This window comes from Pygocentrus nattereri, chromosome 2 (assembly GCF_015220715.1).
Source record: "Pygocentrus nattereri isolate fPygNat1 chromosome 2, fPygNat1.pri, whole genome shotgun sequence".
Classification (NCBI taxonomy): Eukaryota; Metazoa; Chordata; class Actinopteri; order Characiformes; family Serrasalmidae; genus Pygocentrus; species Pygocentrus nattereri.
This window is the reverse complement of record NC_051212.1, coordinates 36,838,262-36,967,456: the sequence shown is the minus strand read 5'-3', so window position 1 is coordinate 36,967,456 and position 129,195 is coordinate 36,838,262. Positions and strand designations below refer to the sequence as shown.

At 39.3% G+C, this 129,195-nt stretch overlaps 3 protein-coding genes across 6 annotated transcripts in view; all 3 read right to left on the bottom strand.

Annotated features, from left to right (window-relative positions):
* Positions 1 to 11,385: 11,385 nt before the first annotated feature.
* On the bottom strand, positions 11,386 to 75,272 carry cacnb2b (calcium channel, voltage-dependent, beta 2b). Of its 3 annotated transcripts, none has more exons than XM_017714185.2 (14): positions 74,828 to 75,272; positions 34,965 to 35,042; positions 27,671 to 27,793; positions 25,986 to 26,125; positions 25,764 to 25,825; positions 25,445 to 25,467; positions 25,155 to 25,235; positions 23,947 to 24,005; positions 23,703 to 23,812; positions 22,154 to 22,162; positions 19,642 to 19,793; positions 19,104 to 19,199; positions 18,436 to 18,609; positions 11,386 to 14,487 (listed from the first exon to the last, which is right to left on the bottom strand). In XM_017714185.2, exons 1-14 carry the CDS (start codon positions 74,873 to 74,875, stop codon positions 13,687 to 13,689), a joined length of 1,956 nt encoding a protein of 651 aa, XP_017569674.1. In that variant the 5' UTR covers positions 74,876 to 75,272; the 3' UTR covers positions 11,386 to 13,686. The 3 variants fall into 3 exon arrangements, with proteins under 3 accessions (XP_017569674.1, XP_017569676.1, XP_017569675.1); XM_017714187.2 differs by lacking the exon at positions 74,828 to 75,272 and adding an exon at positions 53,765 to 54,173; XM_017714186.2 differs by lacking the exon at positions 22,154 to 22,162.
* A 5,605-nt stretch (positions 75,273 to 80,877) lies between these two features.
* On the bottom strand, positions 80,878 to 88,374 carry si:dkey-32m20.1 (transmembrane protein 236). Its single transcript, XM_017714172.2, has 4 exons — positions 88,030 to 88,374; positions 86,390 to 86,462; positions 85,703 to 85,826; positions 80,878 to 81,724 (listed from the first exon to the last, which is right to left on the bottom strand). Exons 1-4 carry the CDS (start codon positions 88,281 to 88,283, stop codon positions 81,114 to 81,116), a joined length of 1,062 nt encoding a protein of 353 aa, XP_017569661.1. The 5' UTR covers positions 88,284 to 88,374; the 3' UTR covers positions 80,878 to 81,113.
* A 3,635-nt stretch (positions 88,375 to 92,009) lies between these two features.
* colec12 (collectin sub-family member 12) overlaps positions 92,010 to 129,195 on the bottom strand; it is a 69,447-nt gene continuing 32,261 nt past the window's right edge. The window contains exons 3-24 of one of the 2 annotated variants that reach the window (XM_017714184.2): positions 128,254 to 128,376; positions 115,790 to 115,876; positions 114,651 to 115,694; positions 113,843 to 114,355; positions 112,650 to 112,792; positions 112,360 to 112,469; positions 109,667 to 109,732; positions 107,316 to 107,329; positions 103,773 to 103,868; positions 101,150 to 101,234; positions 100,944 to 101,019; positions 100,086 to 100,181; positions 99,863 to 100,009; positions 99,026 to 99,116; positions 98,738 to 98,933; positions 97,938 to 98,032; positions 97,634 to 97,722; positions 97,260 to 97,347; positions 97,079 to 97,133; positions 96,368 to 96,518; positions 96,099 to 96,232; positions 92,010 to 95,257 (exon numbers count right to left, since the gene is read on the bottom strand). In XM_017714184.2, coding sequence (XP_017569673.2) covers positions 95,050 to 95,257; positions 96,099 to 96,232; positions 96,368 to 96,518; positions 97,079 to 97,133; positions 97,260 to 97,347; positions 97,634 to 97,722; positions 97,938 to 98,032; positions 98,738 to 98,933; positions 99,026 to 99,116; positions 99,863 to 100,009; positions 100,086 to 100,181; positions 100,944 to 101,019; positions 101,150 to 101,234; positions 103,773 to 103,868; positions 107,316 to 107,329; positions 109,667 to 109,732; positions 112,360 to 112,469; positions 112,650 to 112,792; positions 113,843 to 114,355; positions 114,651 to 115,694; positions 115,790 to 115,876; positions 128,254 to 128,376 — 3,707 coding nt within the window. In that variant the 3' untranslated portion in view covers positions 92,010 to 95,049. Of the gene's footprint in view, positions 95,258 to 96,098; positions 96,233 to 96,367; positions 96,519 to 97,078; positions 97,134 to 97,259; positions 97,348 to 97,633; positions 97,723 to 97,937; positions 98,033 to 98,737; positions 98,934 to 99,025; positions 99,117 to 99,862; positions 100,010 to 100,085; positions 100,182 to 100,943; positions 101,020 to 101,149; positions 101,235 to 103,772; positions 103,869 to 107,315; positions 107,330 to 108,307; positions 109,458 to 109,589; positions 109,733 to 112,359; positions 112,470 to 112,649; positions 112,793 to 113,842; positions 114,356 to 114,650; positions 115,695 to 115,789; positions 115,877 to 128,253; positions 128,377 to 129,195 lie in introns of those variants that run through there. The other variant, XM_017714182.2, reaches the window with a different exon arrangement.

Genomic DNA, 129,195 nt, shown 5'->3' with positions numbered 1-129,195 from the left:
TCATGCATCATGCCCAAGAAAGCCCATAAAAAATCTAGACTTGATTCTATATTTGATATTTGCATCCACAGTCTGTATTACATGTGAACCAAAAGAATGCAGGCAATTTTACCAGCCCTTTGTTGCCCCTGTCCCAACATTTTTGGAATTGTGGCATCAAATTCAAAATAGGCAAAAATTAACAATAAAAATAAACAATGCAATTTCTCAGTTTCAACATTTGATATGTTGTCTTGGTACTATTTTCATTGCATTTTGTTATTATTTACGTTTTGCACAGCATCACTATTTTTTGGGATTGGGGTTGTATTTTTAATCTGACATGTGGAGGTCAGTAGGTCATGGTATTAACATGCCAGAATGGTTCATGCTGTTTGTGGCCTGCAATGTTGTACTAGCCTGGGAGGGCAGTCCTAAGCATGAAGTAATGAACCCAGAGGTAGGTCCATCCTCTCTTCAGTACAAACAATCCCAGAGCCTCTTTTCTTACTGTGCATATTTGGAATTGAATGCAGAAAGAGCTGAACTATTAGTGATTTCAGTTTGAGAACTTTTTTTTTCAGGCTCATCAGAGCATTCAGTGTCAGTTTGGAAAACATACTCAATAGGATCCACTGCTATTGCATGTTATGGTAAAATTTGCTAAACCACAATTTAAGAAAGGAACATAATGCAGCAGCATCTTCAGGTGAGGGTGCCTGGCAGCGATGTGATGCATAGCTGGAATTAAATCTTTCTAGAGTGTATCTTTGCATATGTTTTGAGTCTCTGTACTTTAGAGTTTCTACACAAGCAATTTCCAAAATTGATCAAAAACACACACAGACCCCAGAGAGTGTTTAAGCTGTTTTTGCCATCAGACTGTACTGGTTCGTGGTGTTTGGACTATTTTATAATTGTTTTATTTGGCCACTTTTTAAGCTACATTTCAGCAAGCCTCAGATCAACTTTGCCTTGAGGACAGAGGTCATGGGTCAGCTCTAGTTCCACAAACTTCATCTCTTTTGAACACTTCCTCTGGTGTAGCCCTGGCACACATGGAGATTTCCCCTCAGTAACATCGACCTGTCACTGATGCGTGCATCACATCTGTGCTGGATGTCCCATCAATAAATTGCAGATAAACCATCATAACATTGCACAACGTGGTTATTTTGAACAAGCAAGCAAATGGTAGTAGAGGATCAAAGTCTTGCAACACCGCTTTAAGTGTAGTAACATTACAACCTTGCATGCTAGAGATTATGATTTGAAACTCTGAGCAACTGAGCTTATATTTTTTGTTGCCTTTGGAAAAACTATGAGCACTACTTTTGGTTTCCCTTGAATCATTATTACACTGTCTCCATTGATGAGTGTTTGCAATATGCAGTACATTAATAACATTTCATTCACATTTCTGCCCTTTTTCCTGTTGAACCCATGCCTTCCACAATGTCTGTGCATGGGCTTCAATGTGGTGGCTTTCCAGTCATACAGCATGTCTTCAATACTATTGCTGTTTCAGCGTTCTCTGTGACACCAGAAAACAGAAGGGCACATTATGCAAGCTTTGGTAAAGAGGAAATGAAAACACCCATCATCCTTTCCTGGATGGCCCTGTGACAAGTAATTTTTAACTGAAAATGTGATCCCAACCCTCCTACTCGCTGAATCATAAAGGACAAGACAGCAGGACTTAGTTTGCTTGGAAATGACAATAGGATGTGATCTGAAGGACTGGAGATGAGTGCAATACTTTGGCCAAACCCTAATTGTGTCAGGCTTGTTAAACAGTAATGGCATTGCTGAAGCTCCTTGATACTGCAGAGTTTAGTATTTTCCCTATTCTAACACACCAACACATGAAGGGCTTTATATTTAAGTTTCTCAAGCAAAAAGCAGGAGAATGCTACATTCTGCATTGCTGTGTGAGGAATGCAGTCTGACACAATCTCTGAAGCTAAGAGAACTAATTTTCTGATGTATGTCTTATTTGTATTTAACTACAAGATGTTCTGAGATGGCCACTGGTTAATTTCATCTGTGCAGTCAAACAAGGAGCCTATAGACTTACACTAGATATACACTATATTTCCAAAAGTTTTCACTCACCCATCCATATTTGAATTCAGGTGTTCCAATCACTTCCATGGCAACAGGTGTATAAAACCAAGTACCTAGGTACGCAGACTGCTTCTACAAACATTTGTGAAAGAATGGGTCACTCTCAGTAAAGTCCAGCATGGTGCCGTGACAGGAGGCCACCAGTGCAACAGGTACAGTAGTGAAATTTCCTCACTACTAAATATTCCACAGCCAACTGTCAGTGGTATTATAACAAAGTGGAAGCGATTGGGTCAGCGGATGCTGAAGCGCATAGTGTGCAGAAGTCACCAACTTTCTGCAGAGCCAATCGCTACAGACCTCCAAACTCCATGTGGCCTTCAGATTAGCTCAAGAACAGCATAGAGAGCTTCATGGAATGGGTTTCCAAGGACAAGCAGCTGCTTCCAGGCTTTGCAAAGCATCAAATGCACCGGTGTAAAATGCTGCCACTGGTCTCTCTGGAGACTGGAGTGACGAATCACGCTTCTTCGTCTGGCAATTCGATGGACGAGTCTGAGTTTGGTGGTTGCCAGGAGAATGGTACTTGTCTGACTGCATTGTGCCAAAGTTTGGTAGAGGGGGGGATTATGGTGTGGGGTTGTTTTTCAAGAGTTTACTTTGGCCCCTTAGTTCCAGGGAAAGGAACTCTAAATGCTTCAGCAAACCGAGAGATTTTGGACAATTTCATGTTCCCAACTTTGTGGGAACAGTTTGGGGACGGCCCCTTCCTGTTCCAACAAGACTGCACACCAGTGCACACAGCAAGGTCCATAAAGACATGGATGAGTGAGTTTGGTGTGGAAGAACTTGACTGGTCTGCACAGAGTCCTGACCTCAACCCAATAGAACACCTTTGGGATAAATTAAAGCAGAGACTGTGAGCCAGGCCTTCTTGTCCAGCATCAGTTTCTGACCTCACAAATGCGCTTCTGGAAGAATGGTCAAAAATTCACATAAACACACATAAACCTTGTGGAAAGCCTACTCAGAAGAGTTGAAACTGTTATAACTGCAAAGGGTGAGCTGACATCATATTAAACCCTATGGATTAAGAATGGGATGTCTCTCGTGTGAAGGCAGATGAGCAAATACTTTTGGCAATGTAGTGTTACTAGAGTGTTACTAAGGACTAAAGGCTACTTTTCTTTAGGACAGGTCTAACAATGACTACTTTGAGATGTTCTGGAAAACTTTTATGTTGTAGGGAAAGATTGATAATATGTAGAACATTAGCTGATAAGCTGTACATTTGCATAAAATATTTGTAGAGTCTAGAGGGCAATGTGAGGACTTCAGCAGTGCAATGACTTTAGAAAGAATATTTGGCCCTTTACTTTGTTCATTACATGAAAATTACATAAGCTTTTTCTGACAAATGACATAAATATCCTTACACATTTATAAAGGCTTATTCCAATAAGTAACAGTTGTAATAAAAAAAACATCTAAAATGTTCCTAGCTGACTGTGAAAGTTCCAGTACACCAAATTCTAAAGCTTAACTACTAACAACGCCTAACGGCTAACAACGCCTTATGACAAATGCTGCTGAACTGTTGACCATGAAGGCTGGAGGTGAACATTCCTGAGGTTCACCATCCTGCAGAAGACCTGGCAAACACTGGCCTGAGACCATTCAAAAACTGCTTAATCTTTCTCCATACTAGGGTTACTGGAAACTGAGAAAATAGTTGAGGAATGGAGTAAGGAGCTGTTGAACTGGGAAAAAGCCTGTTCCAGTTATCTTGCTGGTCCCCAAAAGTACTTTGAATATACCAGCAGAGCTTCTGATGATGACAAGACTTAAGAAATAAAACCGATGTTCAGATGCTCCATAAAAGCTCTGTGGTATAAATTACAGCTCTTGGTCCAACATTATGGCAGTCCAAAGTATGGTGTGTGCCTAGGCAAAGACCCCTTATGGTCTTACGAACATACACCACCAACGTCTTCTACTTCCTTACTGATACCCCAGAGGATGGGAGTAAACAAGTAGGTTATGGATTAGGAGCTGGTAAAGAATCTGTAGACTCAAAGTCATGAATACACTATATGGACAAAAGTATTGGGACACATACACATTACACCTACAGGAAATTCTCAAGCATCATATGGATTCGGTCCCCTCATTGCAGTGTCCACTCTTCTAGGAAGCTTTCTACAAGATTTTGGAGTGTGTTTGTGGGAAATTTTGCCCATTCCTCCAGTGTTTGTTTCAACAGTGTTTGTGAGGCCAGACGCTGATGTTGGATGAGAGGGCCTGGGTCACAATCTCTGATCTAGTTTATCCCAAAGATGTTTGATGGGGTTGAGGTCAGGGCTCTGTGTGGACCAGTCAAGTTCTTCCACACCAAACTCCTCCATCTATGCCTTTATGGATCTTGCTTTGTGCACTGGGGCAGTCATGCTGTAGCAGAAAACAGCTTTCCCCAAACTGTTCCCACAAAGTTGGAAGCATACAATTGTCCAAAATGTCTTGGTCTGCTGAAGCTTCAAGATTTCCCTTCATGCAAACTAAGGAGCCTAGGCCACTCCCTGAAAAACAACCCCATAGCATTACCCCCCTCCACCCCTCCACCAAACTTTACTGCAATTGGTGCAATGCAGTCAGGCAAGTAACGTTCTCCTGGCATTGGCCAAACCCATACACGTCCATCTGCCACACTGCCGGATAGAGAAGTGTGATTCTTCACTCCACAAAATGTGTTTGTCTATCGAGATTGCAAGGCTATGTCCGTAATTTTAACCACCTGTTAGCAATGGGGCTGCGAAACACCCAAACTCAATAATTACAAGGACTGCCCCAATACGTTTGTCCATATAAAGTATCTCTATAGGTAATATCAAATCAGACAGTACTACTAAACTGAATGAAATGAAAACCAGTAGGATTATTTAAAGCATCATGAAAAGATACAACAGAGATAAAGCTAGCTATCTAGAGTTTACAATAAGATTAGATTCTAGAGGGTGCAGAGCAGTGGAGCTGTGTACTGCTTCTCAATCAATTAAACATGTAATAGAGGAGGAAATAATTTTGACACAATTTGACACATTGAAAGAACAAGCAGTGTTTTTGCTTAATGCATCATTCATCCTGTTTTTAAAATGTACTTTCTGAGCATTTGATAAGCTCCATGTCATGCTAGTTTGTTTTGGTCCTCCTGCAATCCAGGCACTAACCAGAATGCGGTCATCCCAGCTGTCAAAGTTCAAAAGTTGAGAGTGTACTCAGCTGTCATGCTCAGACATTGGGTAAGATGTATCTTTTCTCTCCTGACTCTCTACCCTCTGTGGGGAGATTAAACACAGCCCAAAATAAGCTGTTTCTAGACTGCACTTCCTTTTCTTGTCCTTCTCAAATGGCAGAAGCACACACTGTTTTTTTCTGTTAACAGAGAGACTACAAATACATTTTAGGCATATCAGAGAAGGGTTATAAGTGCGTTCACAGAGGTTTCACAGAGGTCTTGCTATTTTTGTTGATGTATCAAATTAAATCATCAAATCAAATTTATTTGTATAGCGCTTTTTACAACGGATGTTGTCACAAAGCAGCTTTACAGGATTTCAGAAAAGACAAAGTTTCCACAGGACTGAAAGAATGTACAGAATGTACAGAAACCCCCCAGTGGGCAAGCCAGGGGCAACAGTGGCAAGGAAAAACTCCCTCAGAACTGAGGAAGAAACCTTGGGAGGAACCAGGCTCACCAGGGGGGACCCATCCTCCTCTGGTCAAACTACCTACAAGTGATTATACTACTAATATTAACAGCAGTAATATTGATATTAGGAATATCTAGGAGTCTATGAGAACATCAGGGTAGGGTGGGCAGCTCATCCAAGGTGGTTGGTGGTAGGCGTGGGCAGCTGGTCTGAAGTGGGTAGCAGGGGGGCTCAGCAGTCAGTCGTCCTTCAGTGTCCAGCCGGACATGTGGGCAGTTGTATACTCGGAAAAAAAGCAGGTAAATGGGATTAGTTTTGTTCTATCCGTTTGTATATAAACAGGGAATGTAAACATTTACAGAGTGTGGCTAATGACTCCGGCAGATCTGACTATGACAGCTTAACTAAAAGGAGAGAACCAGAAGGACACACAGACACGGCAGCACTCTGAAACAGTTCGGCATCCCTCCACTCCACCGTCCACAAACTTGAGTGACCGCGTGCGAGCAGCGGGACGACAGCACCAGCGTCTCAGTTTACTATAATTCCCTGTGTCCATGGACCCCTGGATCTGCTGCCTTTATCTAGGGGGGAACATTACCTACCAAAAGCTAAACTGAACAAGTGTGTTTTCAGCCTAGTCTTAAAGATTGAGACTGTGTCTGAGTCCCGAACAGTTTCTGGAAGATCATTCCAGAGTTTGGGGGCTTTATAAGAAAAAGCTCTTCCCCCAGCTGAATCCTTCTGAATTCTAGGAACTATTAATAAGCCAGCGCTCTGGGATCTGAGTGGTCGTGATGGCTCATAATGAGAAATAAGGTCTTGCAGGTATTCAGGAGCAAGACCATGTAGGGCATTATAAGTCAGTAAAAGGATTTTATAATCAATACGGAATTTAATAGGTAGCCAATGAAGTGATGATAGCACTGGACTAATATGCTCAAATTTTCTAGTTTTAGTGAGGACCCTAGCTGTGGCGTTTTGGACTAGTTGGAGTTTGTTTAAATTCCTGCTCGTGCATCCTGACAGTAGCGCGTTACAGTAGTAGCAGTATGTAGCTGTTGCTGTCTCTGTAACAGGTCTTCTAAGCTGATAGCCTTAGCCTGTTCCCTCTACTGTTATAGGAACGCCTTCTGTAGGGATCAGATCTAGTGCTGGTATCAAAGGTTTATAGAGGCAAACTGAACTGAAGAATATAAAAAGAACAAACAGATAATGCTACAAGGGTGATGTACAATCTCATGAGTAGGATCAAGGCAGAGAGAGGTGGTGTGAGCCAACATGTTAAATGGTCCAACATGTCACTAATGAACAAGAGTGTTGAGACGATGCCAGGGGTGAAGCCATGACAGCACATAATGATGAGACAGTCTACATAAAGGAGATACAGGATCTGGGACTGGGGTGCTATAAAAGCAACCTTAATGTCAGTAACATCAGGAAAAAAGACAGATGGCATTCCCCACTCACAGTAATGGTGGAGGTGGGAAGGTTGTGGACCATTTCAAATTATGTGACATATTGGTCATCAACGATATAGCTTAGTCCCTTACCACCAGTTCTATCCTTTTAAAAACTTAACATCACTTTAGTTTTCTCAGAGAGGCTGCTGTACAGTGGTTGCAGATGGATGACACACAGTGTCCAAAAATGTGAAACTGTTGTTCTCCCTGAGGGAGTAGCGGCTTAGAAAATGTGTTTGTGTGTGTGTGTGTGTGTGTGTGTGTTGGAACACTGTTGCAGGTATTCTTTATTGATGGACACCACCATTTACAACCCTTTTACACCTTCTAGCACAACTGTATTTCTTTCTTGCATCATTATTACTGCATTATGTTACACCTAGAATAGAAAATCATTAGCGGATGACGTTGAAACGCTTGACAGTTGACACTTGAAATTTATCTGCTGAAAAGATCTTTTAATATCTGAAATTCTAAAATCTAATATTTCGAAAGGAAAAATTGAAATAATTAAAATAATAGTGAGTATGCAAATTATATAAACACTTGATTGAAATTTTCTGAGGGGCTACAGAGCAGCTAAACATATCACAGGGGTGGCTGCAACACTTCCTTACCGCCACTGCCATAAGTGCGTCCCATGGCATATGCTATGGCAGTTCTCGGTTATGGAGCGATGTTCAGGACTTCTTGCTAGATAAAGAAAGTCTGCATGAAGATAAAAATCTACAGTATGGGACCAAGAATGTCTCACAAAGAGGTGTGTACTGCTCAGGCCCTAAACTTCCAGCTCCTGGTTGTAACTTGAGGCGATGGCTCCATGGGGTCATTAAGGATCCATCACACATTGCTCAATTTTCTTTGCTGCCCAGGAAAAGGACTGTACAAGCATAAGCAAATAATAAGTGAAGAAAGACATGATGTTCAGTTCTTTTTATTACAAATAACCCTTAGCAGTCTAGTGTTGTTGATTGTTGTGGCATATACATGTGGACTGCACTGTATGGCAGTTTTTCTTTTGAGCATTAAACACAAATCCAAAGAGCACAGAAGGTTAAATTGATGTACAGCTACACTGGAACTTTATGTATTGAACTGATGTAGTATTTCAGTACTGGACCCACAGTCTTCAGCAAACTGAAAAACACCATGTTTATTTCAGATTTAACTGGGCATCCAAGTACACCTACCAAATATTCCCACCTACCTCTTCATAATTTAAGTAGCTGTTTACCTTCAGTTGCTTCCTTTCAGAAGTAATTTTACTTCTGCTCAAGTCGATTCTCTTGGATCTTCAGGAAAATTTGTCTTCCACAACTGAACAATACTAAAATGTTCAGGACAAATAAGCTTTGTTCCCTTTGTTTTTCCCAACAGGAATTTAATACAGGATGGACCTAAATTCTACCAAAAAAAGCATTTTAAACATTAAACAGCAAATAAATAAATAAAAATAGATATTACTTGGCAGTGAAGTGTATGAATGTTCACTAAGAGGTCCTGGTTGGCTAATGGACCATCACTGCAAGTGAATAGAATATGACCAAATAATAGAATAGAATGACCAAATAATAGAAGAGAATGTCACAGAACAGCTTGAACTCTATTCGGTTTTATCAGGCCAAACTTACAAAGGCATTTATGAGGTATGCACAGTTGTATAGATAGTGTATCCAAGCTAAATAAAAAATACTATATGGCCAAAAGTATGTGGACACACCTCCTATTTACTGAGTTCAGGTCCTGTCAGCCACACTCAATGCTAACAGGTGTATAAAATCAAGCCATGCAATCTTTTACTTAAACACTGACAGTTGAATGAGTCACTCAGACGAGCTTGGTGACTTTAAATGTGCCACTATCATAGGATAACACCTTCACCACAAGTCAACCACAAGTTTGTGAAATTACTACCCTGCTAGATCTGCTCCAGTCAACTGTAAGCGTTTTTACTGTAAAATGGTTACATCTAGAAGTGACAACTACTCCATGAAGCAGTAGACCACAGAAATTTTCAGAATGGAGCCATCCTCTGTTGCATAACTCACTACAGAGTTCCATATCACCTCTGAAAGCAACTTCAACACAAGAACTGTGCATCGGGAGCTTCATGAAATGGATCCATGGCTGAGCAGCTGCATACAAGCCTAAGATCACTATACGCTTGTTACATGCACCATGCACAAAACGAGGTCCATTAAGACATGGATGAGTTTGGTGGAGGAACTCCAGCGGCCTGCACAAAACCCTGACCCTAACCGCATCGAACACCTTTAGGATGAATTGACGCATTGATTGTGAGCTAGGCTTTCTCACCCAACATCAGTGTCTGACCTAACAAATGCTTTTTTAACTGAATAGGCACACATTTACGCAGTCAGACTCTAACATGTGTAAAACAACCTTGTGTAAAGCCTTCTCAGAAGAATGGAGGCTGATATAGCAGTAAAGGGGAGGTTAACTCTATATTAATAATCATGGTTTTGGAAAGAGATGTCCAACAAGCTCATATTCAGTAGGTGTGATGTTTTCAGGTGTCCCCATATGTTTGGCCATATAGTGTAATATGTATACATAAATGGTGCATAGCATAATTGGTACGTATTTTACTCTCTGGGACTCAATATAAGAATCTTGCATCAAGACGAGGAATGTGCACACACCGGGTGCTTGGATTCACTCTTCATTCATTATAATTGGGATGACTGTAAAAACAATGTCTTTTCTGTTCAAAAAGATTGAGTGTAGAATTGTGAGGCATACAACTGCACAGATGAAAAATAATAATTAAATCTCACCTGCCAGTCCTGCCAGTTAGTTATAGAAAGCAAGCCTCTGGTTCATTCCACAGCAACTCATAAAGAGCATGTCAAACAAAAGTTGAAGTACAAAGCAAAATTTAACTCATTCAACCATGCAAAATGTCAAACTTATGCTCCATTGTAATTAGATTAGTCAGATTTATGTAGTTAGAAGTTTGGTAAAAGTTTTTCCTGATAGGACCAAACTGCAATTTAATTATTGAGGTTAACTTATAGAATGCTGCTTATAGAATGCACTGAACTGAAGTATTAGCTGGTTATAAATACAACAATAAGAATAATTGTCACTTTAAATAAACTAGCTTTGTGCTAATAAGTGCTTTCAACAGGTCAATTTATTGAAGAATGCACTATTTAGACAATTATTACAAATTTGAAATGTAATCTTTCATTAAGATTTCAAAATAATCTTAGCAAAATTAAGGTTTTATGTAGTACTCTAATATTTATAACAAGAATTTCTGATTGGAATATTATAATCTACACAATGTGTTCACAACAGCTTCTAAAAATCTGTTGTATAGCCTAAACCTCATCTTTTTTAAAAGGAACTAAACCTCAATTTTTTTCCTAAATAAGGACAGCGATTTCTAACATATAAACAAATTACACATGTATTATGTAATTAATTAAGAAGCTCATATTAAGACAGTAGTAAAACTGTGCAAAAGAAAAACACTGTATTTACAAAATAATCTTAATAATGCTCTAAAAAGTCTTGGGGAAGCACAATCTTTCTCCGTTTCATGGAGAAATTTTTGCATCCTTATGGTCAGTAAATATATTTTGATGACCAGCAAGACAGGGCACTTGTTGGGTACCTCTGCAACAGATTCTGTGTATATTAAACCACCCTCAAACAAGAAATACAAAAACTAAGCATTATACATGTTACTTGTTTTTGACTTGTACTTTATTATTTTCAATCCTATTTTCAAAGAAATCTATATAAAAAAATCAATCAGACATAACTGTCCTATTTAGAAAAAAAATGATGAAAATAAAATACCATTTCAGAAAATCAGTGGTCAAAAATGCCTATAAATAAACTTTTAAGTGTTTCAAAAACTAAATGGTTACAGTTTTAAAAATTAAATATTAATCAGAAAATTTACATTCTACGATAAATGAACCAGTTGAGGGCTTTTATTAGCAAAGAAAATAGCTAATAAGTATAAATAAGTATAATATTATTGTACTATTGTTGTATTCACACCTAGTTAATCTTCAATAATTTTGCATGATTACATAAATACTTTGTTTTTGTTACAATTTGAAAAGGAAATCTATGATGCAAGTTGCCATCTCTCTCTCTAATGTGCAGTTGAAAAGGACATCATCCCAAGAAAACAATGACATATTTTATGATCTGTATCAGCTGTACCAGAGCTCATTCATCATTCCTTTCAATGGGGTCAAATAAATATTTCAAAAAATACATTAATACCTAAAACTTAAAACAGCAAATAAGGTAACAATAAAAGACAATAACAATGTGAAAAGTAACAGAAATGAAGAGCATCCTGAGTGCATACTGTAGGAGCATGTGAAATTCCAATAGCTGTACTGTCCAACAGTTAGTCCAAGTATTTTCAGCTGCGTCCAACTATTTACGTGCAATATTTTGGACACTTTTTAAATCATGTTCCATAGAATTAGACCAAACAATTTACTTGCTGATGGCACCAAAGACATGCTGCAAGCTAGCCATCAAAACAGTCTGTAGCATGGTTAGCAGTCTTTTGTGTTGCTTTTACTGCATAGCAATGTTTCATATTGACAAATTAAATGTAAAATCAATAAAGTATCTATGACCAATTCACCTTAAGCAGTTTTGTGATACCTAATATTAGCCCAGAGTTATAAAAGAGAATGTACAACATCTCAAGGCACTGCTATAAGGAATAAGAGATGGATAGTCATAAATGAATACTGGTGCTATAAAACAACACTTATAAATTCAAACTGTTGTTAAGCTAACCTAAAAGTCTTCATTTGTTTGCAGCATCACATCCTGCATAGCACTAGATTATACTGAGATGAGGAAAAAGCCAGCTCTGTGCAGCTAGTGCTTCTGTTTAGAAAAACATGCATAAAGCTTTCAAAAGCCACCATTGTTATATTGAAATTTATATTCAATATTGGTTACTATAAGGAAATTACCAAGCTAATTTTAACAGCACCTCTACATATTTGCAAATGACTACTAATGTTAAATAAATAGCAAAGCTCTTTTTACAAATTTTACTATAACATTAAATAGACCAATGACCTAACTAAAAAAAACAGACTTTGGTCTTTGCTGGCTAGAAATCTTCTTTCCAAGAACTTTTATCCTAACAGACAGCTATGAATTGTTAACTGTGTTTTAAAGGAATTTAACTGAAAACAGTACAAAGAGATATTCAATAATTTACCTTACCCACTTCTGTTTTTTCGTAAATATACTCTAATTCCAGATTTGATATCTGCAACACATTCCAAAAAATTGTGATTGTGACAGCGTAAGACAGGGAAAAGTTCATGGTACTTTCCACAGGTAAACGGGTGAATAGGTAACAGGACATGCTATCATGACTGGGTTATAAAAGAAGCACTCACAAAAGGCTCAGTTGCCACTTTGTGAAATGTTATTAAAAGATTGAGGAAATCTCTGCACATAAAGTGCAAGGCCAAAAATCTGTATGGGATGCCTGTGACTTTCGATCCCTTAGACGACTTCACGTGGGTTCAAGAACACTTCAGAAAACTCGTCAATAACACTGAGAGACTCCACCTTTCAATTGCTTATGGAAATAATGGACATTGTTTCCAGGCCAAAGGGGAAAAGGACCATCCCAATTGTTACCAACACAAAGTTAAAAGCAAGCATCTGTCATGGTATAGGCATGTGTTAGTTCCCATGGGTAACTTATGCATCTTCATGCTGAAGGATACATACACATTTTGGAGCAGGATGGGCTGCCATCTAGAAGACATCTTTTTCAGGAACTTTTCAGCAGGACAATGCTAAGTCGCATGTGTTACACCAGCATGGCTTCATGGTATGAGATTGCAGGTGCAAGACTGGCCTGCCTGCAGTCCAAACCTGTCTACCATTGAAAACGTGGTGTATTACAGATCAATATATATGACAACAGTGACCCTGGACTGTTGAGTAGGTGAAGTATTATGACAAGCAAGAATGGAAAGAAAATTCTACTTTCATTATTACAACAATTTGTGTTCTCAGGTCCCAAACGATTACTGAACGTTGTTAAAAGGAAGTTTGATGCAACACAGTGGTAAACATGCCCCTATAAGGACATATATACAAAAACAGTAAAGTTAATATCTCATCTTTGAACTGTTTCCACTTGAACATAATAATAATAATAATAAGAACATAATATTTGCAAATAATTGCTGTCTGTTTTTATTTAAAATGCACTACATTTTATTTTATTTACATTTTTCCTATCTGGAACTGGGTTCTTTATTAGCCTCCAGTATTGTTTAGAAACACTTAAGTACACTTTATTTGCAGCTACATAGTGGGTATATGTTTCATGTTATTCATGCTTGTGTTGAACCATTTGGACAGTACAAGTATTGGCATTACACCTACATTTCACTTAGCAGCATCAACGCAGTGCAAGTTCACATCATTCAACGATGAATGTACATATCTGTGGGCCAGTTACCATCCTCCCCATGTCTGTCCCTGTCCCTCTCTCTGTTTCTGTCCCTGTCCCGCTCTCGACTCTGATAGTGGTAGTGGTTATGAGGGAGGCTGTAGTACTGTTCATGGTGAGAGCGTATTGGCTGTTCGTGGTGGGAGCGTATTGGCAGTTCATGGTGGGAGCGTATTGGCTGTTCATGGTGGGGCCGTAGAGGCTGTTCATGGTGGTGGGAACGTATCTGGCTCTGGTGCCTGTGCTGCCTGTTGCGTTCATTGTGCTTTAGCTCATAGTCCTGTTCTTGAGGGGAGTGGTCTTCATGAATGTCAATGGTCCCACGGTGGTGGTGATGGCGGTGACGGTGGTGATTGTGGTGCTGGTGGTTGTGGTCTCTGAGGGTTGTAGTCCTGTTTTGGTACACTTCAGTTTGGTCCAATTCGTCCTCATCTAGCTGCAGGCGCCGACTCCGTGGCTCTGTGTATACAGAGTCCTTACTGGGCATCAACTCTATGTCCGCTGGCTGAGGGTGGGCAGGGTGGTGGTTGTGGTGCTCGGTGCGGTTCGCACTGGTCCGGTGGTGGTGGTGGTGATGGTGATGATGATGATGGTGGCTATGCTGTGGTCTCTTTGGCTCACTCCTCAAGAGCCTTTCCTCCTCCTCTGCCTCTTCCTCCCTTGCCTCCTCTTCCTCGTCCTCCCTTGCCTCCTCAGCCTGAGGTTGCTGCTCCAGTTGGTTCTCCTGAGATCCTTTCCTCTTGGTGGCTGCTGTCCTCTTGCTTTTTGTTTCCTCCTGGTGTCAGGGATTAGAAATATAAAATTAGCTGTGAGAAAGAAGTAGCTCTGTGGACAAAAGGTACTAAGCATTATCACATTTTGAAGGCATGAAAGCACACACAGCTGATCTTTCCATGTGTAGGGCCTGATCAAAAAAGCACAGTAGGTTTTAGCAAGGCCTGACTTCATGCATGTGCATATTAGGGTACTGTTGAAGCACAGAAATAGAGGTAAAGACTAATTAACCACCAGAATACCAGGTATTAGCCCCACCCAGAAAATATGTTTGTTTAAATCTGCAGGAGTTTGCATGCACGTCCCCACTGGCAATATGTAGCCATTTAGAATCGGAGCTTTCTGTGTATTACCGTGTTTTCTATGACAGTGTAAAATATGCACAAGGCTTCCTGTTTTGCTGGATTCATTTCAGCTTTCTTTACATATTAAACAAAGGCAACATTCACAAATCTCGTTAATGGAAAAGAGTAGAATAAAATAGCAGAAATAGTCCATTTTTGGTGTTGGCCTTACAGAGATAACAACCTGGAACAATTTGCTGGCATTAACTGACCAGAAAAACTACATCTTTTTAAAGCCTAGTACAGGGAAATGCAATTATTTTGAAAATGCTCCTCTCACAGAGGGTGTGAGAAAAGACAGGTTTTATTAAAAGCAAGCCTCTCTTTTCATCTCGTCACTTAAAAAAAGCAATAATTTCTTAGATTTTCCTCAATTTTACCCATTTAGGAATTTCCTTTTATTGTTTCTTTCACTTTGACTTGGGTTTCACTTTTGGTTTGGGATCTTTTCCCATATGAAAAAAAATCAAGAAGTGTATATATCAAATGTGTTAAAAACAATTTTTAGCACACTTTTAGAATATAAGTTTTTATTTCTATACAATTCTTTAATAATGTTCTCTTGTTGACAGTATTTTCTAATAGGCATTATCTGTTATAAAGGCTACTTTTGCTAACTTTGACTATGAAAAAATAACCTTTGAATGACACCTATTGTCATTACAAGTCTATGTAGGTGTCATATAGACATATATGACCAAATATGATCATGTAGTTATCATGCTAATTTTGATTTCTTTTAGTTAATCTACAGATCTTATGGCATGGATTTCAATTCGTGGTGAGCCTGTACCTAATAAACGAGCAAAATGACAGATGCCAAAAACCAGGCAATTTCTCACATTTCTCTCCCAAATGCCAGGACATGTTCGTTGTCTAAAGTTTGCTTCATTAGTTTTGCACTGGAGCTATGAGGCCAACAGACCTAAGTAAGTGAGGTACAAGTTATAAATGCTCATTGACTCATACTGCTTCTAGGCTAAGTTTACACACTGAAGACACCAAGCATGAGGGTTCTACCAGACTGGCATTGCACATTTCATCAGCATACAAGAATTTTCAAAATTGTGTACATAGTGTACATAAGGATTAAATACAAATGTGAGTTAACACAAATACACAGTCCACCGGCTGCTGCTATTGGCATGTCCACTCCCAAGTGAATCTCTGATTAATGAGTCTGAATGACCTCTGCAGCTCAACTAGCTCATTAGCAGCACACATTTGTGCCAAAACTGCACTCTGCCAAGTTCTGACAGTTTTGAAGGGTTCCTTTCTCTGTACTTGCCAATATTTCTTCAGTTCACTAGCAGTTGTTCTTCTCATGCCACAGCCAGAGTACTATTTGCACTGCACTGTTGACTCAGGCAGAGTACCTGATATTCCTGTCCACAGGAGGGCAGCATCTGTCCATCAAAGCGTAAATGTGAAATTGGGCTGTGTGGGGCAAGATGCATAAATGAGGATTCTATTCAGCTAAGTGAGCACAGTATTCTCCATGCCTTATGGCCACTTCAGTGAAGAGGTATTTCTGGATTTCTAGGTCTCAAGTGCGAGTTCCAGCTGTGGGTATTCTCATTAGTGGAGATGGTACGCTTGTATCCATGGTTATCAATAAGCTGAAAATGCTGGCTCGGATATCAAAGGGAAAAAAGAATGAATCTGTTCCACTCCTGTAGCAAATCTATCCTGAAATCACACACATTCACACTGTGATGTGATGCTGTTAGCTGTGTTCTTCATTCTGTGTGGTAGTAGAGTGTTTGAGTAGTTTAATTATGATGGTCTACTTTAAGATGCTCTTCTTAAGTAAAATGCTGCAGTTGAAAAAAGCTCATTTGAGAGCTTAGTAGTTTTCAAAGACGATATATAGGATCAACACTCAAGATTTCAGTATTGGTATTCAAATAAAGCCTATATGACATCCCTATCACTTCAGGAGGGTATATATGATTCAACTATGAGTCAGGAGTGGAAAAAAGAAAAGAGATTAATTAAATGTGAAAATTCTTTGGATAGATTCAAAAAGAAAAACAGCATTCTAATGTGGCTGCTAGCGCAGACCCCAAACCAGAGCCAGGCTCTAAGTCAAGGTCAAGTTTGCTAAGTACAGTTGCCAAATTTTTTTTGCAGCTGAAAAATTCATATTCAACCACATCAAATAACGGATTTCTTGTTTTCCTCTGCTGACATTTTTTTGTTTGTTTGTTTGTTTACTTTTGCCTTTTTCACTGCTATTGGAGCTCCCAATCCTTTCAGCTTGGCTACCTAATCTATGTAGAAAACTTTTAAATTAAGATCCTGTATCTGTTTTGGCAAAGCTGGTCTAAATGGAATACATGGATTTAATTGCTGAAGTTGATGCCAGGAACTCCAGAAGAGTCTAGAAAAGCAAAGCAGTGGCAGGTTGTTGGTCAATATGCAGTATATAAAAGACACAGAGAAAATTAATATCTGTTCCTGGATGGTTTGTGAGATTATTGTGGCCTGAGGTACATTAGATCAGAGTTAAATCTAGAAAGGAATTATGTCAAATAGGCCCTGTACATGTTGACTTGCCCAGGGCCCACTCCTCAATCTCTAAGTGCCATCTCTACTCAGTAGCTGATGAGCAAGCTGCCTAAAGGATAGGAATGTTGGTGTAAACACATTTACTATATAGCAGCCTTTAGTGTTCATTTAGTCAGAAAAGGACAGTTTTCAGTTCATTACAGTTATGATGCTCTGTACTCATTACTGTTTTGTGTCCCTCATTTAAAGTTATAGTTTACTCGACTTCTGGTTTGTCTTCATCGGTATCTACTGTAATACTTTTGTTGTACTTGGGAATCCAGACACACCATGCTGTTGTAGGAAAGCTTAGTTTGAACAGTTTTTAAGCAGGAAAATGTTAGGTTATACAGGGAAAAGGGTATAAAAGCTATGCATTTCCAACTAAGCATTAATTACCACAGTCTCTTTCTTTCTACTATTGTTTTGTTGACCTAACAGGTAATTAAAGACTAAGACTACAAACTAAAAAGCAATAAAATTCCTGCTCTAGGGTCATTTACGAAAGAACACCAACTATACCACCACACTCACCAGAGGTTCTTCTACCTCAAATCTGTCTTCTTTCAATGTCCAACAGGGGTTTTAGTTGAAGGTGATAGGGAAGAAAATTAATGTCATGAAAAAGTGTCATGAACAAGCAAAGCATATATGTAATGGCGGAAAGTCTGATTTCACATGAACACATGAAAATGCTATTTTTACCTAGTGGAATTTCACAGATTTTTCAAAACCTCTGCATAATTTAGTCTATCTTTCCAACTCAGCCTCAAAACTAACCTGAGTGTAATTGTATAATTCTCTGTTAAAGCTACACTATGTGCAATTTGGGGATTTGGAGACCTCTCTGGTAGAAATGTATAGCTGCAGTGTGCAGGACAACATTTTGTGGCATCGACTGTGCTTCAGACACCTTGACCAAGCAGATGAATCTGATGTTTGTAAGTGTGTTGAATAAGCATTCAAAGTGTATGCAGTGTCTTTGCATCTGTGTGACCAGAGACACCCCAGCCTGTCTTTCTGCTGTTGCTTCCGATGGAAGCATTTATGCATACCTTAGCAGGTGTGGGGCTGGTAGGGAGTGTGTTCTCTGCCAGTTTCTCTACCAGGGGGTTGGCTGGCTCCATCTCTGGAGGATGAGTGGCTCTCCAGTAAGATTCCAGGTACTCAGCTATGTGCTCACAGGCATCTGAAAGCTGGTTCTCATCTAAGATGACATCAAAGATCTCCTAAAAGATGAATGAGCAAGAATGAGACTTAACCTTCACATGCACAATAAAGTGATTGTGCAAACCACAGAGCAATGCAGAGAATCTATGTCACTGTCTGCCTCCAAGGTCCCAAGAGGTGCCTCACAACATGAGGCAATTTAAAAATAGCGGTCTCTTGGTAATCACATCAAGTGGACTCTGATTAAGGCCTTAAGCAATATTGAAATGAGAGGACAAGCGGAAATGAAAGGAAATAAGAGCAACTATAAAAGGGGGACATCCAATTGGTCTTTCAGAATGCTAACATATGTTTCAATTTGATTTCCCAGGACATATCAAAGAAATATGAAGTCATCTGTGATGCTCTATGATGACACAAATAATTAAAATAATGCTTTCTCTTAGAATGCTTGATTGTGTTTAAACAAATGGACTACATGTCACCAACGTTCCCACTATTGTGACATTTAATTGAACACAGAGCATGTACTGGCTAATGAGGACACACTTACATTGGGACACTGGGCAAGTTTATCTGCAGCCACTAGCTGAACGTTGAGATGTTTGGTCTGACTCTTTCCCCTGGTCTTTATCAACCTGGTGAGAACCTGAAGCATCAGAGAAAAAAAGAGGAGTAGGACAGATAGAAGACAGATGAACAGGAGATGAATAGGAGCAGGAAAGATAGAAGTAAGATTACAAGTACCTGACTATTTCCACCACTGATTATCTGTCAGCATAGATTTCTACTATTACATATACATAATAAATGTCCTGCAAGGTACTTATTGCATTTTTGAGTAACACTGTAAACAATAGGTAGTCTCTAATTATCAAACATCATGTTAACACATAGGGCTGTTTTATATATATATATATATATATATATATATATATATATATATATATATATATATATATATATATGTGTGTGTGTGTGTGTGTGTGTGTGTTTATGACGATTGATTACTCTTGTTTGTGAACTGCTAGGTAAAATGAAATTAACTTAATATAGAACATTTTCAGTACTGAACTTCTGGGGGCTCAAACCTTGGGGGATGAGATCTTGACATAGACAAGGATGGGGGCCAGGGAGGTCTTGCTGAGCTGGAGGGGATGGTTTATAGTGTCTGCATCCAGGACAACCAGTTGCAGGCTTCGGGCCAGCTCGAAGATCCTCTCCACCTCGCCTTGGATCTGAGCTGCAGGGACATGGAGCTCAAGTTAACTTCAAAGCATCAAACAATGCTTCAATATGACTAAAGAGTCTGTCACATCTTTATCATGTGGTCAGTTTCTACAGGCAACAAATTCATTTATCTGTACATAGTAACATACAGAAATCAGTGACCACCCTTTCAATTTTCAAAACTGGCCATTGAATACAAGTTCCTTTTGTTTCAGCATCAGATAAAAAAAATAATACATACATCTAAAAGAAAATTACACAAACACCTAAACAACTCAGTATAGAACATTAAGTATTTAATGTGTCCAGTTTGGTCTTCATTACAGCTACCATTCTTTTCAGAAGACTAGACTTGCTTTCAGTTTTCCAAAGAAATCTGCAGGGGTATTTTTCCACACCTCCAAAGTTTAGTTTTAGAAGTTGGTTGCATTTTCTGCTTCTCATTCAATGACGTGGAGGTCTAAACTCTGGGGTGGTCAGTTTATTCTGAGAACACCAGCAGCTTCTTTGTTTGATTTGCAAATCAATCAGTTTTTCTATTTTTTGTCTGTTTCCTTTTCTCTGTAAGGACTTGACAGCTGCACATCCTTTCACACCTATAGTGTTCAGATGTCTTCTCACAGTGGAAGGATGGACAGAAACACCTATGGATTTTTGCAGATCTGGAGCAAAAGTAGAGCTTGATTTTCTCCTCTTTCTCAAAGATGAAAATGAAGTACTTTTTATCTGATGAATGACAGTTTTGGTGGTCTACCAGGTCTCACATCATTGTTAGTTGGCCCGTTGTTTTGATCATTTGATCACTTCTGCAACTCCAGCTTGAGAATCCTCTGTATCCTCTGTTTTTCACATATTTTCATTTGACATTCCTCTTCTTTATGCAAGAGTATTACTGTATATTTAATGTCTTCTGAAATATTGGCTGAAAATGATGAATAATTTGTTCTAAATGATTGTTCTGACTGGAAATAAAAAAGAAGGGTGGTCTCTGATTTTGCGCAGTATTGTAGTAAAATATACACTATTGACTCAAAACAGATTAGTAAGAAGCCAATGGGCAGGGCTTATTTCTGTAACGTTTTAAGATCATTTTAGTTGTTATGGCATTAATTCCTTTGACTTATTCTCGTTCTCAAAAAAATAAAAAATAAAAAATCTCTGAAGGCATTAGCACTGGATTCAGCTTATTCAGCTTAATAAAACAACCAGCAGTAAGACCATTATATTTTCATGGTAGATATGATAACTGATATGTGCTACCATTTTAATCAAAAAAGAGAAAAAATGACCAAAACATGCTGAATGAATGGCCCAGGATATGGTACAAGACACTGTGAATGGTCAAAGATAGCATTCAGCTCCAGTACAAATAAAGGGCTAGCATTGCAGAGCATGGCAAACATGCTGAACATAACCCAGAAAATGTCCCTCTAAACTCCAGCTTGCTGTGAACTACACAGTACCAGCTATGTACAAAAGAGGTCTGATACATTTTATACTGAAGCAAACACATTTTTACTTTTTTCTTTAGCCAGTGCTTAAATGGACCATTCTACCAAATTAGCTCGAGCTGCAATGCCTCAGTAAAAACTATTCAAGAGACAATGACATATTCAGATCAAAGGAATTCATTGAGATAGTAATAATCTAATTATACACAAAATCATCATTTATAGTGTACCTTTCATTGGGAGGTAGCTGTCCTAAACCTTGACCCCTAAATTAACACTTGTGAAAATTATACTTTCATTTTCTTTCAAAGTTGATCTTTTTTCTTTTTTTTTTTTTTTTAGATTTAGATTTATAATAATTCATGTCACTACCGACAACAGTCAGATCTCATAGTTTTAAAATAAATGTGTTCCCAAGTCTGAAAATCAGTAGTTAACATTAAGAACTGTTACTACCAAAACATTATTTTCTGCCATTAAGTAAACTTTTTTTGTATTTTAATGAAAATAAAATATTATGGTTATGCATGTACAGCTGTTTAAAGCTGTGTTAGCTAGTCATGTACTGACTAGTGTTTTTTAGTTCTGGCCAAAATTAGCTAAAATTGTCACTCCCAAAACAGTCACTACCTCAACATTTGGCAACATTTTGTAATGTTATGATTGTTTTGTTAGTGACAAAATAGAATTTTCAATCATTTGATTTAATAAAATAAACAGGATTTTTAGTCTAAAGTCCAAGTCACATAAAAGCCTGAAACGTGCCTTCAGCTCTAACTTTGAACCAGTTTGGTAGAACGGTACAAACTCAGTATAAATTAGGACACTCAAGCACTTTTGATTGTGCTACTACTAATGGAATGTAAATACTGCTAGTGGTTGTACTGAAATCAACAGGAATGGGTTTGGGAGCGATACATACCAGCGGCGTCTGAGGCAAGAAAGCAATATGTGGGACAGAGCGGAGAGAACCAATCAGTCCCCTCAACAGTGTGAGCAGCTATAGCTAGCTATACACTTCATATTCCCACTCAGCCAGAAAACACTGTCCACTTTTACCCCAGCATTAGATAACAATAAATTAGTTCTATTCTGGTTTTTATGGGGAGTAGGAGGCTTTCCCAGTAAGTGCGGAATTGCCTTATTAACAAAAGCACGTCCTTATGGTTTTGTATCATGAAGTGGCAAAATTTGTGTTTCAGTCAGGCTGAAAAGAATAAAAATGCTTTTCTAATGCTTTTCCTGATGCTCTACTACCACTGATTCTGAGATCAGTAAACAGCACAGAATACCAGGGCCATATGTATGAAAGCAGAATCCCCCACTAAAGTGATGTGCACACATATTTCTCATTTTGCCTGTGTGAATGTAGTTGCAGATTTATGGTAAAAAATGAAAGTATTAATAAAAGAATATTAAAACATTTTGGAAGCCTGAGCTGTGGTGCTATAAGTTAAAAATAGAAAAGAGTGGACCAATAGAAATGCAGGTATGGTCACATCTGATCAGAAGTCATATTTCAGCACTGTCAAAGTAGACAATAAGAATATTTTATATACTTAATCAGGTTCAAGTAAAACATGGCTTAATCACATTCTCATAGTCCCATAGCAACATCATCTGTGAATTTTGACCACAGATATGTGAGAGACTCCCTGCACAGTTACAGTAACTTTTTCATCTTTTTGGCTCACTGAGCTAGAATTCCCACCTATGTTATTTTTTCACCCTCTTGGTGGCTGTGAAGTAGCATATTCTGCAGTGGGAGTCCACATTTTGGGGTTAGTTAGCAGGGATAGATTACTGACCAAGCCAGTAGGACCAGTGCCCAAGGGCCTCTGACCACAAGGCCCTAGGCGACTGGGGACAGTCCACTGCAAATACAAAAATTAGATGAATGAACTGTCCTTGATTATGTAAAGACTGAATAAAATGTATAAAAGTCCATGGGCCCATATCTGCCACTATATTCAAAATAATTCAAGCTCCCGCCCCCAAATTCAGAAATATGTAGAAATATAACTGTGCAGGAAATAATAGGCTATTCACCATTAATTGAGAAGTAATAACATTATTTACATTACGCTTTTTACATTACATTTTGCTTTTTAAAGTGCACATAAACAAACATGAGCTATTTATTAAAGTTATTTGTCAGGCCTTTTTTCCCCTTATTGTCAGAGTGAGGGGATGAGGGGCTGCCAAAGATGCCTCATGAGAACCTGTTAGTTAGTTAGTCAGCCTCCAAAGATAAACAATGAAAGAAATCCCTATCCCTCCATTTTTGGAATATTGATGCATGTAGATACAGCATTTGTCACTAATTATATTATGGTTGTTTTTATGTATTTCGGCTGGGGCTCATCATAGTTGCTCAGCATAATTTTGGACATATTTATATACATTCATACATTTGGCGCCTGGAATGTAATGTACAAATGAAAGATGATGAGTCTGAAACAAAGCATTACCGAGGCTGGAGCGTGTGTTGGAACGATCCATTATAGCATGTTTGCTGGGGTTGTTCAGGATCGACCGCTTAGCAAGAGCAATATCTGCCGTCACCCGAGTGATTGTTATTCTAACAAGACAAATAAGAAAAACAGACATGAAAAACCTGGAAAGGTTTTACGGCTGCATCAAAACATCAGACTGTGCTAAAAAAAAACATTTCACAAATATTCAACAAGATTGAACACTGCAGTGGCTACATACCTCCCTTCAAATCTGTGTTTTAAAAAATCAAAGAGTGCCTTTTGCATCATGTCTGTAACCTGTAAAAAAAAAGAAAGAAAAAAGAGAGATGAGAGAAGGGGAGGAGAGAAGAGGAGAGACAAGAGAAGGGATGAAAAGAAGAGGAAAGAGAAGAAGAGTGGAAGAAAGAGGAGGAGGGGTGGATGAAACTTTAATCACCACATAATCTGCTCATAAGCCCTGTTAAATCCTCAGGAAGGTGGGCTGTAATGTCAGAGCTGTACACTAGAGGGAGCAGTAAACTCTGTTTATAAGGTGACTTGCTCACAAGTGTGGACCATCTGTTGTCTATGTAGTGTGGGGCTACATGATACGAACACCAATATTGTGATTTTATTTTTGCAATATGAGGTAACTCGGGGCAAGAAGCCCTCCAAAGTAACATGTTCCCACAGTCTAATCTTACCACTTTCACGGACTGTGATCTAACTCATTCTGAGGCTTTATCAGAACATCTGTGTGATTTATTCAACATAGGATAATAGTGATCTGTTCATTTCTATTATATACATGTTTGATTATGGGGGTTATGAGCAGCATGTTTGATTTTGAGAGGAATTTTCTGTCTATCTTTCTTTCTTTCTTTCTTTCTTTCTTTCTTTCTTTCTTTCTTTCTTTCTTTATTTATTTATTTGTTTGTTTGTTTGTTTATTTTATAAAAATATAAAGTCAGACATTTGGCACAATAAGTCCTCCCAGACAAGGGATAAAATGATGTGATTTTAATTGAATAATTAGATGTTGAATGCTGTCACTTTGTTTAATACAGCAATTTTGAAAAATGTAAAGACTAGAAATGCCTAGAGACCTACAAATGATACATTCCAAAAAACTTAAATGTTTGAACACAATTTTTGTCCGGGGGGGCTTCTTATCCCCTAACCTTAAAATCTTTACATTTTTTTGTTTAATAAAAAACAGATTTGACTGCTGTTCAAGTTTATTTCCCCTAATTAAATGCTCAACTTCATGCACAGATCCTGTTTAGCTTTACTGTAACTGGACATAAAAGTATTTTCCCCTATTAATTGTAATGTTACTAAAGGATACATAGTGCAAATATACTTTAATGGTAGGGAATGGCTGATTTAGTTTCAGCTGTTAGTTTATCAAGGACCTAACCTAAAGAACAAAGACTGCAAAGATTCTGACAGTAAGGTAACAGGCACCTCGTAGCCCTTGAGTGAAGGCCCCATCAGCACCACGGGGCGCATGGAAGGCACAACGTCGTACGCTGCCAGTTGCTCCCCCTGCAAAAATCAGTGCAAAGATCATTTCTTGGGGTGTGCTGGGAGGTCATACCATACATTGCTCATTAAATGACAGTTCACTGATATGCAGGCAAAGTGAAGCTAATGATTTGTAAAAGGTAAATGCAACATCCGTACGAGAGCAAAGTGTTAGGGAAAGGAGAATGACATTCACTGTAGAAGTAGGCTGCCCAGCCAAATGCACTCACCGATTTCTTCTTCACTTGCTGAACTGTGGCGTAAGATTAAGAGAGGACAACAATTACATTTCGTGCAAGCATGTGAAAGAATAAAGTACCCCCTTTTCTCACTTCTTTGCCCCATTAAAAACCCTAATGTGAGCTATTCCATGCTATTAGTACTGTTAATGAATCATTTGAGGATGAATAGGCAACTCATGCTGGACAGTGTGTTCTGAGATAATCATGTTTGATCTAAGCTAATTAGCATGCTAATGGAACGGCAAGAGGCTATAGCACTCTGGGCATTCAATCAGGTGACCTTGCTTAGCGATTCATTTAAGCTTACCTGTCGGAGGGGGAGTGACTTTCTTCGAGTTCAGATCATCTTTGGCAGAGCTTGCTGCTTTGCTGGAATGACAAATGGGTGATTTCATCACATTACATTTTAACCGTCTGCAGAAATCCTCAGTACGTCAACTTAAATCAATACATTACTATGCAAACGCTCAGTATGAAAGCTGCTTGATGTATTGGATGGGACGCTTAGCAAGAAATGAAAGAAGTTTACTTGGCTAGGGCTTTGGCTGCCTTCCTGGCTTGCACCTCTCTCCTGATGAGAATGGTCTCCAGGTTGACCGGGCTGGGGATGAAACCCACCTCCCCTCCCTCCTTCACCGGCCGCCCGATCCACCAGTCATTATTGAACTTCTGCAACATAACACAATGACCAGCTTAAGACCAGCACTAACATCTCACTCAACCTCTCACACAGTCTGCAGTGAGCAATGACAGGGGCTCCATGAGCTCTCATGAAAATTAGATATACTGTACATGGTGATGTTCAATAACCTATTCTGGACTATATATACACTTTAAAAATAGATGATATTTGTGATAGTAGTGATTGTTTTCTGTCATTTTAGCCTCTCAGGTGGCTATGCTCTGCTGATGGGCTAAAGGTTTTACTACACACTCCTATAACCTAACAATAGCTCGACCACTTTGTACTGAAGTTCCTGTAGTTACTGAATAACGCGTCTTAGTGTGTAAAAAGCCTGGGATTTTAAGTGGATAAAGCAGCTGCACCTCCCAGTCATAGCAATAATGACTTATTCCATATTGTTAGGTGATGATACAACTGCATGAAGACAGAAGGGTAATATCAAGTCAATTAAGTAATAATCTACACTATGGAGGGTGGGGCATGGGGGACAGGTATTCCTGACTTTTGTCTAGACCCCAGAATCCCTGAATCCACCCCTGCTCTCCACAAAAGTCTTAAAACTAAAAACTTAAATGGTTCTTGACTTGGACATAGTTAGACATTGTAGCTCAAGAAAAACACTGGTGTTAACTGGCAGTGAATCTTTATATGGAGGTTCATCACAGCTAAGCAACGAACCAGGCAAAAACAGAATTGTGTGTAGTTTTGAACTGAACTTATAGCAGCCAGTTAGCATCATGCAAACCGCATGTCTAAATCATCTCACACTCACCTCAAACTGTGTTAAGTTGTTAAGTAATCTCAGATAGACTGCTTATGTGTTCTGACACTGTAGTCTTGTAGCCTTAATCTCTGTCATTTTGCCAGTAATTTTGTCCATTTCTATAGATAACATTTTGTCAGACAGTGCACAACCGCATAAGCAAGTCTGTTAGAGATGACTTAAAGCTTCATAGCTTTCCCAAAATTTCAGCATAAATAAATGGTTACGATGTAAACAGTGTCATTCAGAGTGGTTTGGTGTGAAATGCTTTGTTCTAGAGAAACCTTCACAGTCAGAATTGTTCACAGTGGTGATTATGTTGCCTGAGGCCTGAGACATTCTTTTACATATAGTTTCAGTTTAGGCCTAAAACATATTACACACATGACTTGTGTGGAGCCCCTGTACACATCTGAATCATGTAAAGTGTTTCACATCATAAACACTGGATGACATCTCAACATTTTACAGCTCAACGATTGAAATACGAAGAATATTTTTAAAAATCAGTGCAGTTCCTTTGTAATAACTGGACGTTGACTGAGGCAAGTGTGTGATGATGTTGCATGATGCTGATAGGTGGGGTATAAGCTTCCTTTACTTGTACCTCGTAGCTCCAGTGCAAAACTAAAGAAGCAAACTTAGGGCCAAAAATATGTCTTGGCTGATTACATCTGTGGAAAGCAGATGTTTGTGTGCATTTTTGGCTGAACTATCGCTTTAACATTAGGCTGATAAAATGTAGGAGTGTTTACTGCCCCCTCACCTCTTTGACATGCAGGAAGTCTTTAGCCTCAAAGGAAACCCCGTGTCCAGGTATTGGGACATTGTCGTCATCGGCAGGAGTGTAGGTGTAGTTTGTGCGCACAGCGAACGCAACAGGTTTATACTGCCAAAAAGAAACAGGCAAGAGACATTTAAATTGCAAAATGGTTTCATGATTCACCCCATATAACAATCATTTTCCATCTCCTCCTCTGGAACCAACATTTCTTTCAAAAGTGCGCAAAAATTAAGAAATATATGAACTCCTATGGGAACAATTGGAGTTTGAATAGATGAAGGCAGCCTAAAGTGTGGCCCACTAGCCAACGATGGCCTGCAAAGATGTTTGATTTGGCAAGGAGAGAAAAACATAGAAATAATTAAGTATGACTTTAAAAAAAATCTTAATTTCCAGTTTTAAATCAGTATTTTGAAAAGTATTAATAACATAAATATAGTGTAAAGATATAAAATACATTTTACATTTTCCTAGGTTTTTTTTTTTGTTTATTGCTTTGTCTTTATGGCTCTAGGTCCAACAAAAGCATATGAGTAAAAGCACAGCTATTGGAGTCTTTTATTTTTGAACATATTAAATTATATTGGCCAATATTATATTGAGCTCAGATGTTTTAGCCACTAACACATAAAACCAAGCATATACTCATGCAATCCATCCATCCATCCATGTTCTAAGCCACTTCTCTGTCAGGGTCGCGGGGGGGTGCTGGAGCCTATCCCAGCAGTCATTGGGCGGAAGGCAGGATACACGCTGGACATGTCGCCAGTACTCATGCAATCTCCACAGACAAACACTGGCAGTAGAATAAGTTGTACTGAAGAGCTCAGTGACTGTAAACATGGCTCTGTCATAGTATGCCACATTCGCCATAAGTCAGTTTCTGCTCTGCTAGATCGGCCCTGATCGGCTGTATGTGCTATTATTGCCATGAAGTGTTAGACCATGCAAACTCATGCTGCTGAGTTCCAAACTGCCTCTGAAAGCAACATCAGTACAAGGACTGTGTGGACGCATTGCGAGTTTCATGAAATAAGTTTCCATGGCTGAGCAGCTGCACACAGGCCTAAGATAACTATGCACAATGCTATGTATCAGCTGGAGTGATGCAAACCACTGGACTCTGGAGCAGTGGACCATGTTCTCTGGAGGGATGAATCATGTTTCGCTATCTGGAAGTCTAATGGATGAATCAGTTTGGCCGATGTCAGGAGAACACTATCTGATGGAATGCATAGCACCAACAGTAAAGTTTGGTGGAGGAGGGATAATGCTCTGTAACTTTGTTCAGGGTTTGGGCACCTTAGTTCCAGTGAAGGGTAAAATTAAAGCTACAGCACACAAAGATATTTTACACAATTATACACGTTTTCACTTTGTGTCAGCAGTTTTGGGAAGGCCCTCTCCTGTGTCAGTGTGACTGTGTCCCTATGCACAAAGCAAGGTCCATAAAGACATGCTTTGATGAGTTTGATGTGGAGAAACTCCAGTGGCCTGTCCTGACCTCTACCCCACTGAACAACTTTAAGATGAACTGGAACGTCGATTGTGAGCCAGGCCTTCTTGTCCAACACCAGCTCATGTCTTCAAAATGATCTTGAATTGGCACAAATTCTGACAGACACAGACAACCTTTCCCTGAAGAGTGGACAACTACATTTTAATGCTCATGGTTTTGGATGTCAAATAAGCACATATAGGTGTCTAATGGTCACTTAATGTCTAATGTCTAATCTACCTTTACTCTTCTTCTGAGATGTAAACAAAGTCATTCAGAGTGGTTCAATGTGGAATATGTTCTTAATAAACTAATTCAAATTTCTTTACAGTATTCATGATAGGAGCCAGAGGTCAAGAGCTTTAAACCTACACAAGTCTTCAGTTTTTATATATAATGTTCATAATAATAAAATAATGGTAAATCTAACTGCGACCCTGTCTGGCCTAGCGGTCACCGATGATGGATGGATGGATGGATGGATGGATGGATGGATGGATGGATGGATGGATGGATGGTAAATCTATAAAAAAAGATTTCTTTGGGGACTATTTGGCTTATAACACCCTGCTTGTACTTCTCCAGCATGAATGGATTTAAAACTATGTTTCAGGCTCAATACTGTCATAAAACATTTCATGTAATAACTTTCTGTGAAGTGGCTTTTTAAGGCAGTAAATGCAGACATCTCATTCCTATCAACATCACAGTAAACAACTGTAGAGTGAAACTGTAAGTTTCTCTAGGAAATAGATTTTCACACCAAACCACTTTTGGTGACTTTGTTGACACTATAAACATTGAATTTTGAATTGAAATTTGAATTATGAAAAATCAGCAGAATCCCCCTTTAACAGGTTTTTGGCTCCTTACAATCTGTATCAGAACTGGTGGTGAAATTTTCATATCCGTCAGGCCCTAGTTTAGACCAGCAGTGGGGACACTGAGACAGAAACACTGCTGCGCTCAGCATCTAAGCACCCATGTGCTGCATTGCCTATGGCACAGTACTAATTATATCTCTCATTCATTTCATTACAGACCAGATGAAATGCATGAGTTAATTTTCAAAGGGCTCCAGAGTGGGCCAGTTACGGGACACACAGTCAAGCTGAAACTATAGAGCTTAAGGTATACATGTGCTCAGGAAGGTATGGGAGACCACATGTGCTCATTGTAGCATTATCAGACCCCCTCTAGGCCTAACTCTGAACTGTTATATGATTTTGAGTGGGGGTGTGGGGGGAAGGGAAAAACTAGAATAACTGAGTTATGTATGGCCCTCTGAAGGCCATTTTTTACATGCTATATATTGTTCTTCCTGTCAAAGAAGAGCTTTTTTGACTGGGCAGTCATAGGCTGGAGGTTAGGGAACCGGCAACCTTTCGATCCCATGAGCCAACAATACGTGCCTGAGGGGCCCTGAGCAAGACACCTAACCCCCAACTGCTCCCTGGGCGCTGCAGATAGGGCTGCCCACCGCTCCGGGCAAGTGTGATCACTGCCCCCTAGTGTGTGTCTTCACTAGTGTGTATGTGGTGTTTCACTGCACAGATGGGTTGAATGCGGAGGTGAAATTTCCCCATTGTGGGACTAATAAGGATTTCTTAATCAAAGGAACATTTAATTATATTAAAGCATAATTTACATCTGAAAACATGATCATTTAAAGGAAGATCGTATTTATACATTTTATTACAAATATTTGCATCATTCTGGAGAGAGTTATATTAAGAATCCAGCAAAGTTTGATCGAAATAAACAAAAACAAATGGAGATACAAATAAAATACAGCTCAAAAATCTGTCTGGGTCCCAAATATTCTAATAAGAATGTTTGATTGACATCTCTCTGTCCAGCACTACCAGCCTGCTCTGTCACTGTAGCAGGATCTAAACAAAGAAATGAGTGAATCAAACTCTATATATGCACGTACAGTTGTAGGTTATTTATAGGGAAACACCTTTAAGTAGGTAAGGTTCTCATTCACTTTACTGCTGGATGTGCATCCAAGAAATGTACACTCATGGAATGCTGGCATGGCCACTTGGATGGATTTACAGAGGAGCAAACAAACGAACAGATGGTCGGAATGCTGGCGTAACCACTTTGGTGAAAAGATGAACAAATAAAAAGACACACAAACAGACAGACAGATGAGATAACATGATGGCTTTGTGATACTTCCTAGGTCAGCTTTCACTTGGTTGTTATCTTTCGGTTGATAAGTTGCTCAGAGTCTTACAAAGTAACATGGTGGGAAACACATAGTTTCCCAAGATTAGGACCACTCAGTTCTGAATCCAAAGAATTTTGGTGAAATACAATGGTCACTTACTGGACACTTAAAAGGTATTCATATAGCATAATCTGTTCCTCCCTAATTGGATTATGAAGAAAAAAGATTCCAAGGGGCTTTAACAGCTCCATGCAGTTTAAAGCAAGCGTGTGATGATATAGGCCTCTGATTAGTCTTGCAGAGGCCGGGGACAACAATGAGAAATTTTGGGCTGTATGTGGATTTTTTATGGTGGCTTGTCTAAAATTTCTAAACCAAGTACGGGATGATGGTGCATTAGTCAACATTGTCCAACAGACAACAGGCCTGTTGTTAGTCCATGGCTGTAACATAAGTTAGCAAGCGCCTCCTCACAGATATTGCAGACTGTTTTCTTGGTGCTTTGTGCCTAACAATATACATGTGGTGGAACTGGTGAAACACATATGCTGTCCGAATAGCCCTTCTTTGCAGTAAATGACAAGTATTATACTAAAACTTAAAAACTTAAGATGTTTAATGTTCCATTTAGAACAAAGTCAAATGTCAACATTCTGGCAACCAAGCTGTTAATTGCCCCAATTTGGAGGGTGAGGGGAGCAAGGTGGCTGAACTAGGACAAGACATTGCTTATTCAGTTTAATTAAAAAACACCTCAGGGAATACATGGAAGGAGGCAGGGGTATTCTCTGAGTTTTTAGAGGAAGGCTAACAACCTGTCAGTCAAAGAGCTCTAATGAACATGGTTAGATGGGCCTATATCCGCCTTAACAGATGAGGAAGTTTTAAAAAGGACAAGTTTCAGAATTAACACTTTTGTGCAGAAGTAAAAAAAAATAGTTCATCACATCTATTTTCGATGGCATAAAGCTGAAAATTCATAGACTTCAGTCATGAATACTTTTGACTTTAGTCACCTTGAATAAATGTTTCTGACTTCTACAATAAGCCATTAATGATTTAAATTGAGGACTAAATGTATGCTCACACTTCAGAACCCAACGAAAGCAAAGACGGAGGCTGAGACAGCATCTGGATATGGTGCTCTAGTATTACCACTGCTTCCTTCTGACATATGTGATGCATTACCATAACCAATGTTAAAGCCTTTTGCATTACAATTGCTAAAGTGACATGTGTTTTTAGGGAGAATTTCATGGCTTGCTGAGGTTTTTTTTCTCTAAAACGGTTTGGTAGGCTTTGTTGGAGAGAGAAGAAACATGTCAATATAATTTTCTCCAAACCACTTGCTTTACAAAAGAATAAAAGACATGATATGATGGATTTTGTTTAATATGAGCAGGGACATGAACATCCAGGGTAAAAATGTTTTATTTTGATTTCAGTTTGATTTTCATGCTGGTGTCTACAAATTTACGAAAAGGTTATTTTTTCCTTCCAAAACACGGTGCTTCTGCAAGGACTTCTTGCTACCTCATCAATTTACTGTATTTAATTAAATGAGTTATCTGAGGGTCAGCAGGAAGTTCTGTTTAGATAGTCCCTTATATTAGCTACTGTAGCATTGTTAGGCTGCCTAACTAACTAAGAATTCACTTAATAACTAGCTATACACTGGTGCTTGAAATTTTGTGAATCCTCTAGAATTTTCTGAATTTACACAAAAAAACCTAAAATTTGGTGAGGTGTCCATCTAAGTAATACCAATAGATAAAGAGAAATAATACAAACAAGTATATCATTTTCCATTAATTTATTAACTAAAATGCTCCAATATTAAATGTCTTTTTTGGCAAAGGTATGTTTGGTATGAGTCATAATTGAGATCAGGTGGTTCAATCAATTGGAGTGTGGGTGATCCTGTCTCCTTTACAAAACATCAACTTCAGCCACTATTCAAAAAGAAGAACATTGCTCTCTTGTTTAAAGTTTGCTAAAGACCATGTAGATGAGCCAAAAGACTATAGAAAGAATCTTATGTGCACTCATAATGTCAAAATAGATCAACAATGTGTTGGGCAAAAATCCAACATTGTATTTCAGCATAAGTGCTTCATTCAACAGTGAAACATGGTGGTGGCAGTATTATAGTTTGGGGCTATTTTGCTGCAATTGCACCATGAAAGCTTGCTATCATGTAATGGAAAATTTTACAGAAGAGCATCCATCCATGAACTGAAATTCAACAGGTCTTGCAGCAAGACAATGACCCTAAACAACAGCAGGGATGGACCAGCCAATGGGAGAACTGGGACAGTTTCTAGTGGTCCGCTATGTTCGTGGCCCACTGAGAGGGTGAGAAAGAAAAAATGAATGGTTGGTCTAATGTAGCCCTATAAAAAATGAATGGATGGTAGAGTGAGGAGCAGTAGGATCAAAGTGCAAAAAGGGTAAGTTGTACATTAAGACTACAGATGGCCCGTTTAATGTCAATATACTATCACACACTGGATAATTAAACAGCTACAACCCCAATTCCAATGAAGTTGGGACGTTGTGTAAAACATAAATAAAAACAGAATAAGATGATTTGCAAATCCTTTTCAACCTATATTCACTTGAATACACTACAAAGACAAGATATTTAATGTTCAAACAGATAAACTTTATTGTTTTTTGCAAATATTCACTTTGTAGTGTATTCAATTGAATATAGGTTGAAAAGGATTTGCAAATCATCTTATTCTGTTTTTATTTATGTTTTAAACAACGTCCCAACTTCATTGGAATTGGGGTTGTAGATACCTGCCAGTCATGTGCGTTCTCAGCCAAGCTACAGCATCTTTGATGTTTCAGGAGAGCTGTAGTTGTTCACAGTATTGGGAGATGGGGTGGGGGTGCAGGGTGGAGACCGTCTAGGGCTGAATTTAGTTCTCAGTCCAGCCCTGTACACCAATCAGTCTACCAAAAAATGATTGAAGAAGAAGATAAAATGTGCTTTGGAATGCCTGACTCAAAGTCCAGATCTCAGTCCAATAGAAATGTTGTGGTAGATCCAGAAGATTTCATGTAAAGCCCACCTATATCATTCAGTTAAAGCAGTTCTGTCATGACGAATGAGACAAAATTCCTCCATGTCAATGTGTTGGACTGATCAACAGTTTCAGGAAATGTGTAGTTGAACTGGAGGGTCACCTCAGTTGCTGAGAGAGGAGCTTCACATGCTTTTTCCAACAAAGGCATTTACTGTTGCACCACTTTGTTCAGTAAATTAATGAAAAGCTATATAATTGTTTGTGTTGTTTGTTTTACTGATTTCTTTTTCTCTATTCTTATGACTTAGATGAAGATCTGATCACATTTTAGGTCAGATTTATGTAGAAATTCAGAGCATCCTAAAGGGTTCACAAATATCACCAGCTGTAGATGTAAATTATAGATAAGGTCAAGTCTGTCCATTCTGAGCTATGTGTGACTTGACTTTGTTTCAGGGACAGCTTTCAGACTACATGTGCAAAACTACTAAATGTCACAACCTGTGATTATCAGCAACAGTACGTATATGTGCACCAGGGCAGCTAGCAAGAAATGTAGCGTACCTTGGCCTTCTCCAGCTGAACCTGAGCATTCTTCTCCTTCTCCTCAGCGGCCCCTGAGTCCTGACGGTCCGCCGAACCCTAACCCAGAAGAACACCAGCAGATAAGACAGACTGGATTAGAAAACTGAAGACATGCAAATGCAAACAACAAAGCAGGAAGTGGAAATTAAACTGGACGGCAAGTGTTTGATGGGCACATAAAGAGACACAGGGAATGTTTACTGGAAAGTGAAAAACACAGTTTCCTGGAATGTTTTCTGACTCTCAGATATGTTTAAACTCTTCTGATATGCACTGTCCCAGCCTGTTACTCTCCTACAGGAGCTCTCCTCTCCACATCAAGGGGAGACAAAAGAAACAGAAGTGATTAGAAACTGACCTGAATTTCATGTTGTCTCCACAACTTAAACAACCGCTAACGTCCACTTAACGGGTAAGTGATAAAATGTAATAGACCCACTATATTTTTAGGATTTCACCTAAAAAGTCATTTCTAGGTTAACAGTAACACCAAGTCTGAAAACTTTAGGGTGGCTCTCATATCCGGCGTAAAAGTCAAGTTTGACTGTTCCACTGGTGCATTAATTAAGTAATCAAGTGGCATCAAGTTGTGGCATGGCACTTGCTACTAACATGTTTGTTATAAAATGTTTGTATTTTGTACCTATGGACAAGGAACACTGTAGCAAGTTAGAGAAGTCAGCCAGTACCAACATTTAACGGAGACTGTTATGCTAAATATTTGAACATGGCTTACATGATGGCAACATCTACAGCACACTCAGTTTGTGAAATGTTGCCACTGGCCTAATGAAACATTTTTATAACTCATAACTCAGTGACCATTAAGGTGCTAGTTAGCCGTGCATCTCACAGTGCAGTGAGTGCACACATGATGCAGCAAGACAGCTATATTTAGCTAGCTAGCTTTCTTCCCTGCTAGATATAGGAATATCTAGATATAGGAATATCTCAGTATAGACCAGTTTGACATCACCAGCAAAAACTTAGCATATCGCTGTTGTTGGAACAAAACCTTGTATCTCCAAAATTATAGCTTTACAGGGAAAGGGAAAAACCTTACTTTTAATCTAATGGAACCAGACTTTTTTTCCAAGTAATTTTGGGCCATTTCTTTTGGTCCATTCTTCATGAAATGTATATATAATGTAAAAAGCAACAGGCATTTTCCATTTATGTCAAAAACTGAAAAATGGAGATACAAGGTTTTCTTCCAACAGCAGTGATATGTTGTGTTTTGATGCTGGTGTGCTAGTCAACCAGCATGACCATGCTGGAGTGACCAGCTAAACCAAAACCTGACCAGCAATAGACCAGACCAGGTTAGACTAGCATGAAATGCTTGCAGGCTGGTGTTGTTTTTTCAGGAAGGTTTCTCACCATTTTCTTTGGTGTCATAGGCCGATCTAGTGTGCTCTCAGAAGAACAACACTGAGTTGATTTCAGCAAAGGATTTCATAGAAGTTGGTGTTTTTAAGCTATATGTAGGACATGCTAGTCAGCTACACAGCTGGCAAACCCTTTCAACTGAAAATCTGATGATGGTCTCATTAAAAACAACTGATGCTTTATAGTAATTTTGTCATATGCTGAACATGGAATATATATTAAATAATACATTTTTTATTCAGTATGCATTACCTGCCGCAACACTAAGGTATTCAGTGAATAATAATAAATACCCAACCATGTTTTATAGGGTCCTATTGGGCAGTACTGAAACCTCCTGTGCAACCACTGCAGTGAATATCAGCTTCAAGAGGACCACATTTTGTCACAGATAAAGCAAAGCTGTCTGCATTTGACATTTCCTGTGATGGCATGAGCTGGTTAAATCAGGGATGTGCTCACTCCAGCATGTAGGCAATGGCTGTGACTGCGCTGTGGCATAAATGATCCCAAGAATTATCCTTCAGGAATCCTTCATTGCAAATTTTATTGCGAACTGTAGGCGAAGGGCATTACACAAAGGACGCATTGTGTTGTCAAGCAATAAGAACTCAAGGTGGAGTCATGTGGCCTTGACTGGACGAGGTTGTTAGGTTATAAAGTGATATGAGATGCTCCATGTATTTTCTTTTCCTATTCTGCCATTATGAAGTGCTGGTCTTGTGCCAGACCGAAGGCAATACTTGATAGATTTAAGTTCTGTTATGTTTTCAGAGTATCAAGCCCTATATTTCTCTTCTTCTGTGTCAACTTTTTCTCTTCTTTCGTTCTGTGTACATTCACACACAAAGTTATTCCTCCTGTGGTAGATACTGTCCTGCATGATGCCATTTTGATGATATGGAAAATCAGGTTAAGTGAAGTTTGCTGGTAATGTGATATCATTAAAAAAAAAAGCTGCAAAATGTGTGAAAGGCATCCAAAACAGAGTATATGATGAGTAATAACACATACATCACAGCAGACCGAAAGAAAACTAGTGTATCAAAGAGTACTGGACTGTTTGTGGTCCAGATAGAGATAGTGCCAATGATCATATTCACATTGATAAGGAATAGGAGAAGGTCCTATTGCTATCTGAAGGGCCAGAAATTAGTACAAATGATTAGTGCTGGATGATACACCTATAACGTCTATTGTCTACATGTAATTGATATCACGTAGTCTAATAAGGAAAATCACGTGATGTGCAATGTAATACCGTTAAATAAAAAGAAAATGGGTCTATAAAATAAGTTTGCAGTACAGAAGGTGAATGTGATGCTGGACAGGAATTTGAGGCTAGGGTCAAGGTTACTCCTATGATTGACACATCTAACAAATGAATTACCTAGTGAAAGCATTTATTTAATACTATTACATAGTTAACTATATGTCCAAAAGTAGGTCACTATCCACAGAGCAAAGCATCAACTAGCCTTGATACAAAGCCCCCCCAGCACTGGACTGTGGAGCAGGGCAACTGTGTTTTCTGGAGTGATGGAGCTCCATCCAAGTGGTGTTTGTGATCCAGAGCTGATCATCCAACATCTGTAGCTGACCTCACTAATGCTCTTGTTGCTGAATGCAATCAAATTCTAACAGCAATTTTCCAACATCTAATGTAAAGCCTTCCCAAATGAGTAGAGGCTGTTACTGCAGCAATAGACAAACTCCCTATTAATTCCCTTGATTTCAGAAGAAATGTTAAGCAGTTGAAACTTTTGGAAACATAATGTATCTTTTATGGCTGGTTTTGAGGTTACATGTGCAGAAAGTGTCAACAGCACAGTAAATCACAAGCACCAAAGTGTACTGAAGGATCATGAAACTATCAAGAATGGTCAGTAGAGTGGCAATCGTCATATTCTCACTGAGAAGGCTGGTCAGAAGGCCGTACTGCTGTGTGGCCAGAGACTTATTACACTGAGATATGACTAATGTTGGGCTGTAAATCGTATGGTTGTCTTCCATTCTAATATTGATTTTCAGTTGTTGTGATATTGATAATTCAAATACATAAATAATGTGTACAGCATTCAAAAGTTTCAAATCACTGTTCACAAGTTTGTGGATCAATGTTTTAAAATAAAATAACAACAATTTTGTTGCGGAATGAAATTGTAACCTTCGTAGGAAGCCATGAAGCTGTAATTGAAGATGAAGAATGGTCAACAGACCTGAAGAGGACTCTGTAAAGTCCAAGACTGATATATAACATCAAGGAGAAAGTTATAATAAAATTATAATGCATGTTTTTTCAAAAGTGATACAAAATGACTGAAAACAGTAACTTCAGTAATTTGAAAATACTCAAAATATTGAACAAAATGTCTTAAAATACCCTTTGATGTCTAATTTATAATGTTTACATCTACACTACATAAGTATTTTTTCTATAACAACAAAAATGAGCAATCTGACAAATCCAAACTGTGGAACAGTATTATATTAAAAAATAGCATATTAATGTGCTTTCTTTCTGATTAACATTAACAATACAGAATAAGTACAATAATAAATGAATATAAAAACAAATATAGTCCAGCAGTGCAATTAAATCAAGCTATACCAACATCAGCTTTTTGACAGACAGCATTTTAGCATAGAGTTCCATCTCTCTGGAAGCACGTGTTCATTCTTTTTGCAAACTTAAATATGATATAAAATTGTGACAGATTAAGATTTCCTGATGTCATGATACCAAAGCGCCCAACTCTTGCAATGACTACACTCAAACTGCAGCAAATAAAAACGCTGCTTCTCAAAAGCAGTGCTCAAAATGAACTGGTACGTTCGACAAGCTTATATTACCTGAGGATACAGTGAGAACATATGCACAGAACACATGGCTAATTAGGGAATAAAGAGTGAGGATGAAAATGAGGAAGAATAGAAAATAAAAGGAGCTTATACAGGAGGAGGAGAACAGAGAGGGCCTTTTCCCAAAGGGCACAGCCATGTAGAGGAGCCTTTGCTTTTGTTTACTCTTGTATGCCATAGACATCTGTTCACCCAGCACCATGTCTCCTGCTACTCCATGTCACGCAGAGCGCAGTACAAAACGCTGCTGAATTATTAAACAACTCTACATTCACAAAGAGGTCGCCAGTGTTTTCCAGACCCCTACAAAGCCCTGTTCTCTCCACTCTAGTGCATCCAACCAGTCAACTGTCACGCTAATTTGATTACACGGTCAGCAGACATAGCAGGAAGTTCCACAGGAGTCATGCTGAAGGGCTTCTGTTTCTTTGGAACACCTCCTGAAAGAGATTCTAAGCTCAGAACTATTAGCTCAGCTCTTTCAGTCAGACTCCAGCGTGCTCTTCAGCTGTCTTGCAGAAGCGTCTGCAGTCAAGATATCAGAGCTCACAATGTGTCTCTGCCAGCCAGCTAAGCCCTGGAGAATTAACCTGACATGTCTTTGCAAACATCTCATAGAGTTCAGTTAAGGATAAGACATTGAGGGATTTCAGAACTTGTTGATGTATATTTTATTCTAGCAGATATCTTCGGTAGATTAGGCTCTGCTCACACAATGGATCAGATTTGTTTCTTGTAAATGACTTTTCAGACTTTACATTTCAAGTTACAGGTAACCAAGTTTGATTTGTATGATCAGAACAGGGGTCAGCAACATGTGACTCTTTTACTGCCCCGTTGTGGCTCCACAGCAGAATTGCATTTTTAGTCACAAATAATCCTGCTATGCAGTAAAATAAAGTGATGCTGATCATTCTAACACAGTTTTAACAATAAATGGTCATAAAAGCTGGAGTTAATGTAGCCTGGCTATAACTGCTAATTCACCTTTTAACCCTGAAGGCTGTCCCACAGACTGCTGGTCACTGTAGCGATGCAGCCAACAGTGTTGCCTAGCTAGCACCTAACCAAAAGGCAAAGAGAAAGATTTAAGACAATAATTTGGAGACTAATGGACTTATTTGCATTTATTATCACTCCAGCTGGTTTCCTGATACATTTAGTCTGCAATGAGAAATTGTCAAACATTAAAAAGTTGCAAAGCTAAAATCAGCTCTTATTCACCAGCATCTTGTTGGAATTTTCCTGTTCCACTGTAAATGCTGCAGCAGTTACACATTTAAGGTGGAAGAGGAAAATTAGCGTGCAACACACACTGACACACTACCACCACATCAGTGTTACTGCAGTGCTGAGAATGATCCACCACCCAAATACCTGCTCTGAGGTGTTCCTTTGGGGGTCCTGACCACTGATGAACAGGGTAAAAGGGGCTAACAAAATATGCAGAGAAGAAACGGTCTGTAATTGTGGAACTACAGAGTGCACCTATATGTAAAGTGCAGCTGAGGAAATAGACAATGATTGTAGATACAGACAGGTGGTCTTAATATTATGGCTGATTGTTGTGGTTGTCAGGACTGAGGAAGTTAAATCCGTTTTTTTTCACACAGTAGTGCCCCTCCATGTAAATGGGTTCTTACTAAATTCAACAGCTTTGCATAACTATAATGTTTTACTAACAGGCTGTTGCTGAATATACTAAAAGGTACATATTTGCACCTATGCTAGCTAGTTATACTACAGTATTTGTAGTTTAATATTATTAATCAGCTGAAATCATGTGAAAAACAGAGCGAAAGTGCAAAAGCTTTGACACCTTTTGAATCACATACCAAGAAAAGTATGAAGGCTCCAGTATCTATGGGGATGTTGGAAGGTTCCCCTGACTGCAAAGAACACCAGAGAACTTCTGCTGATTCCTTTGGCTTTCTTAGACTGAATAGATTAGTGATTTGGCGAAGTAGGCCGAAGAGTTGATTTTTACACTTTCTGGCCTACTTTAAATGATCTCTTCTGCCCTGTACAGTCTTGCGGACTCACTAGAGGGGAGTTGACAGAAAATTTTACAGCCTTAATTAAAGTCTCTATTATATTACTTTAAAGTTTAGGAAATCTAAGACACTTGAAATATAGATGATATGAGAGTTCATTTCATTACTGGTCCTGAATGACATACATTCATTTCTGGAAATAATACAGATGGAGCCAGTCTATTATAGCAATCAGTCCTCAACAGAGACGAGCTTAAGCTGAACTGCATATAAGCATTCATTTTTCATGACAGTAAGACCAGTTTTCTTCACTCAGAAGGAATTTGCCAGCTAGACACACTTAGAGTGAAGAAAACTAACTGATTATTTATGTATTATACTGCTGTCAATTATATTGATGACTGAAAATGTTCTAGCTGGTGTTCTGAAACAGCAGCCTGGGGTCTCAGAGATATAATATCCTATGCTAACCTATGGATGTTGAATGAATGTTACAGTGTTACAGTTACAGTTACAATGTTACAGTGTTACAGAAAATAAACAGTAGTTGTACAGAAGTGTGTTCTATTTAGAGGAGTGGAACTTCAACAAAATGTGCCATATGACCAGGGGCGCCAAATCTTTTACATATGATTGTGTATCTTCAAAGGATAAGCAATTTAGTAAATGTCTGTGTGTGTGTGTGTGTGTGTGTGTGTGTGCACGCATTGGTTTTAAACTTGACTCAGATAGTCATCTTTTCCCCCCACTTTCAACAAAAATTAAAAAAAAAAAAAAAGTTTGTGGTGACATTACTTTATGGACTTGACGTATCAATGAAGGGCTCTTATGCAAATGCAAAAGTTTGAACACCCCTGATCAAATCACAGGTTAATAATGAAAGATGGTGAGATCTGTAAAGAGCAACCCAAAAACAGTCAGTGGCATCACCAAAAATCTCCACAAGACAGGGGTGAAGGTATCACAATCCACCTCCTGAATATTTCACAAGCAGAATCATAGAAGCCATTCCACAAGATATAAACCACTCACCGGCAGTAAGACTCATCTGAAAGATTGGAATTCACAAATAAATAAATTCTGGAACAGAGTTGTGTGGGCTGAAGAGATCTTAAGTGATGAAAAAAGGCCAAAATGAGAGGAAAGAAATCATCTGCTCACAATCTAAAATGCACAAGCTCACTAGTCAAGCATGGTGGAGGTAGTGCCATGGTTTGAGCTTGCATGGCTGCTTCTGGAACAGGCTCACTAAGCTTTATTGATGATGTACGTCATGATGGTAGCAGCAAAATTAATTCAGAAGTCTACAGAATATTCTGTCTGCAAATTTATTGAGAAATGCCTCTAATCTAATTGGGAGAAACTTCATAATGCACTAAGACAATGACCCAAAACTGAAACTGAAAGTGAAAGTGAAAGATTTTAGTCATTCACCAGAGTTTAACTCAACTGAGCATGCATTTCGCCTCCTAAAGAAGAAACTGAAGGCAGAAAGCCCCTTCATCTAATGCACTGAATTAGTCAAAACAGGTGTGTTTAATGAGGCAGAACCCTGAAGTCTGCAGTGCTGTGGTCTACAAAGACTGGAGAGCGACATGTGCAGTAGGGGGCATTTATTAAATTACTTAAGATGCCCCTATATAGTCCACTCACTAGGTACTGGAACACCTATCATGTCATGTTAGGTGGGATAATCTGATGCTGCTGACCATCAGTTTCAAAGCAGCACACATGGAGACATTGGCTATAATATCACACTTTTCACCCTGCATGACTCAGAATGAATTGAAATGGCATGTTTCACTGTCAGCTCCAAATAAGGTAAAACAAGTGAAAAACAGGCCTAGATATTTTAACTTGTGGATGACTCTAACAGCAAATGAGCCAGAGTTATTCTGTGATTTCTCTGTTGCGTGGCAACTGGCGCAATGTTTCATGGACTGTGTTATAAGGCAGTGTTGCCTTTGAATAAATGTACATTTTAATAAAAATGTGTTCATTAAAAAGACAAGCCTTATAATTGTAATATAGCCCACCATTGGGTGAAAATGACTCTGTGCAGATCCAATTACCGAAACAACCAGTAAATTCTTCTACTCATTATTGTCTGGCTGGAATGCTGATCCGATTTTGTGAAAAGTGCTCTAAAAATTGAACTGAAATGAAATAAACTGAACAGAACATCTCTCTCTCTTTCATTAAGCTGCAAAATACTGAACCGTGACCTAGACGTTACAAACAAACATGATCTTTTATATGCAACTTTAAGGAGCCCATGCAGTACATTTTCTAATATTTAATTAATTATTAAATATCCTTTTATAATAGGGAAAATTGTTCACAGTGGAGGTGACAGGAACCAGACATCTGAGTTCCCTAAAAAAACATCCCAGAACGTTATTATATAAAATCATTACGAATACACAGTTTGAGATTATTTTGCAAAGTTTCAAGAGAATATTTAGGTCATTTGTAAACAAATTCATGACAGAGAGGTACATAAAGGCATTCTAAGGCATTTTCTCCAATATGAAAATTATGTGTAAAAATTCTGAAGATATGTAGGTTTACGGGGTGTGTCCGATATATAAAACAGCTATATTTGCATTCTGTAGATAATGATCCCTGGTTCCTATCACCACCGTTGTAAAGAAATCAGTATGTTTGTCCAGAATAAAGCGTTTCAAATATGTTTGGATTTATCACTTTATTAAAGTTATCAACATTACTTGCAAAACCTCAGAAGACACTGGTCATTTTGGATAGTAAATAAAATGGCTATATTTGCACCTCTGATCCTTACTACCCCCACAAGTTTCTCCACAAAGCGCCACTTCACATCAATCCACCCCGAATTACTTGTAAGCGATTGAATTATGCAGAAACTGATGTTGATGAAATTCTCTTTTAACACTACCATATACCCTGCACTATGCCTCATTAAAAAAAGTCTGAAACACTCTTTATATTTCAATATATGAATAGGCAAAGCTTAACTGTTGTAGAATGAATAGACACATGTAAATGTGGTGTTTCTCATAACATTCCAAACTCAATGAATTCAAAACAAGCCGGTGTGCAGCTTTTTCATATATGGACAGTATGGAGTGTTTAGTGAATAGAATACAGAGCTGATTTAGGGAGATAGTTGGTTGAAATGTATTATGGCCTTTACCACTTGTACCAAAATATAGTCTATAAACATCACAGCACTAAGCTTTGTGCTGAATTTGTTATGTAATAATTCACAAATCTACAGAATGGTAACCTAAAAAGAAAATACTGCAGCACATGATGCTGAGAGAAGCTACCCTTTTGCCCTGCTCTGGGAGCACACAGCCATCCAACTGTTCTGCTGAATGATCAAGATTAGGATTTGGCTAAGACAAGCTCATCCTACACACAATCAAATAATGATGTTGCCATGGACACATGGACAAGACAAGAAAATGTACATGTCAAGTCATTTCATTTTCTAGCACAGCAAAATATGTCGTATCCTTGGAAGTTTACATAATGTGAAATAGACCAGTATATATATGGGTTGTCATTATATATGAGTTGTAATTAACATTAACAATATACATACATATATATGACCTTCAGAGTAGCTCAAGAACAGCGTAGAGAGCTTCATGGCATGGGTTTCCATGGCTGAGCGGCTGCAGCCAGGCCTTACATCACCAAGCGTTGAATGCAGTGGTGTAAAGCACCGTCACTGAACTCTAGAGCACTGGAGACGTGTTCTCTGGAGTGACGAATCACGCTTCTCCATCTGGCAATTCGATGGACGAGTTTGGGTTTGGCGGTTGCCAGGTGAACTGTACTTGTCTGGTGTGGTGTTGTTTTTCAGGAGTTGGGCTCGGCCCCTTAGTTCCAGTCAAAGGAACTCTTAATGCTTCAGATTTTGGATTAAGAATGGGATGTCACTCAAGTTCATATGTGTGTGAAGGCAGATGAGCAAATATTTTTGGAAATTATATATTGACATTATATATTAACAAGACGTTTTTGGTTGTATGTACATACATATATATATATATATATATATATATATATATATATATATATATATATATATATATGCTGATCAGCCATAACTCATACATAAGAGTGTAGTCCATCTGTTTCGCTGCATACTTTGTTAGCCCCTTTTTACCCTGTTCTTCAGTGGTCAGGACCCCACAGGACCACCACAGAGCAAGTATTATTAGGGTGGTGGATTATTCTCAGCACTGCAGTAACACTGATATCCTGGTGGTGTGTTAGTGTATGTTACGCTGGTCTGAGTGGAGTTTTTAAACACCTCAGTGTCACAGTTGGACTGAGAATAGTCCACCAGCCAAAAACATTCAGCTAACAATTTCCTGTGGGCAGCGTCCTGTGACCACTGATGAAGGACTAGAGGAAGACCCACAAATTATGCAGCAACAGATGAGCTATCTCTGACTTTACATCTACAAGGTGGATCAACAAAGTATGTCTAATACAGTGGACAGTGAGTGGACGCAGTGTTTAAAAACTGCAGTAGCACTATCTGATCCACTCATTCCAGCACTCAGCAGCAATCATGCTAACATTCTAATGCCCAAAACCTTAAAATTCTAGGCTTATTACATACTAAAGCTTATTATTCAGTAACTACAGGGACTTCAATGCACACTGGTTCAGCTATTCCTAGTTATAGAAGTGTGTAGTAAAATTTGGGCCTTTAATTTGGGCTCTGGCCATTAAAAGGTTACAGGAAGAATGGAAATATACAGGCAATGAAGGAAGATCCCGCACAAATGGTTAGAAACTCTATTCATCCCCCATTCACCGATAACTCGCCTGTGCCTCTGGCATTTTGCAGTCATATTACTGATATAATAGGATGAGTAAGAAGTGGCCAGGCTTCATTTTAAACCAACTCTGTGCTTCTTCGGTCATCGTTTGACGGTGTCCTAAATCAGATGCATAGTTGTTCATATGTCATTTAGGACTTCCCCCAGCACTGACAGAGTCTGGACTGAGTCATACGTTTTTAGCTACTTAGCACATTTTTTCTTCAAATTTTTCTTTCTCTCACTCTCTGGATGAAAAAGACAGCAAGAAGGTCCTCATTTCATCCTTGCATACAGTACTTTCAGCATTTACAACAAGCTACTCAGCCTGAACTCAACTGTGACAGCATCACAGAGCCAAGCAAGAAAGATCAGTTATATCTCTGGAAGGGACTATTAAGCAATTAATACATAAGTATATATAAATCTATGTATTTCACAGGTATGTCTGCAGGGTAATCACACATTAGAGCAGGGCATCTTCATATCATGCCCTGGCTTGATCTACTCAGTCATACCTCACACTTGATAAAATGCCACCCGTCTCCCGCAGCCTGCTGTATCCTTATGGAAAATGCTCCAGTAATCTAATTAAGGCTAATTTCCTGTCTGTCACTAAACAAGCTTTGGTGGGTCACCCTGTAAATTCATGTTCACTGTAGTCATTCAAGATCACTGTCTGCACACCAAAACACCACTGTATTCATTTCATATTACAAATGACTGTGCTTGGACCATTCTATCTCAAACTGCGCTCCTACAGGAAGCAAACTATTTAAAAAAGAATTCAGTATTCAGATCTTTGATATTTATAAGGATTACATTATAATAAGTTTCAAATTCTGTAAATAATACATTTTTTGTGTAGTTTTTAACACTGAACACTTTTAAGCTCTTTTAAAGCAAAGTTTCATATATATATATATATATATATATATATATATATATACATATATATATTCAAAAAATGCTGACCCCGTATTTTTAATGTCACTGCTAAAACACAAAGAGTTTTAGCCCATAGGTGGAGCATTACTTTAGTCACACCCCTGCATTTTAGAGCAGGAAGTGAGTCAGTGTTTAACATTAAGAACTGTCACTATGGAAACACATTTCCAGTAATTAAGTAAACATTTTTGTAATTTATTGAAACATTAGAATGTTATGTGCGTACAACTGTCCAAAGCTGTGTTTGCCAGTCATGTACTGGCTCAGCAAAGCCCGAGTGGCTCAGAGAGCAACAGTGACTGCATGTTCCAACTCCTCCACAGTTATAACCCTCTCACTCTGATCAACAAAATCTACCTCTCAACAAGACATTATATCATGTTGATTTATCTGTAGTACTCTTGCTTGCCACATTCAGAGTAGTCTGCTGAAGTCATCCTCCGGTGCTGACGTTAATGATATTACTGACATTGCCGGCAAAACCTTTGTGAAGTACACTATATTTACAAAAGTATTCACTCACCCATCCAAATCATTGAATTCAAGTGTTCCAATCACTTCCAGGTGTATAAAGTCAAGCACTTTTACAAACATCTGTGAAAGAATGAGTCGCTCTCAGGAAATCATTGTGCCGTGATAGGATGCCACCTGTGCAAGTCCAGTTGTGAAATTTCCTCACTACTAAATATTCCACCGTCAACTGTCAGTGGTATTATAACAAAGTGGAAGTGATTGGGAACGACAGCAACTCAGCCATGAAGTGGTAGACCACGTAAAATGAAAGCGTAGGGTCAGCAGATGCTGAGGCACATAATGCGCAGAGCTTGCAAACTTTCTGCAGAGTCAATCACTACAGACCTCCAAACTTCATGTGGCCTTCAGATTAGTTCAAGAACAGCGTAGAGAGCTTCATGGAATGGATTTCCAAGGCTGAGCAGCTGCATCCAAGCCTTACATCACCAAGCACAATGCAAAGCATTGAATGCAGCAGTGTAAAGCCACTGGACTCATGCAGTGAAGAATGCAGTGAAGATGTGTTCTATGGAGTAACAAATTATGCTTCTCCGTCTGGCAATTCAATGGACGAGTCTAGGTTTAACAGTTGCCAGGAGAACCGTACTTGTCTGACTGCATTGTCCCAAGTGTAAAGTTTGGTGGAGGGGGGATTATGGTGTGTGGTTGTTTTTCAGGAGTCGGGCTCAACCCCTTAATTCCAGTGAAAGGAACTCTTAATGCTTCAGCAGACCAAGAGATTTTGGACAATTTCATGCTCCCAACTTTGTGGGAACAGTTTGGGGATGGCCCCCTCCTGTTCCAACATGACAGTGCACCACTGCACAAAGCAAGGTGCGTAAAGACATGGATGAGCGAGTTTGGTGTGGAAGAACTTGACTGGCCTGCACAGAGTCCTGACCTTAACCCAGTAGAGCACCTCTGGGATGAATTAGAGCGGAGACTGCAAGCCAGGACTTCTCGTCCAGCATCAGTGTCTGACCTCACACATGCACTTCTGGATGAATGGCCAAACATTCCTATAAACACACCCCTAAACCTTGTGGAAAGCCTTCCCGAGAAGAGTTGCAGATGCTATAGCTGCAAAGGGTGTGCTGACGTCATATTAAACCATAAAATAATGAATAAAATAAAATAAATACAAAAACATAAATATAAAATAAATAAAATAAAGCATTAAGAATGGGATGTCGGCAGCACGGTGGCGTGGTGGGTAGCGCTGTCGCCTCACAGCAAGGAGGGCCTGGGTTCGATTCCCCGGCCGGGTGACCGGGGTCCTCTCTGTGTGGAGTTTGCATGTTCTCCCCGTGTCTGCGTGGGTTTCCTCCGGGTTCTCCGGTTTCCTCCCACAGTCCAAAGACATGCAGTCAGGCCAATTGGACGTGCTAAATTGTCCCTAGGTGTGAGTGACTGTCTGTGTCTGTGTCTGTGTGTCTACCCTGCGATGGACTGGGGAACTGTCCAGGGTGTATCCTGCCTTCCGCCCGAAGACTGCTGGGATAGGCTCCAGCTCCCCCCCGCGACCCTGACGGAGAAGCGGCTTAGAAAATGGATGGATGGATGGATGAATGGGATGTCGCTCAAGTTCATATGTGTCTGAAGCGAATACTTTTGGCAATATAGTGTATCATGCAAATGATACTTCGATGATAAATTCATGGCCTGCCAGCAGATGGAAATAGCGTTTTATCAGGAGAACCATCGATGTAACTCACCATTTCACAACTATATTTTAACAAGAGGGATATAGAGGCAGTTACAGCAACAAGAAGTTCAGCTTCAGGCTGTTTAGACTGGAAATACAGATGAGTTGAAGGATCAAAATAGTACTGAATAGCACTGAAAGGACTAACATCATTCATAATTTATCGTCATAACAACACATTAACTTTGACACCAGTACTTGTATGTTAAATGTTCAAATATTGACCTGCATTATTTTATCCCAAATACTTTTTATTACATTACATAGTGTGACTCAGCACTATTTCAGCATAGATTTGTTACACGTTCAGATTCATTCTTTTTGTTCTTTCCAACACTGAACCAAACATTTCCAGGTGATATTGACCCAATATGGATACCTATCGACACTGATATGTCATCTCTAGTCACAGAGATTAAAAAAAAACATGATTGACATTTTGCAGCCTTGAATGATACCAGTACTGCGGTTACGATCTACCAAATAAGTAACATTACATTGTGTAGCACTAAATTGCCCACCATGTAGTACAAACCTGTGCCCTGCTGGCTTGCCTCTAGTTTTAATAGACCTTCAATGAAAGTGTCAGTCACTAAGACTCTACATTGTCTACTCCAGTCTGAAACACATGAAATGACACGCGAGTACGTGACCAGTGGGACAGAAACACAGGACTGAGCTGCACCACTAGATATGTCCTTCTCTCACACTCTCTCTCACTGCCCCTCTCCCTCATGATTGCTTTTCTGTAAGGAGATTAAGATGGCATGCGTCAATCCAGGATTTGGAGAGAAAGAGACAAATGCAAACTCCTTTTAACCGACCAGCCCTATATTGTGGAGATACAAACATTTTTCCCACAAAAGTGGCACATTTAGCTCTGATGAACAAAATGACAGAAGATACATGACACTGAAAACCATTCTATTGAATCATTGAGTGTTTCCACTGAAATAAGTCTTTTATTGAGCACAAATAGACCTTTCATCTTATATAAAAACATTTCAATTCATAATTAAAAACCTACTATGGAGCAGAATCACTATTTTGTTCTGAAGCAAGAGAGCTGTAGTGATGTGGAGCCAGACTGGTTACAAAGACAAATCTATTAGCTGTATTAATACAGAGTGTACTACATATGATTAGATTACTTTCCCTTATATTTAACCAGAACTTTCTTGAAGCCTGTTTTGTTTGGCATTAATCTGTGACAGAAGGCAATAGATGTCTTGCCCCAATGACAGATCCTAAGAGGCTTTTTCTATTCTTAGTTGCAGGTAACTCTTGTAAAGTCTTGGCCATCAAAGCAGGGCAATAGTGCACCTTACTGGGGGGAAAACTATCCGCAGCACAGGGATCTTGAATAAAACATCTGAGCATTTTCAAAGCTAGACTGAGTACAGTGTGTTATATTGTAATATGGACCATGCATGTCATTGGTTCTGAATGCTAAAATCTTCTTTTATTTACTTCCAGACAAAAACATTTATATTTGAAATTCAATGAGATTATCTACTGTATTTTTTAAATACATTAGTAAGTACCAGCTGGATAAATAGCAGTTTCTTAAAGTGTCTCCTAACATTCATCTGGAACAATTCATACATGTGTATAACATTCAAATGCACATTTTCCCTTTATTACTGTTTGTTCTGTTTTGGTGCTATAAATCTTCAATTTGTTAATTTTGGAATCAATAATGTTTCTAGAACATCTTCACTGATGTTCCCAAATACCTGGATTCACCCTGTTGCTTAAAATGAATAGATTTCCAAAAAGACCCTAGTGAATGGAGCAAAAATGACTAGTAGTAGTGTAAGTTGGTAACCAGCCCCCCAAATAACTTATCTGGACTAATAATATCACTACTTATGCAATTTCTTTACCCATAACTTTTACCCATAACCATAAATTGGTGGCATGCACCAATGTAAACATGTAATATCATGATAATTATCTCACCATTTATTGTGATTTACGATACCATCACAATATTATATCTGGAAAACAACAACAAAAATGCTAAGGCATAATAAATGTAGTGTTCTGAATGACATTCTTAATAGCAGTAATTAATTAGTGATTAGGCTAGTGTTGTAGTCAAATACACTAGCAGTGAACCAGAGTCAAGAATGACATCTGGACACATCGAGTCCATGTCAACAACAAGACTTTGTAGTAGTTGTGTTTGAGGCAAGACTGAGACCAAGAATGGCAAACCTAAGATAAGACAGAGACCAGGCAAATTGTGGAACCAATAAACATCAACAAACAAATAGCAACTTGAGATCCTCAACTGGTAGTGAACAAATTTTATTCAACCAAGTTTGTGAAGGACTCTTTTATTCTGTAAAGGCTTTGTTAATATTATTTATCAAAAAATGTTTCCTGATACTCCATCCATCAGTCTACATTACCCTGAACAATCAAGTTTGATCATTTACATTATTGAGACTGAGACCAGACTTGAGTAGTACAACACTAAGTTAGGTTAAATATATTGGAAGATTTCAGTCTGATGGCTGTTTGTATAATGGCATAGCACTTCATTCATTTCTGGAATCCTGCTTTTTCAATAGTCATCAAATGTATGATGCATGGTAGACATTCTAGCACTGAGTAGACTGATGAATCAATGTGATGGTAAGTTATTAATCTCAGTGTTACTGAGCTCTGCTAAAGCCTGAGTAGACTGATAAATCAATGTGATGATCAGTTATTAATCCCAGTGTTGCTGAGCTCTGCTAAAGCCTGAGTAGACTGATAAATCAATGTGATAAGCCAGTTATCTCTTAAGACACTCTTTTGGGGGATGATGGAACTGAACAGTTTGGTCATTAGTGGACATGCTCACACGTGATAAGCTTAGCATTGGTGTTGTACTAGACTAGAGCATGCATTTCATGGCAAGGTAAATACATAGCATTAACTGAAAATCACATAGCTATTCACTGTATAGACAAATTTACAGGATTTTGTTATTGAGATATGGCAAGTTGTTTGTTTTGTTCATGAGATAGGATTATAGGAGCAGCAGTGGACTGAAGCAGCATCAGTAATAAAAAGAATTTTGTAGCTTCATTTAAATAAGTGGATTTTCCATGAAACATGATAAAAGAAGACCCCGAGGGCAGTATGATTTTCCATGTCAATATGCCTTATCATATAGTCACCGGCCATTTTATTAGGTACACCTTGCTAGTAAAAGGTTGGACCCCCTTTTGCCTTCAGAACTGCCTTAATTCTTTGTGGCATATTTTCAACAAGGTGTTGGAAACATTCCTCAGAGATTTTGGTTGGTTATTTGAGTTACTGTTGCCTTTCTATCATCTCAAACTGGTCTGCCCGTTCTCCTCTGACCTCTCACATATTTGCTCTTTTTCGGACCGTTCTCTGTAAACCCTGGAGATGGTTGTGCATGAAAATCCCAGGAGATCAGCAGTTTCTGAAATACTCAGACCAGCCTGTCTGGCAACAACAACCACGCCACGTTCAAAGTCACTTAAATCACCTTTCTTCCCCATTCTGATGCTCGGTGTCCACTTCAGCAAGTTGTCTTGACCACCTCTACATGCCTAAATGCATTGAGTTGCGGTCATGTGATTGGCTATTTGTGTTAACAAGCACCTACAACACCTAGTAAAGTGGCCAGTGAGTGTACATTCTGAATGTATTTTGAATGTGTTTTGAATATGTTACTCTTTAATGTATTGTAATGGAATGCGTTACTCAGATTAGTGTATTCAGTATTCAGCCACAGCCATGTAGCCCAATCCTGCCTAGTAACATATTACACACATTGGTTGACATATAGCAATAATGAGAAACAAGCAAACTGCTTGTTTTGTTTTGTTTTTTTTTGTTGTTGTTTTTTCCATATTTAGGCCCATTTGACGTTTGTGCACTGCAACAGACTGAAAATATTTTAACATTACAAACTGAAAATATGTTGACTTTAAATCAATGAAATGTCTTCTCTTCAAGTAACTAGCTTCTGTAAAATGAACAAAAATGAATGAAACTATATTTCAAAGAATGAAAACTGATCCAAAGGGAATTTCTTTCCAATGAAACTCAAAAGAACTACATTGAAATGTGTCAATTTTGTTCCATTCACAATGGAACTTTATGCTGAGGTATCAAAGTCTGTATACTGAATGGAAATGTGTGGCATCGTTGAATTATGTTCATACGATTCATTTTTTGAGTGTACATAGTTACGACACTGTGTAGCCAAACTGTTTACATAAACTCAAGGAGAACATGCCAGAACATCCAGGGCCGCATCACCTACAGTCCTGCCATTGTGTAACAGCGTAAAGGCGAATGGCAGCAGAGCTCCAGAGCGGGGCTCTCAGTCTGAGTGCATTGTCCACAGCGAATAAAAGCAATGAGGCAGAGCGGCTCAGCTCGCATGGATTACAGCTGAACGCAACAGATGGCAACTCTCCTCGGATGGCACTTTCCTACCTACCTCATCACTCTCCAGTACACGCACACACACACATTACACTGCACACACGCACACAAATGGGGACATTTTACCTTTTTCTTGGGCGGCATACCGACTAAAGCGGCCTGCTTTTCGTCCCTCCACGATTAAAGCGCGCTGAGTGAATTCTACAGCTCCTCGCTCAGACTGAGAGCTGAGAGAAAGATCCGCTCTCTCCAATGTCCCTCTCTAATCCGCTCCGTCCCAGAGCCAAACTTGGGAAGCTATGTGCGCTTCAGCACCAACTTGGCGCCAATTACATCCCCAACCGTCACATTCCTCTGAAAAGCCGTTAAAAAGAGCGCGAAAGAGCACACAAAGCAGCTAGGAGGAGAGAAAGAGAGTCCATACATCAGCAGCGTGCGCTGTGAGCGCCTCTCACCCTGAGTTGTGCGTGTGAGCAGTTGTGTGTGTGCAGAGTATGAGCATGTCTGTGTGCAGAGAGTGTGTATGTGTGTGTGTTTGTGTGTGTGTGTGTGTGTTTCCCCTCCCTGAGGCTCAGCAGCGGCTTTGAGGGCTTATTCCCAAGCGGGACATCTGTTGCTCCCCACACCATCTCCCAACCTGAACTCCAGCAGAGAGGGCTGTGACCGGCACAGAGCTGACCCAGCTGACCCAGGGTGATGGTGGCTGTTCGGCTGGTTTTCAGTAATCAAATATTTATTTTTGGGTGGAGAGCATTTATAGTTTAAAAACCATGAATGTGTCCAAAAGTTTGTAGACACCTGCTTAGCCAACATTTCCTCTGAAATCAAGGGTGTTAATGGGGGGGAGTCTGTCTCCTTTTCTGCAGTAACAGCCTTTACTACAGACTCTACAGCTTTACACTAGATGTTGAACACTGCTGTGAGGACTGGATTGCATTCAGCTGCTGCAGCATAAGTAAGGTCAGATACTGAAGTTGTATGTTTAGTTCTTGAATTATGAACACCACTCCAACTCATCCTAAAGGCATTGGATGGAGCTCCATCACTTCACAGAACCTAATTCCACTCTCCACGCTCCAGTACTTGAGACTTTATACCTATATATCTCTTTACATCCCTCAAGCCTATATATATATATATATATATATATATATATATGTGTGTGTGTGTGTGTGTGTGTGTGTGTATGTGTGTGTTTATATTTAGTGCAATGTTTGTGGTTATGAGTGCAATGTATTTTCTAACATTACACTTCATCTTGTAATGATATCAAAATACTCCAAAAATACAGTTTTAAAAAGGAAAATGAAAATGGAGTAAGTAATATATTGTATGCTATGAATGTATGGAGGACTTTGATGGGCCAAATCAAGCCATGAGCCACACGCACATCTGACTAATTTGTTAGCATGACAGTCTTAGCGTGTGTGGGGTAACTGCTCTCTAACACAGCCCTGCATTATGTGACTAAACAAATTAGAAAAAGTGGAAAGTGCAGACCTGAAACTGTTGATGCTGAATAAAAATATCACATATACGCAATACATTATGTCACGACATGATTATTAAATTAGTACTTATTCATTATTTTCTGTTACTCATTTGATGGATCGTGACCTAATTCAGCAGATCTATTTCTCACGTGGCTTAGTGTCAGATCTTTCTAGATGATTCATCTAGAATCAGATCACACAGTACTACAGGTGTGTGACAAAGAGTGTGTGTGTGTGTGTGTGTGTGTGTGTGTGTGTGTGTGTGTGTGTGTGTGTGTGTGTGTGTTTCTCAGAAAACTAAACAAAAACAAAACAATGGTGTTATGCTGTATCTGTAAAAATTAACGAATTTTGACATCAGCATGTCTGTGTGTTATAATGTACTGTATGTTATGAATATATGGAGGACTTTGGTGGGCCAAATCAAACCATGAGCCACACGCACGTCTGATTAATTTGCATGACGATCTTACCGTGTGTGCGGATGTGCGTGTGTCGCTAAGTTGGAGAGCAACTCAGACACTCTGTGGACAACAGATGGGCCGAGTGTTTCCATCAGGGTTCCAAATCCCCAGAGACTTTCTTATTTTGGTGCCCAGAGAAACAGATACAGCTTTATATCAGAGTTACATAAGAGGCCGAGCTGAGCAAGCAGCTACGGCTGAAGAGCATGCAGGGAGGCTGAAGGCTATAGGTGGGCTTTCTCACGACAATCCTGACACATAGCAGGAAAACCGTGCTGCACTGCTAAGTTTGGATGCCAGCATTTCAATAAGCAAGGATTCTGTTCACTGTGTTCTGGGACTTCAGACAGAGTAGACTGCAAAACAATGATGAGCCATTGTCCTAATTGGTCACAGACATGCATACACCTGAATGGCCCATTTTATGGAAAACTGAATTTTCTCACATGTTATGTAAAAGCTTGATGTAGTAAGTAAACAATGTGTAAAAACATAAACATACAATTTGAACATACATATATATATATATATATATATATATATATATATATATGTGTGTGTGTGTGTATATCCTTCCTCTGTGCATTTACCAGTGCATTTACACACGTCCACCGGTTCAGCCTGTGGCCTCCATACACTGTGACATTTTGAATGTTTCAGTCTGGACTGTGAGACACAATACAATCAGTGCAGAAGTGAACATAGTTACATACAGTACTGTACAGAAATCAGAGAAACCTTCAGTTATTTATATATAATGTTATGTATTATTTCCAGTCATAATTGCCATTTTAATTTTTTAGCATCAGGAATATATAGGAAAATTACCTCCACAACTAAATATAATATCTTTTTTTCAGTATTTACTGCGGTCACTATCCTTTTCAGGAGACTTGCTTTCAGTTTTTTAAAGAAACTGGATCTAAAGATCCAAGAGTTCCCAAAGAAGTCAAGTCAAGGTTTATTTATATGGCACATTTTACAAAAGGTGTTGTTGCAAAGCAGCATTTTCAGAAAAATCCAGGTCCAAGCCCCCATGACTAAGCCGCTGGCGACAGTGGCAATGAAAAACTCCCTAAGAGCAAGAGGAAGAAACCTTGAGATGAACCAAGACTCAAAAGAAGAACCCATGCTCCTCTGGTTGACACTGAATAGCAAACAATAACACATTCAAAAATGCTGTAGCCTGGTCTCTGGGGTGGTCAGTCCATCATTCTGACAACACCAGCAGCTTCTTTGTTTGGTAAGCAAATGTTCTTCTATTTTGTGTGTTTCCTTTTCACAGTAATGGTTTTCTGACAGCTACACATCCTTTCAGACTCATAGTGTTGAGTTGTCTTCTTACAGTGGAAGAACGGAAACACCTGTGGATTTTTTCAGATCTGAAGCAGCTTGATTTTCTCCTCTCTCAAAGATTTTTTTCACTTATTTTCCTCTTTCTTATGCAAGTGGATTATCTTAAATCTTATTTCCTCAGAAAAAATCTTTTAAAAAAGAATTGTACTTAAGGCAGTTTTGACTGGAAAATAAAAATCAAAGGTGGTCTCTGACTGTTGCATAGTACTGTATATAATTCTCAAAGGCACAATGTCAACAAAAACAGCATGTTTAATTGTGATACAGAAAGGCTGAGAAATGGTCCTGTAAAAATTCACTCTGACTCTTTTAAGGACATAAAATGACAAATACGTTAAAAGTGGGAGAAAACAAGATGAGAAATATGTAGGATGTGGGCCCATAAAACACAAATGGTGTATTAACACAGTTCATGTCCTAACATGTGCAACTAAATTACAAATACTCTTATTTGTATGAGTGTGCACACATAAACCCCCTCAACACACACACACACACACACACACACACACACACACACACACACACACACACACACACACACACATATCTGTCTATAAGCCTCTTACTGCACGGCATGTTTGGTGTAAAGCTGCGCTCAGTAATACACAGTGGAGAGGGGCTGGGCTGACCATGCGCCAATCGCTGGACTCTCAGCCACTTTCTCACTCTGTATTGCTTTACATAGCCCTGCACACACACACACACACACACACACACACACACACACACACACACACACACACACACACACACACACACACACACACACTCACACACACAAACAGCTGGATGACCTTAAAAGCACACCTGAAATAATACCAGCCTGCTAACTCTGTTATGCTGTTGGTCCTGCCTGAGATACTCCAATTGATTCTGGGAGATATATAGACTGAGCCTCACTGGACTGGTGACAATTGTTTTGGATCCTGGCCCAGACAGACTATTTCTCCAGCTTTCTGCAGTCTACTTTGTTGCACTCATGTTAGATAATGTCTGTGATTGTCTGGCTAGAATCCTCCAGGAGAGCTTAATTTCTCTCTCCATGTGGCTTTATTTTAATTTTTTTTTATTTCCCTCCCCTCAGTAATCCTTGCTCTTAACAGCATTCAGGTCACTCATTATATGCATGTTTCAAATGCGCTCTGTCACGGAAGCACAAACGGGTTTACAGCATTTTTTACTGCACATCTGTTTAAAGATGGAATTATGAGTGGGACTTAAAGGGTCTGCAAGGACAACAGTGAGAGGTTTCAGCAGCTAGTGAACTCTACTTAACCCCTAGAGGTTTGCAGTTATTACTGGCAATAACCAAAGCAAACAAGCAGAAAAAGTTCAGCAAAAGTGCAGATCTGCGTTTGCAAATAAATGTGATGTATTACTGTAATTTAAAATCGACCAGAAGTTAATGTTGTGACAACACTATAAAACAATAATTGCACTAAATTTCTATTCTGGTAAAATAACTCTACGTAAAATTTAGTACTTTTTTTTTTTGCTTATTTTGTTTATTTTTAGGATCCCCATTAGCCGCTATCACTATAGCTGCTATTCCTCCTGGGGTCCAGTAGACATACTATACATTACAACATAGTAGCATATTATTTTTTGAATAATGCTTTATTACACTGTCATAAGTGGCTCATAAGATCTACCTAGAAAAAAAAGATACATTCCTTCATGTGGTAACAAGCAATTGAACTAGTTTTGTTCAACTTAAAAAACTATACTGATCAAAAGAATCACTTATGAATGAAACCAATTCATTTACTTGTTACCACAAGAAGCATTTTTTAAAGTAGATCTGATGAAACTTTTTTTAACAGTGTACTGAGGTAAATCTATTTCAAATCAATTCATTTTGATAAGTTCTACAGCCTGAAGAATCTTTTGCCCAAAAAAAACTTCCAGTTTGGCTTCTGTTAATCAGCTCTTCACAGAATGTTATTTTTGTGTCATAACATGTTCTTACGCTAAAATGTTACGTTTGGATGCATTTGAGATGTTCATGTTATTCTCACCATAATAGTTTTTTGATTTCTGGTTCATCAGTTGAGCAAACAGCCAGAAACTCTTTCCGTTGGTGCATTTCAGCCCCCAAGCAGTTTCTAAATAGAATGGCAAAGATCCTTGAAGCCAGTTGAGTTTTCAGAAATGGGTGACTCTTGTCACGAATGAATGTACACATTTAACAAAAAAACGGTTCTTCAAAAGAACTTTAGAGTCTTTAGCAATGGAATTGGTTATTTTCAGAACCATGAGTTCTAGAACCATTTAAAGCTTGAATGGTTGTTTGCATGGTGAAAAGGTTCTTCAGATTGATGGAGAATGTATTGAATGGTTCGATACACTGTTAGAAATAAAGGTACTATGCATGTACATGATCCGTTCATCAAGGTATAAACAATGTAAGTGTACCCTCAAAAGTACAACAGAGGTTTTAAGGTCCAATTGTGTACCTTATATAAGTTTTCCTAGTGGTAAAGTAGATATTTGTATCTTTCTATAAACTGTTTTAAAGCGATAAACTAAAAAGCCTGGAGATAAAACAGGGAGCCTGGAGTCAATGCAACTTACATATGTATGAAAATAGGAAAATATCATTTCAGTGGATTCTGGTACAATTATGTTTCCTGACCAAAGGTACTGAGATGTACCCTTGAGGGTACCACCACAGTGAAAATAGGGGTACTGCCCCAATGACAGTGCTGTACCTTTTTTTCTGAGAGTAAATAGCACCAAAAAGGGTTGTTATGACATCAAGTTTGTAACAGAACAAGAATTCTTTTTGGTGCCATATAAAAACCTTTTAAGAAAAGGTTCTATATAGAACCAAATACAACACATTTCCAACACAAAGAACCGTTAAAGCCTGAAATGGTTCTATATAGAACCATTGCCTTTACTAGAGGGCTTTTGAAGACCAGTCTTTTTCTAGTGTGTAGTCACTGGATATGCCGCCATTTGTTCATTGCTGTATGAAACAATCCACTTAAAATCCGGAGTTGTTCACAGTTGAAGTCAATGCATTGTACACATGAATATTCGCAGCAAAGCACAATTAAATGAGAGGTTAACTTGACTAGGCTGATTCAAGTTGACTACATCAAACAGAACTCAAAAAGTAGAGCACTGCTGGCTCTGTGGAAGGACTTTGAAGTGACTGGCCGGGGTAAAGCTTACTTGCTGCAGTAGTGTGAATCACTGAAAGTTAGAAAGTAACTATAAGTCAAATATACAGTGATTTAAGATTGAACATGTTAAGTAACTTTAGGTAATTAAGTCAACTCATTTAATTTGCAGCGCTTGTTTTGGAGAAATAAAAGCCATTCATTTATACTACCATTCAAAAGTTTGGACACACTTGTGAACACACTTGTGAACACACAATGAAGACTGAAATGCTTAAAAATACACACCACACTGTAAAACAATGGTTTGTCCACAGTTTAGCAACAAACATACATGGTAAAAAAGGAAAAAGAATTAAATAATAATCCTCATTTATCAGTTTGTAGTAATTGTCTTAGCATGGAATTATTATGACGAGCTTTTTGATCTATGAGATTTGGTTACTACTTTTCAAATATGAGCCTCTCTTGTTATTAATCTCATTACAAAGCAAGCTTATTCCAGAAATTATACAGCTTTTTCAATTATTATATGATCATCTACAACTCTTTCCATCCTATAGAATCCAACCTATAGAATATAAGCATTATATTTGAATTATTTTGCCTCTGTAGCTGCAACAAACCGGTTTAATATTTTGGAAAGAACTGATGTCAAACTTGGCATTAATGGCATTAATTTCTGCCAGGCTTTTGTCTTTTCTTTGATGTTGAAACAAACAGAAAAAGTTAAAAGTTCAGATTAAGAGCTGTAGATACACAATAAAAATTTAATTACATCAATAGCTATGTAATTACTATGTACTAAATATGTAATTATTATCACTGTAATCCAAAGTGGCAGAAATAGCTCTGGGCCTCTAAAGGCTTAAGTTCTGATAAGCATGTTGTTTCACAAAGAAAGGAGGCTACCGATGACAAGACTAAAGAGCCTTAAAAAACCTCTATGATGCTGAAGATCATAAACATTATCACCTTTCTAATGACTCTCTGGAGACAGGACCATATTTGACTCTGAAAAACTCTGAATCACTCTTTGAATCTTAATGAGAAGGCTGGGTGTGAAACAGTTCTTCATGCCACTCTGACTGACCTGACCAGTCCCTCTAAAAACAAACAAAACCCTTGGAGTCCAGTTAAGCATGACACATTTGTGACCAGCACCAGACGTCTGTGTTATCCTATGTATTATAAGCAGCATGTTTTTCATGAAGTCTTGTGCTTGTGCTCTTGTTACGCATTCAGAAATGTCCTGCAGCCTTAAAATGTGTTAAGACAATAGCTGCATCACTTTTGAGAATGTTGGCTGTTCACCACAAACTAAATCAATAAGCAGCCAGAAGCTGTTCAACTACAGCTAGAAGCTAAAATAAGTATTTCAAAGATGTCCTGCATGGAACCTTCAACCACCCCCAAAAGACTCCTACACATGAACAATCATCTGCAGAGTGCATATGAGTCCTCTCATCCCAGAATAGGACCACCTTAAGGGTGCAGGAATGTAACGCTGGCAGAGTTCATTTAACAATGTTAGTTTTATAGTGCAATTAGGAGTAGATGGCTGTCTAGCTGAGGTCCTGAGCTTGTCTGCAATGAAGCGATACATTACATTAACATTGAATTTGTTTGGTTTGAATATTTACATCATAACACAAACTACATCAACACAATTACTGACCTAAGTAAGTAACCAAATAGACAATTGAGCCTATGTATTTTATTCATCCAGATATTGACCATAACCTTTTTAAGAGTGCGTTACTCACCCAGGAGACGTTCTTGTTCTTGGGCGTTTTGGGCATTGTCTGTGCGAAAGAGCTCTCCTCAACTTTCACAGTCCACTGTGGTTCATGTCCCTTTAGCTCTGCAGTGTTGAGTGACCTCTGCTACCATCAGGCCCTCCAGTTCTGGAGTCCACAACCAAGAGCAGCCATGCATCACTCATAGCTGTAAGCCCAGTCCTCTCACGTCTGGTCACTCCAGACTCTACGCATCCAGCACCATCCACAGAGGCAAGGAGGAACCATCCCCTATGTGGTCTCAAACATCACCAGGAGCAAGACGTTTCATTCTTTTCTCTTTATCTTTCTCCAACTGAAGTTGCTCTGAAAGCTTAATGTGTGCAAACGCCGTATGAGCCTGCGCTGTAACATCTGGCCCACCAATGCCCCTCCCCTGGAGTGCCAGAGGCTGGCACCGGGGAATGGCCAATCCAGCCCAGCCAACAGCTGGGAGAGGAGATTTACAGAGAGAGAGATGGATAGAGAGAGGAAGGAGCACAGGGCAAGTCCTCTCTCAGTGTTGTCAGACAGATCAAGCATCTCTCTGTACACCAGGATGAGCATTGCTCAACATAATCCTCTAACACTGATCAAATACGATCAGTGCCCATCAAAAGCAAGGAACAAGCCAGCGTGCACTCTCGAGTGCACAAATCATAGATGCAATCTGTACATACTGAGCTTGGGTGATGTGTGAGTTGCAGTCTTCACTCTCAGTGCACATTATTAGACTTTAAAAAGCTATTGTTGTTTTGCCTTTTTGCTATTTATTGTAATTACACAATTACTTGATTAATTACATAGTAATTATGTGTTATTATTTAATTATTACATGGTTATAGTATGATAATTTGTATTCAATTTGACAAAAATGACAAAAACATGACAAACATGTAAAAAAAGATGTTTTGTCAGTTGCACTGTGCACAATAATAACTTCAAACTCAAATCATCAACACGCAAGCACAACTGTGGTATCAAAGCTTGCAATCTGCACTTTTGGCTGAATTTCTTTGAGGTAAGAGTGAAAAATAAGCCCTATCCCTATTTAATAGGGATCAGAACCATATCTGTGTTGGCACATGTGATCAGCATCGGAGAGATATTTCGATTTGGCCAATCTAAACCAAATCAATATTTGATGATGTACTCATATACTCTGAAAAAGCCGAATGTTTAGGCATTTTTGGGCAACTCAGCTAAAATGTTTCTGTACTGTATTTGTGAGCCTGTATTGACTATTTTACTGAATTACTTTGAACTGTGGTCCTAGAGTAAAAGATATTTCCTAAGATTATGTTATGATCTATTTAAACCCAATGCATTAATAGAGACATCAATAAACCAAATATATACAAATTCCTAATTTATCAGATACTTTCTGCTGGAGGTGGCTGCCCCAAACCCTATTCATGTCACTACTGAAACACTAGTGAAGAGTTTTAGCTCATTGGTGGAGTATTATTATTACCACACCCATTTGAGAGCAAGAAGTGAGACTGCATCCCTGTCCCTCATGGCCACATGGAGAGCAGTTAACTCCCATTGTGTTGAAATAAATGAGATGTTTTTTTTTAAGTTCTGTTTATAAGTGAGCTCAAATTGTCACTACTGCAACAGTCACTACTGAAACAAGTTTCAGAAGTGCAATGGTTGTTTTGGTAGAGAAAAAAAAATGGAATGTGCAATCATTTGTTGTAATAAAACAAAAACTGCCCGCCCTCTTTCTCAAGTCATTTTAAGAGCTGAAACATTTGTTGCTTTAACTTTTGTTGTAAAATGTTGTAAAGAGATGCTGTCTGGTTATTAAGTTAAAGCACCAAATTACTTCTAAAAGTATGTTCAGTAAATGTTTCCTTTGTAAACAGAGGGCATGGATCCCTTCAATACATCAAAAACCAGCAGGTAAACATAATCTGTAGGGTGTACAGTACTGTACAAGATTCCAGTGTACTTTTATATACTGTACTATAGTACATTTAAGCATACTCTTAAGTATATTACTAAGAATAAATAGGCACAACTTGTATATACTCAAATTACATTGCAGTACTATTGAAATGCATCTTATATGCCTGCAAATGCTTTTCTGTTCTAAATTGAAGCAACGTGTGCTGCAGTGAAGTTCACTTAACCAATGGTGGACACATTTCACTACATATCATATGTATCCTCAATGCATACTTTTGGGTGCACAGATATCCATATTTGTTTGCTATTTAATTTGAGTTATGTTACAGCTAAATTGCACTAAAGCTTCCTTTGAAAGTCAATATACTATGCTTCAGTATGTTAAAAAAAATTTCAAGTATAATTATATAACCTTGCTACTGTTAAAATATACTTTATAAAATTATATAAATGTATATTTTAGGTGTATTTCAATAAAACATATGAAATAAAAAAATACTTTTCATACTCTCTATACTATAGGTATACTACTGATGTACTGAATTATGCTTCTTTTGGGTTGATGTTAATCTATGTTCTCATTAATGTGTGTTCAATCTCATTGTATTGTCTCAAATGGAAAGAGGTAAGATATAAATGAAAACTACTGTAACATGCTTTGAAATCATAAATTCACTGACCACCCAATAAAAAATATTTGTGCTTGGGGGCCAATAACGTGATGATCCAGGCGTGTGCTTATGTTTATTTATATTTATTTTACTGTTACATTGTGTTTTTATTTTTTTAAAAAAGCAACCCAAAAATCTAACTATACCCTGGGCAACCTGAGACTTTCTCAGCATGCTGTATGTGCACTAGAGCAGTTCCTCCTGACTGCCAGTGTAGCATCTGTGTGAGTTCATTCCTTTTAATCTGAGACATTTTGCCCTTGGCTGAGTGAAACTTTCTTAACTGCCTCCTTTATAAACCGCAGCCTTGTCATAGAAAGCATAAAAGTCCCAAACGTTTTACAAGGTCACTGAGTCCGTGGCTGGGGGGGGGCTATAAACGAATCATGTGTGATGGGCCTTTCCCAGACAGAGCAGTAAAATAAAGGAGTGTGAACAGAGCATTGATAGTGAGTTGGTGTTATTATGATTAGAGAGAATCATATCACACCTAGTCTCACAAGCCTTCCAACTGGTCTGGTGTGTGGTGGGTTTTGTCACTCAGTGATGCCAAGAACCACCTACTTTGACAGGAAAGGGAGGTTTCACTGACATGTAAATCGAACAGTTACAACACACTGTAGAAACAGGCAGTTCTCACAACAGAAGAATGAACAATAATAAAAGTAAAATAACATTAATACCATGAAATTAATATACAAATCTTTTTGCAGTTATTGTAATCACAATATTTAATTGATAGGCAAAATGAACCTTTCAAAGAGTTCTTTTTTACCGTCACTTGACTTTTGTCTTTATAGATGAATGGAGTCATTAGGACATAAATTATTTTTCTAAATGTAATTTAAAATATAAATCACATAGTCTGTAAGCGAGGAAGCAATTGAGCATTTAATAGTTAATATTAAATAGTAAACACTACTAATACTACAACTACTATGACTACTACTACTACTAATAATAATAATAATACCATTAAATGAGTTGTTGTCACAGTGCAGTTAATCTCACAATAATGTTTTATTTAATAGACAAATGTAACATTTTGCAAGTGAGTAGCAAGTTTTTGTTTGTTTGTTTTTGGCAAATTTTGAAAATTTCTATTTTACTGTAATTTGTCTTTTGCCTTCACACACACACATTTTCTAAGTCACTTCTCCCTCAGGGTTGCTGTGGTCATTGGGCAGAGGCAGAATACACCCTGGACAGGCTGCCAGCCCATCGCAGGCCAGACAGACAGATACACACAATCACAACTACAGCCAATGTCCATTTGGCCTAATTGCATGTCTTTGGACTGTGGGAGGAAACCCACGCAGACACAGTGAGAATGCAAACTCCACACAGAGAGGATCCTGATTGCCCGGTCAGGGAATTGAACCCAGGCCCTCCTTGCTGTGAGGCGACAGTGCTACCCACCATGCCACCATGCCACCCTTTGCCTTTACAATGAAATGGAATTATTAGGGAATAAATCAATTTTTTTACTGGAAATTTACATTCTAAATTACACATGGTGTAAAACCTGCAAGATACAAGATTCATTAGAGGGTTCTTAGCCCACGTAAAAATTGACTGCTGTTCCAGTTCATTTGCCCTAACTGTAGGTTTATACTTCATCTTGTCCACATATAAAGTTTTGCTTTACAGCAAATGAGAGCAACCCTCTGTATATTCTCGATAATATAAGCCATTTTCTGTGCTGTGTCAAAACCAAGAAGAAATAACTCTGTGTTTGGGATGTCCATCTTAGTGTCCAGTTAATATCAGCTGGTCCTTGTACTGCTGGGGACAAAGCGAGGATATATGGCATTATGCCCCACAGAGCATCATGGCAGGCCTGCTGTAGCTTTTCATTTACATAATATTGCATGTAGGAGTGCCAAAAACAGGCTTTAACGTAGGCATGTCCTTCACCTGCTGCCCCACACTGCCTGTACCCAACAGACTGGCACACACACACACACACACACACACACACACACAGAGAGAGAGAGAGAGAGAGAGAGAGAGAGAGAGGGGGGGGGGGGGGGGGGGGGGCAGGGTAAGCACATCACAACAGAGAAAATCATCCTGCACTAGACCACATACAGCCAGACAAGCACTTAATGTAATTCAATCTTCCTTGATGCCAAAAAAAAGAAAGGAGGGAGCAGAGAGTGGTATAGAGGGGTTATAGGAGAACATTAAAGGGGACATTAAAGAAGTCTCTATTTCCTATCCTTTGTCCTTCGTTAAGTTATTGTTAAGGCACTAATGTGTCACCTTGTTTGCTGAACAGAAAGCCACAGAATAGTTCCATGTAGAAAAGCAATCGATTTCAGCACTCGCTATCACTTGCACCTGCTTCCATTTCAGCTTAACCCTACAAGCAACAAACAGGGCAGATAACCACCTCCCTAATGGTCTCAGAGCCGCACAGCTGCAGGTTTTCAATTCACAGATCAGAGGTGTTTTATAAGTCCAGCAGTGCGAGTGGTGTCTTTGTAAGAGAGCAACTTTTTTTCCCTCTACATCTCATGTCATGCCATAATCAGAGGTCACATAAGGTCACAACATTCTGCCATTTGCTGGTAATTGCTAGATCAATCATGGTGAAAGGGAGAAAACAGTGTTTACTTGTACTTGTTTAACAACAGCAGGGTTTAAACATTTGAAATAAAGGTTCCGAAAAGAGTTTCTTGGAGCGCTGCTATAGAAAAAAACACATTTGGTTCCCTAATGTGACCAATTAGCCAATTAGTGGACTGCTATTTAAAGAACCATCTATATATCCACCTATATCGGTATGTGTGAGAGTGAAGGAGCTTTTTAAAGTCAAACCTTTTTTTCACAGTGGCCATAAAATGCAATTTATGGATGCAATATATTTCAATGGCATATGATTAACAAAACTGAAAGTCTTCATATGTGAGTAAGCAAGTAAATGTGTATTGTGTAGATATTCTGCTTTGTATTTTTGGCATTTGATTTTACAACAGGGGTTCTCAGTTCTCCCAATTTACTCTACATTGTTCACTAGCAGCTCAACATATTCATAGTCATATTTTCACAGAGAGCCAACAATGTCCTACACTGTAAAAATAATAATAAACAGTAAAATGTTCAGCAAGGTTGCTAGAAAAAAAACAGTTTATTAAGAGTTATAAGTTTTAATATGTTTTCTCAATGATGGTAAAAGTCTATAAAATAGCAGTCACATTTCTTAGAAATACTGCCTTTTACCATAATTCAATTCACTATTACTATTACTTTCACTATTAGTTATTCTGACATACAGTGTTGTACTATAATAATAACAGTAAAACCCACGAAAATAATGCAAACGTGATCATTTGCTTTTGGGATTTTATATTCTGTCTCTGTAAATTAACAGAAGTGTTAAAATACAGTATGGTTTATGTTGTTTGTTTGTTTTTTTTAATGATACTTAAAATCTTACCGTAAAAATACTTTTTTATACAGCGTAGTTAATGTGATGAGTTACTGTGTTCTAGAGTTAAATGTTTTTTATTTGTTCATATTAATTAAAATAGTGCAAATCAACTGACTTCCATTGCACTGGAGGAATGGCTACTATGGAGCCTACAGAGTTTCCACAGAATGTAGAGGTTCTATACCAATTAATGTCCTACATACCACCAGTGGACCCAAAGCTTTATTCCACACTTCTATCATCTAAGAATAGCTAGTTTCTGTGTACTTACTGAATAATAAGCCTTAGTATGTAATGAGCCTGGGGATTTAAGGGTTAATATGACAGTCAGCCTATAATGTGTTGTTTAAAGCAAGTCTCAGTACTACTCCTGAAGAAGACCTGGAGTGCACATTTTAGTTTTATATTCCCTGCTCTGTCACACCTACTTTAACTCAGACAGGTATGCCATTAAAATGTGCAAGGCTGGGCTCAACCAGGACCAAGTACATGCAGAAGAACTGAACAGACATAAACAGTTTGTGTGCTGGGGAGCAGAAGACTAGGCACTACTTCATAGGTGTCAATGATGCTGAACTGACTTCACCTACTGCTGCGCAGTGTAAAATGACTGAATTTCTAATAACTTCTTATTTCTACCAGGTAGGCAAATCAGGTTAATACTGTTTATTTAATGTTTACATTTAGCACTATTTAACTAGCACCTACTTAACAGTGCTGTGAGTATCAGAACCTAAACGTTTTGGACAAGTGCAAGTCATGGACATTGTTTATGAAGCTGCTGACTTTCAAAAATGTATTGATCTCCTATCCCATTTCCAAAAAAGTAGGGATGCTGTGCAAAATGTAAATAGAAACAGATGTGCATATCATTTAAACCCTGTTTTTAACTGAACAGCATATAAAATTTTTAAACACTGCTTTTTGAAAAGCACATGTTTATTTTGAATTTGATGCCAGCAACACATTTCAAAAAAGTTGGGACGGGAGAATGTCGATCAGTGTGTTTCATCACCTTTTCTTTTAACAACACTCCGTAAGCATTTGGGAACTGAGGAGACACTGCTGTGCCAAATTTTTTCAGTGGTGACAGGTCTGGACTGCAGGCAGACCAGGTTAGCACCAGGATTATGAAGTCATGATGTTATTATAAGTGCAGAATGTGGTTTGTCGTTTTGTTATTCAAATAAGCAAGGCCTTCCCTGATAAAGATGTCATCTGGATGGCAGCATATGTCACTCCAAAACCTCTATATATCATTCATCATTTTAAGGTGCCTTCAGAGATGGGCACTAATGCAACCTTATACCATCATGGATGCTGGCTTATGAACTGGGCGCTGACATCAAGCCGGATGGTTCCTCGCCTCTTTAGCCTGGAGGATGTGGCATCCATGATTTCCAAAAAAGAGTTTAACATTTTGATTCATCAGACCACAGAATACATTTCCATGGTGCCTCAGTCCAACTTAAATGAGCTCAGGCCCGGAGAAGGCAGTGGCGTTTCTGAATCCTATTTATATATAGTTTTTTCTTTGCATGGTAGAGTTTTAATTTGCAGTTGTGGATGCAGCAACAACTGTGTTCACAGACACTGGTTTTCAGAAGTGTCTGTTTTTAATGTATTGCCACCTGAGGGCCCAAAGCAAATATTGGTTTTCAGTCTTATTTCCTGCAAGTAGAGATTTCTCTGGACTCTCTGAACCTTTTAATGTTATTATGTACTTACTGTAAATGATAAAAAGCAAAACCTCTTTGCTATTTTACATAAAAAATGTTATTCTTAAAATGTTGCATTATTTAATCGTCCAGACTTTCACAGAGTGGTGAAACCCTCCCCATCTTTACTTATTAAAGACTCTCTGTGATGTCTATTATATATATATATATACACTGCTCAAAAAAATAAAGGGAACACTCAAATAACACATCCTAGATCTGAATGAATGAAAGCATCCGCCAACTCCTGGACAGTCTGTGGTGCAACGTGGCGTTGGTGGATATATCGAGACATGATGTCCCAGATGTGCTCAATTGGATTCAGGGCTGGGGAACGGGCGGGCCAGTCCATAGCTTCAATGCCTTCATCTTGCAGGAACTGCTGACCCACTCCAGCCACATGAGGTCTAGCATTGTCCTGCATTAGGAGGAACCCAGGGCCAACCGCACCAGCATATGGTCTCACAAGGGGTCTGAGGATCTCATCTCGGTACCTAATGGCAGTCAGGCTACCTCTGACGAGCACATGAAGGGCTGTGCGGCCCTCCAAAGAAATGCCACCCCACACCATTACTGACCCACTGCCAAACCGGTCATGCTGAAGGATGTTGCAGGCAGCAGATCGCTCTCCACAGCATCTCCAGACTCTGTCACGTCTGTCACATGTGCTCAGTGTGAACCTGCTTTCATCTGTGAAGAGCACAGGGCGCCAATGGCGAATTTGCCAATCCTGGTGTTCTCTAGCAAATGCCAAGCGTCCTGCATGGTGTTGGGCTGTGAGCACAACCCCCATCTGTGGATGTCGGGCCCTCATACCAACCTCATGGAGTCGGTTTCTAACCGTTTGTGCAGACACATGCACATTTGTGGCCTGCTGGAGGTCATTTTGCAGGGCTCTGGCAGTGCTCCTCCTGTTCCTTCTTGCACAAAGGCGGAGGTAGCAGTCCTGCTGCTGGGTTGTTGCCCTCCTACGGCCATCCTCCACGTCTCCTGGTGTACTGGCCTGTCTCCTGGTAGCGCCTCCAGCCTCTGGACACTACGCTGACAGACACAGCAAACCTTCTTGCCACAGCTCGCATTGATGTGCCATCCTGGATGAGCTGCACTACCTGAGCCACTTGTGTGGGTTGTAGAATCCGTCTCACGCTACCACGAGTGTGAAAGCACCACCAACATTCAAAAGTGACCAAAACATCAGCCAGAAAGCAGAAAGGTACTGAGAAGTGGTCTGTGGTCCCCACCTGCAGAACCACGCCTTTATTGAGTGTGTCTTGCTAATCACCAATGATTTCCACCTGTTGTCTGTTCCATTTGCACAACAGCTGTGAAATTGATTGTCAATCAGTGTTGCTTCCTAAGTGGACAGTTTGATTTCACAGAAGTTTGATTTACTTGGAGTTATATTGTGTTGTTTAAGTGTTCCCTATATTTTTTTGAGCAGTGTATATTAGGTGCACATAATAAAAACACACACAGATGAGCGAGAAATCGACTGGCACCCTCTGCATTAAAAGACAGGTTAGATCAGGAGTCACAACCCAAATATTAAAAAGAGCCATTTTGTCCTTTCCATAAAGATCAAACCACCTTGGGAGCCACAACATTTAATGTCCAGCATGTCTCAGTGTGTGTTAGTGTCTTAGTATAGACTAAACAATATTAATGAAAACGTGGACTTACTTTGTTCTGCTATAAGCTTTAGCTTTCCTCCCCTTTCCTACAGGAAAATTCTCCTCAAAACTAGAAAAATTTCTTGTAACATGTCTCTCAACATTCAACTGATTTATAAAGCTGAAGTCGCTTGTCATTCACCAGCTACTCATTCGAATTTTCCCGTTCCACCTCCAAATTCTGCATGAGCTGCATGCAACTGCTGCAGCATTTAAGGTGGAATTCGAAACAGAAGTGACTCCCCCAACCCTGACACCAATATATATATATTCAAAGATAAGACGATATATATATGTTCAAAGAAATGCAGGGTTTAAATGATTTGTTGATTTGCAAATCATTGCATTTAGTGCACATTTTGCACAGCGGCCCAACTTTTTTGGTTTGTAAGAAGAATATATTGCCTATAATGGAATTTTCCATTGGCTTTTCAAGGAACCTCTTGGATAGTTCTGTATGTCAAATATTGCTCTATAAGTCCAATATAGACTAATATGTTTTAAGTCTATGAAATCATGGGAATATATGAATGTTCAAATTAGACTGAGTAAGTTATTACCTAAAGTGTGTGATGTGTGATTTGAGCTTCAGGATATTCAACCAAAACTGTGACATCACACATAAACAAACAAACAAACATAATATCTGCTTCCTCAACATGTCATTCAAATTCTTTTGAATCCTTATAGGGTTTTATAATATTGGGGTTATTACCCCCAAAACACTACAGCAGTTCAGGTGAAATCATCTGCTCTTAGTGCTGTAAAATATGAATTCAAGTTTCCAGGGTCAGTATGATGTGCAGACAAAGTTAACGCGATAATTACCATGAAACTAAATGGTACTGTAACTTACTTCTTTCCTTGCTATATGAAATGACTTCATCTCACATCGGGTCTTAAGAAAAATGAAACCAAAAATGTAATATACTGAAAATACAGAGAATGTTTAATTTGGGTTACCTGTTAACGAAATACTGTTACTCTATTATAAAGCAAGCATCTGGCACAAAGCTTTGAAATTATTTATGTTAAACAACATTTGTCTTCATTCCTACTGGTTATCTGTGTTTACCTTGACATTTATTAATAACTAGAAATTAAGCATGTAATTTTTAGGTTAGTACAACATGTTACTATTATTTTACCATTTTATTCATGAGACCTGGTGCTGCTACAATTACCACCTTATTATTTAGTAACAACTAGAAAACTGAATGTATTTTTAAGTAAGTACTTGTTAAAATAATACTGCGATATTATTACTTACTTATTACCAAAAGTGCTATTAAAGTGCTATTAAAATAATTGCTTATGTGTAATGTATACGAACTAGCTTTCTCTCATACATCAGTTTTAAACTAGTGGAATATACTTGATGTAAAACCTGCATTTTTAGCATGATTGTGATGGTGAAAAATGCATTAAAAGTGTACTATCATATGCTGCTATGAGTGTACTGTCATATGCTGCTATGCCATATGAGTAAACTGGTTTAACTGCAATAAAAATCATTTTAAAAAAGGAAAATTAGGGGGGTTTTTACATTGTTTACATTCTTGTTAAAACTTTGTCTTTTCTGGAGTTCTGTGAAGCTGCTTTGTGACAACATTCATTGTAAAAAGCGCCATACAAATAAATTTGATTTGATTTGATGATTTGATAACAGCAGTCTTAAGTCCAATTGAGCACCTTAAATAAGTTCTTCCCAGGACAAAGGTACTTATTTCTCCTTCCATAATGTTTTAAAACCCAACAGTAAAACAAACATTTCAAGAGTCAATACAACTTAAAAAAAATTAATTCAGAGAAATATAATGGTACCTTTAAGTGTCCCACCCCAGTCACTAGAGGGATACCACCCCACTGACAGTTTTGTGCCTTTCTTTTAAGTGAACAGGGAGGGTCCAGTGTTAGGTAATGTGTGGATGTGGGAGGGGATGGTGTTGAATCATTCGGGGATGGGGGCAGAGATGTCAGGGACAGTTGGGGTAAAGACAGAATTATCCCCATGCAGCTCTCTAATTTCCAGCTAAGTGCATTCTGGGATCTGCTAAAATGGCTATGGACCATGTTCATTGATCAATTTTACACCGAGACACCCTAGAAACTGTCTGAAACTCCAGTTAGCTTCCCACATACAAAATATCGATTTGAAGCACAGCCTTCATTGTCAATTGCTCTAATTTGCAATTGACCCAGGATAATGGGAATTGGCTAGGGACTGCATCCCTCCCTTGATGTCTGGATTGTGGGATATTGTTAAGAGATGAGCGCTTCAGTACACTAGGATTATCTCTACACTGGGACACGCTAAAAACGATAAAGCGGTTGGTTTGAGACATACGATCAACTTAAGATCATAGCTTAAAATGCCTGCACCAATCCTACACACCCCTTAACATGCTGTACCATGTGCAGTGAGGGAGCTCAAGCTTATCCTCGCGCCTCTGCCCGCACACACTGCGGCTCAGGTGCCTGCTCACAGCAAGGCGCCTCAAAATAGAACCAAGGGTATTTATATTATTTATTTATATGGATTACGAGTTTATTTATAGCGGCCCTACCGCTTGTGCATCTAACTGCAGTCATTCGCAGCATTAAGGGAGGTTTAGGGAAGCTGAAGACACAGAGGTGAGGTGGGTACATCCTGACAACCACCTGCTTCTGCTATAACAGGTTGCCGTTTGGAATCCTGCATGCACCATGATCCCAGCACTGAGGGGATCAGTAAGGATGCTACATTTATACCACAATGATATTCCACATTGCACTCAACAAGCAGTAAAGTCCATCATCTAATTCCAGCCACAGCCCATGAGCACAACTTTGAGAAAGTACCTGTTTAGATCTTACCACTAGATCTTCAGCTATTCAGTGTTAGAAATAAAGGTACTCTGCAGGTAAATTTTTCATTCATCAAGGTACAAACGATGTAAAAGTACCCTCAAGGGTACAACAGAGGTTTTAAGGTCCAATTGTGTGCCTTTAATAAGTTTTTTTTCCCAGGTGAAAAGTATGTATTTGCACCATTTCATAAACTAATGTTTTAAAACAGGACAATAAAATAAAAAGACTGGAGATGAGACGGGGTGTGTGGAGTCAATACAACTTCGAAAATATAATTTCAATGGATTATGGTACAATGATGTTCCCTGAGCAAAAGTATAGAGATGTATCCTTGAGAGTACCACCCCAGTGACAGTTTCAGACCTTTTTTCTGAGAGTGTTAATGTGCTTCTGCTACATCAAGGGTGCATTTTTGTTGAAATTCCAAATCAGATGTGTCCAGTTATTGTCCTGTAGATGCCAAAGAGTGTTTCTACACTCTCAGAAGTAAAGGTACTGAACTGTCACTAGGGCAGTACGTCTCTTGTCACTGGGGTGGTACCCTCAAGGGTACATCTCAGTACCTTTAGTTAAGCATGTAAATCAGCAATCTGTGCTGGACAATCCTCCATGACCAAAGCTGGACACAAATATTTTGATATAAAGTGATGTCACTCTACTGGTCACCTTCGTCCTCCTGCTCACACGATCCGGTGACAGGTTACTTACGTAGGTGGACTGTACTCTCCGCCAGTGTCCCAGACCACAGCAATACATCAAGAGCACATCCAGAGGGTCGTGATGAAGGGGACAGCCAAGGAAAGCCGCAGGTCACTTCAGCTCAGAGAGTCCAGCAGGAAGGTCTATCAAGCATTGAGGGACAGCAGGTGTCTGCCCTGTCCATACGTGCTCTGCTCATGCCTGTATCTCACCCACGAGAGTGGAGACTCCTCCAGCATCTTCAGCTTTCTGCTGGCAGGTGAGTGGATGTCGACAGGCAGACAGTTCCATTCAGAAACTGACCATTCGCGTCCTCTTTAGTCTGTTTTTTTTCCTCCTCAAAGCTTGGGGGACTCCACAGGCACTAGCTTCAGGTGTGTGTGAGTGTGTCGCGTGTATATCCTGATCAGAGCCTGCTGTTTTACTTATTTATACACTCACAGACACTCACACATACACCCCTCCCTGACCCCCTATCACCACCCCTCGTCACATACACTCACGCGCACATCCTGGCTCAGAGTTTAGGATTGATACGCGACGGTGTAAGTGTCATTTTTCCCGTCGGACTTTTCCCTGCGTCAGCCGCTCCCCTCCCATCCCGGCCAATCACAGCCCAGAGCACAGCCACGTCTCAGCCCTGTCTCCAGTCCGCTCAGGCAGAAGCTTCGGTCCACACACTGCGCTCTTTCTCTCTCTCTCTCTCTCTCTCTCTCTCTCTCTCTCTCTCTCCCTCTCAACTATCTCCCTATCTCTCTCTCCCTCCCCCTCTCTTGCTCTTTTCTTTTCCTCCTTTCTTTCTTAATCTACTGTCCCTCTCTAACTCTATGCCTCCCTCCTTTGCTTTCTCTATGCCTCTCTGTCTCTCTTTGGTTCTTTTCCATTCTTTCTCTTTCTATGCTTTTCTTTCTCTCCCTACTATGTCCCTACCTTTTCTCTATATAGACTCTATATAGACTCTCTCTCTCTATGCTTCTTTCTCTCTCCAAGCCTCTTTGTCTGTCTGTTTCTTCTTTCTCTCTAAGCCTCTCTTGCTTTCTTTGTCCTATTCTCTCTCCTCCTGTTTAATTGTCTCTCTCCACCACTCTCTTTATTTCTCTCTCTCTCTCTCTCTCTCTCTCTCTCTCTCTCTCTCTCTCTCTCTGTGATCAGCTTAACTCCACATGGTGAGAGCTGTGTCCGTAGCTACTTTCTCTGTAGTTCTCGTTCTGTTGCTATACGACGTGGCAGAGCAGGTAGCGCAGGACTCACACTGCTTGAATTTAAATGTGGCTCCAGCACCAAAGCTTTATAGTCTCTCTCTCTGTCTCTCTCTGTCTCTCTCTCTCTCTCTGTCTTTCCTCTGTCATTCCTGTTTATCAGCTCATTCATTTTATCTGTGTACTGTATCAGGGTGTCTGTCCTTTCTCCCCGTCCTCTCTCTCTCTCTCTCTCTGTTGTCTCTCACTGAGGCGGAGGGCGAGAGCATGTATAATTTCATTTGCTGCATCTGTTCAATATGCTGACTGGGAGGTTTAAACTGAATGAATTCGAATTAAGCCTCTTTCCCACCAGACAGTCAAGTGGCTGCGCCCCCTCTCAGAGGCGGCTTTTAACACTTCATCTCACGGCACAGATCATGCTTCATTGGCCAGTGAGTAGATGAAAATGAAAATGACAGAAGAGAAAAGGATGACACAGGATGGTCAACAGCTCAGAGGTCATGGCTACCAACCAGCAAACAGGATAAAATGTTTTTTTACTGGATTTCACCTTCCGATTTTCACCTGCAGCCCTTCCCCATTATGCTTAATGTGAAACTCAGGAACATGAACTATAGAATTCATTCAAAGTTACTGTTGTACACAAAACACTTGAATTATTCAACACTGTAAAACATGAGAGGTCTGCTTTCCTTAAAATGATCTAGTAATAGATTGCATGGCTTTTCTTGAGTTGACTCAACTTGTTGCTGTAGGTCTGCGTCTTAATTAGAAAAACACAACTGAACTTAAATTTTATTTACTCAGTTTCCCCACTAGCTGGCAAACCTGCTCACACAGTCCCATCTGCCATATTTTCCTCTTCACCTTCCACATATGGACAGTTGTGGTATTGCTGGGATTCAAACTCACAATCTCCTGATTTTAGGATGAATTATTAGACAGTTGCACCACCTGAGACTACGCAATGCTTTACAGTTAAAACAACAAATATTTTCTCCAGTGTATTAAACATTTGTAGACACAAAATCTGAGCTGCTTCATGTGTTCCTGAGTGGTACAGTGGTCTTAGCCATCACCCCAACAGGAGTGAGTTTGAACATTCCACAAGTGAGTACCCAAAATGAAAAGTGTCTAGCAGGATTGTGTGATGGAAAGATTCCTGGTTAGTGGGAAAGTGGAATATAAAAAAAGTTCATTTTAAACTGAGATTCAGAACTAAAAAAATCAAGAGAACTTTTGACTCAACAGTTGAGTTAACTCAGGAAAAGCCATGTAATCAGTTACTATATCATTTTGACTTGAGCTGAACTTTCATTTTTATTACTATGTTATTATTATTATTATTATTATAGTAATAATATCATTATTATTACTATGTCTTCTGGCCTTGACTGAGGTCTGGGGATTTGGCTGGTCAATCAAAGTCTCAGAGTGTTCCATCACATCTGCTGAACTAGTTACATACAGAGACACTACAGTTTTTGTAATAGCATGTGTTGCGATCTACTTTTGTGGGAAGTGCTGAGATAGTTACTCCAAAAAAGTGATCTCAAAGTAAGCTACTAATTGCTTCTCTCAGAATGTCATGGAATTACTTTACTTTTTACTTCTTGGGAAATGTACACTACTATAATGTATACGAACACTTGGCCCCTTACATTTGAGCTTCTGGGGCATCCTATTCCAAAACCATTGGCATTAATATGGATTGCACCCCGCTGCATTTGGCAGCTAAAACAGCCTCCACTCTTATGGGAGAGCTTTCCACAATATTTTGGAGTCGATCTGTGTGAATATTGTGCCCATTCAGTCAAAAGACCATTTGTGAGGTCAGGCACTGATGTAAGATGAGAAGACCAGGCTTGCAATTGACAATCCAGTTCATGCCAAAGGTATTCAGTGGGGTTGAGGTCAGAATTCTGTGCAGGCCACTGGAGTTCCTCCACACCAAACTCGTCAAACTGTAGAACTGGAACAAAGAGGCTGAGCCCAAACCCTGAAAAACAGCCCTAGACCATTATACTTTCTGTTAGGACCCAGTAGAATGTAATTATCAATTAATTTGCAACTCTTGTTACCAATGGAAAGTGTTACCAAACCAAGTAGTCTTTTTCAGTAACTTATTCAGAAAGAATCAGCAGTAAACATCAATTGAAAGACGTCACTGTTCCTGTTCTTTAAACTAGACACAGCCACTGATGCTGATGACTGTCAGGAGTCATTGATGTTTTTGAAAGCAAATTAGATGGATTTCTATGGCACAGGCGATAATGTCTGATCTATCCCACTGTATTGCTACTCTATTGCTGGCTGTGTTACTTCTTTCCAGATATTTTGTGAGGTAAATCAGTTGAAGCAAGTAAGCTACTGCAAAAAACTCTGCGAATATAATATCCAACACCAGTCGAATAGAGGGATGTACTCTCCTGTATGAGCCAATGGCCTTACGAATGACCTTTTTAATGCTTTTATAATATTGATCTCATAAAAATAGATACTATACCTTTGCACAGTGCATCACCCTCTACTCCATTCATCATTCATCAGTTTCTGGACTGTTTCTTTGATGTTATCTAGAAGGTAGATCATTCTCAGCCCAGCGGCGACATTGATATGTAAGGTTATGTGAGTGTAACGGTGGCGTGTCTGTAGTCAGTGTTACTGCTAGGTTGAGAGTGGGTCACCAAAAATATCCAGGAATAGTGGCTGAAAGAAGAAACTGACCACTGATGAGGGGCTAGAGGATGACTGATTGTGCATCAACAGATGAGCCAGCAAGAAGACAGTGTTGTTGGAGGGGGTGTGTCTGGTGGAACACTGAGGATAATGAGCAAACAGCCGTCTGTACATCTTACAGCCAGTCGCCAAGACTGATTATTTTTCATCAAAAATGAAATGTTTTGCTTTGTAATATCTTTAATCCTGTTGCGTTCTAACACTTCTTTCAGCTGTCGAGATAACATCTTTATTGTGGTCAGTTTAACCTCTGTAGCTCCCTCTGCTATATCAGCAGCATCTGATTTGATGTAGGAACTGATTTAAAAAACTAGGTGCTGGATGGTGAATAAATACTGGTGTTCCTCGAGGAGAACTTTGAAAATGGTTAAACTAGCACACATACATTGTTTATCTGTTTTTATTCTAAGGTTAGTGTTTTTGGAAAAAAAATAAAAATTGGCAGCCAGATAAACAGCATTGTGGATCACTTTGTCAGATGGCTACAGAAGGGGCCCAATAAAAATTCTGTGGACCCAATCACTGCTGGAGCCCCTGGACCCGGGACCCAGTGCAATTATCCACCTGCACCCCCAGTAGGCAGTCTTCATGGTAAATCCTGTGAAAGGTCTGTCCCATTGCTGAAAAACTGCTATGGAAATATTAGATGACTAAAGGCATGTTCTGCTGTTAAAACCTCATGTTCATTCTTAACAGCCACCTTTACCTTCATTCTCATTAGGTCAACACATTATACAGAAAGCTGAGCAATGCTGCATGCAGTATAACGTCCTCATAATTCATCAGCTCAGCATGTAGTAAAAGTACCTTCTACACAGTTTTATAGGCACATTCATTATAATTATTTATATATTACTAACGACCGCTGATACACTTAACCTTTGTGGCCTTTCTTGGCACCAGCCAACACCACCACCAGAAAACAAACCTCTGGACCATCCAGAAAGAAAGTGTATTGTATTTACAACATACAAGTTTGTGGTTTTACCATATTCAGAACTACATAATGTGTTTTCAGGATTCTGTATTTACAAAGAAAAACATTATTATATTACTGAAAAACAGCTAGACACATCTGGTGAACAATGTTCCTAAAAATGCATATAGTAACTGAACAGCTCATTCCAACTTCTCATTTCTACCATTCATTATATATCATTTTTATTTGTATGAAACAGTTTGAACACCCTTGGTCAAATGGCATGTTTTGCCAAGTTACATCCTCTACAGCAGGGGTGCTCAAGCCTGGTCCTAGAGACCACCAAGGAGGGTTTCAGATCCAGCACACCTGGCTCCAATATTCAGATCCCCCTCAAGACCTTCATTCCCTGGATCAGGTGTGTAAGATTAGGATTGGAAGTAAACCTCCTGAGCTGTGCCATAACCTTTGCTCATGTTAATATGTTAAACTTACAGTAATTATGCATCCAAATGTGGCTTTGTGTAGTGGATGTGTACTCATTTGGTGTAATTCTGTTATCCCCTTGACCAAGGGCACCCAAACTTTTGCTTGTGAATACAAACAAATGCAAACAAAAATTTCTCTGGAGCTCTCTCTAGAACATGCTCCTTCCATTGGACACCTTCAGCTTGGGCAAGAACAAGAAGTACCACCTGGTGTTTGTGTGGAATCAGGCGTACTCCTGCTACTTTGCAATGAAAACATGCAACCACACTGGCTCTTTACGTGTAATCTAAAGTGTCCAGATATTTGGTGAAATTATTTGTTTTGTTGGAGTTCTGAAAAAAAGTTAATACTTCCTCTAAAGCAAAAGGCATAAATATTGTCTATAATGTTATATTATATATAATATATACATAGTCATTTTTTAGAAGGCAACATTTTTAACCTTTAACTTTTACTGTAAGTTAATGTAAAGTTATATGAACATTCCAATCACCATTAATATTCTCACACATTGTAAAACAGCTGTCTGGTTTAAATGGTGTAAAAAAAAATCAAAATGGACAAAAATGGAGATACTTGTGGGTGTTTTGAAGATACAGCATTTTCTGTACATTTTAAAGAACAATTTCCATTTTTTTAATATACTGAAAACAAATAAAAATGTGCTATAACCTTTGCACTGGCCACATTTTGTGTTAGTTTAGTTCCAATACATTAAATTCATCAAATAAACAGTAACTGTGCATTTAAATGTGCACAATATATGTTTCTCTGTACAGGATGTTTCACGTATTTTCACTTTGCAGCCAGCAAAATCATGTACCAGAGGTGCCCAAACTTTTGCACACAACTGTTTCATTCAGGTGCGATACCAATACGGCTTGTTTAATGCTAAAACAGAGCTAGAGAGAGGTCGGAAAATGGTCAATCAAGCCTCTCCAGGGCCTCAAAACATGCTCTCTCTGCTGAACACTTTCAACTTGGTCATGAGCAAGAAGTACACGAACGTCAGGCAGATGAGCAGGTTCTTCATCACGTATAGCAGCGGAGTCACGAAACCAAAGACCCCTATCAGGCAGATCCGTACAACCAGGAAGGGCAGGTCCTGAGACAGGACACCCAAAGAAGCCAGCAGAGGACTGTTAGGAGTTACCACCACACGCAGTGTAGAGATAAAGGCCAGGATATAAACAGGGAAGATCCAGCCTGAGTAGAAGACTTCCCTTATCCCACCCACCCTGACCATCTCCACTGTGTCCATCCAGAACATGAAGATGTCCAGAAAGAGCTCGTGCCGAGGGTCTCTGGCCCAGAAGATCCGATGAGAGCCAAAGTGAGAGTGGGAGTACAGATAGGCCGTGCTTGATGAGTGGGACGCGCTGTATCCATCCACACCTCTGCAGCGTCCTGACACTGACCCACACCTGACCTCCGGACTCAGTGCTGAGCCATTCTCGCCTCCATTAGCCTGCTGAAGTTGTGCAGACACAGAGGACACCTGCTCCAGATGAGTCAGCACAGGCCCAGGCAAGTCAAAGTCCGACTCTAAACCATCAGCTGCCCATGAGAGATCATACAACAGGAATTTTTAAACCCTCATTCAAAGCTGGATTATAGTGTCATAACCATGTACAACCCCAATTCCAATGAAGCTGGGATGGTGTGTAAAACAGAATACGATGATTTGCAAATTTACTAAGACAAGATATTTAATGTTCAAACGGATAAACTTTATTGTTTTTTGCAAATATTCACTCATTTTGAATTTGATGCCTGCAACACGTTCCAAAGAAGTTGGGACAGGGGCATGTTTACCACTGTGTTACATCACCTTTCCTTTTAACAACACTCAACAAGCGTTTGGGAACTGAGGACACTAATTGTTGAAGCTTTGTAGGTGGAATTCTTTCCCATTCTTGCTTGATGTACAACTTCAGTTGCTCAACAGTCCAGGGTCTCCGTTGTCGTATTTTGCGCTTCATAATGTGCCACACATTTTCAATGGGAGACAGGTCTGGACTGCAGGCAGGCCAGTCTAGTACCTGCACTCTTTTACTACGAAGCCACGCTGTTGTAACACGTGCAGAATGTGGCTTGGCATTGTCTTGCTGAAATAAGTAGGACGTCCCTGAAAAAGACGTTGCTTGGATGGCAGCATGTTGCTCCAAAACCTGTATGTACCTTTCAGCATTAATGGTGCCTTCACAGATGTGAAAGTTACTCATGCCATGGGCACTAACACACCACCATACCATCAGAGATGCTGGCTTTTGAACTTTGCACTGATAACAATGCGGACAGTCCTTTTCCTCTTTGGCCTGGAGGACACGACGTCCATGATTTCCAAAAACAATTTGAAATGTGGACTCGTCAGACCACAGGACACTTTTCCACTTTGCGCCAGTCCATCTCAGATGGGCTCGGGCCCAGAGAAGCTGGCGGCGTTTCTGGGTGTTGTTGATATATGACTTTCACTTTGCATGGCAGGGTTTTAACTTGTACTTGTAGATGGAGCAATGAACTGTGTTCACTGACAGTGGTTTTCTGAAGTGTTCCTGAGCCCATGTGGTTAATATCCGTTACAGAATGATGTCGGTTTTTAACGCAGTGCTGCCTGAGGGATCGAAGGTCATGGGCATTCAATGTTGGTTTTCTGCCTTGCCGCTTACTCGCAGAGATTTCTCCAGATTCTCTGAATCTTTTGATGATATTATGGACTGTAGATGATGAAATCCCTAAATTCCTTGGAATTGCATGTTGAGAAACATTGTTCTTAGACTGTTGGACTATTTGCTCACGCAGTTGTACACAAAGTGGTGAACCTCGCCCCATCCTTGCTTGTGAACGACTGAGCCTTCCAGGGATGCTCCCTTTATACCCAATCATGACACTCACCTGTTTCCAGTTAACCTGTTCACCTGTGGAATGTTCCAAACAGTTTTTTTTTGAGCATTCCTCAACTTTCCCAGTCTTTTGTTGCCCCTGTCCCAACTTTTTTGGAACATGTTGCAGGCATCAAATTCAAAATGATTGAATATTTGCAAAAAATAATACATTTTATCCATTTGAACATTAAATATCTTGTCTTTGTAGTGTATTCAATTGAATATAGGTTGAAAAGGATTTGCAAATCATGGTATTCTGTTTTTATTTATGTCTTACACAACGTCCCGACTTCATTGGAATTGGGGTTGTACATTCAAATTCAGGATACTAATATCAAGAACATCATATTTATATAAACAAATCTCTTAGTTAATGGTAAATTCAACCAAAAGGGCTTATATCAGCAAAAAACACATTTTCTTTGCCCTTTTCAAATAAAAGTTTAATAGTATAAAACATTGTTAAAATTCTAAACAATATCTTACAATCTGTGTCCATATTTAGACACTGGCTTCACAGATAGCTTGTAATGGTTGTGATGTCACAAAGATGAATATCTTTACATATGCCCTTCCTGTCTGCCTAGAGTAGACTGACTACCAATTGTCACTGAAGTGATAAAGAGTGTTATTACTGCAGACAGTAGTCTGTAGTAGAGTTATGTCTGATCCACACTACAGGACCATCAGCCAAATTTTGATTAACCCCTTGTGTCCCAATTTCAGGCAAGCCTCAAACGATTATTTTTCCAGATTATGCTGTGGCATAGAGGGTGTATAATTCAAACTTTACCCCACTGATCTACAACAGTCTGGCTCTATTTGTTAAAAATGTATGACTCGACATCAACTCATCATCACACAGCTCAATTCACACATAATAATCAGAGTAATCAGTGCCTTGCTGTTGTCTGCAGTAATGGTTTTGGTCTAAAGTCACATTTGCATGAGATATTCTGCAAGATCTCACCTTCTGAAAGATGGAAGTAGTGATCAGGCTGCTGTTTTGTGAGCATAATTTGAAAATGTGTGGTGTTTGGTCTGGGCACAACTTGTAGGGTGAAGGCAAAAAACAAACCAGTGGAATCTGTCATCATGTGTGAAGGAACATTTTCAACATTTAGAAAGCCCTGTAGCATCGGCCAGGGATCACTGGAGTGGAAGATGTGAAGGAAATGATTACACGCCGTGCCCTTTAATGCATCATTGGAGCCTCCTAAAGCAGTGGTTCTCAAAACGGTCCTCAGGGACCCCCAGAAGGTCTACCTTCTTGCTGTATTTAAATGTGTTGCAGGCTAGTTTGGAGCAAAAATCTGGTTAATCTGAGAACTTGTTTGAAAGACGTGGCTGGAGTTTGAATTTAACTGTTAGTTCTATACATTTCAGCCTGGACTGTGAGGGGGTCCGCCAGTCAGCATGGACTGCAAATTAGTTAGGTGCAATAAAAAGCTAAGAGACAAAGGGATAATTATGAAAGCTTTTGGACATAAACGCACATCAGTGGATTTCAGGGAAAAATAAAATAAAATAAAAAAATAGAAAAAAATAAATATATAAATAAACAAATAAATAAAAGATTTTTTGCATCTAATCTCCTATAAAATATTAGGCATATTTTCAGACAATTTACTTAATAGGGGTGTATTGATTCTAAAACCGAGACTGAAACCATGATACAAACGTCCAGAGTCTCGTGTTGTGGTTCCAGAGGACAGCACTATGATCCCCCCTCCTCCCCAAACCCAATTCGCTGCCACCGCTGCTGGGGCAGCCTGAAATTATTCAGGGTGAGCTGTAAATTTTTTACAGTAAACTGTGTGTGTGTCATGTGACTATTATGTTCCATTCGTGCTTTTACCTGTGGTAAAAGCTAGTTTGATCAGCACACAATGAATAAGCCTGAGATTGCAGACCCTCCAGGCACATTCCCGTCAGTAGTGTGGGAAACATTTTGGTTATCCAGTGGAGTTTAGGGATGGCAATCATGCTGTAGACAAAACACACGCTTTGTCGTGAATGTTTTACAAAACTTCCTCAGGCAGCAAGAAATGCTCCACAAGTGCATTCACATCAGTTTTCTTTTCTTTATTGTTCCAATTTTTTTTTCAAATATTCTCCCTAATTTAGTCATGTCCATTTCCACCCATTAGTTAGGACTCCCCCAATCGCATGATGCCACCAGCACTAGGACGACGATGGCTAGCACAGGCTTCCTCCAAGAACTGTCAAATGCCAACACATCTTTTCAAACTGCCACCAACGCAATGTCCTTGGACAGCTTAACACACTTGGAGGAGTTCTGTTACATCAGCTAACATCGACTAGCATCGGGCTGAGCGATGATCGTACCCACCCAGAGAGAGCGAGGCCAATTGTACTGTCATGGACTCCCAGCCACAGATGGCTGTGGCATTACCAGAAGTTGAACTCGTGGGCTCTTGATGAGCGCCAACATTTAGACAGTAATAAAAACCCAGAAATGTTCTTATTTATCCCCCTCCAACCCCCAGAACAATGGTATGAACCGAACCATGGCTCAAAAATTGAGGTCTGGACCAAACCATGTATTTGGAGAATCGTTACACCCTTGCCAGTATCACCACTGGAAAAAAAACTGGTGCCTGGTCAGAAATGTAGTGCCTGTGATTACCTTGTCCTTTGAGGTGATATGGACGAATCCTCTCCACGATGTCCACACAGATGAGAGCGAACAGTACCAGTGAGACAGGGAGCTCAGTGAAGACGTCATAGAAAATCCTTGTGTCCACCTGAACCTGCCCAGACACAAACAGGACTGGAGGTCTCAGGAGAGAATGCAGAGTGAGGATGAACACTAAAAACCTTTTAGTGCAACCAGCGCCAGAGTGTTCAAGATTAAGGCCAGAAACATAAAGCACTGAGAAAAGAAGTTCCACTGATATGAGGTCTTTTAAACTGAGAGTTCAAGACCACACAGGCTGAAAACTAATTTTAAAAATGTATGAAGTCACATCAAAGAAGGGATTGTGCCAAGTTTGTCATTCACAAACTCATGTGACCTTAAACAGCCATAATCAAAGCCTTTCTCTGGCTGCAATAGAAAACCATTGGCATTCCACACCTAACTGAGTTAATGGTAAACCTGTTGTTTTTGTGTGGGTTACTAAGTGCCTTCAGCACAAGCTCAGAGTCACATGTGCTCCTCTACCTCTGTAAGTATGAAGAAAGAAAGGCTTTTAAACATACATTTCACACCTTTATAAACATGTACATTCTTTTCTGAGTCATTTGGAAGCTAACAATTCTGAAGTATTGATTAGTGAGATGGTCAGTTAAAAACGTCTGAACAATTCTTTACCTTCGAGCTGGTCAGAAGAATGGCAAAACATGGTAGCGTGCTGAGAAGCACATAGGTGAGTGTCACAGGTCTCCTGAGAGAGCACAGAGTTTAATGTAAATATATTAAATGAAGGCTTATTTAATAATCTCTGATACAGCCTAAACTCATCAGGAACACTAATACATCAATAATAGGGCAATTTCAATTAAGTGGTTTATAATACATATATACATAAGAGTTTGGAGTTTGTCTGTGGGACGTTTTGCCCATTCATCCAGAAGAGCATTTGTGAGGTCAGACACTGACGTTGAACGAGGTGGCCTGGATTGCAATCTCTATTCTAGTTCATCCCAAAGGTGTTCGATGGGGTAGAGGTCAGGGCTCCTCCACACCAAACTCAACCAGCCATGCCTTTATGAACCTTGCTTTGGACACAGTCATGCTGGAACAGAAAAGGGCCTTCATGGCTGAGTTATTGTGGTTCCTAAACACTTTCACTTTTCAATAATACCACTCACGGTTGATTGTGGAATCTCTGGGAGGGAAGAACTGAACGACCCATTCTCTCACAGAGACTGCATGGCTAGGTCTTTAAATGCTTTGGATACCGAGTTCCTGTCACCACCATTATAAACAACAAGCATTTCACATCAAACCCCTCTGAATGTTTACATTTGCAATCTAACAGTTAGTGAAGCTAATCAATACTTCATTAAGCTATAATTCATTAAGTTAAATCAGGTGGCTGCTGGCAGAACTGAATTAATTCATGCGATGGCTGGAGCTGCACTGAGAAGAAGAGGAGCTGAACCAGTGCTCATCTAAATAGCTCACATCAATACGTTTAGAGTAAACAAGAAACTATAGTTATTATTTAACACATTATTTACACCAAAGATATGTAGTGTTTTTACAAGCAAAAACACACACGCTGCACAAATGTTCTGGGCTGACCTGAGATCACCAGTGGCTTTTCTACTGGTCAGTAGATTAGGGGTGAAGGTTACTTAAGTATTGTAGTGGCCAGGGCTTTGTGTTTGTTATGTTGGCTCAACTGCTTTCCCATAAACCTTAGATTAACCCTGTCTTGGTCTAAACCAGGGCTGGAGTCCAGCACACCAACCAAACCTGCTAATTAGCTGATGAGTTGCTCTAGAGCGGGGTAAGTCAAAAAATGCCCTCCAGGACCAGAGTGCCCCACCCCTGACATAAACATTATGTGTTATCATTATGCACTATACTGCAGTAAGTGTGATTATTTAGATGGGCAACTAATTATTAATTTGCTATAAATGTGACATTATTATCCAACACCAACACAAGCTGTGCAGTAACAGATGAGCTACTGTCTCTTATTTTACATCTACAAGGCGGAACAACAAGGTAGGAGTGTCTAATAGAGTGGAAAGTGAGTGGACATAATGTTTAAAAACTCCAGCAACACTGCTGCGTCTGATCCACTTGCACCAGCACAGCACACACTTACACACATCCACCACGTCAGTGTCATTGCAGTGCTGAGAATGATGCACCACCCAAATAATACCTGCTCTGTGGTGATCCTGACCATTGAAGACCAGGGTAAACCCTGAATCAGTCAATCAGTTTGCGTTCTATTCCATAGATTGTTAAGGTCAAAAAGGGTCATGTGAACTCACCAGTTCGTAATATCTGTGAAGAAGCCTCTGGACTTCAGGATGAAGAACTTGACTGGCACCCACACAAACAGGGTCACAGTGGTCACATACGCTACGGACACTGCCACCACCAGCCAGTAGGCCGTGGTGTCATTGGATCTCACGAACCGCATTAGGGAGGCAAAACGCTCCAGAACAACAAAGATGGGCACACATAGACAGGCGAACTGCAGCACTTCATACCCGACCAGCTTGACCGTCTTCAGAGAGGGCATCTTAACTGCATTTGTTTCAAATCCCCTACAAGTGAGCTGCCCGTGTGATCCTTAGGTCAGGTGCATCCGCTCCCATCTCCCACTCACACACTTGACTGCCGCTCTGGACTCTGGACCAGCGCTGCTTACACTGCATTCAGAGTCTCTTACTCTTGTTTTTACTGCCATAGTGATGAAGCAGTCACGCTTCTTTTTATGGGGGTCAAACTGTAATGTCTTCAAAATAAACACCATAATAAGGCCAAGTAGCTGTTTCTAAGACAAAGTTGAAACCAGTGGGCGAGGGAAATAGCTAAAGTGAACATTTGGTAACAAGCAAATATGAAGATAAATATCCTGCAATGAAAAATAAATGCAATAAAAATAAACAGAAATATCTGTGAAATTAAATGTAAAATAATTGTATCTGCTGCCATCTTGTGGACATGACAAAAAACTAAAGTGCAAAAGCCAAATCAGAAACAAACCAAGTTTATACTACTCCTACTGCTACTAGCACTGCTGCTACTACTGATAATAATAGCTTCTTTTATATGTCGTTTTTGTTTTTTAACCTGGTTTGCTTTCAGTTTTAGTTACTTTCTAGATTATTTTGGATTGTATTGGGAAAAAAACATTGTATTTTTAGATACTTCAGTTTCAGCAGGAACTTGCACTCCAGGATGTGTCCTGCACCAACCATTTAATGGACCAGTGAATGAGCCTAAGACCTCACACACCTCCTTACTATAGAACTAAAAACATCTAGGTCATTCTGTGGTGGCAGTGGGTGTCCCACAACATTGAAAACTGGCTAAAAATACTGTAAATATAAACCACAGAAAGTTGACATCCATGTATTCTTTATTCTATTCCCAAATAAACCAACAAAAAAACAGATTTTTCTTTTTAAAGTTAGTTTTAGACAGATTGTTATCACAGATTGTATTGTCTATTATCTGTATTATCTATTGAATATGTGCAACAATAATTTGTTTTTCTTTTTTAAAATCATAAAAAAGAATCAAAATGGTCTGTCTCATGTTCAAATTATAGCATGTGAACATTATTTTTTTAAGAAATGTTGTACAAGTGTTGTTATAGAAACATGAAATGTCACAAAAAAGTACATTTTTTTTTACTACTTGTTTGGATATCTAAAATACTAACAGCTTTTTGTGTCACACAAAGATCGTCAGTGGTGTTGATGAAACTTTATATGCAACGCGCTTTTGAAAGTTGCTGCAGAGTACATTTTTGAAAAGCTCAGATTTGAGTAATTTGGTCAGTGACAGAAACATATAATGTCATAAAAACCAAACAGGTTTTTTTTATTTGCATGCATGTCTCAAAGAAAGTCTGAGACCCACAGTAATGAAACCTCATTATATTTCTCATACACCTGATATCGGTGTAGACTGCTTCACATCACAAAAACATTGTGTCAATGGTGTTACTCATGAGTCGTTTAGTGACTTCTGTGTTACAGAAAAGAAAAAAAAAAGTTATTTTTTAAATCACATCCTATCTTCTAGGAATAAAGTCTAACTGAAGTCCAAAGTAAGTGAAATTTCCTTTATTTCTAAAAAGTTTTCTAAAAAAAGTCAGTGGTGTTAATAATGCGTTAAATGACTAAAATGGATTAATGCAGAATCTATGTATTTCTATACTCAATGTGACTGTGACTACATAGCAGACGCAGCTTTACTGTATATGAAGTTTGTCAAAATATTGCATTTCATATTCATTTCAAATCATTAGTACTGTAATTAACATGCGTTATTTGGTAACACTTTATTTGAAGGCTACCTACATAAGGGCTTCATAACACATTCATAAGCACTGAATAATGCGTTTATGAAGCACTACTTGAACATTTATTAAGTGCTTATGTCAGTTCTCGCAACCTGACATAAGATGCTTTATGAAATAAATGACATTGTACTGACATAATATGAATAAACGAACATATTTACAGCACTAAACATATTTAAAACATTATACATAATTGCATCAATCATCTTATCTATGCCATGGAGGGAAGAGGGGGTGGTTTCCAGGCATATTTCACCTGATATTAATACAATGTCGTCTTAAGAATGCGGACATACAGTTATGTATAGGGTTTTAAATATGTTTAGTGCTGTAAATATGTTCAAGGTTTATTCATATTATGTCAGTACAATGTCATTTATTTCATAAAACATCTTATGTCAGGTTGCGAGAACCGACATAAGCACTTAATAAATGTTCAAGTAGTGCTTCATAAACGCATTATTCAGCGCTTATGAATGCATCATGAAGCCCTTATGTAGGTAGCCTTCAAATAAAGTGTTACCCATTATTTTCTATATAAGAGGTCATCGCTATACCGGTCACTGTCACTGATGTAATGTGTTTGGTAAGACGGTAGATAGAAAAGTTTTGCGTTGCTCCTAAAATTAATATGAAGTGTGAAAATGCCTGCAAGAATGTGACGTACAGCAGAAGTAATAAACACATACTTACCACCGCAATGGTTGAAATTAGCTTTAATGATATGTTCATTTTATTTCACTTACTTCCTCTCTATTTACGTTTACTATTAATAACCCCAAAACACAACACAATGTACACTGTACATTTGGCCTAGTTTTATTGTGAATACTAATAATTCAGATGATTAAAATAGTACATAAACAACTGGGTACATTTACCAGAACTGAAACACTGAGAACCTTTCAACATAAAAACAGTCATTTCTCCCTGTAAGTAAAGTTTACGTCAGGATCACACCTCTGTGTGTAAAAAAAAAAAATAATAATAATACGGAGGATCACGTTCGAACTGGCTCATGGTCCCAGGATCAACGGCTTCTCAATCGTTTCCCAAATAACATGCTCTGTCTGCACCACAGCTTCCCAGGCCTGGTCCTACAGCACCTCCTGCCTTGCACACTGTAGCGCTTTCTCTGCTCTTCTCTTTGAGCTTAGCACAAAGGTAAATCTTAAATGATAGAACGAGCAACACACTGAACTCTTTCTACCAGTTGAAGCTACACTACGTAAAATTTGGAAATTCAGAGAAACATCGCTTTGGAACATTGGCTGTGACTCAGATGGATGTGATGACTGGGAGGGTGTTGAAAGAGTATTCAAAGGCCAAATCCCATTTCACCCCTTGCCCCTACCACTTAGCCCTTAGCCCTCTGTTCTGCGTGTTCACGTCTAGGGTTAGGGTGTCCCAACTTTTGTTGAGATTGAGGGGTAGGGTGAAGTGTTAAGGCTACATGACCCTCCGAACGGAGGTTTTTCAGAGGCACACTCTAAATGGACTGTTATGAGAACAAAAGAAAAAACGGCAAGATGGCTGCGCAAGCAACCAAAGAAACTCACAGATGTGAGAATTTTCTCCATTAAAAATTATAACCATTGTGTGATCTTAGTTTAATGTCGTTTCAATGTATTATGGCTGTTTTCAATAAAAATCTATAAAAGTATGCTAATGTCTCAGTAGCTAGCTAGCTAATTTTCCCATTCCATCTTAAATAGTCCAACAGTATTTGACGCCTGAAGCACCACAATGCAACTGCTGCACCACTTAAGGCGGACCGGGAAAATTCAAACAAGAATATCTGACTTCAGCTTCGTATCACCAATTAATTAGGAGTGGTTGATAGTAAATAATTGTCTTATACCACCTCTTTGAAAGCATGTTACCCTAAATGTAACTAAAGCCCAGCAGTGAGGTTGATGAACTTTTCCCTTCTATCCTTTCAGTCGGGCCGGGTCACCTATAGAATAGCCTAGTAGCCTGTTAATGAAGCAATGTTGGGCTTTTTTTTTTCCTTTTAGGATCATCCAATTTCACTGGGCAAGATTTAAACCACTGCCCTTTGTAAGTCCGTGCCAAAGGGTGCGGCTGACACTCAAAAACAAGGGGTAGGGCTAAAAGGAAGAAATGGGACTGGGCCAAAGAGAATTCGGTCAAAAGTTGTGAATGTCTTCCAACAATGTGATTTATCTACTACTGTCGTCATATATTTTTCATTATGATGTTGACAGACACCATATTTTAGCATGCTTCGTTTCCCCTCGACTCAAGAATGCCATTTCTTTCACTTTTAACAAAAAAATCAAAGTGCAGCTGTAAAATGATCTAAGATGCTTTGGGGAAACTAGGCTCTGTGTAGCTGGATCAACTTTGTTGGGAGCAGGGAAAACAACACAGTGGCCAAGACCACAACTGGGACGCTGTGACCTTTAGAGCAGAAGCTAGCTTTGTTCACAACTGATCCAAATGAGCTCACAAGACTTTAGCTCCAGCCTGAGCCTTCACTCGAGATGACAAAATTCAGTGAAACTTAGCATGTAGTCTCTCTCACAACTCTGAAGGCAGCGCAGTCAAAACAAATTCAAAGAAAAAACAAATGCCATGTGGCCGGTTTTCAGGTGCGCTTTGAATGCATCTTAAAACTGTTGAGGCTCGTTTCCCAGACCCAGATTACAGCTAATACTAAACTAAAAAGAATTTTCAATGGGGATTCACCATTTAGTCCCAAGACTAGACTTAACCCATATCCAAGAAACTGGCCGTTAGCGTCTAATTGTTTACAGTTAAGTGCAGTTTAGCCACTTTAGTTCTTCTACAGTTGAAACGTTTTGAGAGTTAAGGTGAGCTGAAATTTAAGAGGGTGAGTCAAAAGGGTAAATCAAAAGTGCATAACATCATCGAGTAATATTTACTACCTGCCTTTTCCATGTGCCCTTTTAACAGAAGCAGCAGCTGCGCTAACAACATAGGTGAGTTCTCATAAATACACATCTACGTTTAGGCAGAATATCTTCCTTTTTTCTCGTTTTAAAGTACAGTGCATTTAAAACGACAATCAAAATAAATTACAAACACTACTAAATAAAATGGTATCGATTTAACACTGTCATAAAGAAATGCTTCAAGACACTGGGAAGATGGGCTGTACCACCCTGCCAGAACTGCGGGGAGAGGATTTGTTGTATGGACTGCACCATTCTGTCAGGGACCATGGGGGTTCTGTGCTACACGGTCCAGGGGGAGAGGCAGAATGGTTACCATGCTGTCTGATAAAAAGAAGTCACATGAAGGCCGAATGCACCCATACATGCAAACTCTCATACATACATGGTTAAGCTCAGCAATGAGAACAGGGAAACAAACCGCTCCCCCTACAGACCCCCGCAGCAACGAATGCCTGCAACTACTGAGACTTCCTTAACAGTAAGGGAAAAAGTATGTACAACATGTGCATGCTCTCTTCATGAGCTTTCTTCAACAAGGTTCTAATCTTTAGTGAGAATTAAGACACCACTGGAAGGGTCAGTTAGCTTAGAGAGGTGGTCACTTGCCTTTCTCCAGTACATCTACTTTCCTGCACAGTTTTGTTCCGACCCATATATAAACATTATGCCCCTTATTAAGACGGCGCTAGTCCCAGCCTTAGATGCTTCGCCCACACGTAATCTGGGCATCAGATGTGTATAGTAAACTGAACTGGTTATAACTGTCAGGACTTTTGTCAATTCTGACTAGCTGTGCTTCACGATTCAGGTGTCCAAAAGGAAACACATGAACGAAAGCAGCTGATAGGGAGTAACTGAGCCCTTTGGAGTTATTCAAGCATTTTCTTTGAAAAATGTAATAGCTTTTAAGCGAAATATACTATATATATGATTTTGTCATTTTTTGTAGCTGGTTTGTTTTGGATAGAGCCTAGTTCAGAGACTCGATTTTGTGTGACATGCACATGCAAGTAACAGTCGTCAATGTTAAGCAATGAAAAGCTAGACAAGCCTGTGATACCACAGAAATCAAGTATCCGTAAAGATCATTAGCTGGAACACGTGTGTCTCATTATGGATGGAACAAGACAGTAACAGGTTGGAAGATGTCCAGAAGCAGGACTGATGACCACTGGCTTAAATGAACAGCATTTTTCAACATAATCTCAATCTGCTGCAACATAAGGTTGATTTCCATGGATAATAACTGACACATGTGACCATACTTATTAAAATACAGAATGCCCATTGTTTGAAGCAAGTGCCCATTGGCTCCTCTTTAGAGATGGCATATTGGTAATGATGGGTAGGGATATTAGCAGAAAATGCTAGATGAGATACCAGAGAGAAAAAAAAAAAAAAAAAAGACAATCTGATCCAATCTGGCAACAAATCTACCCCGAAATGTTACTTTGTTAGTTTAGTATTTCTTCCTGTAGCTGAGTAGTGTCTGAGCAGTTTGAAGATGACAGGGTTATTTTTAGATGCTCATCTCAAAGTGCATCAACTGAAAAATCTTGGTTTAAATATCAGTATCAGAAACAAAACAGTGTTATTCAGACATCTCTACTTCATCCGTTTTGAGTTAAATGTTTTGTGTGTTTGCTATGTACATGGAAATATGCTGAAATTACTGTCTTCCATGATCAACCAATACAGATGTGGCAGACAGAGATTAGGTTGACTTTTCTGCTTCAGTGGACTGAATATTATTCTGAGCGAGAGAAAGATTTTTTTTCTCAAATTGCACAACATAAGTCAGTAGTCAATACTAGGCATCTTTTCACAAATGGTCAGATTTAGTGTTTGTGTCTGGATGCGTTATTGAGAAAGAAGAGATACTTTTTAAAAAGAATGTATAGAATAACTGAATGTTGATCAGTCTGTACCTGCGACCTTTAGTCATATTGTTTTAGTGTCAGCTTGCATGAACAGCCTCTTTGTTCGTAGTGTGTGAATGAGAGGAGATGGGAGAGCAGTCTCTATGGGTCCTATAACAGGGCTTTTTCCGGGTAAGGGGTCTGTTGGGTGTCTGTTGGGTTGGTTAGGCTCTGAGTGACGGGGGCACTGTAGCTGGGTATTTGGGCCATGCCTGTCGGCCCGCTGGCTGTGTTCTGGTAAGCCTGCACGTCTGCAGGTGGCATGCTGCCCGGAGCAGCGCTGTACACTGGAGGCTGGCCCATATACATATGAACATCACTGGAAAAGACAAACATACATATTAAAAGTTTAGTACAGACTACAATTACATCATAATTACATTAAAATTGGATGATCATCATCGGATTATTTTTTTTATGTGAATAACTTTGTGCTCCTCAATACAGTATTAAAAACAAGCTTGAAAAAAAAAAACAACAACAAAAAGAAAAACAGTAGGTAGGGGCTTAGTTTTGTTCACCACGAATGATCTTACACCTATCACAATCCAATATATTAAAATATATTTTACATTTAGCCATTCACTTACTACAGCACAAGACAGTGAGACAGTTAAAGAAATGTGCTAGTTGGTGAGGAAAAGATGAGCTAAAAGTTCCATAAGTTTGAGTGAAACACAAAATAAGAAGGGACTCAACGCAAAAATAAGAAGGGATTCAGAGCAAATAAGACCATAATTCAATTGGTACAATGTAAAAAAATCTAATTCAAATTGTTGGACGCAAAATGTGCTGTTTTAGAGAAGCTTGCTAAGAATCAAACTGTTTAATGTCATAATAATAAACATGACAATTCCCCAGATTTACCACTATTTTACCATTATCAACATCACAAACAAACTCAGAAGACACATAACTTACACTCAGGTAAGTTTCTCTAAAATGCATCATTTCACATCAAACCACTCAATGACTTCTACATCTCAACAAATTATGCAAAAATGTTAAAAGCTTGATGGAATTCTCCATTTAGATCATCTGCTTGTTATAAGATTGTTACCCAGCCTTAATAGATACAAACTATTCCCCCCAGGCCTGACAGATACAGTTATTTATTTAAAAACCATTCTAACACCCCATTCCTGTTGAGTGTTCAGTACCTGGGTGCTGGCTGGCCTGACATGGCAGTGGCCACCTGGTTCATGGGAGGAAGCTGCTCCACAGGTACGTTGTAGCCCTGCACACCTGGACCAGGCATTGCATACTGCCCTGCAGCCACCTGGCCAGGATACACCTGGTTACACAAACATACAATCAACACATCTATAACAAGGACCGAACACAACAAGGACTGAGCCTTTCAGAAGGTTTTGGGCTTATAAACTGATGTTGGTTTCAGGTGATGCTTCAACCACTGCACATCTCTCACCTGCTGGGAGGCGTTGGGCTGCTGCATGTAGTACTGCTGGCTCTGCAGCTTGGCATACATGGCGTACACAGGGTCTTCATTCATCAGTTTGGCATACAACGAGAGTGCCTCCATAACCTTCACATTAAGCTCAGATAGCTCTGAGTGCTTTCTGAAAACGTAAACACATCAATCAGTAAAAGAGGCAGTAGAACAGACACTGTATTTATAAACATTTAAAAAGCCACACTGTTCCAATACATTATAATGGTTATTACAATGATTGTTTTCTTTTCCTTTTTTTTCCCCTAATTTTTCAACTATGTTTTGGGAGCACCTTAACCAATCACAATTCTTACAGTCATGTGCAGACGTTCCAGGACCCCTGGTTGATTTTATAAGTACACATCCTCTACTTACTGTTCATTTGCTGAATATAACGACTGGAAAAACTCTATAACATAAAATATGGCCTGTGCAAAAATATGGAACAATTTATATAAAATTTTCTCCTAATATACGAATAAACAGAAACTGTGCGATAAAATCTGCAGAAAACCCCCTATTTAAGTGTGTTCTCTGTAGACTTATTTTCACTTTTTCGTTTTCAAACTACTGTAAGAGTGTTGATGTATCAACGTTGATATATGTTGTATCAATGCAGGCTGATATATAACCGCAAAGCTAGCGATGTCCACCAGCAACCCAAACAGCTCCTTTTCTGCTCGATACCTGTCGATGTCTTCCAGCTTTTGATCAATGAGTGGGCCCATTTGGTTACAGGCACCTGAAGGAAAAAATTAGAATAGAGGGGGAAAAGGGACAAAAAAAAAAAAAAACCCACATGGCATGAATAGGATTGTATATTTAACATTCAAAGCCCAAAGAATAGAGCACTAGCCATGTGTCTCACCTTCCAGCTGGAGCAACTCACAGCTATCTGACTGGTTGTCTGTTGGATCTGCACTCTGGATCATTTGTAACAACTGGTCCATTTTTTCCTGTACATTATAGTGTAGCAAAATTACTATCCCGTACAATCAGCCCATTAGTGCTATTATTAATGGCTGTAGGGCCATTTCAGTGAGTATAATGCAGCTGCTGACATATCATCCCATCAACAGGACATCACAATGTACAGCCACATGAACTACTGATAACACAAAAAAAACTGCTGACGTAGAAAATCTAGATTTAACATTATGCTTTTTTTTTTTTTCCATTTTTCAATGTGAATGGGAGACGTACAGAAGAGGTTTTCCAATAACAAGATGCCACAGCCCTCACCTCATCTATGTAGACCGGCTCAGGCTCCGGTTCAATAGTCTCCACCTTAATGTCCTCACTGAACTGCACCGTCTTCTTCTCTGTTTTCACTGACAGGAGAATAACACAAATATATTTGAGCTCTATGAGCGCATAAGGATGAGATGAGCTATAATGGAAAGATGCTGTTGTGGATGCTGTTGAGGACCTCTCGCAACTTTTAATCAAACTGCACGAAAGTCTAAAAAAAGTACTTTTTATTAGGAAAATGTGCAAGAAAACAAATGCAAAAGTAAAAGTAGACAAGAGAAGCCACACTACTCACTCATCTCTGGCTCTGCCGTCAGGTCTGCCGTCACAAAGTTTGATGGAAAGAGCCCCACACCTTGATATGTTTCACCCTTCCACCAGTTAGGGTCACTGCAGAAAAGAAGCAATCATCATCAGGCAATATGCCAGACCACTTAGACCATCTTCAAATATGTATATAACAATGTTCTCATGCACACGCACACACACCAACAGAGTTCTGTGTTAACATGGCAAATTATCAAAAACTATTGTGCTGCTCATAAAATAATCATTGGTTACGTTGGTAATCATAGCTTACTGTTAACAAACTACACTGCTTGGCAGACATGCTGTTTATTATTATTATTATTATTATTAACATCATCATCATCATCATCCACAGGGACCTAACAAGCTCAGTACTGCTCCCCTGCAAAAGCCTCTCAAATAAATCTGATAAAATGCAACTGATGAACTGATAAACTGACTTTTATTCCTATTCCATTGTTTTCTTGTTCATTTCGTCACAGTTTTATAACAATCTTCACCTTCCTTAGCTTCAAATAAACAACAGCAGCAGCACTTGGACAACATGTTATTAATGGAAGAGCAGATGAAATTAAGCCCTTAAAGGGTTAATATTTATTCAACACCAGTGTATTTCATCTTGCCTGCTTTGCCTATCCTGCCCAACACCACCCTTCATCAATGGATGGGCAACAGGACAATATATTATTTAAATCATGTTATATTATGTCACAATATTGTTTTCTAAGCACTACACTATCCTAAAGTCAGGTAACCTTTCCATTCTAGTAATGTATGAGGAGCAACCTGTCATCCAGAATGGTAATGATTTCTCCAGATTTGAAAGTGAGTTCATTGTCCTCTGCTGCCTCAAAATCATAGATGGCCCGAACTTTTCGGCCCTCAGGTTTGTGTGAAGTGAGGAGGCTGTTAGCGCTGGGATAGAGCCCGGAGAGAGAGGTCTGCGGCTGCAGCCGCTGCTCCTTCAGCGACAGCTCGATCGCTGCACACACAAGGGAGAAGATGAAGAAAAAACCTCCACATTTATATACACTTTGTAGTGGCTTCTAAAATGGAAATGAATAAGAGACACACCTTTGGCTAGGTCTTCTTCCTCCTTCTTGTTCGAGGATGTTGCTGGGTCTTTGGCCACTAATGCAGGACTTGCTTTAGCTTGTTCTGCTGCCTGCAAAACAGCACAAAGGTCAGAAATTAGCTATGCAACATTCTGTGTATAAACACTGGGCACAAACATCCCCTGAAAAATATAATTATTATAACACCTAATAATTATATAATGAATGAATAAATATATGTATTGAAGTCTGCGCAGGCTCCCTTCAGGACCCTAGCCCACAGAGGCCCCTGGGTCTGCAGTTGCAGAATCCATGAATTACAAGCATAGTACAGTAAAAGCATGTGCCATCAGTAACAGCAACCTACATATTCTTAATGTATCCTGGTAATTCTGGATTCTAATAATAGAGTGTAGTGGTTAACACCTCTGCCTTCTACGCTGTAGACTGGGGTTCAGTCCCCCACCAGGGCAAGCACCCTACACTATACCAATAAGAGTCCTTGGGCAAGACTCCTAACACCACCTTGGCCTACCTGTGTAAAATGATCAAATTGTAAGTCACTCTGGATAAGAGCGTCAGCCAAATGCCGTAAATGTAAATGTAAATAATATACGATACTAACTGAACAGAGGAAAATAGCTGAGTACACACCTGTCAAAACAAACCAAACCAAAGAAAAAAGTTTAATATAGCCTACTTAAACAAGGCATTTTATTTTCAAGGTATCCTTATTTTAAAGACCATCTAACTGCTAGAGACAGTGCTCAACGTGATCCTCGGCCTACCATTTAACAGTCACCTTCGTCCTAAGATGTTTTAGGAAACCCAGCCTAGATCAGTACATGTTGCTGACCTGTGAACCAACAGCAGGGAAGGTTACGCCCTGCTCTCTCAGGTTCTTGATCATAGCAGAGATGAGGCTGAGCTGGGGGTCGTTCCGGAAGTCCTCAGCCCATTCTACCATGAGGGCCTTCAGCTTCTCGCAGACCTTCGGGTGTCCCTGGACAAGCAATCATTAGACATTAGTCTCAGTCTTGGCTAAGAGGCAGAATCAATTCATAAGCATGCTCAGATACCTTGTTTAAGACATTGCTGACTTCACTGGCAAACTCTCTGGAGCACACTTCCAAATGGAATATTTTCCCACAGTTTGACACACAAGCACCTAATAACTGGAAGACAGGAAATATGTTCAGTGGTTCAACATTCAGACTAATAAAACCATTACCACTCAACGCCCTGTCCTAACAGCAAATGAGCGTTCAAATCACGCTGTAAAAAGAACACTGGAAACATTATGCCTGTTTATTAAGCCAAAATATTAACTATATATTAAAATATTTAGCTATCAGCTAAAAGCTCTTCAGCTGCACAATGATCGAGTATCACGGCTATGTTACCTCTTTGCAATGTTAATACATTTGAGATTTTTAATTTTTGATATATTTTATCAACATATTTTATGATTTTGTAACAATTTTAACAGAAACCTCATGCTGTGCTCAACAGATGCAGGAAAATACAAAAAAAAAATTAATTAAGTAAAAAGGTTTTGAACAGAAACAATATAGAATTTCTAATATTTGTAACAATATACCATCACATCATTCCAAGCCTTATTTCTTATTATTATTTATTATTTCTCATTAATGTGACATCAGCATGATGCATCAAAAATGAAAAGATGTCCATTAATAACAAAAAAAAAAAGAAGGGTGCTTGGCATTACATCGTATTACTCTCTGACTCACACAGCTTATGTAGAGAGTCTCCTTGATTATAAAGTTTTCTGGTTTTACCGTTATTTGCTATGAAGACAAGGTGTTAAGACTAAACCGTCCAGTCAATAAAGACATGTATTTGAAATCGGCGGACATTAGCAAGCCCCAAACCCACTCATTAAGCTTAAGAGACTTAAGGATCAATAGACTTACTGTCAGTGCCTGCATGGCTACATGGGGATCCTTGTGGTTGACTCTCCTCATTATAGAGCGGAGGCATTCTTTAGGCCTACAAAATACAAGAAGAAACCAGACAAACCATCACCTTGTCTGATGGATCCACCTACAGTCTTTATTCACCAGACAACCTTCACAAACTGATAAAAAGCACCAACAAACAAGTGATTGATTCAACTAACCCAGTCCGTGACTGCCCAATCTTATCACATATGTCCAGTATAAGGCCCCAGTCTTCAGCTGTGTTCATCTCACTCGTCGCTTTCTCTGCAGAGCAACATTAAACCAAAACAAAGGCCTACTGTTAAACACGTTATTCTGACAAAATATTACATGGTACATTACGACTGATTTATGGAAGCACATATTAAAACACATTCAATCTAATAAACACTTCTGTCAGTAGTACAGTTTTCTTTGTACACAATTAGCAGTCTTATTTCTGGAAAGGTGTTCAGGACTTGCTTCCATTGACATCGTGCCAATTATTTATTTTACAAACACTAAACATTACGATCATATGACCCACATTATGATCACTAATGACCAATATGAAATAATCTATAATGCACTTACATTTGCACCCATAATGCAAACACAATTAACTATCATTAACTCAATCACATGGAGAGATTCCAGGAACTGGAATCCATTGGTCCAACAAGATAACAGATGACAACATGTCTATTGGACCTTCACCACTACTGATATACTAAAGAACTCTGTAGGAACTAAAGACTTTGTTCTCACATTTAAAAGGTGTAATGATAGCAGACACTTTAACAGGCAATTCCATAGACTTTTCCAAATTTCTGCACAATTCAATCACTGATATGTAAGTAAATTTATTCAGGTGGTTTGATGTGAAATAAACCATTCTAAAGAAACTAACCAAAACAGATTTGTTTACAGTGGCGGTGACAAGAACCAGATCTCCGCAGCACTAATGCAGCTAAAAGCACACAAAAAAAACAAAACAAACAAAAAAACCCCACAAAGTTTGCGCATAAAATGGCTACAAATGTGTTGCCCGATGTCCGAGACATTTTTTTAAGGAGTTTTGACATAATGTTTTGGCCTAAATCCATTTGTGGCGGAGAGGTACACACAAGTATGGTCTACTTTTTCAGATTTGCCACTATTTTATTATCATTGTTACACATCAAACTCAGAAGACGTGGGTTCACTGATTGCTCTTGATAGTAAACTTGACTATGTGTTGTAAACATTATAAACCTTTCTTTCCTTTCAGCACCACTGTTCAGAAATCAGTCAGTATACTAAATTTCTCTACAGCGAGCCACTTCACATCAAATCCCTCCGAATGACTGTTTATGGCTCAATGACTGAATTACACAAATGTGGTAGAATTTTTGTTTTCCACTCATTTTTAAAAATGTCTGTATAATTTAGTGACTGAAATATAAACAGTCATTCAGAGTGGTCTGGCATGAAATGATTCATTTGTAGAGCAAACAACATTTATTTCTTTACAGCGGTGGAGATCAGAACCAGGGGTCATGACGTCTGCAACGCAAACATAGTCATTTTATTTATTATCCAAAAACACCAGTGAACCTTCTCAGCTCTACGTGTCATGCTCATTATGGTAAACTAGTGGTAAATGTGAAAATAAAAGTTCTTTCTTTCTTCTTGTTTTACCTTAGAACATGTTTCATGTATGCCTCCATCATGAATAAATGAAAGGAATTTGATTAGAGTATGTTATATAGCAAAACTCTGTCACAACTCTACCGCTGAACAATGTCTCAGACATCAGGATGCATATTCATAAAAGCGTCCTGTGATATCTTTCTGTAAGGAGCCTACGGAGGTGGACGTTCCTAATAACATAAACAAATCTGACTCTAGCTACAAGTTTCTCGAGAAAGGACCATTTCAACTGCTCTGAACGACTTTGTTTACATCTTAACCATTTAATCATACAGGGATTTTGACAAACAGGTGGAGTTCTCCTTCACATGTTACACGGTGAACTAAACTAGGAACTGTATGGCAATAAGAAGTGCACAAAAAGAGATTGTAACCAAAGAGTTACACTCATTTCAGTACATGCTCTATTCCATACAGCTGCCTGGCTGAACGGCTAACTGTTGAAACACACTAGACACTGCTAACAAACTGCTTGTATACCCGTTTTCTGGCTGCCTAGTTATCTGAGATATGCTGATAACACAGATAAAGTATATACATATTGCAAATTTCGTGACGGTCTTGCGCTGAAGGTCTCAAACAGTTCGTTATAGCCCATGTTGTGTTAAAAGTGAACCTATAGCTTTAAGGAGCCGGTCACTTTTGTTGAGAACAGAGCTAACGCTAGCCGGCTAGCTCAGTTTCTGTCGAGTCCAGGTCAACATTTGCAGTGTCACTGTGGCTTCTCAGCCAAGTCCAAGCACTAAATTGTGTGCATGATATTGAGAATATTCACCAACTATTCACCACAGGGACTAACATTCTGTCCTGGCTTAAAATACCATTTTGCCAATTAACCTACAGCGCCTCATTTGCAACACCATGAACGATTAGCCAACGTTTACCGTGACAATAACAACCGCTACTTAGCCTAGCCTAGCCTTCTACTTTCACTACGTCGAGGCCGTGGAGTCCCAAATAAATGGTTCGTGTCGTTGTTTTTATTGTTCACAAACCGCCGAAACACAACATGTCAGACAAAGCAACTCAGCAGCGATGTAACTGGCGGCCGCCAACATCACTGGTTAGCCAGACAGCTAGCTGGCATGCTAAAACAATGTTTGCTAGCTTCGTTATTTTCATCCAACTTACCAACATCTTGATCAAAAGGATTGGACGTGAAAAGAGGCATTGCCGGGGGTGTGAACGAGAACAGCAAGAAGATATGTATGAGCTGTGTCCTCTTCTCTTTTCCCTCTTTCTGTCAGCACTTAGTTAATAAATTAATATGCATAATAAAGAAAAGTGCAGCCAAATCTAAACAGTGGAGTCCCTCCTTAGCAGCAGAAGACGGTGCATTAGCATCAGGGTAACGGAGCAGGGCTGTCACCAGAAACACACTAAATTAGCTAACGCTAGCTATCTACGTTATTAGCAACATAGGACACGAGAAGACGTTGTATCCCTAAATCTGGTAGCTACCTATTTTTTTTACAACCGATAGAGAAAAGACAGTAACGAGGACAAGGGAAAGCGCTCTTCCAGCTATCATATGATTTAATCACATGACTCGCATACAGGTTCACGGCTGTACCGAAACGATGTCGTCCCACCCTTTTAAGGGCGGTGGGGGGAGCAGTCTTGACCAGTCACTTTACTCTTACATCCGTACGACAGTGACTCATCTCGGATAAAGATAGTCACATATCCAGTCCGTTTTGCCCTCTGTGCAAGCTATATTTTCTGAAGGTAGTGATGGGGAGTCGATTCTAGAAGAATCGATTCTTCGACTCCAACACGTCTGGGAGTCGGGACCGACTACTGGCCAGTGACTCTAGAGTCGAAATGTTTGGAGTCGACTCTTTGACTCGGTGCCTAAGGCAGAAAATAGTCTTGAGTTTGAGCAACGAGTTTGTTTAATTACCAGCTTTAAACAAAGCGCTTAATTTTTTCATGTCTATTTTTCAAAAAAAATCTGCAGCGGCTCTGGCGTTGTGTTGATTAAAGTTAAGTGGAGCCGAGGAGCTGGCTCCACCGATTCCAGCAGCAGTAGTCGTGAGTCGGAGTCGACTCCAGAAAACTCAGAGTCGTGCATCACTATCCGAAGGACGGATGAATCATTTCTGAGACGGTCCGCCGCAGTAATGCGATGGAGCCAATCAGATTCCACTCCGCTCGATTTCAGCCAATCACAGCTCTCCGCTTCTGCCAGCCACTTGTAAACTTGCCTACCTTCACAGCCATAGATGTACAGCTCATTGCAGCTTCTCTCACGAAGTTTCTTGTTCAGAAATCCGTGTCAGTGGGAATTGAATGTTTGCGTACACGGTCTCCTCAGTACTAGTAACATTTTACTAGTTCAAATTGAATGTCTTATCTCAAGACTGTGGCTCATAGACAAAAGTGGCTTTCCATTGTCAACCCCTTATATGAACCTATTTTACCTACCATGTTCTCTAACATCCTGTATGTCTGACACAGTCAGTAGCCATTATATCAGGTGTGGAACACTATTAGAACACTAGAAGGCTCTGTCTTCTGTATTGTCCGTTTTCTCCGTTTAATCTCACTTATAAACGTGTACCATCTGTAATAATAATTCCTCTCTCCAGTGCTGACCAGACCAAGGATTCCTCTGAGTCATCGTTTCTGTCAGTGCTTCTTCCTGCTGCTCTTAGGAAGAAGAGCATCATCCTCTTCTTTGATGATGAGGATTCACCCTCTCTTGCTTACCTTGTGCTAAATCATAAGTATGAGCCTCTAGTTTTCAAAATTTGGGTCTTCAAACTTCCCACCACACAAAATGATTACCCAGCACCATCAGCAAGCACAAATTTTTAATTACCACATTTTTAATTAAACTATTTTTAACTATTTGTAAACTCCAGTTATAGGACTTTGTGACATCACCACTGCTTCATTCAAACAAATGAGCTGCTCCACTTGCCAACAATGAACACTGAGTAGCAGTAATGCTAAGTGATCAGCACTCACTATCAGTAATGGTAACTAATCAGCGGTAATTCTAGCATCCTACAGCCCAAAAACTTGTGTATACAGGTATAGGTACGTTTGTTTTTTAGTAAAATACATCCTTCTACTAAATTTAAAGGAGGTCCTGGATAAGCGGTTAGAAACTATTTAAACTTTTTCGTTTTTAGCCGTTTATTTCCATTCAGCCCCCGTACATTTGCAGATGCCGTCTGGGATTCTGCAGTCATGTTTTTGATATAATGGGAGAAATAGGAAGCGGCCAGGCACCGCTAAATGGCTCTAGTAATATCACTAACAGCAGCACTACCAAGGATTTTGTGCCCCATAAATAGATCTCACACTGGGCCCCATTACAAATACCTGAGGGTTCAAAATGAGCTAATGTTAGCATGCTAATCCCTCAATGTATCAAAAGCTGTAAAATGGGCACTCACTAACCTAAAGTTGCAAATGCGATGCCATGTGTATATCTATCGCACAAAAAAATACAAGTTAATATTATTTCACCATGCAAATAAACATTCAAGCATGAAATATTTCTAAATAGAACTAGAACTACTTTATTATGAGCAGTTTGGCAAATGTTTGCCTGCATCGATTAAATGTCAGCTAAAAGGAGTGAAATGTAAACACTGACACGACGCTCCACCGGTACTCCTCCCTCACAGTTCACTGCTAGCAGGTACCGTCCGCGCCTGGTTGAGGATGGACTGAACCACTTCATGTAAATAAAAGGGGGAGCCTACAGAGGCTTCCTGAATGTTTACTTTTTCCCAAAATCAAGAAAAGGAAACCGTTAGTTTTATGAATACATTTTAAACGAATTGCTCTGTTAATATTAATAGATAAATAATTGAATCAAAAAATACCTCCTTTTTAAGGGCCCCTGTTAGGGGCACCCCATTACGGTGCCCCTGATCACTAACGTCACTACTGTGCAAATTCAGTCAAAACTAATCAAACTGATCAATGCCATCGCTGTGCAGAACTCTGCGGCACTAACATCACTACCATCAGGAAACTAACCACACTGGTTTTCATTGCATTCATAGATAATGTCACATACTCTCTTCTGTACCAAACAACCAGAGCTACAGCAGCAGAAGCGAACTAACTTAGTGTTGGCTACTTTTAAATAATATTCAGGCTTTCAGAAAACACGAATACGGACATGGCAGTCCATACAACTGCATATGAGTCCGTAAACGTTGCATTTGCTTTATTCTTAGGAGACGGTTTTAACTCTAGGTGTTTAAACGGTGAGCGTAGCGTGAGGAGTCGTACCAAAGAATTTCATCAGTGTAACATTAGTGTTAGTGTTTGTGTCTCAACAGGAAAAACCCCAGTCTGCTGTGTGTTGGGCAGGGAGTCTACTGAGTGTAATATTAAAGGCTCCAACTCAGTCAGCAAGGGGAACAATATAGGAGTGAAGAGCAAATGTTTTTGTTTTTGCACATATCACTGTTATTAGGGACTTGAATACACTTGTATTTTCCACAGCAGGAGACAACTCTCACTATGGCTGCTCTGTGTCGGAGACAAGGTGAAACTGCTACAAGGTAAATAGATGCTAATATGTCTGTCACAGGCTTTAAGTAACATCTTTTAAAGCCTGTTTATTAACATGTGTTCCATGTCTGGATCATATGTGGATAAATCTCATGTATCCTCTATCTTTCATTTTATTCCGTATCCCCTCACCCTGCCAGTCAGCACTCTGCAGATGCATTTCCACTCACTCAATTGTAGCGTGTTCTGTGTACATTTGTATTAAATGTGGTCAGAATCTGCCCCTGACTACCTCCACATGTGGTTTGAGTGACCTGACTGTAATGTGATCACAGTGCATGCTGAATATGTTTGAATAACCATTAACTTACTGCTAACAAATGACTAGAATCCCATAAGGATGCTAGTAGAAATTAGTGTTACCGTAGGGTTTTTTCCCCTCTTATATTTTGACATTTATGGTTTGACTTTGTCAAGATTCATCACTGGTCACCACACCATACACCATCAAACAGGGCAAACTTTATCTTATTTGGTAAAATATTTACTTTTTGCTTTTATACAGTTAAGCATGTTTAAACGTGATTACTTTTTTCAGTACCCATATGTTCATTTTAATGTATCTTTTCTGCATGTTTACTACACCCACATATTAGATGTAATGCCCATATGTGGTGGCATATGTTGCATAAAGCACTATCCATCCATCCATCCATCCATCCATTTTCTAAGCCGCTTCTTAGAAGTCGCGGGGGGGTGCTGGAGCCTATCCCAGCAGTCTTCGGGCGGAAGGCAGGATACACCCTGGACGGGTCGCCAGTCCATCGCAGGGCAGACAGACAGACAGACAGACAGACACAGACAGTCACTCACACATTCACACCTAGGGGCAATTCAGCATGTCCAATTGGCCTGACTGCATGTCTTTGGACTGTGGGAGGAAACCAGAGAACCCGGAGGAAACCCACGCAGACACGGGGAGAACATGCAAACTCCACACAGAGAGGACCCTGGCCACCCGGCCGGGGAATCGAACCCAGGCTCTCCTCACTGTGATGCGATAGCGCTACCCACCACGCCACCGTGCCGCCGCATAAAGCACTATACAAATAAAATTACAATGAACTGAACTGACCTGAACAGGCTATGGGACGCTCCCTAGTTAGAAAAGAACACTGATTTGGTTTGGTTTTCATCCAGCTTTATGGCATGTCTCAAGAACTAAAATTTTCTTCCCCCTGAAGGTTTTGGATTGCATTGTTTACAAACAGTGACAACAGAAATAGAGCAACATGGCATGTAATCATGTTTCTTGGTGTACGTTTCAGTCAGGCTATTACTGAATGTCAGTTTGATTACCTACATTTTTAATGCATTCTACACTGTGGAGAATAACACTTATATTACTGGAAGTCTGATCATAGAGCAAAATCTCTACATTCACATCTGAAGTGACAGTTATTCTTTTCAGCCCATGATGTCTGTAATAAATTCAACATTCTTGATCAACATAATAAAGAACAGAAAATAGGCTGCAGGTTCTTCTGCACACAAGGCACAATGTGTTGAGATTCCATTAGGCCTATATAGGCTATTACATTTTGACTTTCAACAAAATAATTATTTTTAACATAAAAAAATGACTGAAAATACCAACTATGTTTTATTTCAGGCTAGCATTTAGGACTACATGTATACTGCATGTTTGAAGGCACATCTATTTTATAAGTAGCTACTGCATATAACTGAAGTTTAGAGATTCATTCATCATAAATCATACCACTGATATTCCAGAATAGTAACATTTCACAAAAAAGTAACCTATTGACTTTCATGTGAAAAATAATCTGTTTACAATCATTTGAATAACAGCTTCATACTGTGTGTAGCTTATGGTATTAGGTGAATGTAGGTCACTACAATTACTATTAAAGTAGTTGCAAAGCTCATTGTATTGCACTGGATTACTGTGGTATTGATTTTGTTTATGCCATATCAAGTAAAAAGATTTTATAAAGGGTATTTACAACTGTGTGTGCTTATAATACATTACAGCCATTCCACTTTTAAAAACAAACTGAGACATGACCTTGACTGTAAATCTGTATGTCCGGTTCTGAAACAGTTTGTGGCCTTGCCAAATTGCTGATTATTGTTGATTGTGTTGTCGTTGTTCCTGTCCATCAGGTATCCTTAAAAGTTTTTTTGGCAAAGCCATGCACTCCTTGCTTTGTAAGGAAGTCACTTGACAGAGGCCACTTGAGTAATCTCCCTGATTGTCATGTCCACTCTTCTCTTAGCTCAGCAATGGATGCTATAAAACTGGAACCATTCCTGTAAGGAACAGATGAACTTAGTGAGCTTGTCTATAGGAGTAAAACTTAATGAATGTATTGAGTTTGTCTACAATGTAAACAAAATAGGTTTCCTATAGTATCATCGGTCATCAATCCAATTATTACTTACTCTCATTTGTACGTTCACAAATGAATCCAATGCGATCTGTACAGAAGAAGTCATTCCAGTTGGCCTCATGGATCAACCCTGCACAATCCTCACCTTCTTCGTGCCCATGGTTCCAATTATCAGGCTGGCCTGTTTTCCACTTCCTAGTGTAACATATGAAAATTGAAGTATTAGATTCAGGGTTGAATTTAGTGGTTGTGAGTTTGTAGGCAAAAGTCAGAAATGAGGCCACCTGGATGCATATTTTTCATTTAAAAAATTATATTATTTCCATCTACACTGCAGAAAATTATTTCTTGGCAAGCGAAATCATTTTAGATTTAGTCAATATATCTGATTTATAAGATACTATTTAACTTATTTCTAGATTATTTTTTTAATTATCTTCCCATCATGGCAGATAGTTTTGCTTGTTCTAAGAAATAATGTTTGAAACAAACAACACCACAATATAGTGAGATAATTTGGTAAAGTAAGAAGTAGTAATCAGTAGTGATATTACTTCCTGAAAAAAGTACTAAGTAATATAATATTACATTCTGAAAGAAAGAATAAGTTATTTGTAATGGGTTATTTTCATTTAATAATGCCAACACGGGAGCTTTCTATACTAACATTAATTCTAGCATTATATACAGCCTATGCAGCAAGTTATGTTTGGTAGTGTGGTAACAAACATTTCCTCCGTTTTTGCGTTTCTCTGCTGTAGCTGGATCACTTTATTTGAATTTCCTTCCCAACATCCAGAGAGTCACACAATCTACATTATGGAGAGCAGTTTTTTTTTATCACTTGTCATGTTTATACAGTCTTTTTGCAGTTGTTTCATTGCATAAAATACAAAGAATAGTCATTTAAAAACTTGATGACTGGGTTGCATTGAAATGACTGAAAAGAATGACTGCAATCACAAATTTAAAACCTACATATTTAGAAATAGGTTATTTAACATCAACATGTGCATTATAACTAACTGGTATGTTTGTAATGGGGCCCTTGGCTTATGGAGGCTGTAGACGGCCACCTACTTTTGCCTAAAACAGTTTTGTTTGAATTTTATCAAAACAGTTCAATTTATGCAGTTCCATTCAAACATACCTGTATTTAAATAAATTTGCTGTCCTACCCTATGATCAAATTTCCATAATCATACAACCCCAATTGCAGTGAAGTTGGGACGTTGTGTAAAACAAATAAAAACAGAATACGATGATTTGAAAATCCTTTTCAACCTATATTCAATTGAATATACTACAAAGACAAGATATTTAATGTTCAAACGGATAAACTTTATTGTTTTTTGCAAATATTCACTCATTTTGACTTTGATGCCTGCAACACGTTCCAAAGAAGTTGGGAAACAATTGGATAACAGGTGAGTGTCATGATTGGGTATAAAGGGAGCATCACTGAAAGGCTCAGTCGTTCACAAGCAAGCATGGGGTGAGGTTCACCACTTTGTGATGAACTGCGTGAGCAAATAGTCCAACAGTTTAAGAACGTTTCTCAATGTGCAATTGCAAGGAATTTAGGGATTTCAACAGTCCATAAAATCATCAAAAGATTCAGAGAATCTGGAGAAATCTCTGCAAGTAAGCAGCAAGGCAGAAAACCAACATTGGATGCCCGTGACCATCGATCCCTCAGGCAGCACTGCATTAAAAACCGACATCATTCTGTAACGGATATTAACCACATGGGCTCAGGAACACTTCAGAAAACCACTGTCAGTGAACACAGTTCGTCTCTCCATCTACAAGTGCAAGTTAAAACTGCCATGCAAAGCGAAAGCCATATAACAACAACACCCAGAAACGCCGCCAGCTTCTCTGGGCCCGAGCTCATCTGAGATGGACTGACGCAAAGTGGAAAAGTGTCCTGTGGTCTGACGAGTTCACATCACAACTTGCACATCTGTGAAGGCACCATTAATGCTGAAAGGTACATACAGGTTTTGGAGCAACATATGCTGCCATCCAAGCAACGTCTTTTTCAGGGACGTCCTGCTTATTTCAGCAAGACAATGCCAAGCCACATTCTTCATGTGTTACAACAGCGTGGCTTCGTAGTAAAAGAGTGCGGGTCCCGTTGAAAATGTGTGGCGCATTATGAAGCGCAAAATACGACAAAGGAGACCCCGGACTGTTGAGCAACTGAAGTTGTACATCAAGCAAGAATGGGAAAGAATTCCATCTAGAAAGCTTCAACAATTAGTGTCCTCAGTTCCCAAACGCTTATTTAATGTTGTTAAAAGGAAAGGTGATGTAACACAGTGGTAAACATGTCCCTGTCCCAACTTCTTTGGAACGTGTTGCAGGCATCAAATTCAAAATGAGTGAATATTTGCAAAAAACAATAAAGTTTATCCGTTTGAACATTAAATATCTTGTCTTTGTAGTGTATTCAATTGAATATAGGTTGAAAAGGATTTGTAAATCATCATATTCTGTTTTTATTTATGTTTTACACAGCGTCCCAACTTCACTGGAATTGGGGTTGTACTTTATTTTATTTTCATGCATATATTTTGTGTTAAGGTTTGAAAACTCAGGCTCATGCAGTGTAGAATTGTACTGAATTTGTTGAAACCTGCACTCATGCTGCTTTTGACTGAACTGTCCACTAAAAGTAGGTGTTTTTATTTGTAGGTAGGATGTACAAGTTGATTTCACATGAAATTATTGCTCAAAGAAATCTTACTCCAACATTATAAAAATGATTTAGCAAAACTCAAAATGTTTTAGATTGTGCCCCACTCTCCCATACTCACGTGAAAGTGGGAATGCTCCCATCCACCCATTTCCAGTTGTTTTCCTCAACAATGTCTGTAAGACCCAGCCAGAAATAACCGTTTCCTGCAATTTGCTGCCGTATCCAAAGCTGAAGCAAAATGAGCACGCAAACACAAATTCATGAGCATACATACTCAGAGACATGAGCATATTCCAATACATACAAAGTTATCTGTAGTATGCAAGCAAAGTCAGTAACTGGTAAAGTACAAAATATTATCAGTTAAATAAATAAATAAATAAATAAATAAATAGCTACTGGATTTACCTGCTCCTCCTCATCATTGATAATGAGCATAGAAGAGGTCTTGTTTTTACATGTTTCTTTTGTTTCATCAAAATTAAGTCTTTCTGATGCACCAGAGAAGTAATAGCAATTGTCTTTGTAGCTCTTCCATTGAGGAGGACATCCTAGGATGTAAAAGAACAAGAAAAAAAATTCTTTTTTAATTTTAATGACATACAGTACTGCCACTGCCACTGAAAAGTTTTGGCCAAAAAAAGGAAAAAAATGTTAAAGAAGTCCAAAATGAAGTGTCAAAATCTAACCCTTGTGTTTTGATTCTCATGATTTGAGTGGTAACCTTGAGAAATAAGCTTAAAATGCTGTTTGTGTGCTTCACTCTCCTAGGCTAGTCAGCATAGAAGTGTTCAAACTGTTAAAGAAGCAGCAGATCAACAATGAAATACAAACAGTTCAATGCAGCAGCGTTCTAGTCAATCTTCAACTAACATGCTTTTTAGCATTAACTTACTGAATGCAATTCTTTACACATATCAAATGAATAAAACTGATTATATCAGTTTGTAATACATTTTTAACTAACATGTGAGTTTTCAAGGACTCTAGAATTCAGCTACAGATGCCTTTGGAAAATGCCTTTGAAATATTATATTGTAATTATATTATATTCAGCAAGCTTTTGTATGTTAATTCAAGAGCATAAATACATATAGAAGAACCATTTTGGTTTTCGTTTTTGGTTTTCGGCTAAACATGTCCTGAATTTTTTTGGTTTCAGTCACATGCTTACATGCAACACTTTGTTACACTGATAGCTTGAAAGCTAGGACTCCATATAATTCATTGAGGAAACATGCACTTCTAAGGTCCTTTTAATTGGTGATTTAAGTGTGATTCATTTTTGCAAATCAGTTCTTTCACAAACTTACAATATCAATATATCAAACATCAAATTCAGTGACCGATTCTCAAGACAAGCTTGACTTTATCCTCATTTCACCTACAAACTACACATCCACAACAGAGAGAGGAAGCCAGCTACAGTGGAAGACTTTAAATTGCGAAAGATAATTTTTCTAATTTTTTTAGATGTTTTCGATGTATTAAAAAGATGTAAATATTGCATGCCACAAAAGGTTCAACTGAGTCTGTCTTTAATTCATTTATTCATTCAGTCATTAACTGGACATCAACATACATGAGTCTTCAAGTGTTACCTGGAGTGCTGGTGGGAACAGGCTCTTGGACTTGGCGGGACACTGAGGTTTGGGGTCCTACAGGAGGCAGAGGTTTAGCTACTTGGATTGGAGGTCCAGTTGGTGGTCCAGGTAGTCCAGGTGGCCCTGGTGGACCAATGGGGCCAACAGGGCCAGGGGATCCAGGTGGTCCTGGAGGTCCCGCTAACCCTCTGATTCCGGGTGGGCCTTGTGGGCCCTGAGGACCTGGCTGACCATCTCTACCAGCAAGCCCAGGTAAACCAGGGTCACCCCTCTCCCCTGGAGGCCCAGCCCTACCACCTGATCCTCTGGAGCCCTTTGATCCAGGATTTCCTCTTGGTCCAGGTGGACCTTTCGAGCCAGGAACACCTGGAATTCCATGCAACCCTTTGTCTCCTTTAGGTCCTGGCAGTCCTGGTGGACCTCTTTCCCCAGTTTGGCCTTTCTCACCTGTTTTTCCTGCAGGCCCCTGGGGTCCCCTATCCCCCCGAGGACCTCTAGGACCTGGTGGACCTGTGAAAAGAATATCATGAATTGAGTGTGGTTGCTGAGAGAAGGACAAAAACTTAACTTAAATGGCTTAATGGGGCAAGATATTTCATTTGAATCATTTGAACCATCTATATTGGTCAATTCATCTTTATGTTTTGACTCCATGTAAAGAACAGCTGTAACCTTCAAATTATGAAGTTATAAAGCCAGAAAAAATGGCGAGGTTTAGTTCCAACAGTGGCAATATACATTTCAGAGTGGTTGAAACAGTGGTTGCATAAGGGTTACTAATTCAAACATTTGAGAAAAATCTTACCTTGCAGGATTGTAAAGTTGGTAATGAGTTGTGAGTGTTTGCTGTCCACCAGTTTCATCTCCTCCATCACAATGGAGAGGCTGCTCACTTCCTTATCGAGCCTGGCGGCGAGCTCCTCCTGCTGGGCTTTGAGCTCAGTGCTGTCAGTCCTGGCCTCCAAGACACTGCTGTTGAGGGTCAGCAGCAGATCCGTGTGCCTAGTGACCGTCTCGGCACAACCACGGAGGCCGTTCAGGTCGGCACTGATGGCTCCTAGGAGCTGCGTGGTAAAGCTCACATTGCCAGTGATACGGTCCATATGGTCCTCATTCTGGTCCACACGGGCCTCCAGAGCATCAAATTTGCTAGAGGTAGCATTGTCATGGTCCCTTTGCTGGTCCATAAGCTCACGTAGGTTCTGGTCATGTCCATCAGTGACAGTTGAGACATTCTGGACCTGTTCGGATAGTGAGCTGAGCTGAGAAGCTACGTCTTCAATGGCATCACTATTGGAGCGGGCCAAGGCAGAGTTGTTAGCTGCCAGAGCCTGGAGGTTCTGCACCTTCTCCCTGAGCCAGTCGGCATCTACCTTGGTCTGTCTGGCTGTCTGCTGCAGACTCTGGTAGTCGTTCTTCAGCTTCTGGACCGCCTGGCTGGCATCCTCCACTGACCTCTGCAGGGAGCCGATGAGGTTCCTCTGTTGACTCTGGGTGAAATTTAGGGTGTTGAGACTGTGGATGGATTGGCTCTGCTCTCTTATCTGCTCTTGCAGCTCAGACTGGAGCCGCTCTGTGTCTGTCTTCAGCCCACCAATCAGGTTACTGTATGCATTCAAAGTACGGTTGACATTGCGGATGGTGTTACTATTGCTCTCCAGAAGGTCCCTCAAGGAAACATGGCCACTCTGCACATCCTCCCCTGCCAGCCGCAGTTCATCCAGAGCTGCTCTGTTGGTGGATGCGGTTGAGGCAATGTTGTTAAGCTGCTTCTGTAACGTCTGGATTTCTGCCTTGAAAGACAGGATTTCAGTCGTGGCGTTCTCTGACTTCTCTTCTGTCTGATCATCTGCATGTGAACATTTAGACAGCATTAAAACAAACATAAATAGTGCTAAATACAAATGGTAATATGGTTGTAGTTTGTCAGTAGATGGATCTCACCAAGCTTCTTTAGGTCTGTTTCCACAGCCATGATTTTACCTCCATAGTTCTCCATCCCTTCAGTCACACTGTCCATCTTCTGGACCACTGAGGAACACAAGCAACAGAAAACCACTGAGTTCTGGAGTGAGAACAAAATAAAACACATTTATGGCTGATGTAAAACGTTTGGAGACACTCTGCCTTCTTTTTTCAGGCAGCACTAGATCTGGGTATCGTTTTCAATGTCATGATACAGTATACATCATGATACAGACTTTACAATACAATATAATTACAATTAAACACATTTTTAAAATATAGCAATAATACATTACATTACATTACATTTAGCAGACGCTTTTATCCAAAGCGACTTACAAATAATGTGGTACATAGAACAAACATACATTTTGTAATAATAATACATAATAAGTAATACCGGGGGCAAGGGCAGCAGCACAGACAGGCAGTAGTCAGTATTTGGGCATATATGTGTATGAAATGATGTCTGTGACTGTAAAACAGTGAACAATGTTCATTAACACATCCCACACACAATATACAGCACAGCAACATCTGTTTTAAACAAAGTGCTAGAAAAAACAAGAGGAAACAGACATCTGAAACGTATGAAGCCTCTAAAAGTTAAGGTATTACATGTTTTATGATAGTTTTGAGAAGCTTTTGACCTAAAATCTGTTTTTAAAACACATTTGCAGAGGAGAGGTACATACAGGATGCTGTAAGGCAGAACAGTCCCTAAAGAAAACCTTTTTGCAGAATTATCCCTATATATGCACTATATTGCCAATGGTATTCGCTCATCTGCCTTCACACGCATATGAACTTGAGTGACATTCCATTCTTAATCCATAGGGTTTAATATGATATAGCTGCAAAGGGTGGGCTGACAACAGCTTCAACTCTTCTAGGAAGGCTTTCAACAAGGTTTAGGAGTGTGTTTATGGCAATTTCTTCCAGAAGTGCATTTGTGAGGTCAGACACTGATGTTGGACGAGAAGGCCTGGCTTGCAGTCTCCGCTGTAATTCATCCCAAAGGTGTTCTATCAGGTTGAGGTCAGGACTCTGTGCAGGCCAGTCAAGTTCTTCCATCACCAAACTCGCTCATCCATGTCTTTATGCACCTTGCTTTGTGCACTTGTGTGCAGTCATGTTGGAACAGTAGGGGGCCATCCGGAAACTGTTCCCATAAAGTTGGGTTCAGGAAATTTCCCCAACGAAATCTCTTGAAGCATTAAGAGTTCCTTTCACTGGAACTAAGGGTCCGAGCCCAACTCCTGACAAACAACCCCACACCATAATCCCGCCTCCACCTAACTTTACACTCGGCACAATGCAGTCAGACAAGTATCATTCTCCCGTTAACCACCAAACCCAGACTCGTCTATTGGATTGCAAGACGGAGAAGCGTGATTCATCACTCTAGAGAACACGTCTCCGCTGCTCTAGAGTCCAGTGGTGGCGCTTTACACCACTGCATTTGACGCTTCGCATTGCGCTTGGTGATGTAAGGCTTGGATGCAGCTGCTCAGCCATGGAAACCCATTCCATGAAATTCTCTATGCACTGTTCTTGAGCTAATCTGAAGGCCACATAAAGTTTGGAGGTTAGCATCCACTGACCCTGTTCTGTCATTTTATGTGGCCTACCACTTCATGGCTGAGTTGCTATTGTTCCCAGTCGCTTCTACTTTGTTATAATACTACTGAGAGTTGACTGGAATATTTAGTAGCTAGTTAGTAAACTATAGTCCCTTTGATAAACTAATGAATGAACTTTCTCCTGAATGTGCATCATGCAGAAGGGACTGGGGTTGAATGCTTTGTTCTCTAGTATACTATTTATACAAATAATTAATAATGAGTAAAACATTGACTTTTAGAGCCATGGCTGTGTTTAATATTAAGCATGTAGCTATGACACTGTAATAGTTGCAGTTAAAGTTGCAGTAAAAAAGTTGTTGTAGCGCAAATTACTTTTTTTTTTTTTTTTAAATCAATTTTTTTTTTTTAATCACCGAGATTTCTACTATATAACAGGTGGAAGAACTTGTCATTTTAACTGTGTAAAAAACAGAATCAACAGGTAAAATGTTTGTTGTAATGCTAATTATTTGAAATATTGTAACGGGGACAATCAGGGGTGGATTCATGAAACGAGCAAGCAGGACTAGAAAACCAAAAACGCACATGGAATATCAAAACAACTGGAACAGAAACCGACACACAGACAGAAACCGGGACAGAAATGAAAGGAGACACAGGAACAGGAATCACTACAGGAACAGTAACAGGCACAGGAACAGGAGGCTCATGGGAAACAGACACAGGCGGGGGCGGGATGGGCGGGAACAAAGGGGCTGCAACGACGTCCACGGGAGCAGGTGGGCCTGCAACGTCGTCCATGGGGGCAGGCGGGCCTGCAGTAGAGAGCAATGAAACTTTTTTCTCCTTCCCTGGGAACAACTGAAGCTGACGAAGCTTTTGGTAACTCTCCTGAAGTCTGACTTTGTTCTCCTTAATAAGAGACTGGGCCGCAGTGACGCCTGCGGTGACTGGCAGCGGGTCCGGAGGCGCGCGAGTGCCACGGGGTGCGGCCACGGGATCAGGCTTGCTGCAGTCAAGTTACTGGCAGCTCGCAGTGGCCTTTGAAAGCGAGCAGAGTACCATAGAACGGGTTATCTGTATGCTCCATCCATCTAACCACGTCTTGTGCTGCAGGTTGCTCCTCCCTGCAGCATTGCTCAAGATGGGCAGACCCAAGGCGCTTACCTGAGGTCTCGTCATCCAAATTGAAGATGGAATGGTCGTTCGCCTTCTTGCATGACCGACGAGACACTCATGTCCCCTCAGCGCCATGGGATTTGCTCTCAGGGCAGACGGAACAGCCAAAAACCACTATCTCGCTTACTCATTGCGTCCTTTGGTGACTGGTCTTTCTGTAACAGGGAGTGAGGAGGCAGATGCGTGTGCGGAGACAAGCAAGATTTATTATGGGCAAATCCAGGGTCATAGTCTAAACGGTCCAGGTTCAAATAGCCAATACAGAGACAGACATGACAAAATGAACACAGGCATAAACATCCAAACAACACAGACAGCAATTCAAGCAAAGACCAGTCACCAGACAGGGGAAAACACAGGGCTTAAATATATAAGGGTAACAAGGGACAGGTGCAAACACAGGTGGAGACAATCAGGGTTGGAGTCATGAAACGAGGAGGCAGGACTAGAAAACCAAAACAAATGCACATGGAAGATCAAAACAAAGGGGCACATGGAGTAGTGGGAGGAGCCAACCGTGACATGTATACATATTACCACTTAAGTAGCAAATTTTCTGCATCATTGAGCAAAAGGTAACCCTCACCAGCAGTAATGCACGTGTATTTGGAAATAATTTATTAAGTTAATCAACTTATTATTATTATTACAAAACAGGCTGAAGGTCATATATAGACTAACAATAGTAAAGGCAATAGTCACAGAAGGTGGTGCTTCAGCTCCCAAATCCAGAGAAGTCTTGTTGGGTAAACTGCCAGTGGAACGGAAATCGAATTTATTATTTCTCATTAGTTTTGTAAATCAAACACATTTCCATCAAAATACATTTTATCAATGTTATTAAAGAAATTATCAGTTCAACTAAGGCACCCCAAAAAGGTGTAAAGGCAACCGTTAAAAGTGTTAATATGTTGTTGCAAATGGCCAAAAAGAAGATTTTCATGTGTTTTGAAAAGCTGGGCGCCCTCAAAACTACTAATGGACGGTATGTGTGTGTAAGAGAAAGCTGGAGGAAAAGAAGCAGACAAACACAAACTGAAGCTTATCGGCTGTGCAGACACTGTGGTGGATGCATTTGTCGCAGGCCACTGGCGATTGCATGCATAGACACACTGACAGCGAGAAAGCATTCCACTTGCACAGTCACACAGGAAATGCACGACACTTAATTTCCTCTGGAATGTGGAGTGGTCGCTCAAGGGTCAAGCTCTGACCGTCTGGGTGTCTCCTGTGCCACGCTGGTGATTCCCACCAGTCTCTCTGGCACCACTCATGCTGTTTATGACCCATATTTTTTCTTTTTTTTTCTGACTCACATCAATGCTCCCTATTAGATAAATATACCCTGTCGGTCTTTACAGTATTTAGTGCAGAGGAGGGATAAAACATGAACTTCTCCTGTCGGCAGCTCCATAGGTCACTGTGAGTTATTGTCCTGTCAAGAAGCAAAATTAACTGCTCTTCTCTGCAGCAGTCCAAAGAGTACAAGGACCAGCTTTTCTCCAACATCATAATCTACATACGCTTACAATGAAGTACACTGGAAACAGTGACACTGAAAATGTGAATTTTGAATTTACATGATTGATGTGTACATCATTTCCATATGAATAAGACATATTACCTCAACATAGGTTAGTCTTTCAGTTTAGTTTGAATTTGGCATATTTAGGGCAGATGCTTAATACCACTTGCCATGCCTGAGTTTTGCTGGCCATTTTTTGTGGTATAGTCCAGAAAATCTATGCTACAAGAAATCTTTGAATGTCAGGCATGGCTTATATCTGTAACCCTTGGTCAAATGACATGTTTTGTTGATTTTCTTTGTAAAAATCCATGAATCCTCTAGAGAGAACACACTTCTACAATTTAATGTACTGTTTATTTGCTGAATTGAACATATTGGAAAAAAATAAACATTCTAAAATGTTTTTGTCCAGCAAATAAAATTTTTGCACTGAAATTTGCAGAAAAATGCCATATTTAAGTTTGTTAGCTGTATAATATGTGTAAACGTATTTTGCAGTGGAAAATCAACACAATGTTATTTGATTGGGGATGTTAAAACTTTTGGATACAACTGTAACATTAAGATACTTTAATTTATCGATACACAATATGCATCATCATACTTCATTTTATCAAAAACCATGAATACGTTTTTTTTTCTTCACTTATTTCATTTCACTTACTGCATTGCCCTAAAGTCCACTCAAACGTCACTAATTTTGCTATCTTAGGGATGAAACATGCAGTTATTCAGTGTTCTTCATGGCAATATCCACAATACTGTCATATCGTCCATCCTTATTAGATTGTACAGTCTGAGAAGCCACAGTAACTTAGTAAGAGTGAACAAAGATAAAAGCTACCAGTAAAGATTTCAACTTGTATTTTTTTGCCATAGTCTTGATTCACATATTTAGATTTTGCATGCATATTTCTGTCACTGGTTTGTTTTCATACCATCCATATATATCTTCCAACACTAGAGGGTGCAACATTTGTGCATTTAGCTTGGTTCTTTCACTGTTTTCCATAATGGCACGTCTGTTTCAAAGGACAAAAATGGTTCTGTTTTTCTTTCTATCCACAGTTCCATTTACAAAGGCTCTTAAGTATGATTACAAAGCTCATTTCTCAGTAGCTCTATTGGTGACATTCTGTCACTGTAAGTAAGAATCTGAATGAAAGCAGAGCTCCTTTATTGACTCCTCTGATTGTTTGCTCTTCCTGTTTTTTTTCCTTCCGCTGATGTGTTATTCAGCAGGGCTTTAGGACCAATTCAGCATCGCAAAACAATCTGAAATCCATCCAAGACCTCGAGTGTTATCATTCCAGACAGCACTTGTGTAACCAAACACAAAACAATAACATGCTTTGCGGAAAAACATAACATGGAGGTCCATTTCAAAGGCTTGTTGGTTGGCTTCACACTGGGGGTCCGTCAGTGGGAGGCCCAAGCTGTCTCGCCCTCTGTCTCTCCAGACCGCCCCCCAGCAGCATGGGCATTAGCTCTTGTATAAGAATGCTATTTTTGAGTGAAGATTAGTGATAAGGCTCTCTGAACAGGATTTTGACTTAAGTTTGAGAGCTCCTCAAATTCAGCCTGCTGACCTCAGGACACGCACATGACCAGTAAGGTGACCAATGAGGTTGAAAAGGCTGATGTCATGCCGCTCACTTGCGCATGGCCATAGTTGCTTTCAAGTATTACATATGCAGAACTCTGTCTGAAATATGACTCAGGACTGGACTCTTTCTGTGCTCAACAATTTAGGGATGATTTATGGAGTTATCATAACACATATAACTGAATTTAACTTTTCTTTTTCAGTAAATCATGTGGAGGCGTCAGAATGTACTGCGCTTGGTTCTTGTAAAAGGAATATCACCTGTACTGCAAATATTAATAATACTTCAGTTTGGAAAGATATATGACTTGATGATTAACAAAAGTCTAAGGTCTAATTTCTAAATAAATCCATAAATCAAAAGGGATAAGAGTAGAGCTGGGTGATATGGCCAAAAATGTTATCATGATAAACAAAACTCATATCGTTCGATATCAATACATATTGCAATATCATTCAAATCATTCAAATCATTATTTCTTTCAAGTTTAAAGGCTGATTTTTGCTCCTGAGTGGTTAATTGCTGTTTTAAACTATCCTTTATGGTCAGAACACAACAAACACTCGCCAAACAGTGGTACGTTTAAACTGAAAGCGGTTGTTTTGTGTCTTGTTTGATCTACATTATCATCAATTTACTGTGTTGTGTGAGTGATGGAGCACTGTTTCAATTAGCCAGCTGCTAAAAACAGCTAGCCTGTAAAGATAGCGTTCTCCTGCTTTCCAATACCTCACAGCTTCCTCAGTTTACTTTCATTTAAATCAGGGCTACAACCTGCATGAATCCACCTCTTTCTTTCACTTTTGTTGCTGGGGATGCACTAACACTTAAATATGACTTTTTGAGCGATGTAACAGCGCTTTAGTTGAGAGGAACAGACGTGATTTAATGCTGCTAAAGCTCGTGAGGTCAGTTACTCACACTCAGTCACAGGAGAACAGAAACACCGGTTACTACACTCAAACAGGGAATGTATAACGTTTCAGACATTCCTAAAGACTCAATTCACTCATCGCCCCTCCCTCTCTAATCATCTCGGAAGTGCACCCTCTTGGAAGTGCACCCTCTCCTGGCGACAGCGGAGTAGTGTTGCTTTCCTTGCAGTAGAAAACTACATGTCGCTAGAACATGAATGTGAGAATGGTGTATAATATTGAAAATTTATCAAACCTTTCTTATCGCTCTATCGAGGAAAAGTTTTATTGTGATAATTACTGTTATCCTAGATAAGAGCTAAAAAAGCCTCTTTCAATTATTGAAGTACAAAGGCCTGGTATTTTTGTGTTCTCGTGTAGACATACAGATTTTCGAAAACACTGCTGGTGTGGATAAAGGAAAAAAACTATTTTTACAAATGGATACTTGTGGACAAGGCCTAGGTCAGCCATTATGATATGCTATTGTTATCATGATTATGCCACAGTATGCTTAAGCACATCAGGCATCATCACTATTTCTAGAACACTGGAAACGGCAAGCTTCATGAAGTACAGATTTAGCTCAATTATAGAGGGTCTTTATATATTTTATAGATTAATGATCTGATACCCAATTATGCCATTAGTTAATTCTTCACCAGTTGTTTGATTTGATTGCTCTAGTTATTATTTAGGAATACAATTATAAAACATTATATCCTTTGTTTGTCTTCTTTGTTTTCCTTTTTGGCCCTAGACACTTTTCACACTTCTGAATTCAATATATCTGAAGTCATCATAGTAGGAAAAACATTACTATAACATTGCTGCTTGCAAATGAGAATTGAGCAAAACGAGCTGTGTAAAACATCCTTAATTGCGTATCCTTTTGATCTTTCACTCAATATATGTAAATGCTAAAAATAAAAGGTCAGCCATGATTTCCTGTTTCACAGGGGACAAATATGAGATGACCCAGGCCAAATGCTCTTACTCATCTATCATTATGAGAAAGCACAAATCAGGGCAATGATTAACAAGTCTAAAGCATCTGGAGATGTTAAGAATCTGCTGCGAAAAGGATGTATGTATTGACCGTGTGCACAGTGAAGATGATGGTTTGATGGGGAATTGCTGACATTAGGTTTCGGGGTCAGAACGTCTCCCAAACTACAATCAAACACCACCTATATACCCTATGTTCTTTGTGGGGGGTTGCCAAAACAGAGCCTTTGCTGTCAAGGACCAACAAGCCCAGTTTGCCAAATGTTGCTGGAGTTTTCAGTGGGACCGTGTTTTATGGTCAAGAGAGATCAAAACAGAGCTTTTGGGGAACAAACACCAGAGGTGGGTATGGTGGAAACACAAAGACAGCTGTGCACAAAAAACTCATCCCCACTGTGAAGTATGGTGGTGGATCTGTAATACTGTGGGGCTGTTCTTCTTCCAAAGGTCCTGGACAACTTGTTCAGATACATAGTATCATGCACTCCTTCAAGTACCAACAGATATTAAATCAAAACCTGACTGCCTAAGCCAGGAAGCTTAAGCTGGTCTGTGGTTGGATCTTCCAGCAAGATGATGATTCAAAGCACACCTCAAAATGAATACAGAACAGAACAGCGTATCTAATTTTTCCACAAAAGACATTTGTTTAGTGGTGCAGTTTTCAGAGAGGAACAAGGTCGACAAGCACCACAAGCTTTTCAATGAGAATTATAAATGTTAGACTACAGTTTGTGTCCAAACTGCCAATGAAACACAATATAGAGCAGCTGCAAATGTGTTAGTAAGGAACATGAAATCCAAGGAAAGTCTGCATCTTATGAACTTCTAATACACTTACGCTTGCAGGGATACTCTCTCTGCCTGTTTGATCTGTATAAGCTAATTCTTACTACATTGTCATCATTTCTTCATCAGTATAATGCTGATTTTGCATTTGAGATTTAATGAGCCTGTGTAAATGACATTAATACGTAAAGTGACATATGAGGTGGTGAAAACTTTTCCATGAAAACCTCTGTGAAACCTGACACCACTAACTTTTAAACTATTATTTCAGGCTTTACAGGGCAACTCAGAGCAGCTACGTTAATGTTAGATGACCTTGTTGCGTGACATGATCCTTTGTAGTAATGCAGGTAATTAAAAAAAAAAGAACAGCCTTTAGCCCTTGTCAAGCTTGTTGCTCTTAATATATCAGAAAAAAACGCTTGATGAAAAGACCTTCTTTTGTGGAATACCTTAATGAGAATGTGAATTTTGTACATTCTCTTTTGTAAACACCACCACTGCTGTAATGCTTTTCTTACAATGACAATCCAGTCCAGAATCCAGTCCAGAAAATTGAAAATGGTCCATTTTGCACTGTTTCTTTTACAATTAATTATACTATATTACAACCCTGTTTCCAAAAAAGTCAGAACACTGTGCAAAATGTAAATAAAAATAAATGCAATGATGTGCAAAAACCCTATATTTAATTGACAATAGTACAAAGACAACACATCAAATGTTGAAACTAAGAAATTTAATTGTTTTTTGAAAAAAAATTGCCCATTTTGAATTTGATGCCAACAACGTGTTCCAAAAAAGTTGGGATGGGGGCAACAAAAGGGTGGTAAAGTTGTGTAATGCTATAAGAAACACCTGGTGGTTGATTGGCAACAGGTCAGTATTATAACTGGATATAAAAAGAGCTTCCCAGAGAGGCTGAGTTTATCAAAAGTGAAAGACTGTGTGACACAACAGACTTGGAAACTGAAGAAAGATCCATGTGCAGGTCTAATAGTTAAAGGGGCAATCCAAAACTCATGGTCAAAAGGCATAAAAACAGGTCAAAAACAGTAAGTCCATTAAAAAACCAAACATCCAAAACACAGGGGCAAAAGGCAAAGGCAAAAATCCAAAAGTCCAGGCAGAGAGTCATAAACACAATACAGGAAGCTATTCCAAAACCGCTCAGTATGCAGACACAAGGGAACTGGCAATACTTCGCACTGTTTGGCTGAAAGAGAGGAGTATTTAAGCTGTGCCTGATTACAGAAATTAGGCACAGGTGGTTTGGTGGGAACAAGGCTAGTACTCCGGGGAATGAGACCTCTGGTGGCCATACAACGAATCGCTGACAGTCTGCATGATCAATAATTCATGAATAACGTTTCTCAATGTAACACAGCAAAGAACCTTAACTTTTTATCATATAAGGTACATAGTATCATTAAAAGTTTCAGAGAACCTGGAGAAATCTCTGTATGCATGGGACAAGGCCAGAAAACAGTACTGACTGGCTGTGATTTTTGGGCCCTGCATTAAAAACAGACATGATTCTGTAGAGGAAATCACTGCATGGGCTCAGAAACTCCCACCACTGTAAAACTGTTCATCGCTGTGTCCACAAATGCAAGTTCAATCTCTAAAATGCAAAGGTGAAACTGCATATAAACAGGATCCAGCAATGCTGCCACCTTCTCTGGGTCCAATCTCATTTAAAATTGACTAAGGGGAGTGGGAAAGTGTCCTATGTCCTGAAAATCAAATCTGAAATTCTTTTTGGAAGTCATGGACACTGTGTGCCCCAGGCTAAACACCACTCAGCTTGATATTAGTGCACAGTTCAAAAGCCAGTATTGATGATGGTATAGGGGCGCATTAGTGCACATGGCATGGGTAATGTGCACATCTGTGCAGGCAACATTAATTCTGAACAATATATAAATGTTTTGGCAACATATGTTGCCATCCAGATGGCATCTTTTTCAGGAAAACCTTGATTATTTCAGCAAAACAGTGTCAAACCACTTTCTGCATGTATTACAACAGCATTGCTATTTATTAAAAAAAGTTCTGCCTGCAGTCCATACCGGTCACTTACTGATAACATTTATTATGAAATGAAAAATACAACAAAGAAGACCCTGAAATGATGAGCAGTTGATTTTTTGTCTATAACAAGAACAGGAAACATTTCACTTTCAAAACTACAGGAATGGATCTCCTCAAGTCGCAAATGCTTACAGAGTGTAGTTAAAAGAAGAGCTGATGAAACATAATCATAAACTTGCTCCTGTCCCAACTTTTTTGGAATGTGTGGTTGGCATCAAATTCAAAATGGGCATATATTTAACATTTGATATGTTGTCTTTGTAGTATTTGCCTTTAAAAATATGGTTCACATGATTTGCATATCATTGCATTCTATTTTTATTTACATTCTGCACAGTGTCACAATTTTTTTGGAAATGGGGTTGAATACATAGTAACCATGAAAATGTTTAATGTGTACATTTATGCCATGTCACCCACCCCTAAGTTCATTTTAAGCATTCTTTGCCTAGTTAACATAACCTGCTTTTGAGGAAAAGTTTTTTCAAATTTCAGGGTACTGAATAGATCAGATTTGAAAGTACTTTGAAAGTAGACCATTTTAATACAGCCGCATACTTGTATGCACAGATACTGAATCCAAAACTCTTCAAGAAGGCAAAGTGGTCTAGACAGCCGCTGCAATTGTCAGTCAACTTGCGGTTGCTGGGACAACAAATTGCTGCCAAGGCATAAAATCTCCTGTACAGTGGGTTTGGAACGGAGCTCGCTGCCCTACATCATTCTCTCATCTGGTAGAAATTAGCCTTCTTAAGGCACTACAGACAACATATGGCCTCAGTGTATATCAGCGAACATGATCTGGAAAGTAAAACTCAATTCAGATCCTTCAACTAATGGCAGGGACGTTTCTCATAACCCACAGGATGCACATACCCAAGAGAAGGCTTGAACCTAAGTATATACATCGTACATCATTTGATAACTTTTTTTTTGGTTGGAGTGGCGAGATCTGATGTTCTGGACATATCTTTAGCTGAAAAAGACACCAAATGAAGACTGATGGGACTATGATCTGCTAAGTGCAAGTTTCAAAATTTGGAAAAAAAAACGAAAAGGCTTGTTCCTCTAAAACAATTCATCAAGACAAATTACATCCTACTGATGAATACATCACTACATCTCAAGATGTTTAGATTTGCGAGTTGTTTCGTGCCAAGAGGCCAAAAAAGGCTTTCAGATTTTTGCAAGATATCTACTGAGGTATCCTGCACTTCATGGTCAATGTCTGACAGCCATCTTTTATGATACAAAAAAATTGTATGAATGAAACATAATTTACTATGTTGTGTTGCGCAAGGTTTCAAGCTCTCCAAAAGAATACAGAAAACATATGCCATTATAACGGTCATGATGATAATATTTGGAAAAACTGCCTGTTTCTAAGGAACAATATGGCTGCCTTATGTCAAATCAGAAGAAAAAAAACGTGCAGACGAGACATTCAGCATTAAAACACAAATATTCTCACAATGTTGGAAATTTTCTGACATAAATCAGCTGCTTGGAGAATAAACACACAGAGTGTTCAGAGTTCCTTTCGCCGAAACATCAGACAGAAGTAATAAGTAGAATACATCATATATCCATGTCTGTTTACTGTTCCTGTCTACTAAAAGATGTATAAACAGAAACAGCATATATTTTCACATCAAACTTCACTGGATTGCATGCATGTTGCCAAATACGACCTGCAGGCCATATAAGAAGAGTAGAAGGGGGAAAGGGGATTTCATACCTTTGTATCCTAAGACAGCCACGGCTATAGTAAGCAAGGCACACAGGACATACAGGAGCGCAATGGCTGCTCTCAGTGCCCAGTCATTCTTACATTTAGTGCATTCACTCCCCTCCTGGATGCCTGCAAGAGAAAGAAAACAGCACAACATCTCAGAGAATGCTGGACAGCAGGACTGATGAAAATGCAGCTTTTACTAAATCATTCGATGCCTGGAACTGGAGCTTGTATGGCTTTTGGTTGTTCTGCAAAGCTGTACACATGCATGGTGCATTACTTAACTGCTTGATTTAAATGCCAAGTTTCAGAGGCCAAGAGTAGCATAGAGGACACCTAGGACCTGATATGAACTTTCCTTGGCTACAGCACTGTGTGGCCTGTTCGAAGATGTAGAATTTTCGGGAGGAAAGCTTGCAAAAGCAATACACTGGCAGGTCACATTCCCAGCATTTATATATTTGTGAGGAAGGGAACAGAAATCAGCTTTTTACCATACTGATCTAATCTGATTATCTTATGAATAAATTGTGTCTTTCCTTGTTTTAATCAGCCACACCAAGACTACCAAGCTTTAGAGTTGTAGAGAGGCTTTAGAGTTGTGCTTCTAGTAGTGAGAGATTATTAAAACAGGCTTTACTAGAGATTAACTAAATTCACTGTCAAATCTTACTTATGACAAAGTCCTTGTGAAAATGAATAAACTTTTCAGATTTGAGATATATCATATTATGTTCTGCTCAAAACAACGAATTGAAGATAGAATGGAATTACAACTGGCAATCAGCCAATTTATTATTTTGATTTTGTCCAACATTTGGTAAGATTTTATGGCATAAATGACAAGTCAGATAAGTGCACTCATGCTGTATTTAAATGTTGCTGCTACGCCTATCAGTGCTGATAATATCCAATTTTGACAATACTGCAGGTCACTAATATTGC

Excerpts from the sequence above, each read along its gene's own strand:
- cacnb2b (XM_017714185.2), bottom strand. The coding sequence starts at position 74,875 with ATGTATTGCTGTGGTCTGGGACACTGGCGGAGAGTACAGTCCACCTAC. Across the intron at positions 27,794-34,964 it reads TTCAGCTGGAGAAGGCCAAG|TATAAACCTGTTGCGTTCGC; the intron begins GTACGCTACATT and ends TCTTTTTGGCAG. Across the intron at positions 18,610-19,103 it reads AACTTGCCCAGTGTCCCAAT|GAGATCTTTGATGTCATCTT; the intron begins GTAAGTGTGTCC and ends TTCATCTTTTAG.
- si:dkey-32m20.1 (XM_017714172.2), bottom strand. The coding sequence starts at position 88,283 with ATGCCCTCTCTGAAGACGGTCAAGCTGGTCGGGTATGAAGTGCTGCAG. Across the intron at positions 86,463-88,029 it reads TTCACAGATATTACGAACTG|GAGACCTGTGACACTCACCT; the intron begins GTGAGTTCACAT and ends GTGCTCTCTCAG. Across the intron at positions 81,725-85,702 it reads ATATCACCTCAAAGGACAAG|CTGATGGTTTAGAGTCGGAC; the intron begins GTAATCACAGGC and ends TCTCATGGGCAG.